The sequence below is a fragment of the Bubalus kerabau genome, chromosome 23 (assembly GCF_029407905.1).
Source record: "Bubalus kerabau isolate K-KA32 ecotype Philippines breed swamp buffalo chromosome 23, PCC_UOA_SB_1v2, whole genome shotgun sequence".
NCBI lineage: Eukaryota > Metazoa > Chordata > Mammalia > Artiodactyla > Bovidae > Bubalus > Bubalus kerabau.
The window spans coordinates 37612070-37736649 of NC_073646.1; the positions used below are offsets into that span (position 1 = coordinate 37612070).

The 124580-nt window shown below is 41.6% G+C and overlaps 2 protein-coding genes and 1 pseudogene across 2 annotated transcripts; all 3 read right to left on the reverse strand.

Annotated features, from left to right (window-relative positions):
- Positions 1-1131: 1131 nt before the first annotated feature.
- LOC129637735 (cytochrome P450 3A24-like) lies at positions 1132-51298 on the reverse strand. The gene is made up of 13 exons (XM_055561997.1): positions 51135-51298; positions 44947-45040; positions 42686-42738; positions 34973-35072; positions 31806-31919; positions 31470-31558; positions 28086-28234; positions 21444-21571; positions 20285-20351; positions 13569-13729; positions 8463-8689; positions 5789-5951; positions 1132-2069 (listed from the first exon to the last, which is right to left on the reverse strand). Exons 1-13 carry the CDS (start codon positions 51203-51205, stop codon positions 1974-1976), a joined length of 1512 nt encoding a protein of 503 aa, XP_055417972.1. The 5' UTR covers positions 51206-51298; the 3' UTR covers positions 1132-1973.
- A 14512-nt stretch (positions 51299-65810) lies between these two features.
- On the reverse strand, positions 65811-112955 carry LOC129637736 (cytochrome P450 3A24-like). The gene is made up of 13 exons (XM_055561998.1): positions 112885-112955; positions 108587-108680; positions 106665-106717; positions 102003-102102; positions 98318-98431; positions 97986-98074; positions 92499-92647; positions 79328-79455; positions 78220-78286; positions 74686-74846; positions 70896-71122; positions 68290-68452; positions 65811-66012 (listed from the first exon to the last, which is right to left on the reverse strand). The coding sequence occupies exons 1-13, from the start codon at positions 112953-112955 to the stop codon at positions 65917-65919; spliced, it is 1512 nt and encodes a 503-aa protein (XP_055417973.1). The 3' UTR covers positions 65811-65916.
- On the reverse strand, positions 94962-96815 carry LOC129637741 (rab proteins geranylgeranyltransferase component A 1-like; annotated as a pseudogene).
- Positions 112956-124580: the final 11625 nt, after the last annotated feature.

Sequence of the window (124580 nt, forward strand, 5' to 3'; positions counted from 1 at the left end):
AGCGGGTTCTCTTGGTAAAACTTTGTTAAACTTTGTCCTGCTTCATTTTGTACTCCAAGGCCAAACTTGCCTGTTACTCCAGATATCTCCTGACCTTCTAATTTTGCATTCCAGTCTGCTATGATGAAAAGGACTGGTGTTTTGGAGTTAGTTCTAGAAGGTCTTATAGGTCTTCATAGAAACATTCAACTTCAGATTCTTTGGCATTAGTGGTTGGGTCAGAGACTTGGATTACTGTGGTACTGAATGGTTTGCCTTGGAAATGAACTGAAATCATTCCACCATTTTTGAGATTTTACCAAAGTACTGCATTTTGGACTCTTCTGTTGACTATGATGGCTATTCCATTTCTTCTAAGGGATTCTTGCCCACAGTATTAGATACAATGATCATCTGAATTAAACTTGCCCATTCCTGTCCATTTTAGTTCACTGATTCCTAAAATGTCGACGTTCACTCTTGCCATCTCCTGTTTGACCACTTTCAATTTACCTTGATTCATGGATCTAACATTCCAGGTTCCTATGCAATATTGTTCTTTACAGCATCAGACTTTACTTCCATCACCAAACACATACACAACTGGGTGTTATTTCTGCTTTGGCTCAGCCTCTTCATTCCTTCTGGAGCTATTTCTCTGCTCTTCTACAGTAGCATTATCCATAATATATTTATTTACTTGATCAATCCTCCATTATGTAGCTGTTGCCACTCAAACCCCTGTTTACTCACGGTGCCCTCCTCATCCTCCTCGGATCTCCACACCCTAGTTAGGCTCTGGCTGCCCTGGCCAGGCCACTCTTCAGGGTGGACACTCCTTTCTCCTAGCCTATGTTCTCACACCCATGCCAGGCTGCTGTTTCTGTGGATACTTCCCCTCTCTACACAGTCTCCAACTCGGAGCCACTGAGCCCCCCTTCTCTGCCCACACCCTGAATGTAAGGCTGCCCATCTTCTGTGCTCTCCCAATGGCTTTAGGACTGGACTATCTAGGAAAACCCTAGCAAGGAAGGGGTTGTGGATGGGAGGGGCAGAAAAGGGAAAGGAAGGGCTGTGTGCAGCTTCTAATATCAACTGAAACTGACCAGTGACTGTAGCCTTTCTCCCCAATCAACTGACCAATCAATCATCTTTTATTCCACGTTTATTGTATTAAGACAGTTGGGGGTTGAGGGTGGAAAACAAAGACACTTCAAGAAAACCTGTTTCCTGCCTTCCAGAAATATCATGGGAGATGAGATGAAAATTTTTAATCAAAGCTAATAGTATACGTGTCTGTTGTTATATAAAATACGTGCTCAAAAAACAGATTTAAGCTATGAACATACTCTCTAAGAAATGAGCAAAATCACTGTGGATTAATTCTTACCTATGTAATATATCAAATAGCAGTTTTGAAAAGGCCCCACCCACCAGGGATTGTGATGGCCAAAAGTGTTTAGTCACTGGCTCTCCCTGATTCCGTTGTACACGTTCCCCCTAGAGTGCAGGATGTATTAAAAGTATCAAATAATACTTTTGTAAAGACTTGTTTATAGAGCTGCTCAATAGAATATTTGATTTAGAATATATAAAATAAAACCTGTGATATATAAACAAATGTCAGAACTTCAGTCACCACAATAATTCTTGTTTTCATTAATTTGCTGATAAAACTGTTGAGACATTTGCTTTCTTGATCAGTGCTCTGGAGTAGATGTTACTAATTGCAGGTGGGTGGAGATGGTCCTTTGAGAATCAGATAAGCTGAGTGTACGTATCTGGCCCTCATTAGTCACCTCTTCCAGGTTACACAATATATAAAAACACAGACACTGAGAAAGCTAAACAAATGTGCAGATACCCTAGTCATCCAGCAAGTGCAATAGACGAAGGCCGTCTTTATTTCTGAATTTTACCACAAAGTAAATCAAGCCCCCTGAAATTCTGGGATACAGCTCCTTGAAGAACAAAGCCCAGGTCTTTAGAGAAAGTCAGGCTCCACTTATGGTTCCATCTCTGAGCACAACCTTTAGGACAACAGGTTTTTCCGGTCTTAAAAGTCCTTTACTGCTTATTTTCAAGGGGATCTGCAACAGTTAAGAGAACCAATGAATGAAGCACCGCCAACAAGAGAAGCAAAGTAGACAAGATACATTTCAAACAATAATGCCTTACAACAATATACAAGCTATTTTAGCATCGTGTATTTTTTTTTAATTTTATTTTATTTTTAAACTTTACATAACTGTATTAGTTTTTTTTTTAAACTACCAATTCAATGTGTTCAACAGCTATAGGGAGGGGCAGGCTGCCAATATTTCCTTGATTCAATTTTAATAGATTATGACTTTCAGAAAATTGGTCTGTTTAATGTGTTATAAGATATATGGGCACAAAATCATTTCTAGTACTCCCTTATTATTCACTTAAATTTTTTAAAATTCCAATTTATTGAGATATAAATGATTTATGGTATAAATATTTAACTTATATATATCATGAAATTACAGCCACAATAAGTTTAGTTAACATCCATCAACTCATAGAGATAGAAAAATAAAAAATTCTGTTTTTCTCTCATGAGCACTTTTAGGATCTATTCTCTTCTACTACATAAAAATGTCTATAATTTTATGTTAAAATTTATGTCTAAAATTTTATACTTTTAATTATATTAAAAATGTCCACAAACTATAATCATCACGTTTTATGTGATATCCCTGTACTTATTTATCTATAACCAGAAGTTTGTATGTTTGATCACTTGCATCCAGTTTCCCTTCTTTATCTTTGATTCTCTGTACTTACTCTGTAAGTTATGTCAAGACTGGATAGTGAAAGCATTCATTCATCATTCATTGCACAAAAATATCTACTGAGCACTATGCCTATGAAGCATTATGCCTATTTTTTAAAAAACATGCCCTGGTTCCAAGTGCAGGGCAAATGGTGAACTTCTGAAGACCTACAGTGTTTTGTCTGAGATTTTTAGCTCCGTTCTCACCCAGTCACTCCTTCTGGGTTGGGGGAACCAACAGAGTGACCTAACCTCAGTTGACTGAAGGACAAGCAAGGAGCTGTGGAGGGAGAAGCCCCAGCTCATAGGGTACTGGGTGGAGCTTGCAGCGGCATCTGCCCTTCCCAGGAGTGCCCGAGGCCCCCTTTCTCTCAGGGTTGAGTCCCTGTGTGTGAACACTTACAGGACGCCCACACAGATGCCTGGAAGTACAATGAAAACATCTTTATCCTCCTCTTCCCTGAGAAAGCTACTCAAAGGGAGCAGCTGCTTATTAAATGTATGAGTCCTAGAAATATGCCTTATTTTAGGGCCATGCTTGAGATGAATCAATGCCAACTGTTCCATGTGTGCCTCAGAGAGTGATTCCAGGTCTTGCTATAACTGCAACAAATTGTTATTTTAAACTTTCACGGTAAGCATTTTCCCTGCAGATAGACACACAGACACACATAAAACAAGCAAGAACACAAATGACATTTGATAAATTTTAAAAATTCAAACTGTCCCATATTTGTGTTCAAGAGCTCTAATCAACTGCAAGTCACTCCTTAAACATTTGCCAGATGACGCCAAGGCACCACTGAGCATTTATGGAAGGAATAAAATAAGGGGACAGAGTTAATGACCTTCTTAGGTATAAAGGAAACAAAGGAACCAAACTAGCTGGTTCAGGGTCAAAGTATTGTCAGGTGGTAGGACCCACGACGCCAGCCTGTGGTACCTGTAAACACAGCAGAGGGGAGAGTGGGCTCTGGCCTGGATGGGGAGGCTGCATGGAGGGGCTCGGGACTGAACTGGAACTCGAAGGGGGAGAATGGACTGTAGACAGGAAGGACACACAGTCATTCTGAGAATGTAAAGGGAGCCCAGCTGGATGGCAGCAGGATCCCTGGCAGGTGAGGGGCTGTGGGAACCCTTACCATCCAGCAGAAATGCTTTCACTCAGGGATCACTGTGGCTGCACAGGAGGATCAGTCGGGGTGCTCTGTTGGGGGCCAGCGTGAGGCACTCCGCCCATGGCAAGGGTCATGAGGAAGGAGGCTCGACATACGCAAAGGCGGGATCGAGCCTCAGGAGTCACCCTGGAAATCCTCGAGCATCTACCCCCATAACCAGAGCCTGCCTACTTTACTACTTTGTGCTCTTACCTACACCTCTGACTTTATGGGGGGCTGTCCCCCACCACCTCTTTCGGAGAAGGAGTTAACTTTGAGCTCCAGTTAATAATAATTCCTGGGCGTGACAGGAGTGTTTCAACTTACAAACTCCTCTGAAGCTTCTCTAGCCTGCCTGACAGGCTTGCCCAGCCACATGTGATTGCTCATAGCCTCCCAACCGTGAGAGGCACGAGATGCTTTAAACCTTCTAAAAACAGGTTCTTTAGAGAAGTTAGAAAATTATTAGTATAAGTATAATGGGCTGATTAGAAATTGTATTGGTGAAGGGTTTTTCATTTGTTGAGCCAATGTTTACTGCTAAGTCTCCATATCCCCTGCCCTTATACACATTAATGAGTATATAGAAGAAATAAGTATTAACGTTTGATATAAATCATGTTAGACCTTAGGCTAAGTAAATTCTTTCCTTAACTAAAACCCACTACACCCTCACCCTATAGGAATGTAACTTTATTTGAGTGATGTCTGTTTTAAGAATAATCACTCCTGGAGAAATAAGTGTTGACTGACCGCTGTCACAAGGAGAGGGTCATAAATTGTCAGCAGGCCCCCCTGGCCAGAAGATGATGTAACACACCTAAGACCTCTGTATACATTTGTGTGAAGCACCTGACTTTAATAAAAGTCAGGACTGCTGTCCCCGCATGACTTTTGTATAACATCTCAGTGTATAAAAACAGACTCTGGAAAATAAAGAATTGGGATCAGTTCCTCGAAATACTGGTCTCCCCATGTCTTTCTCCCTCTCAAACTCTGGTTGAGTCTCCATCTGGAGCGTGGAACCCACCAAGCATACTAATTTTGCTTGGGCTTCTAAGATCCGGCCGGGGAGGCCTCAGTGTCTCCTCTCCTTCGGGAGAACGGAAGGACGCCTGCGGCCTACGTAAGTGGTGCAAGCTTCTTGTCTTGAAGTTTTATTGGTCTCCCGTGTAAACCAAGCTACTCAGCCTCTTTTCTCCACTGAATTTTCCTACTGAGCTATCCTCATTCTATTACTCTTTACATCTTTAATTAATATCTAATTGAAGCTATTGTATCCTGATCCTCGCCGACACCGTCCCCGCTTCAAACTCCCTGGATCAGCCGGGGCTGGACCCTGGCAGTGCTCTCAATGCCACACTCTGGGGAAATTATTTTGGAGAGTCTGAGATGACCTCAAAATCAGGATATTTCTCCCCAGTAATTTCTTTATATAAATAGTGGCTGAGAATCACTGTCAGAAGAGCTTCTGTAAGTTCCGGTGGAGAAGGGCATCACTGAAAAGTCATCACATGGTCATCACTGCTCTTACAACTTTGTCCGACGTTTTCCTTCCTTCTAGTGGATGTGACACCAAATTTTAAAAGTTGCTCAAATTCACTGGACTTTGTGTAGTCATGTCGTGCTAACTGCCTTGACTCTAGATGACTTTACAGTTGGGTCTTTATGAAGCCACAGACTTAGCCCTCCAGGGATGAAAAACAGTTAAAGGTCACAGATGGCTTCAAACAGATTCTCTGTCTAGTAAACTAAATTGTTATTTGAATAGATCACAGTCTTATAGACACAGAGAGATACATCTCACTTAAAAAAATTCTCAGTAAAACACTATGCGGAGTGAACTGCTGACCTGTGTTTCTTTACAAGGTTTGAAGGAGAAGTTCTGCAGGACTCTGACGATCGCAAGTTTCATGTTCATGATAGCAAACCTCATGCCAATGCAATTTCGGGGTCCAGTTCCAAAAGGCAGGTAGACATAAGGATTTATGCTGTCCTTGTTCTTCTTACTGAACCTGGATCCACAACCATAGAGGAAAAAGTGAATGAAACAGAAAAGTCACAGGAATTCCAGGTCTGAGGTTTTAACTTAAACCCTCAACCAGTAGCATAAGGGAGACTCCTGTGGGCGGGTGACTGAATCCTGCTGTGCTGATTTGCTGTGAGAAAGGTAAGCCCCAGGGCTTTCTCATTCCCCAGACCCCACAGGAGCTTTCAGTCCTGGTGAGCAGATGAGATGAAGGCTGTTTAAAGAAAATGCATCTTTAAATATGAAATTTACATTCAGGATGGTGAGATGCTCAGGCTCTGAAAGGCAGTTAGGAAATGAGACTGATTGCAGGAAGAGTGGGTTCCTGCCTCTGTAAACACTGACATTGGTCCTGTGCTCAGAGACGAAGGAAGCAGGAGAAACGTCTCTGAATATTTTAATTGTTAGTTTTCAGTTGTTTTCCCTTCCCCTCCTCTTGTGCATGTGTGTCTCTTCCTCTCACATACAGAGAATATTGAGGTCAGTAGATTTATGTGGGCATATGACTCAACTCTACTCTGGTTCAATCACTGATTTCTGTGTCTATCGTTTCCACAGATCTATAAAGTCCTTGATGGTTAGACCTCTGTTCAATTCAAATTTGACTCCTCAGTATTTGAATATATTAAGAAAATATGTGGATTTGGGGTAATAATGGCATTGTGGTTCTGTGCATTTTAAAGAGTCCCTATTTTGGAGACTATTCTGGAATATTTACAGACAATGTGATTTCAGATGCATGGAGAATTAGTTGAAGGGCAGCATGTGAGTGGTGCAGACCTGGTTGATGGCTGTTGAGCAGGGAATGGACACAAACAGATACATTAAACATGATTCATAGACATTTGCCTATAGAATATACAGTGTATATGTCCAAAACTCTTAATAATGGGCTTTAACGTTTGGATTTCTCACTCCCTGGCCCAGTCCCTGCCACCCACAGGTGAGCACTACCTCTCTGCTTGACGGCTGAGTGAATCAAAGGGAACTACAGTGAGTGGTCTCTGGTTTCAGGTTCCTGAGGTTGCAGGAGGGGGAGCTGCTGAACTTGAGAGAAACACTGAGGTTTCCTGGTCCAGGATGGAGGACTTGGTGGACTCTGACTCTTCTTTCAGCAATGTTACATGTACAAGTTATGCTAGCACTAGGGACACCAGGGTGAACCAGCACGGTCCCTGCCGTCAGGGAGCTTATAGTCAGGGGCTCATGGAGAAGAAATGGCAACCCACTCCAGTGCTCTTGCCTGGAGAATCCCAGGGACGGGGAAGCCTGGTGGGCTGCCGTCTGTGGGGTCGCACAGAGTTGGACACGACTGAAGCGACTTAGCAGCAGCAGCAGCATAAAGGGCTAAATCCCAGCTAGGGTGCTAAAATCTTCAATCCAAATTTTGCTCACCATAAAATAAATGGGAGAGCATCAGCTCTTTCCAGAGTCCAATCGGTGCCCAAACCAGACCCTGACTCTGAATTCCCAGAAGACAATATTAACCCCTCCAAGGAGAAAGTCTAGACGTCTAGAAACCAGAGGACTTCTCTCCGAAAGGTCACCAAACACTGAGGCAGAAGGGAGCTGCTCAGGTGTGCAGCCACAGACTGAACGAGGGCACCTGTGTCTCCATCCTCACTGAGGCTGCTGGAACCACCTGGGACGAGACTGCTAGCCTCAGCCTACAGTCCCAAAATAATAATGGAGGAAACAGTAGCCAGTGTTTAAAGCAATGGAAATATGGGAATGTTAGTGATGAATTCAAAGAACTAACGAGAACAGACAGACAGACTTTAAGGAATAAAAACCAATACACCTAAAATAATATAGCTGTTAAGTAAATTATAGCAGATGCAAGATATATAAATATATTTAAAAAACACAGAATGTTGTTTATAGTTTACTGTTAAATAAAGAAAGCAATTGAAAATCAGACTATATATAATGCCATTCCAAGTTTTAACAATGGGTATATGCATAGAAAAATGTCCACAGGGTTTACATTTCACTATTAATGAGACCTATCTTAAGTTATTGGGCTTCCATGGTGGCTCAGTGGTAAAAAATCCACTTGCTAATGCACAAGATATGGGTTCAATCCCTGGGTCAGGAATACCTCCTAGAGAAGAAAATGGCAACCCACTCCAGTATTCTTGCCTGGAAAATCCCACGGACAGAGGAGACTGGTGGGACACAGCCCATGAGGTTGCAAAGAGTCGGACACAACTTAGTGTCTAAACAACAGCAAAGCTTAAGGTATTGAGAATGTACAGAGATAAATTTTTTTCTCTAGTTCATGGTTGGTAAAATTTTAGATTTTAATTATTATTTATTTTAATTTTAATTGTTATTTAATCAAATAATATTCTTGGAATAAGAAAAGACATTTAACAATAAAAAGGTGTAAAATAAAGCAATTACGTAGTCACACATTTGTTATCCATAATGAGAGTCGTCAGAATATGCTCTGAGCAACTGGATCAGGAGGGTCCCCTTCCCTGGGCTCTTGTACCTTTCAGGACGGAACTCCTCAGGCTCTGGCCAGAGCTGTGGGTCTCTGTGAAGCACGGAGATTGGCACCGTCACTGTTATCCCTTTGGGAATGGACACCCCATGGATTTCCACATCCTTCTTACAGAACCTCTCAAGTCTAATAGCAATTGGAAACATTCTGAGAGTCTCATTCACCACCATGTCAAGATACTCCATCTGTGCCAGGACATCATAGGTCGGAGGTGCCTGGGAAGAAAGAAATAGATTTTAATAAATTAAGATATCAGATCAACCTTCAACTCCATCTATGTAGACCTATTGAAATGTTAGGAACTCCAGGGAGTAATTTAAACTGGTAAAGAACGTTAGCATTTATAGACATTTTACGTGTCATTTGACCTCTCAGTGCCCATTGAGATGGGCAGTAGTCATGACAATGGAAGAACACTGGAACAATTCTCTGAATAGTTTGTGAAACACCACAGGTTATCATGGAGTGTATCTTTTCTCTCATGAGAATGAATGTGACCAAGACTAGGACCCTTACTCTTAAGTGAAATAGGCCACAGTCAGTTTCTTTTTGAAAGTGAGACCACACATCTGTACCAAGGAAAGAACGTATAAAAGAGCAAATCCCCTATTCAACATGAAGGTTCTTAATTGAAGACTCTTGACTGCTTATTCTCTTCATTATACACATGCAGTCTGGAAACAATATATGAAAACTCTATAAATAATTGGGGAGAAATAAGTTCCTTTCTAAACCAAATCCGCAAATGAAGAGTATGAATGAGAACACAATTTCAGATGCAGGGAGGTTACAAGAGGATCAGAACCCCACCGTCTGCTGCTAGAAGGGTCTCTTATTATCCCTACAGGTGTGACCCTAAGGTCTGAAGGTCTAAACAAGCAACTCCAGCCCCACGGTCCAGCTATCCGCACGCCACAAAGAACTCCAGTTTTGGCTGAGATCTGAGCCCACTGTGGGTGATACATGGCTGTCACATGGGGTTATAGTTAAGGGTAAACATTGTAGAGGGTAAGAGTGCCTTGGGAGCCAATATCCTGGATCACAGCTTGACTAGATGACCACCACATACACGACTAGTGTCTGGAAGTATTTCATGTCCCGGTAGCTCAGGTATCTCATATGTTACATGGAGACAGATGGAGCTGACCCTCCACAGGGTAGTATGGCAGAGACACTCACTGCTCACCCAGCATCCATGTAGTCCCCATGTTTCCCAGCCCACTTGAAGTTATGGGAAACCAGCTTTGCCAACAGGCTGTGAACTGAGGTGATTATATCAGTTCAGAGACAAATCAGTTGAAAACCCAGTAAGCAACTCTCAAGTTCCTTATTCCACAGATGACAAGAAGGCCTCATGTTTCAGTTAAGGCAGTTATAAGATGGTGGAGGCTCTGAGTCGGTTTTCCTGAGTGACTCTGTGAAGCAGAGCTGCCCACTCCATCCTCCGCTAACAATCCACATTCAGCATGTACACATGGGTGATGGAAAACTTTGCTATGAAAGCCCCTGAGATTCCAGGCTCGTCTGTTACTGAGGCATAAGCTAGCCTCTCCTGACTCATAAAGAATTTCTTGAAAATTAAACACATTTTTAAATAGAAAGTATTCTCCCAAATCATCCCACCCTCTCCCTCTCCCCCAGAGGGATGGTACGTGGAGGGAGGTGGGAGGAGGGTTCAGGATGGGGAACACGTGTACACCTGTGGCGGATTCATGTTGATGTATGGCAAAACCAATACAATATTGTAAACTAATTAGCCTCCAATTAAAATAAATAAATTTAAATTAGAAAAAGAAAGTATTTAGAATAGACATATAAAGTAAGCACATATCAGCCAATAGTACTAGTATTTTTAGTATTTTTATAAAAAGGAGAGAATGCAATGTCTCAGCTAGCCTTGGTCTGTTAGCAGCCTTTCGATCTTCTTGTAATCAAAAGAATCCCAATATGGGGTTTACCAGAGAAGAAAATCATCTCTAATTTATGCAGGCCCTACAAAGTATCTGAAGGACCTAGGATTCTGAAAGGTCATAAGACTTGTCCAAAACCAGTCAGGTCTCACGCTTGTGTCCTCTGTTTCCTACCGTATATCCTTTCTTGTACAGCAGGCTTCACCTAGTCTAAAGCTTACACAGGGCAGTAGAATGAATTAATGGTCCCAATTCTCCACCATTATTTGTGTCCATTCCCTTCGCCATTAACTCTGCGATGCCCTCCCATTCTGACTCAGGTTGGTCAGGTGGCTCACTTTGAGCCAGTGGAATATTGGCTATGTGTGATGCTAGCAGAGTTTTGAAAGTCACCCATGGGATTAGGCCTCTTGCTCATGACATCTACTGCTGCCCTGAGAAGCAACATGTGGAGATTGAGACACGTGAGGAGCATGTGTGGAGCTGAGTCAGTCTAACTGTTAGGGAAAGCACATTGACTGAAACTGCCCAGCCTGGCCAGGTGCCATAGTAACCATTTGCATGAGTTGTTTTATGACAGAAGGTCCTGGTTAGGAACACAGAACTAATAAGCCACCACCAACCAGAAGAGTTCAGGAAAGGTCCAAAGGAGACACCACATGTCCAACCACCTCCCAGAATCCTTCTCTCTGGCATCCATCTTGGCTGAATAAGGCATGTACCACTGTTGGGGGCCGGCATGAGGCACTCCGCCCATGGCAAAGGTCATGAGGAAGGAGGCTCGACATACGCAAAGGCGGGATCGAGCCTCAGGAGTCCCCCTGGAAATCCTCGAGCATCTACCCCCATAACCAGAGCCTGCCTACTTTACTACTTTGTGCTCTCACCTACACCTCTGACTTTACGGGGGGCTGTCCCCCACCACCTCTTTCGGAGAAGGAGTTAACTTAAAGCTCCAGTTGATAAAAACCCCTGGGCGTGACAAGAGTGTTTTAACCTACAAACTCCTCTGAAGGTTCTCTAGCCTGCCTGACAGGCTTGTCCGGCCACATGTGATTGCTCACAGCCTCCCAACCGTGAGAGGCACAAGATGCTTTAAACCTTCTAAAAACAGGTTCCTTAGAAAAGTTAGAAAATTATTAGTATAAGTATAATGGGCTGATTAGAAATTGTATTGGTGAAGGGTTTTTCATTTGTTGAGCCAATGTTTACTGCTAAGTCTCCATATCCCCTGCCCTTATACACATTAATGAATATATAGAAGAAATAAGTATTAACCTTTGATATTAATCACGTTAGACCTTAGGCTAAGTAAATTCTTTCCTTAACTAAAACCCACTACACCCTCACCCTATAGGAATGTAACTTTATTTGGGTGGCGTCTGTTTTAAGAATAATCACCCCTGGAGAAATAAGTGTCCTGGTTGACTGACCGCTGTCACAAGGAGAGGGTCGTAAATTGTCAGCAGGCCCCCTGGCCAGAAGATGATGTAACACCCCTAAGACCTCTGTATACATTTGTATGAAGCACCTGACTTTGATAAAAGTCAGGACTGCTGACCCCGCGTGACTTTTGCATAACACCTCAGTGTATAAAAGTAGACCATGGAAAATAAAGAATTGGGATCAGTTCCTCGAAAGACTGGTCTCCCCATGTCTCTCTCTCTCTCACTCTGGTTGAGTCTCCATCTGGAGCGCGGAACCCACCATGCTTACTAATTATGCCTGGGCTTCTAAGATCCGACCGGGGAGGCCTCAGTGTCTCCTCTCCTTCGGGAGAACGGAAGGACGCCTGCGGCCTACGTAAGTGGTGCAAGCTTCTTGTCTTGAAGTTTTATTGGTCCCCCGCGTAAACCAAGCTACTCAGCCTCTTTTCTCCACTGAATTTTCCTACTGAGCTATCCTTATTCCATTACTCTTTATATCCTTAATTAACATTTAATTAAGCAGTTGTTCCCTGACCCTCGCCTAGCCGTCTCTCCTTCGAATACCCTGGATCAGCCGGGGCTGGTCCCCGGCATACCACCAGGAAGGACTCTGACTCAGAATGACTGGCTAAAGACAACCCGGGGAACTAATCCCATCACCATAAAACCCGAGACTGCAAGACTGGCAGAGCTGTTCTCCTGGTTTCCCTCACCCTACTGCTCTCCACCTGGGTGCCCTTTCCCAATAAAATCTCTTGCTTTGTTAGCACATGTGTCTCCTCGGACAATTCATTTCTGAGTGTTAGACAAGAGCCCAGTTTCGGGCCCTGGAAGGGGTCCCCCTTCCTGCAACACAACCACTTAGCCAAGGCCAGCCTAGATCCACCACAGACCACAGCCCAGACCACAGCAAGTCCAGCCAATATCAACAGATAACTATGCAGACCCCATGAACTTGGGCAAACTCTGGGAGATAGTGAGGGACAGGGAAGCCTGGCGTGCTGCAGTCCATGGGGTCACAGAGTCTGACACAATGTAGTGCCTGAACAACAAATGCAGACACCAGAGAAATAAATGGTGGCTCAGAGGTTGAAGCGTCTGCCTGGAAATCAGGAGACCTGGGTTCGATCCCTAGGTCGGGAAGATCCCCTGGAGAAGGAAATGGCACCCCACTCCAGTACTCTTGCCTGGAGAATCCCATGGAGGGAGGAGCCTGGTAGGCTACAGTCCATGGGGTCGCAAAGAGTCGGACATGACTGAGCGACTTCACCTTCACTTTCAGATACCACTGAAGTTCTGTGAATGTTACTTGGCATTATTCTGATAACTGATACCAGCACTTTTTTCAAAGTACTTATATTGCTGTGAGTAGCACGAAGTACTTATGTTTTCTCCCTTTGCTTTGTATCCTTTAGATCTTTCCTAAATGTGCAGTGCTCAATCACTTAGTCTTCTCTGACTCTTTGCAATCCCATGAACTGTAGCCCACCAGGCTCCTCTGTCCATGGGATTTCCAAGGCAAGAATACTGGAGTGGGTTGCCATTTCTGACTCCAGGGGATCTTCTCAACCCACGTATCAAACCCACACCTCCTGCATTGGAAGAAGGATTGGATTTTTTTTCCCACTGCACCACCTGGGAAAGGAGGTAAATGATTTGATGCTTATGCTTTGGGCAGAAATCTCCTAAGAAGTGGTGAGAAGACAATCATGCTAAGGCTTCACCTTCCCCCTCTATCTCTGGGTATCATCGCTCACCTTATTGGGGAAAGTTGCATCAATCTCCTCCTGCAGCTTCTGCTGGACATCAGGGTGAGTGGCCAAAATATGCAGAAGAAAGGAAAGAGTACTGCTAGTGGTCTCATAGCCAGCAAAAATAAAGATAATACTCTGCGCCATGAGTTCTTGGTCAGAGAGAGCTTAAAAAAAAAAAAAAAAGTAAAGACATTTTAGGTAAAGCATGGCATTATAAAACCCATAGCTTAAATGATGAGACATTCCAGTGAAACTCCCAAACCCCTAGGGGAAATCATGTAAAAGTAATTCAGAATCAAACTGAGAGTGATTTCCACCCTGTGTCTGCCTCACAGAGCCAAGAAAAAGCCAAGAACTGTCTTGATCCGGTTTTTCCCAAGTCTATACTATTCTTGGCTCTCTGTTCCTGGCAATGCCACCCCCTACCAACACAGCTGGGTAATTTCAAGAGACAGCACTTCTGTCTAACATCTACAGTGTTATCATTGTGTCCTTTAGAGAACTGTAAAAGAACTTTAGCTCCAAGTAAAATGGAGCAGCATTTCCTTCTAGAATATTTTAAATTATTTTATTTAAGGCACAGCTTGATTTTTTTTTTTGAAGGATACAATAATAAAGCTACATGGTCAGTTTAGTTCAATCACTCAATCATGTCCGACTCTTTGCAACTCCATGGACTGCAACACGCCAGGCCTCCCTGTCCATCACCAACTCCTGGAGCTTGCTCAAACTCATGCCAATTGAGTCGGTGATCCATCCAACCACTCATCCTCTGTTGTCCCCTTTTCCTGCCTTCAATCTTTCCCAGCATCAGGATCTTTTCTAAAGAGTCAGTTCTTTGCATCAGGTGGCCAATATATTGGAGCTTCAGCTTCAGCATCAGTCCTTCCAATGAATATTCAGGACTGATTTCCTTTAGGATGGACGGGTTTGATCTCACTGCAGTCCAAGGGACTGTCAAGAGTCTTCTCCAACACCACAGTTCAAAAGCATCAATTCTCTGGTGCTCAGCTTTCTTTACAGTCCAACTCTCACATCCATACATGACTACTGGAAAAACCATAGCATTGACTAGATGGACCTTTGTTGGCAAAGTAATGTCTCTGCTTTTGAATATGCTGTCTAGGTTGGTCATAGCTTTTCTTCCAAGGTGCAAGCGTCTTTTAATTTCATGGCTGCAGTCACCATCTGCAGTGATTCTGGAGCCAAAGAAAATAAAGTCTCTCACTGTTTCCATTGTTTCCCCATCTATTTGCCATGAAGTAATGGGACTGAATGTCGTGATCTTCATTTCTTGAATGTTGAGTTTTAAGCCAGCTTTTTCACTCCTCTTTTACTTTTTTCAAGAGGTTCTTTAGTTTCTCTTCACTTTCTGCCATAAGGGTGGTGTCATCTGCATATCTGAGGTTACTGAGATTCCTACCAGCAATCCTGATTTCAGCTTATGCTTTATCCAGCCCAGCATTTCACATGATGTACTCTGCATAAAAGTTAAATAAGCAGGGTGACAATATACAGCCATGACATATTCCTTTCCCAATTTGGAACCAGTCCATTGTTCCATGTCCAGTTCTAACTGTTGCTTCTTGACCTGCATACAGATTTCTCAGGAGACAGGTCAGGTGCTCTGGTATTCCCATCTTTTTAAGAATTTTCCACAGTTTGTTGTGATCCACACAGTCAAAGGCTTTGGTGCAGTCAATAAAGCAGATGTTTTTCTGGAACTCTCTAGCTTTTTCTATGATCCAACAGATGATGGCAATTTGATTTCTGGTTCCTCTGCCCTTTCTAAATCCAGCTTGAACATCTGGAAGTTCACAGTTCACATACTGTTGAAGCCTCACTTGGAGAATTTTGAGCATTACTTTACTAGTGTGTGAGATGAGTGCAATTGTGCAGTAGTTTGAGCATTCTTTGGCATTTCCTTTCTTCGGGATTGGAATGAAAACTGACCTTTTCCAGTCCTATGGCCACTGCTGAGTTTTCCAAATTTGCTGGCATATTGAGTGCAGCATTTTTATAGTGTAATCTTTGAGGATTTGAAATAGCTCAACTGGAATTCCATCACTTCCACTAGCTTTGTTCATAGTGATGCTTCCTAAGGCCCACTTGATATCACACTCCAGGATGTCTGGTTCCTGGTGAGTGATCTCACCATCATGGTTATCTGGGTCTAGAAAATCTTTTTTGTATAGTTCTTCAGTGTATTCTTGCCACCTCTTCTTAATATCTTTTTTTTTTCTGTTAGGTCCATGCCATTTCTGCCCTTTATTGTGCCCATCTTTGCATGAAATATTCCCTGGTATCCCTAATTTTCTTGAAGAGATCTCTAGCCTTTCCCATTCTATTGCTTTCCTCTATTTCAGTGTCATATCTTTTTGCTTTTTCATACTGTTAATGGAGTTCTTAAGGCAAGAATACTCAAGTGGTTTGCCATTCCCTTTTCCAGTCAGACTATATGGTCAGTTCAGTTCAGTTCAGTTGTTCAGCTGTGTCTGACTCTGCGATCCCATGAATTGCAGCACGCCAGGCCTCCTTGTCCATCACCAACTCTCGGAGTTCACTCAAACTCATGTCCATCGAGTCAGTGATGCCATCCAGCCATCTCATCCTCTGTCATCCCCTTTCCCTCCTGCCCCCAATCCCTCCCAGCATCAGAGTCTCTCCCAATGAGTCAACTCTTCGCATGAGGTGGCCAAAGTATTGGAGTTTCAGCTTCCGCATCAGTCCTTCCAAAGAACACCCAGGATCGATTTCCTTTAGAATGGACTGGTTGGATCTCCTTGCAGTCCAAGGGACTCTCAAGAGTCTTCTCCAACACCACAGTTCAAAAGCAGCAATTCTTCAGTGCTAAGCTTTCTTCACAGTCCAACTCTTACATCCATACATGACCACTGGAAAAACCATAGCCTTGACTAGATGGACCTTTGTTGGCAAAGTAATGTCTCTGCTTTTGAATATGCTATCTAGGTTGGTCATAACTTTCCTTCCAAGGAGCAAGTGTCTTTTAATTTCATGGCTGCAGTCACCATCTGCAGTGATTTTGGAGCCCCCCAAAATAAAGTCTGACACTGTTTCCATTGTTTCCCCATCTATTTCCCATGAAGTGATGGGACCAGATGCCATGATCTTTGTTTTCTGAATGTTGAGCTTTAAGCCAACTTTCTCACTCTCCTCTTTCACTTTCATCAAGAGGCTTTTTAGTTCCTCTTCACTTTCTGCCATAAAGGTGGTGTCATCTGCATATCTGAGGTTATTGATATTTCTCCCGGCAACCTTGATTCCAGCTTGTGCTTCTTCCAGCCCAGCGTTTCTCATGATGTACTCTGCATAGAAGTTAAACAAGCAGGGTGACAATATACAGCCTTGACGTACTCCTTTTCCTATTTGGAACCAGTCTGTTGTTCCATGTCCAATTCTAACTGTTGCTTCCTGACCTGCATATAGGTTTCTCAAGAGGCAGGTCAGGTGGTCTGGTATTCCCATCTCTTCCAGGATTTTCCACAGTTTATTGTGATCCACACAGTCAAAGGTTTTGGCATAGTCAATAAAGCAGAAAAGGATGTTTTTCTGGAACTCTCTTGCTTTTTCCATGATCCAGCGGATGTTGGCAATTTGATCTCTGGGTTCCTCTGCCTTTTCTGAAACCAGCTTGAATATCTGGAAGATCACGGTTCATGTATTGCTGAAGCCTGGCTTGGAGAATTTTGAGCATTACTTTACTAGCATGTGAGATGAGTACAATTGTGCAGTAGTTTGAACATTCTTTGGCATTGCCTTTCTTTGGGATACCATATGGTAGGGGAAATTAAATTCTATTTTATCAAAACTTGTTTACAGGAACACAAGAGTACAATATGGGCCACAGATAAACTCTTGCAACTCAAAGTGTGGTCCATGGACCAGCAGCATGAGCAGGATTTGGAAGCCTAATACAAATTCAGATTCTCAAATCCCATCCTAGAACTATGAATACATCTGAACTTTCATGAGATGTGGAGATGTATGTGCACAACGTAGCCTGAGAAGCATGGATTATGCCCTTGAGAGGCATCAGGTAATACAAGACCTGGGGCACAAGCCTTCAAGGGGAGGATCGAGATATGTATAGAAGCTACAGAAATCAACAAAAATCTTGAAGAGTTGTGATGATCATAGGCTAATCATTCGCATTAAAATAGCAAAAGAAAGAATGCATCCATGGAAGGATATAGCCCGATGTGAAAATTAGAAAAATAAGATCCAGAGAGTAGAGTTGGCAATGCTGATTCATCCTAGCCTGAAGGTCATCCTCTGAGTACACATCCCCTCTCTCTGCTCTTCTTTTCATGCTTATCAAACAGCCCTGTGATTATACACTAGTCTCCAATTTTACTTTCTCTGAAGAGACAAAGTATGCTCAGGCTCTCAGCTATTTGATGGGTGTAGTAGGACATTTGTTACTTAGAGCACTCAACTCTATGTGGTACGTGCTCCAACCAAGAAATCAATAATAAAAGTAATATAAAATGAGCGTAATAAAGCTCTACAAGATTGTAGGTGATGATATCCCCAAAGCTGATGTCTGTGATGCCATCAAATTCTTTCCCCAGTTAACATAAACTCCATAATACTCAGTCTAGAGCTGTGCTAATATGTGACTATTCAAATTTTAATTGATTAAAATTAAATACAATTTAGCATTCAGGTTCCAGGGGCACTGGCCACATGTCATGTCCTCAGGAGATACTTATGTCTAGTGATTACTATATTGAACTGAACAGATACAGATTATTTCCTTCATCACAGAAAGTTGTATTGAATCATGTACTTAAAGAAATGATAGATGATATTAGATAGATAGATAGAATGATAAAAGTAGGTGTCCACACAGTTATAGATATATTTAGAGTGTGCTGAACTGATGCTGGGAGGGATTGGGGGCAGGAGGAGAAGGGGACGACAGCGGATGAGATGGCTGGATGGCATCACTGACTCGATGGACGTGAGTCTGAGTGAACTCCGGGAATTGGTGATGGACAGGGAGGCCTGGTGTGCTGCGATTCATGGGGTTGCAGAGACTCGGACATGACTGAGTGACTGAACCGAACTGAACTGAACTGAAGTAGGTTTATACCTGCTTTCAAGAACCAATTTTATAAAATTCCAGACTTTTGTGAGATGGTTATCAATCCATTGGTGGCTTCAAATTAACTATTTAGGAGTATTCATGTAATGGAATTAAAACACACCAGGGTCTTTTTGTGTGTGAGAGAGAGCTGGTTTGCAGTGTTTTGGAGTAGATACAGACATCTTTTTTTTTTTTTTTTAATTTTTACATTCCTGTGTAAAAATAGTTGATGTTCTGAAAATTGTCCACTGAGAGGATCTGGAAGCAAAAAAAAAAAAAAAAAAAAAAAACCAAACCCTGGTAGCAATGAGCATTCCTAGAACCCAGATTTTGGATTCTAAACACCATTTCTCACTAAACGGAACCTGAATTTCTTAGAGAAATGGCTTATTCTAGGGGAAATAGAAGAGAAAGCTGGAATGCCGTGCATTAGGAAGTGAGGAAGTTCTTGGAAAATGATAAATGAAAAGGATACAGGATACTCTGTATATAACAGTGGTGGACACATATCATTATGCATTTATCAAAAGCCATTGAATGTACAATGCCAAGATTTGACCCAGGTGTGAACTATTGTCTTTGGGTGATAATAATGTATCAGTGTAGGTTCATTGATTATAACAAGTGTATCACTCCAGTATGGACTTCTGATTTGAGGAAGGCTATATGTAGGTGGGGGTGGGGGCAGAATGTATATTGGGAAACTCTTTATTCTTCACTCAGTTTTGCTTTTTAATTTCTGCTAAAAAATAGCCTATTGAAAAAATTTTTCAGGAGAAAAAAATAATATATATATAGGAGCCCACTTGAAAGGGCTCCAGTGGACAAACCTGAGAGAATTTGAAAATCAAAATGAAGAGTGATATGAGAGAGTAAGTTAGCTGTACATGAGATATACTGATATAAATAAATGAATGACTGGGGGAGAATGGAGAGCTCTCCCTGTGAAAGAACATCAGCTCATAAATACAGAAGAATGATGGGCTTAGAAAGACATCATGTTGTAATCATAATAATAACAATGGTTTCAGTCAAAAACCATCCATGAATGGTAAAACCAATGGGTGAAAATTTGAAGAGGAACAGAATGTTTACAGTCTCAAAGGCTTCTCCTTTAAGAAGGCTTCTCAGAAGTTATGTGTTAATAACAAAGGGGGGGAGGAATTACACTTTACGGTAGAATAAGCTGGTGAACACAAGTTTAAAAGTGTTCCAAGTTAAGGTCACCAACACTGGGGCAATGTGCCCCCTGATGAATGAAGGGATGAAGCCTTGATGCAAATATTCAGAGGTTCTGACTTGGTGGGTCTGGAGGAGCCTGAGAACTGATATCAGAACCAAGCTCCCCAAAGGTTCAGCTGTAGCGATCCATTTCATAACTGGCTTCTGGGCATGACTTCCTTGTTATACTTGCCCTTTGAGCTCTGAACAAAGTTGTGCCTGCAAACTTCCAGGAAGTACCACAGTCTACTCTTTCTTTCTGCACAAGTGTCTTTCTTTAACTTGGCCTAAATTCCCATCTGCCTGGAAAACTTCCTGCACATTTTCAGAACTGCCCTCTACCTCTGTGTCTCCCCACTGTGGCCCCTCTGAAGCTCTCCTTGGTTACCTTTATGATTGTCTGTTTCTTTGGAATTCTGGGAGTTAATCATCAGCTGAAGAAAGTCCACACGTGGCTGTAAGCAGAAAGAAATTTCTATGATAGAAAGTTACTTGTGAAGTCATAGAAAAATCAGGAGTGCGGTATTTAACCTCTTTCCTGAGAAAATGGCCCCTTAAAAATTAGAAGTCTGACTACTCTTGCCGGAGATAGTGAACTAACATTCACCTACAGACCTTGGAGAACATGATGTTTCCCAGAGAGAAACCCAGCCAGCAATCCAACTGCTTTATGGTCCTCACTTTCTCTGACCTTTGGTTTCTCTGTCTTTTGAAACAGCTTTATTTTGCCAAAGAGTTGCCTGTTGTCTCTCCTGTCACACTTGTTTGCTCAGGAAAAGTCCATGATTTTATTCCTTTTTCTCCTTCCAATTTTAAATCTTAATGAATGATCACACAAATTAATCCCCTCACATTTGCAAAGTTCATTGGTAGTGTTTTTGGAAGCATCTTCAATGCCTTGACCCTCTCAAAACCTTCTACAATCTTCAGTGACATTCTGGGTACAAAACCCTTGTCCCCCTGACCTGCAGACATGCTTGTGCTGGCCTCCAGGCCTGATGGAGGCAAACCTGGGTTAGTGAGCTTGCAGCCTCATGGCCCAGAAAAGACCCCTGGCCATGCCAGACTAGGAGAGGGCTCCAATTTAACACAGAATTCACTCCACCAGCTGCCTGATGGGGCTTTCCATTCATTGCACAATCTATAAAATAGGAGTCTTACAATCAAAGTGATTTTTTACCAGTATAACATATGGGGAAATTATGATATTGGTAAAATCATTCTCAAATAGTAATTGTTATCCTTTAACCGTTTATTGAATGGAAGTGGTAAAACTTTTATCTCAACAATATTTATGTTATGACATACTAATATGCATGCCTACTATTAAATTTAAACATCACTCTCTGGCTCATTTTCTTATTTCTTCCCCAACCTCCACCTTCCTCATCCCTCCAAAATGATATATTAATAACTTCCCAGTTCTAAAATCTATATTTCTCTACCTAATTTTTTAAAAAATGCAGAGAAGTACACAAATCATATGCGTACAGGTTAACAAATTTTCAAAACGTGAACAGCCTCATGTAACCACCACTAGATCTTACCTTTTGATTATCTTTGAGGCGACTTTCTTTTATCCTTTTTACAGATTTTGTCAAAAAATTCACAGCACTTTTTGGAAATACGGTGATATTTAATACATCAAGGATTGGGACAAGGAATGGAAAGAGTACTGTAGAGAGAAGATAAAAGAACAGCACAGTGAAAATTCAAAAACTACACAGCAAGTATAATTTGCTCTATCAATCAGGAAAGATACCAGGGTCAGATACCAGAATCACTCCCTCTATGACCTTTGCTCAGACTTCCTAGCCAATGACTGAGAAGGCCAAGTCCACTTACAAGGGTCCATCACTATGGTAGTGAGATCAGTGGTCCCTTCTGACTTTTGGAATGATCAAGGAAACAGAATTACATTCCTGAACTTCATTGTCTTTTATCATTGGATTAGAGTCTCTTTGGATAAACCACACTAAAGTCTGCTACTCTAATTAACCATTTTCTGCAAAAAAAACACATGTATACCTGTGGCGGATTCATTTTGATATTTGGCAAAACTAATACAATTATGTAAAGTTTAAAAATAAAATAAAATTTAAAAAAACAATTCAAGATATAAATAAAACAGTGTATGTCTTTCAACCACAATGGAATTATATTAAGAATCAATAACAAAAATTGGGAAACTCACAAATACACAGAAATTAAACAATACACTCCTAAATAACCAATGAATTGTATACTATATCAAAACTACAACCAGAAATTACTTTGAGATAAATAAAAATGAAGCCATTACTTACCAAAATGAATGGGATGTAGGAAAAACAGTGCTCATGGAAAAGTTTAAGGCTATAAATCTCTACTTTTAAAAAGAACAAAATCTCAAGTCATGAACCTAACTTTCCACCCTAACTCACTGAAAGAAGAGCAAACTAAACCTAAAGCTACAACAAAGAAGAAAATAATAAAGACAAGAGCAGAAACTAATGAAATAGGGAATCAAAACAACACAGAAATTAAATGAAACCAAAAGCTGATTCTTTGAAAAGAACTTTTAAGCTGGATTGACCAAAAAGAGAGGAATAAAGCTCAAATATCTAGCATCACAACAACAGAGGAGAGATTACTATTGACATTAAAATGAGAAAGAGCATAATGGAATACAAGGAACAATGTTCACCAATAAATTAGATAAGTTAGAAGAAGTACACAAATTTCTTAAAAGACATGAAGTACAGAAACTAACTCAAGAAGAAACAGACAATCTGCATTTCTCTGTTAAAAATGGTTGAACAGGAAGGTTGAGTCCTCTGATTCCATACTTCTTTCTCAACATTGCTTTGGCTATTCGGGGTCTTTTGTGTTTCCATACAAATTGTGAAATTATTTTTTCTAGTTCTGTGAAAAATACTGTTGGTACTTTGATAGGGATTGTGTTGAATCTACAGATTGCTTTGGGTAGTATACTCATTTTCATTATATTGATTCTTCCAATCCAAGAACGTGGTATGTTTCTCCCTCTATTTGTGTCATCTCTGATTTCTTTCATCAGTGTTTTATAGTTTACTGTATATCTCTTGTTTCTTTTGATAAATTTATTCCTAAGTATTTTATTATTTTCATTGCAATGGTGAATGGGATTGTTTCCTTAATTTATCTTTCTGATCTTTCATTGTTAGTGTATAGGAATGCAAGGGATTTTTTTTTTTCCCAACATGAACATATATGCATTTATTTGTTGATTATAAAAACGAAAACCTGGAATTAAAATCTACACTTACAAATGTTATAACAGAGAACAATTAGCTGTATACAGGAATATTATAAAGCATGACTAATAATATTACTTCAGTAATAATGGTGTGGTCTTCTTGTAGTTTATGGAATAATGGTAGAGCCTAAGGTCCAGTCCTTTTGAAGTTTATTTTTCTTTTTTCTATAATTGTGCTTCTATTTCTTAATCTACTACTGATCCTGAGAGCTTTACCTGACAGCCATTAAAAATTATATGATTTAGTCTTCCACATTACTCTGAAGCCTAAATTGGAAACAAATATTTCCTAAAAATCAATTACATATTTCAGTGCTTATTATACTCGCTCTACATATATTATAAAAGTTGAGTGCTTTATGTTAGAGAGATTAATCTGAAATCATTCTTAGTTAAATTCATCATTCTCTGTACTTGTTAGAACAAGTAAAATGAAATGGTAGGAACACTAAAGGTGGAGCATTGTTGTTATATGTTTGGCAAACTATGAAAATTAACATTTGAAAAGTACTTCACTGTGTTGAGTTTTATTATTGTTTAGCTATAATAAAGGTGGAAATGTGAAAATATTCCAGGTGGCTATATCTTTTTTTTTCTTTTCTAAAAAAAATATATTTATTTATTTTAATTAGAGGTTAATTACTGTACAATATTGTAGTGGTTTTTGCCATAGATTGACATGAATCAGCCATGGGTGTACATGTGTTCCCCATCCTGAACTCCCCTCCCACCTCCCTCTGCATCCCACCCCTCAGGGTCATCCCAGTGGACCAGCTCTGAGCACTGTCTCATGCGTTGAACCTGGACTGGCAATCTATTTCACATATGATAATATACATGTTTCAATGCTATTCTCTCAAATCATCCCACCCTCACCTTCTCCCACAAAGTCCAAAAGTCTGTTCTATACATCTGTGTCTCTTTTGCTGTCTCGCATATAGGGTCATCGTCACCATCTTTCTAAATTCCATATATATATGCATTAATATACTGTATTGGTGTTTTTCTTTCTGACTTACTTCACTCTGTATAATAGGCTCCAGTTTCATCTACCTCATTAGAACTGATTCAAATACATTCTTTTTAATAGCTGAGTAATAGGAATGCAATGTATTAATTTTATATCCTGCAACTTTACTATATTCACTGATTAGCCCTAGTACTTTTCTGATGGTATCTTTAGGGTTTTCTATGTAGAGGATCATGTCATCTGCCAACAGTGAGAGTTGTACTTTTTATTTTCCAGTCTGGATTCCTTTTATCTCTTTTTCTCTGATTGCTGTTGCTAGGACTTCCAAAACTATGTTGAATAGTAGTGGTAAGAGGGGGAACCCTTGTCTTGTTCCTGATTTTAGAGGAAATACTTTCAAAGCAATCTTGAGAAAGAAGAATGGAACTGGAGGAATCAACATTCCTGACTTCAGACTATACTACAAAGCTACAGTCATCAAGACAGTATGGTACTGGCACAAAGACAGAAATATAGATGAACTGAACAAAATAGAAAGTCCAGAGGCAAATCTATGCACCTATAAACATATTATTTTGACAAAGGAGACAAAGATATACAATGGAGAAAAGTCAGTCTCTTCAACAAGTGGTGCTGGGAAAACTGGTCAACTACATGTAAAAGAATGAAACTAGAACACTTTCTAACACCATACATAAAAATAAGATGGATTAAGCCTAGATCAGAAACTATAAAACTCTTAGAAGAAAACTCAGGCAGAACACACTGACATAAGTCACATCAAGATCCTCTATGATCCACCTCCCAGAGTAATGGAAATAAAAACTAAAATAAATGAATGAGATCTAATTAAACTTAAAAGCTTTTGCACAATGAAGGAAACTACAAGCAAGGTGAAAAGACAGCCCTCAGAATGGGAGAAAATAATAGCAAACAAAACAACTGACAAAGAATTAATTTCCAAAATATATAAGCAGCTCATGCAGTTCAATACCAGAAAGATAAACACCCAATCAAAAAGTGCACAATAGACCTGAACAGACTTTTATCCAAAGAAGATACACAGATGCTAATAAACACATGAAAAGATGTTCAATTTCACACATTATTAGAGAAATGCAAATCAAAACCACACTCACACTAGTGTATCATCTCATACTAGTCAGAATGGCCATCATCAAAATGTTTACAAACAATAAATGCTGGAGAGGGTGTGGAGAAAAGGGAAACCTCTTGCATGGTTGGTGAGAATGCAAACTGGTACAGCCACTATGGAGAAAAGTGTGGTGATTCCTTAAAAACCTGGGAATAAAAGCCAGAAAACCCACTGCTGGGCATACACTCCAAGGAATCCAGAATTGAAAGAGACACATGTACCCAATGTACCGCTGCACTATTTACAATAGCTAGGACATGGAAGCAACCTAGATGTCCATTGGCAGATGAACACATAAGCAAGTCACGGTACATATATACAATGGAATATTACTCAGTTATAAAAAAGAAATACATTTGAGTCAGTTCTAGTGAGATGGATGAACCTGGAGCCTATTATACAACATGAAATAAGTCAGAAAGAAAAGACAAATACTGTATATTAACGCATATATGTTGAATTTAGAAAGATGGTACCAATGATCCTACTGCAGCATAGCAAAGAGACACAGATCTAAAGTGAAGACTTTTGGACTCAGTGGGAAAAGGCGAGGGTGGGATGATTTGAGAGAATAGCATTGAAACATGTACATTACCATATGTAAAATAGATGACCAGTGCGAGTTCAACGCATGAAGCAGGGAACCCAAAGCCAGTACTCGGGGATAATCCAGAGGGACATAGCGGGAGGGAGGTGGGAGGGGGTTCAGGATGGAGGGGACACATGTATACCTGTGGCCGATTCGAGTTGATGTATGGCAAAAACCATCACAATATTGTAAAGGATTTATCTTCCAATTAAAATAAATAAATTAATTGGAAAAATTATTAAAAAGAAACTACTCAAAAAGAAAGAGACAATGTGAATAGACCTATAAGAAATACAAAGTTTGATTTGATAATCAAGAAACAACCCACAATCTGACAATGAAAAGCTTAGGTCCAGATGGCTTTAATGCTGAATATTACTCAAATAATTATAGAATTAATACCAAATTTTCACTAACTCATCCAGCAAATAGAAAATGATAGAACACTTTGAAAGTCATTCTGCAGGGCCAGTATTAACCCAGAGTGAGAAAAAGACTAAGATATAACAGGAATAGAAAACTATAGACCGATATATCCTATGACCATGGATACACAAATCCTCAACAAAATACTAGCACACTGAGTCTACTAATATATAAAAAGATGTATACATCATATATAAGTGCACTTTATTCCAGGAATGCAAGGTTGTATAATATGCCATTTCAATAGAATAATAAACAATGACTACACGATGATCTGATAGATGCATAAGAACCATGTGACAAAATCCAAAACCCACTTGTGATAAAAGTTCTCAGCAAACAGGAACAGAGGGACTTTCATCAACCTGATAAAAGGAACCTATGAAAAAAACATAGTTAACACTAATATTTAATAGTGAAAAACTGGATGCTTTTCTCTAAAATTAAGACAAGGAAGCTGTTTTCACCACTTCTATCCAAAACTGTACCTGACATTCTAACAAGAAGTAATTAGTCAAGAAAATTAAACAAAATATATCCATATAGGAAATGAAGACTAAAACTCATCAGATAACATGATCTTGTATACAGGGAATCCTAAGGAAGCCACTAAAAACCTATTAGAAAAAATAAAGAAGTTCAGCAGGGTTTCAACATACAAGATCAAAACACAAAATCAATTGTATTTCTATACATTGCAATAAATAAAATGAAAGTGACATTAAGAAAACAATTCCACTTAATGGTAACACCAAAAAGAATAGAATAAGTAGGAATAAAATAAAAGATATGCAAAATTTACTCTCTGAAAACCACAAAACCTTGTTGAACTAAATGAAAGAAGATGTAAATAAGTGAAAAACATGCCATGTTCATGAATCAGAACATTCACATTGTCAAGATGGCACATCAACAGATATAAGACATTCCCTATCAGAACCTTAGCTGGCCTCTTTGAAGAAACTATCTTAGATTAAATTCATGTGAAATTGCAAGGGGCTCACAGAAGATAAAATATTCCTGAAAAAGATAATAAAGTTATAAGACTCACCTTTCCTGATTTTAAGACTTACCATAAAGCTACATTAATCAAGGCGATGTGGCACTGGCCTAAGGATGAACATACAGATTCATGGAATAGAAATTTTGAGTCCAGAAATAAACCCACATGCCTATGGTCAACTGAACACTGAAAATGTTTCCAAGACCATTTAATGGAGACAAAATAGGCTTTTCAACAAGTGGTACTGAGACAATTGGATAGCTATAAGCATATTACACTAGGGGTATTTATTTAAGTAATAACTGAAATTTGTACCTTTTGACTACCATCATCCAATTCTCCTATCTCCCAAACCCTGTCTCTGGAAACCAAAAATCTGACATTGTTTTTCAATGAATTTGGATTCCTTTTTTGGATTCATCGTGTAAGTATTTGCCTTTCTCTGTCTGACGTATCTCACTGAGCATAATGCCCTCCACTGAGATCCAGCCACGTTGCTGCAAATGGCAGGATTTCCTTCCTTTTAATGGCTGAATAGTATTCTGGTGTGTGTGTGTGTACACCACATTTTCTGAATCCATTTATCCATCGATGACACTTAGTTGTAAAAACCACTGAACTGTACATTTTAAGTGGGTGAATTGATGGTATGTGAATTATATCTCAATAAACCTGTGAAAAAGAAGGAAGGAAGGGAGAAAGGAAGAATGAGAGGGAAGGAGGGATGGAGGGAGGAATACAGAAAAAGAAATGTAGTAGGACACTTACGTACTGAGAGAAGAAAGGGATCGAGGATACTAAATCTTAAGAGCTTCTTGACATTCTCCACAAAGGGATCTTGTGGGTTGCCGAGCGAATCAATATTCACTCCAAATGATGTGCTAGTAATCACATCCATGCTGTAGGCCCCAAAGACGCTGAGTAGAGAAAGACAGACACAGACAGTTAAAATCAGGACCAGCTGACTATCCATATCCAACACAGTCAACAAGAAAATCATATATAATCAGATGCCCAGGCAAGACAGGTCAAGAGCCACACTCTCTCAGAACCACCTGCTGGATCATGGAAGACTGTCTGCTACTATCACTCACTCCTGAGGTGTGTATGAGTGTGAATGATGCAACTGCCCCTGTGCTGGGGAGATGGGGACACTAAGGCATGTTAGACCCCCCCACCGCCAAACTCAAGGAGCTCAGTCATAGAAGGATAGAACCCATAATCTGACAAAGTACAGTAGTGTGCTTTGACTATGGGCAATAAAAGGTGTATATGGACTGTGTCTGAGCAGAGCAAAGGGAGTAAATTCACTCTTCCTGGGGAGTCAAGAAAGGGGACATTGATCTGGGTCTCAGAGAACCTGTGCTCAGAGCTGATTCCCCTTTAGCGCAAAAGCAGTTGATATACAATATCACATTAGTTTCAGGTGTAGAAGAGCTATTTTAAATACTTCATTTAAAGTTATTATTAAATATTGACTACATTCCTGTTATGTACAATCTATCCTTGTAGCACAATTATGTTATACATTGCAATTTGTACCTTTTAATCCTCTATCCTATCTTGCACGCCCCTTCCTACTCCCCACTGATGACTATCAGTTTGTTTTCTACATCTGTGAGTCTGTTTTGGTTTTATATATTGATACTTATTCATTTTATGTTTAGATTCCACATACACATGATAACATGCAATACTTTCATTCTCTGTCTAACTTATTTCACTTAGCATAATACCCTCTAGGTCCATGCATGTTATTGTAAACAGTAGAATTTCATTCTTTTTTATGACTCAGTAATATTTCTTGTGTGTGTGTGTGTGTGCGTGCACACATGTGTATGCATGCACACGTGCCACATCTTCTTCATCCATTCATCTGTCGGTAGATACTTAGGTTACTTCCATATCTTAGCTATTGTAAACAATGCTGATGTAAAACACGTACAATTTCAAATTAGTGTATTCATATTCATTGGCTATATACCCAGGGTGGAATTGCTGTATCATATGAAAGTTCTCGGGTTTCCCAGGTCTCTCAGTAGTAAGGAATCTGCCTGCAATGCAGGAGATTTGGGTTTGATTCCTGGATCAGGAAGATCCCCTGGAGAAGGAAATGGCTACCCACTCTAGTACTCTTGCCTGGGAAATCCCATGGACAGAGGAGCCTGGTGGGCTACAGTCCACGGGGTTGTGAAGAGTCGGACACGACCGAGCAACTGAGCACACACAAAACAGTTCTCTTTTTAGTTTTTGGAGAAACCTCCATATGGTTTCCCCTACATCAATTTACATGTCTACTGACCTTATACCAGAGTTCCCTTTTCTCCACATCCTCACCAACATTTGCTATTTGTAAACTTTCTGATGATAGTAATTCTTACAGGTGGTGGGTGATTTTGTGACTTTGATTTGCATTTCTTTGATAATATGCAATGTTGAGCATCTTTTCAACGTATATCTTCCATGGAAGAAATGTCTATTTTTTTCTTTTTTTTTTTTTTTGAACAACTGTTATATTTTTATTTATTTATTTATTTTTTACTTTACAATATTGTCAAAACTAATACAATTATGTAAAGTTTAAAAATAAAATAAAATTAAAAAATAATAATAATAAAAAAATTAAAATTAAATTAAATTAAAAAAATACAATATTGTCTATTAAGATTTTCTGCTCATTTTTCATTGGGTTGTTTGTTTTTCAGATTTTGAGTTGTATGAGACATTTATATATTTTTGATATTAACCTCTTATCCTATTATTTGCAAATATTTTCTCCCATCCATTCACCAGGTTGTCTTTTCATCTTATTAATAATTTACTTTGTTGTGCAAAAGATTTTTAAGTTTAACTGGGTACCATTTGTTTATTTTTGCTCTTGTTTTCTTTGCCTTAAGAGTCAAATCCAAAAATGTACAGTTATGATTTATGTCAAAGAGCATTCATTCTGCCTATTGTTTCTTCTATGTTTTTATGGTTTCCAGCCTTACAATCAGGTTTTTAATCCATTTTGAGTTTGTTTTTGTATAGGGTGTGAGAAAATGTTCTAATTTCATTCTTTTGCATGTAGCTGTCCAGTTTTCCCAACACACTTATTGAAAAGACTGTCTTTAATCCATTGTTTATTCTTACCTCCTTTATCATAGATTAATTGGTTCTAAGTGTACAGGTTTATTTTGGGGCTCTCAATTTTATTCAGTTGATCTATGTGTCTGTTTTTGTGCCCATACTCTTTAAAATCAGGAACAAGACCAGGATGCCCACTCTCACCCCTTCTATTCAATGTAGTATTGGAAGTCCTAGCCACATTAATCAGACAAGAAAAAGAAATAAAAGGCATCCAAATTGGAAGGGAACATGTAAAACTATCACTATTTGCAGATGAAATAATACTTTACATAGGTAACCCTAAAGTTCTACCAAAAAACTAGAATAAATGAATTCAGTAAAGTGGCAGGTACATGATTAATATGCAGAAATCTGTTGCTTTTCTATACAATAATAAAGAACTACCAGAAAGAGAAAATGATAAAACAATCCTGTTAAAATCACATCAAAAAGAATAAAATACCTAGGAATAAACTTAATCAGGGAGGTGAAAGGCCTATACTATGAAAATTATAAAACAATGAAGGAAATTGAAGATGACACAAAGAAATGGAAAGATATCACATGTACATGGGAAGAAATAATTACTGTTGCTAAAATGCCCATATTACCCAAAGCAATCTATAGATCTAGCATGATCCCTATCAAAATACCTGTGTTACTTTTCACAGAACTAGAACAAATAATCCTCAAATTTATATGGAACCATATAGGACCATAAATAGCCAAAGCAATCTTGAAAAAAACAATAGAGATGGAGGCATCATGTTCCCTGACTTAAGACCAAACTATGTATTTTTGTTTCCCAGAATATCCAAGGTGACAGTTAAGCAGATAATTTAACCCTGGCTCATGTACACAGAAGATACCTTCTGATACTTTCATGAGCCACCACTCATTCTCGGGTGGCCGGTCGGAGTTGTAAACCATATACTTACTTCTGTTTGGTCACTAGAGTAAGTCAGCAGTAGGAATTTGGCTCCAAGGCAGGAAACACAAGGGCCTCAGTGGAGCTCAGGTACAAACAACTTCACCCCTACTTACTCTTTTATGTCGACGGACGTGCCTTTCTCTGCTTCCTTCCTCAGGTTCCTCACCAACACATCTCCATACTGCCTAATGATAGGGAACATCTAGACACAAAACACAACAGCACTGGAAGTTAAATGTGGAGACTCAAGGTTTAGAAGAACCTGGTTTTCACGGGCATGGAGGCATAAGTGACATTTTATTATGAATCTGACGAGGTCTCTTTTAGGATATGAAGATAAAAACCATTTTAGGAAACTCAAATTTGGCACACCACTCCTTGGACAGGGACTATGGATTTATTTTCTACCTTATTCTTTAAGTTGCTCATGGAAAACCCTCTTCTTTTACCTCCTTGAGCTTCCCACTGGTGAAGGTTGGAGAGAGCAATGTCCGTATTCTCTTCCATTGTTCATCCTCAGCCACAGAAATAGCATTTTTCATAATTCCCAATGGACCAAAAACCTAGAGTTGAAAGCAAAACACATTTTACCCTACTTAAGTTTTGGAAGTCTCAACAGTTGTGGAAAATTTGTTAATAATTTGGGAACAATGTATTCAACAAATCTTTAGCGACTATCTATGTAGTACCAGGCCCTATGCTAGATGCACAAGCCAGCCAGATAGCCTTGGCAGACTGCATTTTGCCTCAGATTACTTCTGTATTTACATATATTTACAGGCTGACCAACTTGAAAAGGAATGTGCTGATATGGTGGGGATTTTTTAGTACCACCTACACAAAAGATTAGGAATCTACTTGCTATTCCGAAAAAATTACTCAGTGATATGGAAAATATTTCCCCCTACATTTTCCCCCAGGAATAGAAGGGTAAAGAAGATAACTATTTCTCATCTTGGGACAGGCTTATGAAGCCAACCTGTTTTAAAATTTCCTCAATCTTTCAAATTTATATTTTGTTTTAAAATGGATACCTCCAACACTCATTTTTGACAAAGCTCACAAACAAGAAAGACAAATTTCCTTAGCTTGATAAAGAGCATCTACAAAAAACCCTACAGCTAACATCACTTTAAATCATGAAATACTAAGGTGACATCACCAAGATGGCAGAGTAGGAGACTCCAGCCTTTGTTGTCTCACAATTGGACAGCTCACAGTAAATGAAAGTAGGTCTAAAAAGCGTCAGCAATGTAACAGACCACACTTGAAAATAACTCGCAGAGAGAGTAAGGAGAATAGTTAATTTTGTTTGCATCATCCCTTCCCCTAGGCCAGCACTGCTCAGCATCAACAGGAAATTCCCCAGCTTGAGACATTTTCCCTTGCTGGAAAAAAAAAAAAACTAAAAGAGACGACATGAAGAGTGACCAGTTTCTCCAGCCTTTCAGAACATTGCACAAATGACCTGCTTTGCTTTCACCCCACCCAGAGACGAGCAGAGCCAAGACAACCAGAGACAACTAGGAACAAAGAAGAAGGGCAGGGACTACCAGTGTCAACCACGCAGCAGGAATGACTACGGTTCTCTGTATCCTCCTCTGTAGAAAACCCCAGAAACTTTGCTATAATGAAACCAACTGCCAGCATAGTCATTGAACAACCTCTGAAAATTTTGGTGCTGATCACTCCCCAGGGTTCTACATTAGCAGACTCCAATTTCCTGAGTCCTGTCTTCCCCCTCAACTCCAACAGAGCTGCTCCAGCCAATGACGCCCTGAGACCCAGGACCCACACTGGTTGCCAGCCCCAATCTTTTGGGCTGGGCATGTGCAAAACCCCATCCCAGACCCCTGCAGCTGCTCAGGTGTCTATACTACATCAGTGGAAAGCAGTATATTATCTGCTTTTGTAGCTACACACACACACACACACACATACCTATCTGTCTATATCTGCATCTATCTGTCATCTGTCTATATCATCTGGCCTGCTATCATCTATCTACACAGAAAAGCATGGATTTACATGGATAGTTCAGTCAGTGACTTCACAGGGTTTAGTCTAGTTTCTCAGTCTCTGAACTATGACTTCTTCTCCAACAGTGAGAATGCTGGCTCCCATCATCCTTTCTGTATTACTTTATCAATCCTCCTTTATGGACCCAATCCATGATCCATCCCTTTCCACTCATGATGCCCCCTCACCCTACAGGCTACGCCCACAAGTGAGTATTTTGGGTTCCCTCACCCATGCCCAGCTGCCATCCCTGTGGACACCCTCCCCTCCCTACTCCGTCTCTGACTTGGAGCCACTGTCCTCCTTCTCTGGCCCCACCCTGACGTGTGAGGCTGCCCACCTTCTGTGGCCCACCTTCGGGTTTAGGACTGGATTGTCCAGGAAGAGATGGCAGGCAGGGGAAGGAAAGGGGAGGGAAGGGGCAGGAAAGGGAAGAGATGGCAGGCAGGGGGAGGAGAGGCGAGGGAAGGGACAGGAAAGACAAAGGAAAAGCCATGTGCAGCTTCTGACCCCACTGAAACTGACCAGTGCGTGTAGCCTTTCTCCCAATCAACTGATCAATCAGCCACCTTTAATTCAACATTCACGGTGTTAAGGCAGTTTCATGAGTCCTACCCTACTGCCTCCAACCCCACTAGAGCTGCCCAGTTAGTGCCACTGCTGATGCTATGTGGACCCAGGATCCACACCTGCAGCCAATCTTTTTCAATGCACATGTGCAAAACACGGTTGGAGGGCCCTGCAGATGCTCAGATGCCTAAAGCCAGTCCCTACTACTGTCACTCGACTGCACTGACACCTGCCCACAGCTAACCTCTGCAGCCACACGCCTGCCCACTGCCAGGCTCAAGCCCGAGCACAGCAGCGAAGACCCAGGGGAGCAAAAAATAAAATAAATACATTACTTTTAATGGATAGTCTTTCCATAAATGGTGCTGGAGCAAATCAGACATTTAGATGCAAAAGAAAAAAAAAAGACAACCTCATACATTACATAAAACCTAACATAAAATGGATCATAGACTTAAATGTAAAACATAAAGTGATTTAATGTTTAGGAAAAAATAGGAGACAATCTTCAGGGCCTAGGGCTAGGTCAAGATATTTTGGACTTGACAACAAAGGCAAAATCCATAAAAGAGAAAATTGATAAATCATTCATCAAAATTTAAAGAACAATGTTTGCCAAAGACCTTGATAAGAGGAAAAAGCAAGCTGTACAAGCCATGACTGTAAAAGAATAGTAAGAGGGAGTCTTGTAGGGATGAACAGTTCTATACATTGATTGTCATGGTAACTACACAAATCTACATCTAGGACACATTTTCATAGAGCAAAACACACACAAATGAGTGAACGTGAAACTGATGAAATCAGAATAAGCTCCATGAATACTATGAGTGTCAATTTTCTGCTTTGAAATTGTATTCTAATTAATTGATGTATTGCCATTGGAAAAACCAGGACAAAAGGTACATTACATGCAGTCTCTTTGTATTTTTCTCTTTTGACAACATCCTATGAATTTATAATATATTTCAAAATGCATATCTTAGAAACAAATACATTTTAAATTAAAAAAAAAATGGATGCCTACCCTCCGGTTTGTGAAGACAGAATAACATTCTTTCACTAACACTGTTTTGATCACGTCTGGATCTGTGATAACCAACAGAGGCTGTTTACCTTCAAAAACCCTGTGTGGGGAACAGAGCTGATTAGACTTACGGAGCCATTTTGCAGGTGAAACCACACCTGGAAGTCCAGATGTTCATCCTACCATTACATCATCTATCCTTCTAAGATCATAGTTAAAACTACCATGGAAACATCGTTAATTGTAGGTGGTAGGGACATGGGTATTTCCTATACCATTCTCCATAATATTTATAGGTTTAATATATTTCATTGTCAAAAAGGAAGTTATCTTAGTAAATAGTTGAAGTAAATTATTTGAAAATTAAAAAATAATTAAGGAGAGTCAATCTACTCAGTCATTTTTGAAGATATACCCAAAGTATGAACATGCGTATAATATTAGATAAAAACTGTTGACACATTGATTATGAATATGTAACAAAGTATCTGCAAATGGAGGGAGATTTGGAATGCTCTACCAGTGACAGTGGGATTATGAAAGTTTTTTTGCCCTATTGTCTAAAATTTGCTTACTAGTTTATAATTTTAAGGAAATATTTTAAATAGTGAGATATTCTTGGTAGCGTCAAGTTTAGGATAATTTGAACAAAAGGAAAAAGAGAAAAAAACTTTCAGAGGAGCCTATTTAATTCATTTTCTAAATATTTTCTTTCATTACATGGGTCCTGTGGGCCTCGGGCTCCATGTAGGTGACATCCATCACCAGCTTGGCAGGCCCACGTTTGACCCACCTATCACACAAAGCTGACTCCTCAGATGTGACACGTCACCATTTGACCTCATCTCCTGTCAGGATGCCCGTTCATGGGAATGGGCCACTGGCATGAGGTTTACTCTGAGTTATTTACACTGTCTTCTGACATTTTGGTTTCACGGTCAATCACTTGCAATGGCTAGAATGAATTGGAAGATTTTCTCCATGTTCCCTATTCCTCCTTTAACTCCACAGAAGAATTTCAAATGGTTTTGTGATTACATGTAAAGATTGCAGAGAAACACTGCATTTACTTCTGCCCATTTCCAAAATCTGTTCTAAAACTCAGAGGGTGCCATTCTCCCAAATCATCCCACCCATATGAAACGAATCCCCAGGCCAGGTATGATGCAGGATACAGGATGCTCGGGGCTGGTGCACTGGGATGACCCAGAGGGATGGTACCGGGAGGGAGGTGGGAGGGGGGTTCAGGATGGGGAACACGTGTACACCTATGGTGGATTCATGTTGATGTATGGCAAAACCAATACAATATTGTAAAGTAATTAACCTCCAATTAAAATAAATAAATTTATATAAAAAGAAACTCAGAGGGTGTAAGTGGGTGTCAAGAGCACTTAGTGCTGGAGCAATGATAGGAGGGATTGAGGAGGCACTTAATGTGCTCTTCCACCTGACTGACCATGTTACTTGGATGATTCCCTTCTTCCCATCACGGTTTTGCAACAATACTTGGGTGGAGAAGAGACAGTGGTTTGGGGTGACCCTTTATATCCGTGATGTCACTCCAGCCTTAATACTTTCTCTCACTACCAGTTCCAATTCAGATTTTTGAACCCACCTCAGTTCATACTGATTTGGTGTACTGATGAGTGGGGTCAAAGTCTGTATTTATAACAAGCTCTCCCAGGTGGTCCTCATTCACATCCAACATGAGAAGCATTTTCTAAAGAGAGAACTGGGACCTACCATGAAAAAGTGACTCCATCCAGAGCTCACAGGTACTAAGCGCTGGAGGGGCAGTTGGAGCTGGGCCAGTAGTGTCCCAGTGCTATGTATTCTTTCCACTCAACCAGGTTGAGTTTTGGGGCCATAACTACTTGGCAAGATCCCATGGTTTCTGAGGACTTGATAAGAGAAGATGAAGAGGTCTGGACAGGTAGAGCCTCTGCCACTTGCTGTTGGCAAAGAAGCACCACAAGACACCTCTCCCTCTGCTCTCACCAAACCTCCAACGGCTCCTAAAGCCCACCTGACACACTCGGGTTAGATATGTATACCCTACATCTCCTCAAAGTCAGAAAAACAGTAGATAAAACAATCATTGAACACAATTCTATCAGAAAACTTTACCTGAAAATTAAAAAAAAACAACAACAAAAACTCCGTACTTGTAGAGAAAGTAAAAAGCTGAGCAGAAACAATTTCCCATTATGTTTACCTATAACTCCCATCTCTTTTCCCAAAGGACATATTAAAGCCAAAATTTAAATAAAGGACTTTGGGTTTTAACTAAAAGAGAATCATGTGATCATATGGGGGAGGGATGTTTAGCCTTTATTTTACAAACCCATAGGAGTACTCATAGAGCTGCCTCATTCTTCTGGAGCAGGAATAAATGTCCTTATACAGATTTACTTATGCATGTGTGCAAGTATATCCCTGAAATAAATTCTCAGCAATGGAATAACTAGGTCAAAAGAGAAGTGCAGGCTTCCTCTTCAGCAGGATGGTGGAGTAGAAGGGCGTGTGCTCATCTCTTTCTGCAAGAGCACCAAATTTGCAATTAGCTGTTGGAAAACCATTGACAGGAGGATACTAGGACCCACCAAAAAAAGATACCCACATCCAAAGACAAAGAAGAAGCCACAGCGAGAAGGTAGGAGGGACACAATTACAATAAAATCAAATCCTATACCTGCCCGGTGGGCGGCCCACAGACAGGAGAACAATACCAAAGGAGCTCCCACACTGTTGCCAAGGTTCTGAACTCAACTTCAGGCTTCCCAGCCTGGGGATCTGACAAAGGGGCTGGGAATCCCCAGGGAATCTGGCCTTGAGTGCCAGTGAGATTTGATTATAGGACTTCCAGAGGACCAGGGGATACAGAGACTCCAGTTTTGGAGGGCACAAACAAAATTTTGTGCACACCAAGACCCAGAGAGAAGCAGTGGCCCCACAGGAGACTGAACCAAAACTATCTGCTAGTATTGGAGGACCTCCTGTGGAGAAGTGGGTTGGCAGGGGATCACCACAGGGGGGCACTGGAAGTTGCCCTTTGGCATAAACCCTCTTAGAGGTCACCATTAACCCTACCATAGAGCCTGTAGACCCAGGGCTGGGTCGCCTCAAGCCAAACAACCACCGGAGCAAGGCCTTGCCCACCAGAGAAAGATCCAGTTTTTCCCACTGCCAGTCCCTCCCATCCAGAAGCTTATACAAGCCTCTTGGCCTCAGCCATCAGAGGGAAGACAGAAGCAAGAAGAAGCACAGTCTTCCAACAGCTAAAACACAAACCATATTACAGAAAGTTAATCATGATGTGAAAAGATGCTCAATATCACTCATTATTAGAGAAACGCCAATCAAAACTACAATGAGATATCACCTCACACAGGTCAGAATGGCCCTCATCAAAAAGTCTTCAAACAACAAATGCTGAAGAGGGTGTGGAGAAAGGGGAACACTCTTGCACTGTTGGTCGGAATGTAAATTGATATAGCCACTATGAAAGATGGTATGGAGATTCCTTAAAAAACTAGGAATAAAACATGACCCAGCAATCCTACTCTTAGGCATATACCCTGAGGAAACCAAAATTGAAAAAGACACATGTATCCCATTGTTCATTGCAGCACTATTTACAATAGCTAGAGCATGGAAGCAACCTAGATGTCCATCGACAGATGACTGGATAAAGAAGTTGTGGTACATATACACAATGGAATATTACTCGGCCATAAAAAGGAATGCCTTTGAGTCAGTTCTAATGAGGTGGTTGAACTAGAATTTATCATACAGAGTGAAGTAAGTCAGAAAGGGAAAGATAAATATCGTACACTAATGCATATACACAGAATCTAGAAAAATGGTACTGAAGAATTTATTCACAGGGCAGCAATGGAGAAACAGACATAGAGAATAGACTTATGGACATGGGGAGAGTAGAGAGGGTAAGATGTATGGAAAGAGTAACATGGAAACTTACATACCATGTGTAAAATAGATGGCCAACGGGAGTTTTCTATATGGCTCAGGAAACTCAAATAGGGGCTCTGTATCAATCTAAAGGGGTGGGATGGGGAGGCAAATAGGAGGGGGTTCAGGAGGGAGGGGATATATATATGCTGCTGCTGCTGCTGCTGCCGCCGCTACTAAGTTGCTTCAGTTGTGTCCGACTCTGTGTGACCCCATAGACGGCAGCCCACCAGGCTCTGCCGTCTCTGGGATTCTCCAGGCAAGAACACTGGAGTGGGTTGCCATTTCCTTCTCCAATGCATGAACGTGAAAAGTAAAAGTGAAGTTGCTCAGTCGTGTCTGACTCTTTGCAACCCCATACTTATGGCTGATTCATGTTGAGGTTTGACAGAAAACAACAAAATTCTGTAAAGCAATTATCCTTCAATAGAAAAAAAAATTTTTTAAATTAATTTAACTGGGAGTCCAGGACAGCTATGCTACTGAACTTGCCTAAGGAACCACCACCAAGGATGCTACAAGGGAAGCCAAAATGCTAAATAACCTCTGGAACTGCAGAAGTCCGCCCATATTGCTACTCAGGACAGAGCCAGAGCCTCTGACATCTGCCATGGAGACTGAGAGCGTGCTCCCAGCTGCTGTGTGCGCAGTGGCTGTCTGCATCTGTGCTGAGCTGCTGGAAGCTGCTGGAGTGACTGACGCCATGATTCCTTGTACTAGTGTTGCCTCAACAGCCAGCCAGTTGTCTCTGCTTGTCTATCTCAATTATTGTTCCCTGAGACTCTACCAGGAACAAATAAAAAGTGATTCTCCCTTTCTTCAAAAAAAAAAAAAAAAAAAAAAAGAAAGAAAGAAAGAAAGATAATCATGATGAAAAAGCAGAAACTTAGGTCCCAGATGAAGGGACAAGATAAAACCCCAGAAAAACAACTAAATAGAGATAGGCAACCTTCCAGAAAAAGAATTCAGAACAGTGATAGTGAAAATGATCCAGGATCTTGGGAAAAGAATGGAGGCAAAGATTGAGAAGATGCAAGAAATACTTACTAAAGACCTGGAAGAATTGAAGAACAAACAAACAGAGGTGAATAACACACTGCTGCTGCTGCTGCGTCGCGTCAGTCGTGTCCGACTCTGTGCAACCCCATAGACGGAAGCCCACCAGGCTCCGCCGTCCCTGGGATTCTCCAGGTAAGAACACTGGAGTGGGTTGCCATTTCCTTCTCCAATGCATGGAAGTGAAAAGTGAAAGTGAAGTCACTCAGTCGTGTCCGACTCTTAGCGGCCCCATGGACTGTAGCCTAGCAGGCTCCTCCATCCATGGGATTTTCCAGGCAAGAGTACTGGAGTGGGGTGCCATCGCCTTCTCCGGAATAACACACTTCTGCTAAGTTGCTTCAGTCGTGTCCAACTCTGTGCAACCCCATAGATGGCAGCCCACCAGGCTCTCCTGTCCCTGGGATTCTCCAGGCAAGAACTCTGGAGTGGGTTGCCATTTCCTTTTCCAATGCATGAAAGTCAAAAGTGAAAGGGAAGTCGCTCAGTCGTGTGCGACTCTTAACGACCCCATGGACTGCAGCCTACCAGCCTCCTCCGTCCATGGGATTTTCCAGGCAAGAGCACTGGAGTGGGGTGCCATTGAAGGAATTAATAGCAGAATGACTGAGGCAGGAGAACGGATAAATGACCTGGAGGACACAATGGTGGAAATCTCTACTGCAGAACGGAACATAGAAAAAAGAATGGAAAGAAATGAAGACCGCCTAAGAGACCTCTGGGACAACATTAAACACATTGACATTCATATTATAGGGGTCCCAGAAAGAGAAGAGAGAAAGAAAGGGCCTGAGCAAATATATGAAGAGAAAACACCTGAAAACTTCCCTAATATGGGAAAGGAAATAGTCAACCAAGTCCAGGAAGCACAGAGAGTCCTGGTCGGGATAAACCCAAGGAGGAACACTCCAAGACACACAGTAATCAAACTGACAAAAATTAAAGACAGAGATAAAACATTAAAAGAACAAGGGGAAAATGACAACTAACACACAAGTGAACTCTCATCAGGCTATGAGTAGATCTCTCAACAGAAACTCTACAAGCCGAAGGGAATGGCATGATATATTTAAAGTGATGAAAGGGAAGAAATTACAACCAAGAATACTCTACCCAGAAAGACTCTCCTTCAGACTTTATGGAGAAATCAAAAGCTTTCCAGTCAAGCAAAAGTTAAGAGAATTCAGCACCACCAAACCAGCTTTACAACAAATGCTAAATGAAGTTCACTAGGCAGGAAACACAAGAGAAGAAAAGGACCTACAGAAAATAACCCCAAAACAATTTAAAAAATGGTAATAGAATCATTCATATCAATCATTATCTTAAATGTAATGAATTACCTTAAATGTAAATGGATTAAAGGGACCAACCAAAATACATAGACTGGCCGGGTGGATGAAAACATATGCCTGTATGCACTTCCACTTACCGCATCACTCTGCTTGACACTCCCCCCCCAAATTGTATGTAATTGTTTTATATTGTTTATTTAATCATGTTCCCATTATGGCTTGCAATTTTTGTCTGACTGATTGTGAAAACTGATAAACATCTTTTACTATTGTGATTATGATACTGTTACTCACTTAATAACACTATATCATGACTGGTCAACAGAAAAATAATAGAAGTCTATATCACTAAAACTAGGATCTAATAGAAAAACCTGTAATCACTTTTTAAAATCCAGATGCATATCAGAATTATCTTGAAACTTTTTGAAAAATACAAATGCTCAGGTATTGCTTTTTTTCCTCCAGAGCTCCACGTTTCTAATGAACAGTCATGTTTAAAAACAACTGGACTATATGATGATCTTTTACTTTTATCTAGTTTATTTCACTTTTTATATTTCATATTCAGTGCTCCCATTTCATTTAGTTTATGTTCTCCAGTTTCTCCATCTCCTTTTTTCTCTTTGATGTTCTTTCTTGAACCTTTATCAAGTGCAGTAGAAAAGCATTTGTATACTATATATAAATATGTATAATATATATATTTTAGAAAACATGAATTTTTGCCTAACTAAAAAAATTATGACATTTCAATTTTACTTATTTGACTTCGTATGAATAGAATGCTAGATTTCTAATTAAAAAATAGATATGCAACAAGTAACAAAGGTTTATGGTATAGAATAGGGAACTATAGTCAATATCTTATAATAACCTATGATGGGAAATAATTCTGAAAGTAATATATGTATATTTGTATAACCAAATCACCTGTGCGCACCTGAAACATTGTAAGTCAACTCTACTTCAATAAAATATATATATTTTAAAAAGAGAGAGAAACATGTGGGAAAGGGTCATAAAATGCATTTATAGGCCCATATTAGAATGTTCTGGAAAAATGCATTTATGCAATTAAAGGCAACCTAAGGAGAGAAAAAATGGAAAAGGGGAGAAAGAGTGAGACACTGACAGAACGTGATGCTAGGAGTCCCTGGGTGTCAAAGTCTGGAGAAAAATGATGACCTGTGACTCTCCAGGCCTGATTCAGACTGTGGACCTGCATACCTGGTGGCTTCTAGGATCTCTGGTCAAATAAGTCTCCAAAGCTTTACAACAAATGACTTCACTCCAAGAAGCTCTGGATACCCCCCTCATACCAAGAGGGGAGGGAGAGTGGCTAATTATAACAAGTGTATCCAACAAAAGTTTCCGGAATACTCACCCCCAAATTTTCCCATACTTTTTAAAACATTCTTCATCAAACTCACACATACCCTGCAAGGAAAAGCAAAATTATGTTATTAATATACTGTATTGAACCCTACCTCTAATTCACAAAGCTATCATTTTTCACTGGCAGTTGGAGGGAACTTCTTATTCACAAATGTCTTAAAGGAAAGGAGAGAAAATAGAGGAGATATGTGAAACTGACAATTTAAAATCACTCTTGAATTTTCTTTGAATATTGTAGATACTAAAACGCTTACCCCTGTCAATGAATACTTCTTACTCCTTGTCTTTCTGAAGGCTTTTCCTTGTGCATGTGTTGTCTAAAATCCTTTAATCTCTAATCCCCCATGGACATGTGAGAAAACTGAAGCTGAGAGAAGTAAGAGTTTCCTACACACCCTTTCATCTCCTAGTTAAGCAGCCTTTTCATTTATCTCATGCGAATTCTAACAGAATAAGGATGTTAAAGCACCAGTGATGTATTTTAATCTCACAGATTTAAATAAGTCTAAGGAGTGTGTGCTGAATGAGAAAGTGAGTGGTGATTGAATGAATGACAAAGTGGACTCGCCTTCTAGTTTTCCAGCTCAACACAGAAAAAACAGGAAGATGCCACAACTACACAAAGGACAATGCAGTTTACGTGCCTGGCCTGAGTTTTTACTTCTATAACTTAAAAAAAAAAAAAGCCTTTTGCTAAGTTTCTATTGTGATATTCAAACTGTGGTGTTGGAGAGGACTGTTGAGAGTCCCTGGGACTGCAAGGAGATCAAACCAGTCAATCCTAAAGGAAATCAACCATGAATATTCATTGGAAGGAACTGATGCTGAAGTTGAAGCTCCAATACTTTGGCCATCTGATGCAACAAGCTGACTCATTGGAAAAGAACCTGATACTGGAGAAGTGGGCGACAGAGGATGAGATGGTTGGATGGCATCACTGACTCAATACATCAGTTTGAGCAAACTCCAGGAGATGGTGAAGGACAGGGAACCCTGGTGTGCTGTAGTCCATGGGGACACAACTGAGCAACTGAACCACAAACAGCAAAGCAAATGAAGTTCCCAGAAATGTGGGTTTTTAGGTGCATCTACTAAGAAGTTCGTCTGGGAAAGGTTGATAGGCAATTACTGCTTTTTCAGATGGAAAAATTTTCAGAAAGTTATTAGGCAGTAATGAGATAATGACAATCTCAGTTGGGAGAATTGGGATCTAAGAAACAATCCTCATGTCTGCTGGAAAGGAAAGGAAATCTGAGTTAGAGAGCAGCTGGCACACAGGGCTCTGCCCATGGACATGGACATAGCTCACAACCTTCAGTTGAGGGACTGGGCCCTGGGGGAATCATCAGAGCATGATGAATATTAAGGTTCAGCCAGAATTCACAATCCATCTGCCATCTGGTACATTCCCTCCAGTTAAATTAAACATTAAATTAAATTTTTAATAATTTTGTCAAATCATATCCTTTCTAGTGTATTTGCATATGTGATTCTGTCTTATTTTTAAAAACTCCACAACTTGTTTGGTCATTAAATATCTGAAGCAAATAGACAACCACCAACGTGTCTCAGTTACACTCATTCCCTGCTCAAACTCACCCGTGAGGTGCCTGCCCTGAAGGCACAGAAGAAAAGCAGAAAGCTTTTGTTCCATCTCTCAAATCCCAAAAGATGTCATGTATAGCAAGAGGTAGAGCAGAAAATGGAAGAAACAACAACAACAACAACAACTGCAGGAATTAGCAGTTCTTGAGAGAATCCAAGTATGTGCAAATTACCTGATACATTAAAAACTAAAGTGTCCAAACAATTCAGGAGGAAAGGGACAAAAGGGTACCCAGAGCTTATGCTACCAACAGGACTCATCTAACTATACTGTACACTGCTTAATGAGCCATGACCAGGCATCCCTTCATGCTTTTCTCCTGACAATTAGTAGAGCTGTGCCTTGCTGGGTATCTGCACCTGGCAGAGAGAAGATCCTCTTCACAAAGCTTACAAGACGGAACTTCAAGTCCTGTGCTGACTCAGGCAAGAGAGCTCGACTGTCTGAGGAGGCAAACCTGAGGCTCCTGACAGCTGACAATAGAGGCCTCGGGTAAAGAGGGCATGTGTAGTGGGGTCTACAATGCCATTTCTGGGAAGTAAGAAAACTCTCAACTACCTCCTGAGGAGGAGAATTTTTACTATGGAACTCAGCTGGGATTTGCAACCATAAGAAACAAAAAAGGGACATCAAGCAACACGCACCTTTTGGTAGGACAGAATGCTTCCAAAATAAGGTAGAGGTCTTGGCCCAGGAACTCCCAACTTCTTAAAAAGCCCATAGGAATATGTTCCATATCTATGAATTGAGAGAGAAAATCCAGGTCACAGATTGTGGAATAAATGCTAGAGCTGGCCAGTCACTAACTCGAAACTGGAACCATAAGCCTAGAGAGATAATATGTAGGCGATAAATAATAACAGCAATTCCAAACGCAATAATTACTTTCACTCATCAACTCCTTTCCCTCCTCCATGGTGAGACCACAAATAGCAGCTTAAATTTTGATGTCCCAATCCTAGAGTGGATGCTTGATAAATATTTACAATTTGAGAGCTCCCGGGAGGTTTAGGCTATAATTCCTCCAAAAAATTCATTCATATGTATTTAGTAAGTTGACTCTTCCATGATTTAGAGATTCTCATTCTAAGAACACAGGGGAAATTTTTTTTTTCTGTCTCAAACATGAGATTTTGGATAGCTGCATCCACCCAATGACAGTTACTAGAGCATAACATGGCATTGTTCTTATACTTATCCTTTTCCTTCCCTTTATGTTGTTGTTGTTGTTTAGTCGCTCAGTCATGTCTGACTCTTTGTGATCCCATGGACTGAAGCACACCAGGCTTCCCTGTCCTTCACCATCTCCTGGAATTTGCTCAAATTCATGTCCATTGAGTCAGTGATGCCATTCAACCATCTCATTCGCTGTCACCCCCTTCTCCTCCTGCCCTCCATCTTTCCCAGCATCAGGGTCTTTTCCAAGGAGCCAGTTCTTTGCATTGGAGCTCCCACCATGATCTGACCTCATTTTAAGATCTGATTCTTCTTAACTCTGTCTTCACAAGCAGGCGTTAAAACAAGCACAGCTTTTTATTTTAATTAAAATAATATTAGTTTATTAAGCGTAATTTGCTTTATTATTTAATGGCAATTCAGTTCAGTTCAGCCACTTAGTCCTGTCCAACTCTTTGCAACCCCATGGACTGCAGCACACCTTCCTGTCCATCACCAACTCCCGGAGTTTACTCAAACTCATGTGCATTGAGTCGGTGATGCCATCCAACCATCTCATCCTCTGTTGTCCCCTTCTCTCGCCCTCAATCTTTCCCAGCATCAGGGTCTTTTCCAATGAGTCAGTTCTTTGCATCAGGTGGCCAAAGTATTGGAATTTCAGCTTCAGCATCAGTCCTTCCAATGAATATTCAGGACTGATTCCCTTTAGGATTGTCTGGTTGGATCTCCTTGCAGTCCCAGGGACTCTCAAGAGTCTTCTCCAACACCACAGTTCAAAAGCATCAATTCTTCGGTGCTCAGCTTTCTTTATAGTCCAACTCTCACATCCATACATGACCACAGGAAAAACCGTAGCTTTGACTAGATGCACCTTTGTTGGTAAAGTAATGTCTCTGCTTTATAATATGCTGTCTAGGTTGGTCATAGCTTTTCTTCCAAGGAGTAAGCCTCTTTTAATTTCATGTCTGCAGTCACCATCTGCAGGGATTTGGGAGGCCAAAGAGAGAAAGTTTCTCACTGTTTCCATTGTTTCCCCATCTATTTATCATGAAGTGATAGGACCAGATGTCATGATCTTAGTTTTCTGAATGTTGAGTTTTAAGCCAGTTTTTTCACTCTTCTCTTTCACTTTCATCAAGAGGCTCTTTCGTTCTTCTTTGCTTTCTGCCATAAAGGTGGTGTCATAAGGGTGGCAATATATCTTTACAAATTAATTATCTAAACAATTAAAATGAGCCAGTTAGCATAACTGCCCCAAACATGGCAAGTGCAAACTTAATGGTCACTGTAGCGGCACAATGACTTGAATTACATCAGTGGTTGTGCAAACGCTTACCACCTGGAGATAAAAATGGAGCTATATTTTGCCTACCTACCTGAGTCAGTTATATGATATCTATGAGTATATCTGGGCTTCCCAGGCAGCTAAGTCACAAATAATCTGCCTACCAATGCAGGAGACCTGGGAGATACTTGTTTGATCCCTGGGGTAGGAAGGTCCCTGGAGGAGAAAATGGCAACCCACTCCAGTACTCTTGCCTGGAGAATCCCATGAACAGAGAAGCCTGGTGGGCTACAGTCCATAGGGTTGCCAACAGTCAGACATGACTGAAGCAACTTAGCAAGGATGCACAAGCCAAGTGTGAACCAACTGAATTAAGAGTATTTTTTTTTTAATTTAAAACTTTTTCACCTGTTAACAAAATATATCCTTTATACTCATTTTTCACTCCATTCTTATCATCTTTCCTATCAGTAAGTGATCAGCTTAATATGCTCAGTGTCTATTTTCTATATGTGTTCTTAGAAAACATATAATCATGCTTCATGTGCAGATGGTTTTATTTACTCTACCATTTTTTTTTGACTGCACGGAACAGTATGCAGAACGTGCATTATCTTTGTTCCCAGACCAAGGGATCAAACTTGGGCTCTTGGCAGTGAGAGTAAGAAGTCCTAACCTTTGAACCACCAGGGAATTCTCTCTTTAATATTTTTTTATTTTGAGATAATAGTACATTCATAAGAATTTATAAGAAATAGTACTGAAAGATCTCAATTACTCTTAACCCAGTTCCACCCAATGGAGACATCTTTAAAAACTATACAGTAACCCAACACACACACACACACCCAGGTACAGTTTTGCAGTCTATGATTTGTTACCCATGGTCTATGTGGTTAACATATTGGTCTAAAAATATTAAGTGGAAGATTCCAGAAATAATTTATAAGTTTTAAATTGCGCATTGTTCTGAGCAGTATGATGAAATTTTGCTCCATCTGACAAAATGTGAACCATCCCTTTCTTCAGTTCATCCGGCCTGTTAGTCGTTTAGTAGCTGACTTAATCATCAGATCAACTGTCATGGTATCACAGTGCTTGTGTTCAACTCTTATGTTGTAATGGTTGAATTCTTGAAGCACAGTGTTCTTTATCTGTAGAATGAAAACTGTGCTCAAGTCTTCCATTGCCATCATAGAAATTGAGCACCTTTCAGCTACACCCATGTCTCTGTCGTCAGGCAATTTGGTTGATTTGGACTACAAAGAAGGATGACTGACCCTTATGTTCCCTGAAACTGTAGAAATGACCCAATGACTAAAGGATCCATTTCCAGACCATTTCCCCCCTCATGGCATCTGGTCCTCCAACCAGTGATACTCACCTGCTAAGCACAGTGCCCCAGGTGCACTCATTTTCCTGAAGATGCTCAATCACAAAGCAGCTAGATTACTGCCTCTGACTTCAACTATCTTAAAAACCAATGGAGGCTGGTGCTCCCTATAGCAGGCCTGCCTGTAGGTTATCCTTTGGGTGTTATGTGTGCAAGCCCACAACTCAGGGTTCTGGAGTCTGCTCACTCTAGTGTTACTGAGAGATGACAGAGTGTGGGGAAAGAGAGCCTGAGGGAAGAGGCTGCCATCAATGGTTTAAACATGAACTTGCTAGACCTCCAAGGCTAACTCCGCAGAGGCAAATTAGTAAGGTATGGCTGAAAAGCAGGCTGTGTATAAATGGTTCAAAATGCCCTACAGGCACTTTCACCAGTCTTCAGTAACCTTCCTGTGGAGGCAAAAGACACTTTGTATGACCAAAAATGAGTGGCCATAGAATGTTCCAGAATATTGGATTAAGCTCCTGTCTCTCCTTCTTTGGAAGCTAGCCTTTAAGGTAACACAGGTTCAAATTTCTGTATAAATCCAGCAATCTTACAATATGTGATAAGAGAAACCCAAAAAATTTCATGGAAGGACCTATGTTGGAAGTGCCCATGGACGTACCTTGGCCAAGCCATGTTGGCGATCTCTCTTTTTCCTCCAGAGCAAGTGGTGGAGGTGTGGGCACCAGCTGCCACAACCAAGGGGTGGCCTGTGCAATTCCCACCCCAGTTCCTTTCTCTGTCTTCACAACCAAGGCAAAACTGGTTTCTGCTTCTGAACTTTCAGTGTGCTACATGAACTCAAAAGTGATGCCAAGCCATTGAGTGAACATGTTGGCAACACTGGTCCCACAGAAAGATCTGGTGTAGTGTCTAAACTCACATGGTTCCACCAAGGCAGCAGGTGGACTGAGTGAATTATTTGGTTTCTTTCTAGCTCCCCACTTTTTGGTACATTGATGCTTCTTTGGGTAAAAAGGAAGAGGCTAAAGATAAAGCCAACATTTTTATAGTCTTTACATTGTGTCGGCATAATGGTAGCATTGCCTGCAGCGGCTGATTCCTGGCTGCACCAGCACCTTCTCAGGCTACAGGGATGTTTGCCTGGTGGGGACACTAGCTAGCACCAGCCCCACTGTCAGACGGACCAGATACAGTGTGACTGAATTGTGTCTTGTCCCTAGGCTTCCAGCACACGAGATGCCAACCTTACGGACCTTGTGTGCGATCAGGTCTGAGAAGTATCTCTGCGAGGTCTGCCCTGAAGAATGAGGAATATTCTCCCCTCCATCCCAATCTTTTTCTGGATGCCTCTCACATCATCACTGGCTCCCAGCCATGTATACTCATCTGCCCTGAAGACTAAATAGCTTGCTGGACATGTATATTTAATAAGATATATCACAGGAATATATTTATACACTAGATTCATATTCCAGGCATTATTCTGGAGCGTGAGTTTATTTACATACCTTTCTAGGTGCTGGACAACAGTCCTCTTTCATCCTTCAGGGAAAAAAACACATGCTGGAAATACTCATATCAATTTTTTAAGTGAAGTGAAAGTTGTTCAGTCGTGTCCAACTCTTTGGGATCCCCAGCTAGACAGTCCATGGAATTCTCCAGGCCAGAGTACTGGACTGTACAGCTCCCTTCTCCAGGGGATCTTCCCAACCCAGGGATTGAACCCTGGTTTCTCACACTGCAGGCAGCTTCTTTATCAACTGAGCTGTCAGGGAAGCCCCAATTTTGGCAGAGTTTAATTTCATTCTATTTAGTACTAGATTCAACTATATAGAATGAAATTAAACTCTACCAATTAACTTTATAATATCAGACAGAAAATATGTTGCTGCAGTACTTTGAATTCCTAATATTTCTTTCAAAGAATTAAAATGAGGTTAATATTATTCATGTGCATGTCATCATGATTTCCTATACTAAAGGAAAGTGAAATTGACATAGGGCTCATATGTGATTTGGAGGGGTATCTCTAAGCACTTGTTGAAAATAACTCCTCTCCCAACTTAATCCATGATACCAGGTAGCCCACCACTTAAAGGAATTCTTCTACTAGATGGTTTTGATTTATCCTCCTGTGTCATACTTAAAAAGGAAAAAGTGCTTAAAATCCAAATTGGACTCTGGGGCTTGTGACAACGTAGGCTTAGCAGATTTTTATCACAGGGAAAATAAATTTGTACACTGATGCTAACCCTTCCAGAGATTAAAAGAAAAGGTGAAAGAAATGAATATAACCTCAAGATTTCTGCCAAGTCTCCCTAGATCTTAAGATTTCTCATTTGGGGCTCCATAGTTCTGCAGAGTACAGGGTGCGGGAATTGAGTCTTAGGAAGGGATGCCCTGAGGAGGGGCGCAGAAAAGGAGGAGGGGCGCAGAAAAGGGGGAGGGATGGGCATGAAAAAAAGGGTGCTTGGTCTCAGGCCTCCAAACAAAGTCGGGGTGTAGCTGGTGCCTTGTGTAAATGACACCTGGAAAGAGGGTCCAGAGCAGGAACTCCTGAGTGACAAAGGGGCCAAACATTCCTCATGATTCTTGCAGCAGGTACAGAATCCAGAAGTCAGAGAGAATGAAACAAAAACCCAGGTTACTGCTTGCCTCCAGGATTCCCAGCCATGGGAATCAGTGAGGACTATGCTGTACACAGGCCAGTTGTTTTTAATTTGCCCTTGATGGACTCTGGTTGGCTACTCTAGGTCCATGCAAACTGGTAGTCAATCAGAGGGTCATTCTCAGGAGCAAAGAATGTCACAAACCCTCCTAACTATGCTAACAGCAACTCGGGAGTAAAGTTAACTCCTTCAACAGATGTGGGTAAGATTGATAATAACCCACTTGGTGCCCATACCACGTGATGCTTGAGCAACTTCCCCTCCATTTACTTTGAACTTTAAAAAACTAAGGGAACCCCCTTTCCTGCTTAGCACCCCAAGACCCAGGTTACAAAGGAGATGAGCCTGATGGTTACTCACAGATAGAGGAGCACCAGGCCGGTAGCCAGGAGGACCCAGGTTTCCACGGAAAAGCTTGGGATTAGCTCCATGGCCACTTTCCCTGGCGATTTCTTCCTCTGAGTTTCCTTTCAGCTGTGTGTGCTGCCCTCTGCCTGCCTCTCAGTGTGGAGCTTCTGTTCACATTAGGCGGAGATTCAGTGCGGTTGCGAGATTTATGTGGTGAGAAAGGAGGTGGGGCTGGAGCTGCAGCCAACAGAAGGGCCATCTGGGCTCCACCTACAGGAGCCCTCTCTGCCTTGGTAGTTGGCCGAGCATCACACGCACTTCAGTTTGACCTCCCTTGAGTTCATATTCTGTAGGAAATCAATAAACAATCAGTGTTATCAGTAAGCCCAAAGGTTACAGAAAATAAAATAAAGCCACTGGCTTTAATTCTCCTCTAAACCTCTCTGTCTCTAGGGCTGCCTGTAGTCCAATATATTTGAAACTCTTCAAACAAGATGGTGGTGGTTTAGTTGCTAAGTTGTGTCCAACTCTTTTAGGACCCCATGGACTGCAGCCCACCAGATTCCTCTGTCCATGGCAATTCCCAGGCAAGAATATTGGGGTTGGGTGCCATCTCCTCCTCCATGGGGTCAAACAAGATAGCTGTGCTGATTGTTACTCATATGACATTTTTTCTGCCTGGAAATGCCCCTGTGACCCTTTTAGGTTCTTAATTATCCTTCAAAATGAAGCTCAGACAGAACATCTGGGTTAAACTCTTCCCTTACCAACCTCCTTGAGCAGATATAACCATTTCCTCCTCTGGGGATTTCTGTCCCCTGAAAACAATTCTATCTCCTGCACCATTTTCGGTTTTCATACCTCGTCTCTTCAGTGGATGGAGACCTGGGCACATACTGGGTTCTAGCCAGGGTCATGTCCAGGTACCTAGCAGAGTGCTTTCTGCAGAGTGGGTATCCAGAAATGTAGATGGAATTCAGTTGGTAGAGGTAAGGGCACTGGGCACCTGTGTGCCCTCTCCCTGTGGCTCTTTGGTGACCACGCCATCTTCCTGAATTGTTAACACAACAAGAGGGCCTGGCTGGGTCTTGGTCACTGTCTCTGTACTTTCAGGAGGATCCATCAGGATCCTACTGACAAGAGGGCCCCAGAAGGAGAGGCAGGACATGGAGGAGAGGGTGATGGCTGCCCCAATGGTATCAATTCAGCTGATTCTGGACCCACCTCAAAGGCTCCTGCAAGTCAGATTCTAGATCAAAGAATGGTCACCTCTCTCTGGAAAGGCCACAATACAAGATCAAAGGGTGTAAAGAGAGTAAGAGGAAAAAGTGGTCCAATGGCCAAGAGGACCCCAACATCATTAGCCACCAGCGATGTGGCATGTATAGCAACAGGACTCCAAAAAGATCACATGAGGGCATGTTATCTCTGAGGAATGTGGGGTGTGGGTGGGTCAGAGCAGAGGGGTTCCCACTTGTGGACACATAGGGAATTTGGGGGCTTCCCAAGTGTTGCTAGTGGTAAAGAACCCACTTGCCAATATAGGAGACCTAAGAGACACAGATTTGATCCCTGAGATGGGAAGATCCCCTGGAGGAAGAAATGGCAACCAACTCCAGTATTCTTGCCTGGAGAATCCCATGGCAGAGGAGCCTGGAGGGCAACAGTCCATAGGGTCACAAGGAGTTGGACACTACTGAAGAAACTTAGCATGCAGAGCACAGGGAAATTTTATTGGGTAACAAGGAGCTGATACAGAGGAGGCCTAGAGTAGCAGTTGGTATCACCTGCTGGAGGCCTCCCCCTGCTGCACTTAAGTCGCTTTAATCATATCTGACTCTGTGAACCGTGGGCTGTAGCCCGCAGGGCTCCTCTGTCCGTGGGATTCTCCAGGCAAGGATACTGGAGTGGGTTGCCATGCCCTTCTCCAGGGGATCTTCCCAACCTAGGCATCAAACCAGCGTCTCTTATGTCTCCTGCATTGGCAAGCTAGTTCTTTACCACTAGGGCCACCTGGGAAGCCCAAGCAGCCACATAACCCTGCTGAATTCCTGATGGGAGCAGGATGAGGGCTGAGCATTGAGAAATTACAACGGCTCATTATCAGTACTCTGAACCAAGTCCTGCGTCTGCTTGGCCTAGATAACCATGGATTATGTGAAAAACAAAACCTCAAAGGTTCTTAAAACTTAATAGAAACACAAGGTATGTAAGCTGTGTTTCTGCACTTCCTTCTCCCTTTATCCTGTCTCACTTTCACTCCTTCTGCAGAAAGTGGTACTCATCTCTTGCTAACTTTTCCCCTCACTCTGGCCTAAGAGTCCCCAGGGCTCTCCTATACTGGCCCGAGTGGGTGGAAGTCTTATTAGTAAAGTGCTGCTGCTGCTGCTAAGTCGCTTCAGTTGTGGCCAACTCTGTGCAACCCCATCTAGTAAGTCCCCACTATGCCTCCTGCCCTATTTTACGTTCCTTGGAAGCTTGGCATGAGCATGAAATTTCTATCATCATAGTTTTTCATCCTTGGTTTCAGGCTTCCTCCAGGAGGCCCCTGTTAAAATCCACAGCTTCCACTGGGAATTATAAAGTTTGAACACATCTCTTTATCTGTCCATTGCTTCAATTCAAGTGGGTGACTGTTAGGTGCTGGTACTGTGCTGTGGGCTAGAAGCTATACAGTCCTGTCCCTTGGGGACGGCCTCTCAGTGGAGGAAGTGAGACACAGAACCAAGCTCAGTATGGGGCATACCTTTTGGAGTCTTTGGGGGGAAATGGAGCCCTAGAGAGAGGCAACAAAGGAGAGAAATGGATGGAAGCTTGAGTACCAACAAAGGACAGACCTGGGAAGCTGGGAGATGATCCCTAGGGAAAGTGAAGAGAAAGTGAAAGTCGCTCAGTCGTGTCTCTTTGCCACCCCATGGATTATACAAAGTCCATGAAATTCTCCAGGCCAGAATACTGGAGTGGGTAGCCTTTCCCTTCTCCAGGGGACCTTCCCAACCCAGGGATCGAACCCTGGTCTCCCACATTGCAGGTGAATTCTTTACCAGCTGAGCCAGAAGGGAAGCCCAAGAATACTGGAGTGGGTAGCCTATCCCTTCTCCAGGGGATCTTCCCGACCCAGGAATCAAACCAGGATCTGCCGCATTGCAGGCGGATTCTTTACCAACTGAGCTATCAAGGAAGCAAGTCAGATAGAAAGTCCGAGGGATTTTGATACATTTCTGCCCCCTTTTGGTGCCTTCTCTGGGTACCTTTGGGGTTTCCCTGGTGGCTCAACTGTAAACAATCTGCCAGCAATGCAGGAGATCCAGGTTTGATCCCTGGGTCAGGAAGATCCCCTAGAGAAGGGAATGGCTACCCACTCCAGTATTCCTGCCTGGAGAATCCCATGGACAGAGATTGAAGGACTCCTGTCCATGGTGTTGCAAAGAGTGGGACACAACTGAGCAACTAAGCACATACACACACCCCGGGTCCCTTTAAGGAGGGTTGTGCTACAATCCCCCGTGTACAGATATAGAAAGTGAGGCTCAGGGACTGCAAGTGGCTTCCCAACCGCTATTGATCAAAACATGTTATAAATAATATGAAGAAAGATGGCAAGTGTTCTGCTCTGAAATACCGATATTCAAAGTTTGCAGTTTCATGATGAGGGTCACTGTGAAATAGTGAGACTCAAGGCTGAAGCAGCAATTTGGTTAAAAGTTCGGCTCCTATCTCCATGTCTAACCCTGCCCAGGGGCTCCTTCCATGGGTCTCCAGAATCAAGGACTTCATCTCACCTCAGGAGAAACAAGGACAGATGTTTGTCATGACAGGTGCTTGTCACCTGTCTATACTCCCCACTAAGAGGAACACAAAATACATCCCCAGGAAGAGATTAGTGTTATCTGATAACTACTGACAACTTGATTCACTCAGCTAAACCCACAGCCTTTCTTATTCTTCTTGGAAACAAATTCCTTGTGGAAACTATATACTTTCACCTTCCTCCAAAATGCATATGCCAATATGATGGTTTTCTCATTAAGCCTTACACACCATCACCTTCCCAGTTCACCTCAGGGCCTGGTCCAGCTGGTTGGAATCTATCCCAGGGGCAATAGTCTAGTCAAGTCCTGAGAAAAATGTGTAGCCAGAACCACAACCTAGCAAAGGCAAATGGCCTGCTCGGCAAGCGGAAATAACAGAAGGCATGATCTTTGTGCCCTTCGTTCCACAACCAGACACACCTGACCTGAAAAGTCTCATGAAGACCGTGAAGGAAAACGTGTGTGCCTGAAGAGCACCCCACACCTCACGTCTCTCACCTGGTCATTTGTGTACTGACGGCCTGGCATGGTCAGAGCTCTATTCCAAGTGCTTCGTGTGCAGATGTGACTAAGATCCTGATATTACTCAGGTGGAAGATAGAGACAGACAGTTATAGTACTGCCAAGGTAAACTAATTATACGTGTTTTAGAAACAGTGTCCTCATCAACGATACGTGGCTTATCTTTTCAGACCTTAGCAATCAGTCAGAGATGGAAATCAAAGAACACTCATGGAATTGGGCATTAGGCTCAGATATCAGGAGAGGTGAGCAGGGTGTCAGGGACTCGGTGATGCAAGAGACCCCGTCAGTCTGATATTCCTCTCCTTTTAGAGGTGACTCCTGGGAAGCCTGTCCTGACTTCCACTGGCTGAGAGAATTGCTCAGGGTATGAGGAGGCCGTATTTCTCTGGATTGATGTGTGTGTTAGTTTCCAATTTCACAGATCACGGGTCTGTAACCAGAGCTCTGCCCCAACACAGGCAAGGTGAGGGCCCCTAGCAAGCCAGTAAGTAGGGGCTGGGATGAGGTAGTGGGATGTTCTTTCTGACCCACACACATCCCCTCATGAAGAAACACACACACACATGTGCCCTTAAGCAGAAGCACTTCCATGGACTTCACAGCAAAGAGAAGAGAAAGACCTCATCGTGGCTGCTCACTTTCTACTCCATTCCTGAATTTCTCTTTCTTGATAAATGAATCACTAACATCTCTATGACACTGTACACCTTAGAAAGTTCTTTCACATCTCTCAATTGATTACCTTGAAAACTATGTGAGATAAGCAGTGTTGGGGTTATTTGATTCCCACTTTACAGATGTAAAAACAGAAGCTCAGGGTGGGGAAGAATCTTGTCCAAATATTCAACAATAAATGTAGGGTGTGGAGCTAGATCTCATAATTCTAAATTGTGCCAGTGACATGCTTGCCTGGATTCCAAGAGGCCTCCTGAAATAACTTGGCAGATGGTGCCAACCTCTTATGGGATAAATATCTCCATCATGCTTCTACTGTTGTTATAAATGCTAGAGCTGTTTGTAGCCACAAAAGAGAGAGCAGATGACTAAATGTTATGTATTCATGAACTCATGGTGTCAGCAGATAAGGGATGTTGCAAATAGTCCTGACACGCCACAATCAGAATCATCTGGGTTTCCAAGAAAGCAGGAAATGAAAGATGAATGAGACCAAGCAGTGAAAGAGGAATCAGAGGAGGCGGGCAAGTTTCAGAAGACCACGAGGAAAAAAAAAAAAAAAAAAAAAGAAGACCACGAGGAAGGGAATTAATGACACAGGAGGTGTAAAATGAAAGAAAAGATCAGCATCACAGGTTAGCTGCAAAAGAGGAGCAAAGTGTTGGCTGTCTCTCCTAATCAGTACAGTAACCTTCTAAGGAGTTTTATCTGACCCTAGACTGGCCTCACCCAGGAACTTCCCTACTCTGCCACAAGACAGGGCCTGGTAAAACATGAGTCATGCATCATTCCTCTATTACTCAAATCTCTCCAACCACTTCCATCATCCACAGAATTAAACCCAAATGCCATGGGGCAGCTATTCAAGATGGTAACGACAACCCTGTATGCGAAACAGCAAAAGAGACACAGATGTATAGAACAGTCTTTTGGACTCTGTGGGATAGGGAGGGGGGCATGATGTGGGAGAATGGCATTAAAACATGTATATTATCATATAAGAAGTGAATCGTCAGTCCAGGTTCAATGCAGGATACAGGAAGCTTGGGGCTGGTGCACTGGGATGACTCAGAAGGATGGTATGGGGAGGGAGGTGGGAGGGGGGTTCAGGATGGGGAACACGTATACACCTGTGGCAGATGCATGTTGATGTATGGCAAAACCAATACAATATTGTAAAGTAAAAAAAATAAAATAAAATAATTAAAAAAAATTTTTTAAAAAGAAAAAAAAAAAAAGACCCATGTTGGATGTTTAGGTCACTTTCATATCTTGGTTATTGCACACAGTGCTGCAATGAGCAAAGGGCTTCAAAGTAGCCCTTTCTTGAGATAAATGGCCACAGGTAGAGCTGCTGGATTTTATGGTAGCTGTCTTTTGGCTTTTTGAGGAATCTCCATGTTGCCTTCTACTGTGGCTGCACCAAGTTACATTCCCAGCAACAGTGCGGGAAAGTTCCCCTTCCTCCACATCATGGCCCACATTTGTGTCTTATCTCCTTGACAGTCTGTCATTTGGACAGGTGTGAGGTGGTATCTCATTATGGGTTTGACTTGCATTTTCTGATGATGAGTGATGCTGAGCACATTTTCATGTGCCTGTTGCCATCTGTATGTCATCTTTAAAATGTCTATTCAGGTTTTCTGCCCACTTTTTAATCAAGCTGTTTGGTTTTTTAATATTGACCTGGGGTATTACACGAAGTGAAATAAGTCAGAAGGAAGAAAAAGAAACAAATACTTATATATGGAATCTAAAAAACAAAGTAGAATACAGAAAAAGACTGTATTACAAAAATACAAAAAATACAGAAAGAGACTCACAGATACAGAGAACAAACAGGTGGTTGCCACAGGGGAGGCGGGTTGAGGGACAACCAAAATGGGTGAAGGGAATTAAGAGGTACAAACTTCCACATAGAAAATACATAAGTCACTGGGATATAATGTTCACACAGGGAATATAGTCAATAATATTGTCACAAATTTATACGGTGACAGATGCTTGCTGGTCTTACTACGGTGATCAAATTGCAATGTATTAAAATATAGAATCATTATATTGCATGCCTGAAACTAATGTAACATTTTATGTTAATAAGAACTCAATTTCTTAAAATAATTTAAAAATAAATTAATAAACAAATGGTGAAAAAAGATCTGTGTGCATCTGGCCACTGCTGACTTCTTCAGGCTTGTCTCAGTTCACTTCCAGTGCAAACATGATGTTTTAAGAAAATGGTATGATGTGCTGTTCCCAAGCCCCCTAGACGACTGGTCTTCTTGTGTCTACACAACCATTCTTCCATCTGAAATGGGTCCAATCCATTTTCCATCGTGAATTCCTAGACTTCCTCTGGGAGTCAGCCAGGGCACCATCTTCCCCAGTGACCCTTGTCCTGAACATGTAGGTGGTGGGGAGGGTCCCACTTCTGCATGATCACAGTTCTCACAGTTATCACGTGGCAACATACTAACTCTCAGACCATGATATCCATTGTAATTCATGTGCAGGGGGAATGTTAAAAATTACACAAGCCTGGGTGCACCTGAATATCTGAAATTCATGGGATGGAGTCAAATACAAGAAAATTGCATCTATTACTTTAATTGTTGCTAAGAATTGTGAAAAATATTAGTTGAAATATTAAAAGCAATAGCCTAGATCCTAGGGAACATAATTGAGCAAAACCAGCCAAAGGCTAGAGAGCTAAACAGTCTCAAAATTCCTTTAAAAAGTAAGTGGAAGTCAAATCTTCTTGCAAGGAAACATCACATTCGGAGAGTTTTATGGTAATCTTCAAGAAACACATATGTCTTAGCCTGCTTTCCCGAGAAAGGAGAGCTTGAAATACAGGCTTTTGTGGTACTATCTTCTGGGGAATTTGATCCAGGGGAGAAAGAGTGAAGGAAAATAGGAATATAGCATGGAAGAAGCATCTATACCAGATTCATTACCAATCTGGCCAACATTTGGTATCAAAAGCAACCAACTCTTTGGTCAACTGACCATCTTCTGAGAGGCCATATGACCACTCAGAAGATGCAGCCCATCCAGGGGATTGAAGAGGGAAGAGGGTACTCACTGGTTTCCCTCTCCCTTTGGGAAAATGTTCCTCCCACAGAAAAGTAATTCTCTAAAACTTCTGTATTACAGAAGAATTGCTAGGTTGAGAAGCACAGTCAGGCTTCACTGCACAAATTCAGTTGGAATCCAGGCGGAGATGGTCCCTGTAGTGTGGCGGGACCAGAGACCGGGGCAGGTACACTAGTTCTCTGTGCTGTCCAGCAGATTATCCCCAAATACAACCCCTTGAAACAACAAGCATTGACTGTGTCACACTCCTTGGGCTGGGAGTCCAGGCGTGGCTTACCTGGGTATCTCTGGCTCAAGCTCTCTCCTGCTGTCAGGCTGGGCTGCCTCTCATCCAAAGTCTCACTGGGGAAGGACCCCCTTTCAGGTCCCCCAGGTGGTCTGGCAGGGTTCAGATCCTCACAAGCTCGAGGATTCAGTTCCTCACTGGCTGTGGCCCAGAAGCCCCTCAGATCTCTGCCCCCGGGGTCTCTCCACAGAGCAGGTCACAACATGGCAGTTGCTTCCCCCAGAGTGCGGGAGTGAGGGGGGCACCCCATTAATATTCTACTCATCAGAAGCAAGTCACCTACCCCAGCCTCACCAGTGACAGGGGGTTAACGGGGCGTAAGTGCCAGCAGGCAGAGCCATTGGTGGCCAACTGAGAGGATGCCATCGCAGAGGTGAAGCTAAGATTCTGAGTTGTCACATAAAATCAACCCAATCATGCCCAGCTCACTCCATGAGGACAGTATGAACTTGACCCAAATAGGACAAAAGTGAGACAAGAAAGAAAGACTCCATTTCACCCTCACTCACAGGCTTCAACACAAAATTTCTGAGCAAAATAAAGCCAGTCAAATCCAGCAACAATGATACACCATGACCAAGTTGGATCTTCAAGGGATGGGAATACCAGACCACATGACCTGCCTCCTGAGAAATTTGTGTGCAGGTCAAGAAGCAACAGTTAGAACCGGACATGGAACTACAGACTGGTTCCAGATCAGGGAAGGAGTACATCAAGGCTGTGTATTGTCATCCTGCTTATTTAACATATTGCAGAGTACATCATGCAAAATGCTGGGCTGGATGAAGCACAAACTGGCATCAAGATTGCCGCAGATGACACCACCCTTATGGCAGAAAGTGAAGAACTAAAGAGCCTCTTGATGAAAGTGAAAGAGGAGAGTGAAAAAGCTGGATTAAAACTCAACATTCAGAAAACCAAGATCATGGCACCCAGTCCCATCACTTCATGGCAAATAGATAGGGAAACAATGGAAACAGTGAGAGACTTTATTTTCTTTGGCTCCAAAATCACTGCAGATGGTGACTGCAGCCATGAAATTAAAAGACAGTTACTCCTTGGAAGAAAAGCTATGACCAACCTAGACAGCATATTAAAAATCAGAGACATTACTTTACCAAAAAAGGTCCATCTAGTCAAGGCTATGTTTTTTCCAGTAGTCATATATGGATGTGAGAGTTGGACTATAAAGAAAGCCGAGCGCCAAAGAATTGATACTTTTGAACTGTGGTGCTGGAGAAGACTCTTGAGAGTCCCTTGGATTGCAAGGAGATCCAACCATTCAATCCTAAAGGGAATCAGTCCTGAATATTCATTGGAAGGACTGATGCTGAAGCTGAAACTCCAATACTTTGACCACCTGATGTGAAGAACCAACTCATTGGAAAAAGAAAGACTCTGATGCTGGGAAAGATTGAAGGCTGGAGAAGAAGAGGACAACAGAGGACGAGATGGTTGGATGGCATCACTGACGCTATGGACATGAGTTTGAGTAGGCTCCAGGAGTTGGTGATGGACAGGGGAGCCTGGTGTGCTGCAGTCCATGGGGTTGCAAAGAGTTGGACATGCCTGAGCAACCGAACTGAGTTGGATTTTACCCTGAAACTCAGGGGTGACGAACAAAGAATAAGTATTAGTATTAGTTATCAGGTTAATTGATTAAAAGAGAAAGGTCTTATCATCCCAATAGCCTCAGAAAATGCATTTATTAATATTCAATATATCATTTATGATAGAAGACTGCACTGCTAATAGCAGGAATTTCCTTAATGTGATGAAAGTATCTACCAAACCACCTAACAAACATCATTCTTCATAGTATAAAAGCATGGTCTGCGTATGCCATTTTGCCACATGCACATACAGCCTTTTCAAAAACTGTAACCTCTTTAAGTACCTAAAATCCCATCAATTAATTTTATGCTGGAAACAAAAAGAATGTCATTACTTGTTTTTGTCAGAAACCCAGTTTGTAGATCCCAGGTGAACAATTCCAAAAAGTCACTGAATAAATGAAATATTTTTTTACCCTTTGAGAACTGACCAACATGGGTTCATTCAGTGGGTTCATTCAACTGAGATCAGCTGGGTTCAAAAGCTGAGTTCTTCACCTTTAGTTAGAACATAGGCTCTTATGATAATCAGATAGAAAAAATAAACCACCTCCCCAGAAAATAAACAAATACTCCTCATTAGTGCATGCAGTACCAAGAGTTTTCTAAGTAGACATGTCAGCACATGCCTGCCAAGCCCAGTGATGTTTTCCAGGGGCCCTGCCCAGCCAATTCCAGCCCACACCTTGAATTCAACACAAGATGCCGTATTCTGATTGGTCACACAGTTACGTCCATGGTCATATGCCCTGTGTATCAGCCTGAGCTATGCCTGGTACATGACACAACACGGGGACAAAGTGTGAACAAGACTGTCACAAAGGGCGCTCACCTAGGTGGGGTGCTCCACACACGCAGACACCTCCAGAGGCATCGGGAGGCGGGCAAAGGCAGAGTTAGGCGGATCCAGAGCCTCTGTAGGGCTGGGTGGGCTTCCCAGAGCAGGTGACACTGACGCAGTGCCACAGACGGAGCAGAATTTGCCTAAGGAGAGGGGAGAGGTCATGCAGGCCGTGAGAGTGGCCCATCTCATCGAAATCATCACTGCTGAGTGTGTTTGTTATTTCTTGGTTGCGTGCACAATGTCTAAATCAACCAATTTTTATTACTGCTAATAAGGAAGTGATGAGATCACAGGCCAAGTTAGAGATCTGTAATTCTAGGGCCAAGGTTCCACCCTGGACAGCTCAGTAGGGAGCTGAAGGCTGTGCGGGACATCTGGGATAAGCCACAGGGCTTTCTGGTATTACAGTGACCTGTCTTGAATTTGTTAGGGTACAGTCCTGAGATTAAACACGTTTACCAAGGTGACCCTGACTCAGCATAAATCAACCATTCGGTGCCATTTAGCACATTCACGGGGCCGTGCCACCACCTCCTCTGGTTCCAGCACACTCCCGTTCCACCAGAGTGCACTCCTGAGTCCATAAGCCGCTCCTCCCACTCTGTCCTCTCCCAGCCCCAGGCCACCACTCATGTACATTCTGTCTTCATGGATTTGCCTCTTCAAATGCTTCGTATGAATGGAATCATGTAATGCATGGTCTCTTGTCTCTGAATTCTTTCATTTATGCATTTTTAGAGTTAATCTCTCTTGCACCATGTATTAGGATTTCACATCTGTGATAACGGAAGAAGCAACTATTGTATGGATACATCACAATCAGTTTATCCATTCATCCACTGGTTTGCCTTGTGTCTACCCTTTAGCTATTGTGGAGAGTAGTGTTATGAACACGCAGGCATATGTCTTTGTTTGAGAAATTGTGTTCAGTTCTCTTAGGCATCTACGCTGGTGTGCAGTTGCTGGTAATTCTATGCTCAACAACCTGAGGAGCTGCCAAACTGTTCCACACAGTGGCTGCTTCGTTACATCCTCACCAGCCAGCAACAGCTGAGGTTTCCGCATTTCCTCTACATCCTTACCAACACTTTCATTTTCCCTTTTTACAAAATAACCATCCTGGTGGTTGTGATGTAGTAAAATTTCTGGGATTTTGACTTTGTGCTACCAGTGTTAGTTAATAATCTGTGAGAATTCAAGCAGAGGCAGAGAGGGCAAGCGAAGGGTGTTGTTGGGAACCTGGTCCACCAGGTCCCAGAGGCTTCTCTGGGCTCCTGGGACACCTATTCTCTCTACTGTGTACACAGCTGCCTAGAAGGCATCCATAGAATGTGACTGATGCGCGGGCCCTAGGTGGGTTATTTAAACCTGCTCAGCCTCAGTTGCCTGATCTTTAGAAACAGGTTAATAATTATGTCTTCCCCTTCCTATAGGAGCCCAGATCAGACCAGACCCTGATCAGTGACCTGAGGGGCTTGGGGCCTGAACCTGCGATCAGAGTCCTGGTGTCATTGGGGGAAGAGAACATGTGACCTTGCCCGTCACACTCCTGATCCTTAGCAAACCCTCTAGAAATGTTCACTCACAAGAGCTCATATGAGTCCAAGTAGTAGCCAAAAAGGGCAAGCATTATAGAGTAAGCACAAGTTACGAACTGCATTGTTTGTTAGCAAAAGGAGACATGAGTACAAGTTGTAGTTGAAAAATAAATAAAAGGTTGGGAGTTTGCTGACTCTGAATCTTTACCTTTTCCTTCTGCTGCTGCTGCTGCTGCTAAGTCGCTTCAGTTGTGTCCGACTCTGTGCGACCCCATGGACTGCAGCCTACCAGGCTCCTCCGTCCATGGGATTTTCCAGGCAAGAGTACTGGAGTGGGGTGCCATTGCCTTCTCTGACCTTTTCCTTCTAATTATGTTTAAATGCCCCCTTTTCCACCTGCTGTGTGAGGAGCCATTGAGTCATAAATGTTCAGGACATTATGTCCTGGATTCTAATTGGGGCTGGGGTGGGGGATCTGTCCGGCTGTACGAGCTCAGGGCCCTGAGCAGAACCTCCAACCCTACCTTCTCCACCCACCACACAGATGCATGTTACCTATCTATATCTGTCATCTATCTATCTATATCAGCTATCTATCTGTAGTGCATCATCCAACTAACTAGCTGTCATCTGTCTACAAAGAAAAGCAGGATGTTCACTGATACATGCAGTTCCAATCTCTGACTCTAACGGGTTTCTTCTGGTTTCCCCTTTCCTGGACCAGGGACTCCTTTCTCTAACAGGGAAAACGTGTCTTCCATTCTCCATAATATGTTGACTTGCTTAATCAATCTCCCTTTGTATAGCTACTGCCACTCAGCCTTTTTCTACCCCTGATACCCCCTCACCCTCTGTGGTTCTCCACACCCTATTTAGGCTCTGGATGCCCTGGCCAGGCCACCCTTCTGGGCAGACACTCTTTGCTCCTTGCCTGGACACCCACACCCAGGCTGGGCTGCTGTTCCTGTGGACACCGTCCCCCCTCAATCTCCAACTTGGAGCCACTGAGCCCCCCTTCTCTGCCCACACCCTGGAGGGTAAGGCTGTCCGCCTTCTGTGCACCCCCAATGGCTTTAGGACTGGACTATCCAGGAAAACCCTAGCCAGGAAGGGGTTGTGGATGGGAGGGGCAGAAAAGGGAAAGGAAGGGCTGTGTGCAGCTTCTGATATCAACTGAAACTGACCAGTGACTGTAGTCTTTCTCCCCAGTCAGCTCACCAATCAACCATCTTTTATTCCACATTCATTATGTTAAGACAGTTGGGAATTGAGGATAGAAAACAAAGACACTTCAAGAAAACCTGTTTCCTGCCTTTCAGAAATATCAGGGGAGATGAGATGAAAACTTGTCATCAAAACTAATAACATAATTTTATGTGCATTTGTTGTTATAAAAAATATGTGCTCAAAAAAAGTAGATTTAAACCATGAAAGATAGCTCAGTTAGTAAAGAATCCACCTGCAATGAAGGAGACCCTGGTTTAATAACTGGTTTGGGAAGATACTCTCGAGAAGAGCTAGGCTACCCATTGCAGTACTCTTGGGCTTCCCTTGTGGCTCAGCTGGTAAAGAATCTGCCTGCAACATGGGAGACCTGGGTTCGATCCCTGGGTTGGGAGGATCCCCTGGAAAAGGGAAAGGCTACCCACTCCAGTGTTCTGGCCTGGAGAATTCCATGAACTGTGTAGTCCATGGGGTCACAAAGAGTTGGACCTGACTGAGCAACTTTCGCTTTCATACTTTCTAAGAAATGGGCAAAACAGTGGAATAATTCTTACCTATGTAATATAACAAACAGCAGTTTTGAAAAAGGCCCCACCCACCAGGAATTGTGATGGCCGTGTTTAGTCACTGGCTCTCCCTGATTCAGTTGTACACATTCTCCCTAAAGTGTAGGATGGTATCCTAACACTTTTGTAAAGAGAGGTTTACAGAGTTCCTGAATAGAATATTAGATTTGAAATATATAAAATAAAACCTGTGATTTATTAAAACATGTCAGAACTTTAGTCACCACAATAATTCTTGTTTTCATTAATTCGCTGATAAAACTGTTGAGACACTTTCTTTCTTTCTTTCTTTTTTTTTTTTGAGACACTTTCTTTCTTGATCGTTGCTCTGAAGGAGTAGATGTTACTAACTGGGGGTGGGTGGAGATGGTCCTTTGGGAATCAGATAAGCTGAGTGTACGTATCTGGCCCTCATTAGTCACCTCTTTCATGTTACACAATATATAAAAACACAGACACTGAGAAAGTGAAACAAATGCACAGATATCCTAGTCATCCCAAGTGCAATAGATGAAGGCCGTCTTTATTTCTGAGTTTTATCACAAAGTAAATCAAGTCCCCTGAAACTGTGGGACACAGCTCCTTGAAGAACAAAGCCCAGATCCTTAGGGGAGGTCAAGCTCCACTTATGGTCTCATCTCTGAGCACAACCTTCAGAACAATGGGTTTTTCCGGTCTTAAAAGTCCTTGACTTTTTATTTTCAAGGGGATCTGCAACAGTTAAGAGAACCAATGAATGAAGCACCACCAACAATAGAAGCAAAATAGGCAAGATACATTACAGACAATAATGCTTTACAACAATATACAAGCTACTTTTAACATCGTGTATCTTTGTTTTTTTTTAAACTACCAATTCAATGTGTTTAAAAGCTATAGGGATGGACAAGGCTGTCAATGTTTCCTTGATTAAACTTGAACAGTTTATGACTTTCAGAAAATTGGTCTATTTAACTATTGTTATAAAATATATGGGCATAAAGTCATTTCTATTACTATTCGCTTTTAAAAGTTGTTTTAATTCCTCTTTTACTGAGATATAAATGATTAATGGTAAAAAAACATTTGACTTACATATATGTGAAATCACTACCACAATAAGTTTAGTTAACATCCACCACTCATAAGAGACAGAAAAGGAAAAAATACTGTTTTCCTCTTTTGAGCACTTTCAGGATCTACTCTCTTCTACTATATAAAAATGTCAACTATAAGCATCGAGTTTTACATGATATCCCTGTACTTATTTATCTATAATCAGAAGTTTGTACCTTTCGATCACTTGCATCCAGTTTCCCTTCTTTATCTTTGATTCTCTGTACTTATTCTGTAAGTTCTGTCAAGACTGGATAGTGAAAGCATTCACCCATCATTCTTGCACAAAATATTATTTGAGCACTATGCCTATGAAGCATTTTGCCTGTTTTTTTAAACATGCCCTGGTTCCAAGTGCAGGGCAAATGGTGAACTTCTGAAGACCTACAGTGTTTTGTCTGAGATTTTTAGCCCCATTCTCACCCAGTCACTCCTTCTGGGTTGGGGGAACCAACAGAGTGACCTTCTAACCTCAGTTGACTGAAGAACAAGCAAGGAGCTGTGGAGGGAGAAGCCCCAGACCATGGGGTACTAGGTGGGGCTTGTAGGGGCATCTGCCCTTCCCAGGGGTGCCTGAGGCCCCCTTTCTCTCAGGGCTGAGTCTGCTATGTGTGCACACTTACAGGACATCCACAAGTAAAATGGAAACATCTCTATCCTCTTCCCTGAGAAAACTACTCAAAGGGAGGAGCTGCTTATTAAATGTATGTCTCCTAGAAATAAGCCTTATTTTAGGGCCATGCTTCAGATGGATCAATGCCAACTGTTCTGTGTGCTCCTCAGACAGAGATTCCAGGTCTTTCTATAACTGCAACAAATTGTTTTTTTAAACTTTCAAGTGGTATGTATTTTCTCTGCAAGTAGACACACGTAAAACAAGCAAGAACACAAATGACATTTGATAAATTTTTAAAATTCAAACTGTTCCAAATTTGCGAGTCACTCCTTAAATATTTGCCCGATGACGTCAAGACACCACTGGGCGTTTAAGGAAGGAATAAATGAGGGGATAGAGTTAAAGACCTTTTAAGGTACAAGGAAACAAAGAAACCAAACTGGTTGGTTCAGTGACAAAGTATTGTCAGGTGGTAGGACCCATGAAGCCAGCCTGTGGTACCTGTAAACACAGCAGAGGGGAGAGTGGGCTCTGGCCTGGATGGGGAGGCTGCATGGAGGGGCTCGGGACTGAACTGGAACTCGAAGGGGGAGGATGGACTGTAGGGTAGACAGGAAGGACACACAGTCATTCTGAGAATGTAAAGGGAGCCCAGCTGGATGGCAGTAGGATCCCTGGCAGGTGAGGGGCTGTGGGAGCCCTTCCCATCTGGCAGAAATGCTTTCACTCAGGGATCACTGTGGCTGCACAGGAGGATCAGTGGGGGTGCTCTCGACACCATACTCTGGGGAAATTATTTTAGAGAGTCTGAGATGACCTCGGCATCGGGATATTGCTCCCCAGTAATTTCTTTATATAAATAGTGGCTGAGAATCACTGTCAGGAGAGCTTGTGTAAGTTCCGGTGGAGAAGGGCATCACTGAAAAGTCATGACATGGTCATCACTGCTCTCACGACTTTGTACAATATTTTCCTTCCTTCTAGTGGATGTGACACTAAATTTTAAAAGTTGCTCAAAATCACTGGACTTTGTGTAGTCATGTCGTGCTAACTGCCTTGACTCTAGATGACTTTACAGTTGGGTCTTTATGAAGCCACAGACTTAGCCCTCCAGGGATGAAAGACAGTTAAAGGTCACAGATGGATTCAGACAGATTCTCTTTCTAGTAAGCTAAATTATTATTTGAATAGATCACAACCTTATAAACACAGAGAGATAAACCTCAGTTTAAAAATTCCCAATAAAACATTATTTATGCAAATAATGAACTGCTAACCTGTGTTTCTTTACAAGGTTTGAAGGAGAAGTTCTGCAGGACTCTGACAATAGCAAGTTTCATGTTCATGATAGCAAACCTCATGCCAATGCAATTTCGGGGTCCAGTTCCAAAAGGCAGGTAGACGTAAGGATTTATGCTGTCCTTGTTCTTCTTACTGAACCTGAATCCACAACAGTAGATGAAACAAGTGAATGAAACAGAAAAGTCACAGGAATTCCAGGTGTGAGATTTTTTTTTTAATTTTATTTTATTTTTAAACTTTACATAACTGTATTAGTTTTGCCAAATATCAAAATGAATCCGCCACAGGTATACATGTGTTCCCCATCCCGAACCCCCCTCCCTCCCCATTCCATCCCTCTGGGTCGTCCCAGTGCACCAGCCCCAAGCATCCAGTATCGTGCATCGAACCTGGACTGGCAACTCGTTTCATACAAGATATTTTACATGTTTCAATGCCATTCTCCCAAATCTTCCCACCCTCTCCCTCTCTCACAGGTGTGAGATTTTAACTTAAACCCTCAACCAGTAGCATAAGGGAGACTCCTGTGGGAGTGTGACTGAATCCTGCTGTGGTGATTTTGCTGTGAGAAAGGTAAGCCCCAGGGCCTTCTCATTCCCCAGACCCCACAGGAGCTTTCAGTCCTGGTGAGTAGATGAGATGAAGGCTGTTTAAAGAAAATGTATCTTTAAATATGAAATTTACATTCAGGATGGTGAGATGCTCACACTCTGAAAGGCAGTTAGGAAATGAGACTGATTACAGGAAGAGTGGGTTCCTGCCTCCACGAACACTTACATTGGTCATGTGTTCAGAGACAAAGGAAGCAGGGAAAATGTCTCTGAATATTTCAGTTGTTAGTTTTCTATTGTTTTCCCTTTGCTTCCTCTTGTGTGGGTATGTCTCTCTCACACACAGAGGTTGCTGAGGTCAGTAGACTGATGAGGGCATGTGACTCTACTCTGGTTCAATCACGGATTTCCTTGTCTGTTCCACAAACCAATCAAGTCCTTGATGGCTAGACCTCTGCTTTATTCAAATTTGACTCCTCAAATTTGGATTTGGGGAAGTGATAATGACACTGTGGTTGTATATATTTTAAAGAGTCTCTATTATACAAAATATTCTGGAAGAATATTCTGGAAGAATACATTAAACATGATTCATAAAACTTGTGCCTATAAACTATACTGTGTATATGTCAAAACTCTTTATAATTGGCTTTAACATTTGGATTTCTCACTCCCTTGACCAGACCCTGACACACACAGGTGAGCACTAACTCTCTGCTTGACGGCTGAGTGAATCAAAGGGAAGTACAGTGAGTGGTCTCTGGTTTTAGGTTTCTGACGCTGCAGGAGGGGAAGTTGCTGAGCTTGAGGCAGACACAGAAGTTCCCCGGTCCAGAACAGAGGACTTGGTGGACTCTGACTCTTCCTTCAACAATGCTACAGATACAGGTTATGCTAGTACTAGGGACCAAAGGTGAATGAGACACAGTCCCTGCTGTCAGGGAGCTTATGGTCAGGAGCTCATAAAATGCTAGATCCCAGATCGTGCCCTAAAATGTTCAATCCAAATTTTGTTCACCATATAAGGAGAGCATCAATTATTTCCAGAATCCCATCTGTGCCCAAAGTAGAACCTGGCTCTGAATTCCCAGAAGACAATGCTTAACCTCTCCAACGGGGGTGTCTAGATGTCTAGAGAGCAGAGGACTTCTCTTTGGAAGGTCAAAAAACATGGAGGCAAAAGGGAGCTGGCCCAGGTCTACAGCCACAGACAGAACTAGGCCACCTATGTCTCCTCCATCCTCACTGAGGCTGCTGGAACCACCTGGGATGAGACTGCTAGATCCTCAGACTACAGTCCCAAAATAATAATGGAGGAAACAGCAGCCGATGTTTAAAGAAATGGAAATGTGGGGATGTTAGTGACGAATTCAAAGAGCTAAAGAGAACAGAAAGAAAGACTTAAAGGAAGTAAAAACCAATACACCTAAAATAATACAGCTGTTAAGTAAATTGTAGCAGGTGTAACGATCATATATGTATATTAAAAACACATAGTAAGCAACTGAAAAATAAAACTATATATAATGTCATTCTAAGTTTTAACAATCTGTATATGCATAGAAAAATGTCCACAGGACTTACATTGCACTATTAATGAGGCCTATCTTAAGCTATTGGACTTCCCTGATGGCTCAGTGGTAAAGTATCCACCTGCCAAAGCAGGAGACATGGGTTCGATCCCTGGGTTGGGAACATCCCCTGGAGAAGAAAATAGCAACCCACTCCAGTCTTCTTGCCTGGAAAATCCCACGGACAGAGGAGACTGGTGGGCTACAGTTCATGAGGTCACAAAGAGTCGGAAATGACTTAGTGACTAAACAACAAAAAAGCTTAAGGTTTTAGGAATGCACACAACTAAAATTTCCTGGTTTTTTGTTTTTTTTTTTTAGTTTATGGTTGGTAAAGTTTTTAATCAAATAATATCAAAAATGATTGTATAGTCACGTATTTGTCACCCATAATGAGAGTCGTCAGAATACGCTCTGAGCAACTGGATCAGGAGGGTCCCCTTCCCTGGGCTCTTGTACCTTTCAGGACGGAACTCCTCAGGCTCTGGCCAGAGCTGTGGGTCTCTGTGAAGCACGGAGATTGGCACCGTCACCGTTATCCCTTTGGGAATGGACACCCCGTGGATTTCCACATCCTGCTTACAGAACCTCTCAAGTCTAACAGCAATTGGAAACATTCTGAGAGTCTCATTCACCACCATGTCAAGATACTCCATCTGTGCCAGGACATCATAGGTCGGAGGCGCCTGGGAAGAAAGAAATAGATTTTAATAAATTAAGATATCAGATCAACCTTCAACTCCATCTATGTAGGCCTATTGAAACGTTAGGAGCTCCAGGGAATAATTTAAATTGGTAAAGGACCTTAGCATTTATATACATTACTATCATGTCCTTTGACCTCTCAATGCCCATTGAGATGAAACATCACAGGTTATCAAGGAGTGTATTTTCTCTCTCATGAAAACAAACATGACTGACAGACTAGGACCCTTACTCTTAAGTGAAAAAGTCCAAAGTCAGTGTTTCTTTTTCTTTTTATTTTTTTTACAACAGTCTCACAAGATTTTATTTTATTTTATTTTTTTAAAAGAATGGAATTTTATTTACAAAGAATCTGAAAACAAGGTTCAGTTCAGAGGGTCAGGAGACATGAGCTGGTCAGGAATTGCTTGACAGGGAACCATAGAACTTAGTTTTTTTATTCTTTTAATTGAAATACAGTTGCTGCAGTTCAGTTGCTCAGTTGTGTCTGACTCTTTGTGACCCCACAGACTGCAGCCTGCCAGGCTTCCCTGTTTATCACCAACTGAGGCCACACAACTGTACCAAGCAAGAGCGTGTAAAAGAGCAAATCCCCTATTCTTAGTTGAAGACTCCTGACTGCTCATTCTCTTCATCACACATATACAGTCTGGAAACAATATATGAAAATGCTATAAATAATTTTGGGAGAAACAAGTTCCTTTCTAAACCAAATCTGCAAATGAAGAGTAAGATTGGGAACACAATTTCAGATGCAGGGAGGTTACAAGAGGATCAGAACCCCACCGTCCACTGCTATAAGGGTCTCTTATTATCCCTGCAGGTGTGACCCTAAGGTCTGAAGGTCTAAACAAGCCATTGCAGCCCCAGGGTCCAGGTCTCCACACACCACAAAGAACTCCAGTTTGTGCTGAGATTTGAAACCACTGGGGGTGATACATGGCTGTCACATGGGGTTATATTTAAGGAGCAACATTATAGAGGGTAAGAGTGGCTCAGGAGCCAACACCCTGGATCACAGCTTGACTAGATCACCACCATGTACATGACTAGTGTCTGGAAGTATTTCATCTCCCTGTAGCTCAGGTTTCTCATATGTTACATGGAGACAGATGGAGCTGACCCTCCAGAGGGTTGTGTGGCAGAGACACTCACTGCTCACCCAGCATCCATGTAGTCCCCATGAATCCCATCCCACTTGAGGTTATGGCCAAATCATCCTTGCCCACAGGCTGTGAACTGAGGTGATTATATCAGTTCAGAGACAAATCAGTTGAAAACCCACTAAACAACTCTTGAGTTCCTTATTCCACAGAAGACAAGAAGGCCTCATGTTCCTGACAAGGCAATTACAACATGGTGGAGGCTCTGAGTCGGTTTTCCTGAGTGACTCTGTGAAGCAGAGCTGCCCACTCCATCCTCCACTAACAATCCATGTTCGACTTGCACACATGAGTGATGGAAAACTTTGCTATGAAAGCCCCTGAGATTCCAGGCTTGTCTGTTACTGAGGCATAAGCTAGTCTCTCCTGACTCATAAAGAATTTCTTGAGCATCTTTTCAACATCACTCATTATCAGAGAAATGCAAATCAAAACCACAATGAGGTACCATTTCACGCCAGTCAGAATGGCTGCTATCCAAAAGTCTACAAGCAATACATGCTGGAGAGGGTGTGGAGAAAAGGGAACCCTCTTACACTGTTGGTGGGAATGCAAACTAGTACAGCCACTATGGAGAACAGTGTGGAGATTCCTTTAAAAACTGGAAATAGAACTGCCTTATGACCCAGCAATCCCACTGCTGGGCATACACACTGAGGAAACCAGAATTGAAAGAGACACGTGTACTCCACTGTTCATCGCAACACTGTTTATAATAGCCAGGACATGGAAGCAACCTAGCTGTCCATCAGCAGATGAATGGATAAGAAAGCTGTGGTACATATACACAATGGAGTATTACTCAGCCATTAAAAAGAATACATTTGAATCAGTTCTAATGAGGTGGATGAAACTGGAGCCTATTATACAGAGTGAAGTAAGCCAGAAAGAGAAACACCAATACAGTATACTAACGCATACATATGGAATTTAGAAAGATGGTAACAATAACCCTGTATATGAGACAGCAAAAGAGACACAGATGTATAGAACAGTCTTTTGGACTCTGTGGAGAGGGAGAGGGTGGGATGATTTGGGAGAATGGCATTGAAACATGTATAATATCATATATGAAACGAGTCGCCAGTCCAGGTTCGATGCACGATACTGGATGGTTGGGGCTGGTGCACTGGGACGACCCAGAGGGATGGTAGAGGGAGGGAGGAGGGAGGAGGGTTCAGGATGGGGAACACATGTATACCTGTGGCGGATTCATGTTGATATATGGCAAAACCAATACAATATTGTAAAGTTAAAAAATTAAAAAAGAATTTCTTGAAAATTAAATGCATTTATAAATAGAAAGTATTTAGAACAGACATATAAAGTAAGAAGCACATATCAGCCAATAGTACTAGTATTATAAGTATTCTTTTTTTAAATTTTTTAATTTTAATTGGAGGCTAATTACTTTACAATATTGTGGTGGGTTTTGCCATACATTCACATGAATCAGCTGTGGGTATAAAGGCGAGAATGCAATGCCTTAGCTAGCCTCAGTCTGTTAGTGATCTTTCAATCTTCTTGTAATCAAAAGATTCCCAATATTGGGTTTACCAGAGAAGAAATATCATCTCTAATTTATGCAGGCCCTACAAAGTATATGAAGGACCTAGGATTTGAAAGGTCATAAGACTTGTCTGAAACCAATCAGGTCTCATACTCATGTCCTCTGTTTCCTACCGTATATCCTTTCTTGTACAGCAGGCTTCACCTAGTCTAAAGTTTACACAGGGCAGTAGAATGAATTAATGGTCCCAATTCTCCACCATTTCCTCTGTCCATTCCCTTTGCTGTTAACTCTGCGATGCCCTCCCATTCTAACTCAGGTTGGTCAGGTGGCTCACTTTGAACCTGTGGAATATTCACCAAATGTAATGCTAGCAGAGTTTTGAAAGTCACCCATGGGATTAGGCCTCTTGCTCATGACATCTACCACTGCCTTGAGAAGCAGACACGTGGAGATTGAGACATGTGAGGAGCATGTGTGGAGCTGAGTCAGTCCAAACGCTTATCTAAGGCCAGTCTAGATCAGCCAACACCCAGACCACAGCAAGTCCAGCCAACATCAATAGATAAATATGCAGACACCGTGAACTTGGGCAAACTCTAGGAGACAGTGAGGAACAGGGAGGCCTGGTGTGCTACAGTCCATGGAGTCGCAAAGAGTCCAAATGACTTAGCGACAGAACAACAACAAATGCAGACACCAGAGAAATAAGTGCTTACTGTTAGTTTGGATTCTTTTCCACTGCACCACCTGGGAATGGAGGTAAATGATTTGATGCTTATGCTTTGGGCAAAACCTCCTGAGAAGAGGAGAGAAGACAATCATGTGAAGGCTTCACCTTCCCCCTCTCTCTCCAGGTATCATCACTCACCTTATTGGGGAAAGTCGCATCAATCTCCTCCTGCAGCTTCTGCTGGACATCAGGGTGAGTGGCCAATTCATATATAATGAAGGAAAGAGAAGTGCTAGTGGTCTCATAGCCACCAAAAATAAAGATAACACTCTGGGCCATGAGTTCTTGGTCAGAGAGAGCTAAAAAGAAAGTCAAGACATTTTAGGTAAAGCGTGGCAATGTAAAAGTCACAGTCTAGATGATGTGACATTCCAGTGAAACTCCCAAACCCCTAGGGGAAATCAGGTAAAAGTGATTTAGAGTCAAACTGAGAGCGATTTCCACTCTGTGTCTGCCTCACAGAGCCAAGAAAAAGCCAAGAACTGTCTTAATTGAGTTTTTCCCAGGACTATACTATTCTTGGTCCTCTGTTCCTGGCAATTCCACGCCCCCACCAACACAGCTGTGTATTTCAAGAGATAGCACTTCTAACATTTATCAGCATGTTATCATGTGTCCTTTAGAGAGTGTCCTTTAGAGAGTTGTAAAAGAACTTTAGCTCCAAGTAAAATGGAGCAGCATTCCCTTCTAGAATATTTTAAATTATTCTAGTTAAGGTGCAGCTTGATTTAAGAGATTTATGATACTAAGGCTATATGATAGGGGAAATTGAATTATATTTTATCAAAACATTTCCAGGAACATGAGAGTACAGGACTGGGCTACAGTTAAACTCTTGCTACTCAAAGAGTGGTCCATGGACCAGCAGCATGAGCAGGATCCAGAAGCCTAATACAAATTCAAAACTATGGAAACAACATCGGAACTTTCATGAGATGTGGAGATGTATGTGCACAACGTAGCCTGAGAAGCATGGATTATGCCCTTGAGAGGCATCAGGTAATACAAGACCTGGGGCACAAGCCTTCAAGGGGAGGATCGAGATATGTATAGAAGCTACAGAAATCAACAAAAAGCTTAAAGAGTTGTGATGATCCTAGTCTAATCAGTGACATTAAAATAGCAGAAGAAAGAATGTGTGCATATAAGGACATAGGCCAGTGTGAAATATAGAAAAATTAGGTTCAGGGAGTAGAATTAGCAATGCTGATTCAACTCTGGCCTAAAGGTCATCCTCTCAGTATACACCCCCCCTTTCTGTTCTTCTTTATTCTTACCAAACAGCCCTGTGATTATACACTGGTCTCCATTTTTATTTTCTCCCAAGAGATCAAGCATGTTCAGGCTCTCAGCTATTTGATGGGACTGAAGTAGGATCTTTGTTACTTAGAGCACTCAACTCAACGTGGTACCTGCCCCAACCAACTGACTAACAATAAAAGCAATATAAAATGAGTGTAATAGAGATTTTAGACAGTTCTAGTTCTCCAATGATGTTATGTGTGATGTTATCGTGGATAAATTCAACCATCCAATTCATTCCCCAGTTAGCATAAACCACAAAATACTCAAAGTTTAGAGTTGTGCTGTCTAACATGTGAGTCTTCAAGTTTTACTTAATTAAAAGTAAATACAACTTATCGTTCAGGTTACAGTAGCAGTAGTCACATGTCGGGGCCTCCCTGGTGCTCAGATAGTAAAGCGACTGCCTACAATGCGGGAGACCCAGGTTCAGTCCCCGGGTTGGGAGGATCTCCTGGAGGAGGAAATGGCAACCCACTCCAGTATTCTTGCCTGGAAAATCCCATGGATGGAGGATCCTGGTAGGCTACAGTCCATGGGTCACAAAGAATCGGACACGATTGAGTGACTTCACATTCACTCACTCAGTCTCATGTCAAGTCCTCAACAGAAACTCATGGCTAGTGATTACTATATTGAACAGAGTAGATATAGAATATTTCCTTCATCACAGAACATTGTATTGAATAATGTACTTGGAAAAATGATAAATGATAATAATAGATAGATATAAGTAGTGTACACACAGGAATAGACATATTGAGAATGGGCTGGAATCAGTTTATCCCTGCTTTCAAGAACCAACTTTATAAAATTAATAATTGTGTGAGGTTATCACAAGTTATCACAAATTTTGTGAAGTTATCAACCCATTGGTAGCTTCAAATTAATCATATATGAGGATTCATGTCATGGAATTAAAACACACCAGGGTCTTATTGTTTGAGAGAGAGAGAGCATGTTTATATCAGTGATTTGAGGTAGATACAGAAATCTTTTTTATTTTTACACCTGGGTAAAAGTAGTTGATGTTCTGAAAGTTGTCCACCGATGATCTAGAAGCAAACAAACCCTAGTAGCAATGAGCATTTCGAGAGCCCAAATTTTGGGTTCTATATATCATTTCTCACTAAATGGAAGCAGAACTTCTTAGAGAAATGGCTGATTCCAGGGGAAATAGAAGAGAAAGCTGGGATGCCTTGCATTAGGAAGTGAGGAAGTTCTTGGAAAATGGTAAGTGAAAAGGATACAGGATACTCTGTACACCACAGTGGTGACACTCAATATACATTTATCAAAACCCATAGGATGCACAGTACCAAGGTGTGACCCAGGTGGGAACTATTGTCTTTGGGTGATTATAATGTATCAGTGGAGGTTCATTGAGTATAACAAGTGTATCACTCCAGTATGGACTGGAGATATTGAGGAAGGCTATATGTAGGTGGGGGCAGAATGCATATTGGGAAACTCTGTACTCTTCAATTAAGATTTTTTAATTTCTGCCCAAAAAATGGCCTATTGAAAACATTTTTTCAGGAGAAAAAAGTAATACTTACATAGGAGCCCACTTGAAAGGGCTCCAGTGGACAAACCTGAGAGAATTTGAGAATCAAAATGAAGAGTGACATGAGACAGTAAGTTAGCTATTCATGAGATATACTGATGTAAATAAATAAATGATTGGGGGAGAATGGAGAGCTCTCCTTATGAAAGAACATCAGCTCATAAATATAGAAGAATGATGGGCTTAGAAAGGCATGTTTTAATCATCATAGTAACAATGGTTTCGATCAAAAGCCATCCATGAATGGGTAACATCCATGAATGTCCAGTGCATGACAACTTAAAGAGGAATAGAATATTTACAGTCTCAAAGTCTTCTTCTGGAAATTACATGTTAATAACAAAGGGGGAAAAATTATACTTTACAGTAGAGTAAGCTGGTGAACACAAGTTTAAAAGTGTTCCAAGTTAAGGTCACCAACACTGGGGCAATGTGCCCCCTGATGAATGAAGGGATGAAGCCCTGATGCAAATATTCAGACAGAGGTTCTGACTTGGTGGGTCTGGAGGAGCCTGAGAACTGATATCAGAACCAAGCTCCCCAAAGGTTCAGTTGTAGCGATCCATTTCATAACTGACTTCTGGGCATGACTTCCTTGTTATACTTGCCCTTCGAGCTCTGAACAAAGTTGTGCCTGCAAACTTCTAGGAAGTACCACAGTCTACTCTTTCTTTCTGCACAAGTGTCTTTCTTTAACTTGGCCTAAATTCCCATCTGCCTGGAAAACTTCCTGCACATTTTCAGAACTGCCCCCTACCTTTGCATCTCCCCACTGTGGCCCCTCTGAAGCTCTCCTTGGTTACCTTTATGATTGTCTGTTTCTTTGGAATTCTGGGAGTTAATCATCAGCTGAAGAAAGTCCACACGCGGCTGTAAGCAGAAAGAATTTCTATGAAAGAAAGTTACTTGTGAAGTCATAGACAAATCAGGAGTGCGGTATTTAACCTCTTTCCTGAGAGTATGGCCCCTTATAGAGCAGAAGTCTGACTAGTATTGCCTGAGTCCTCAGTGAACTAACATTCACCTACAGACCTTGGAGAACATGATGTTTCCCAGAGAGAAACCTGCCATCAGGTCAGTGCTTTTTGGTCCTCACTCCTTCTGATCTTTTGTTTCTCTGGCTTTTGAAACAGCTTCCTTGCCAAAGAGTTGCCTGCTGTCTCTCCTGTCACACCTGTTTGTTCAGGAGAAAGTCCATAACTTGGATCCTTTTTTTCCTTCCAATTTTAATTCCTAATGAATTACCGCACAAATTAATCCCCTCACAGGTGCAAAGTACATTGGCAGCTGTTATAGAAGCATCTTCAAGGCCTTGACCCTTTTCAGTGACATCCTGGGTACAAAACCCTCTGCTCCCCTGACCTGCAGACAAGCTTGTGTCTCAGGCCTCATGGAGGCGAAGGTGGGTTGACCAGCTTGCAGCCTCATGGCCCAGAGAAGACCCCTGCCCATGCCAGACTAGGAGAGGGCTGCAATTTAACACAGAGGTCACTCCACCAACTGACTGATGGGGCTTTCCATTGCACAATCTATAAAATAGGAGTCTTGGAAACAAAGTGGATTCTTTACCAGTATAACATTGGGGAAATTATAATATCAGTAAAATCACTTTTAAACTAATTCTTATCCTTTAACAGTTTATTGAATTGAAGTGATAAAGCTTTTATCTCAATAATACTTATGCAATGACATACAAATATGCATTCCTACTATTAAATTTAAACTTCACTCTCTGGCTCATTTTCTTATTTCTTTCCCAACATCCACAATGATATATTAATAACTCCCCAGTTCTAAAATCTATACTTCTCTACCTATCTTTTTAAAACTGCAGAGAAGTACACAAATCATATGTGTGGAGGTAAATTTTCAAAAAGTGAACACCCTCATGTAACCACCACCAGATTTTACCTTTTGAGTATTTTTGAGGCGACTTTCTTTTATCTTTTTTACAGATGTTGCCAAAAAATTCACAGCACTTTTTGGAAACATGCTGATATTTAATACTTCAAAGATTGGGATAAGGAATGGAAAGAGTGCTGAAGAGAAAACATAAAAGAAAAGCACAGTAAAAAATCAAAATTTACACAGGAAGTATAATTACACAGGAAGTATAATTTGCTCTATCTATCAGAGAAAGATATCAGAATCACTCCCACTGTGACCTTTGCTCAGACTTCCAAGCCAGTGACTGAGCAAGGCCAAGTCCACATATGGGGCCTTCACTATAGTAGTGAAATCAGTAGTCCCTTCTGCCTTTTGGAATGATCAAGGAAACAGAATTATATTCCTTAACTTGGTAGTTTTTTATCTATTTGATTAGAGTCTCTTTGGATAAACCACAATAGTCTGCTACTCTAATTAACCACTTCTTTCAAACAACAATTCAAGATAGAAATAAAACAGTATGTGCCTTTCAACCATAATGGAATTAAATTAAAAATCAATAACAAAAATTGGGAAAATCACAAATAATGGAAATTAAACAATATGCTCCTAAATAACCAATGAACTGTATACTATATCAAAAATGAAACCAGGAATTATTTTGAAATAAAAATGAAACTATTACTTACCAAAATGAATGGAATATAGGAAAAACATTGCTCACGGAAAAGTTTAAGGCTATAAATGTCTACTTTTATAAAGAACAAAGATCTCAAGTCATGAACCTAATTTGCCACCCTAACTCACTGAAAAAAAGAAGAGCAAACTCAATCTAAATCTAGACGAAAGAAGAAAGTAATAAAGACAAGAAGATGAATGGATAAGAAAGCTGTGGTATATATACACAATGGAGTATTACTCAGTCATTAAAAAGAATACATTTGAATCAGTTCTAATGAGGTGGATGAAACTGGAGCCTATTATACAGCGTGAAGTAAGCCAGAAAGAAAAACACCAATACAATATACTAACGCATACATATGGAATTTAGAAAGATGGTAACGACAACTCTGTATGCGAGATAGCAAAAGAGACACAGATGTATAGAACAGTCTTTTGGACTCTGTGGAGAGGGAGAGGGTGGGGAGATTTGGGAGAATGGCATTGAAACATGTATAATATCATATAAGAAACAAATCGCCAGTCCAGGTTCGATGCAGGATAAACAAGGCTTGGCACTGGTGCACTGGGATGACCCAGAGGGATGGTATGGGGAGGGAGGTGGGGGGGGCTTCAGGATGGGGAACACGTGTACACCCGTGGCGGATGCATGTTGATGTATGGCAAAACCAATACAATATTGTAAAGTAAAAAAAAAAAAAAGACAAGAGCAGAAACTAATGAAATAGAGACAATAAGCAAATATGGAAAACTCAGCAGTGGCCACAGGACTGGAAAAGGTCAGTTTTCATTCCAATCCCAAAGAAAGGCAATGCCAAAGAATGTTCAAACTACCACACAATTGCACTCATCTCACACAATAGTAAAGTAATGCTCAAAATTCTCCAAGCCAGGCTTCAGCAATACGTGAACTGTGAACTTCCAGATGTTCAAGCTGGTTTTAGAAAAGGCAGAGGAACCAGAGATCAAATTGCCAACATCCGCTGGATCATGGAAAAAGCAAGGAGTTCCAGAAAAAAACATCTATTTCTGCTTTCTTGACTATGCCAAAGCCTTTGACTGTGTGGATCACAATAAACTGTGGAAAATTCTGAAAGAGATGGGAAAACCAGACCACCTGACCTGCCTCTTGAGAAACCTATATGCAGGTCAGGAAGCAACAGTTAGAACTGGACATGGAACAACAGACTGGTTCCAAATAGGAAAAGGAGTACATCAAGGCTGTATATTGTCACCCTGCTTATTTAACTTCTATGCAGAGTACATCATGAGAAACGCTGGGCTGGAAGAAACACAAGCTGGAATCAAGATTGCTGGGAGAAATATCAATAACCTCAGATATGCAGATGACACCACCCTTATGGCAGAAAGTGAAGAGGAACTAAAAAGCCTCTTGATGAAAGTGAAAGAGGAGAGTGAAAAAGTTGGCTTAAAGCTCAACATTCAGAAAACAAAGATCATGGCATCCGGTCCCATCACTTCATGGGAAATAGATGGGGAAACAGTGGAAACAGTGTAAGACTTTATTTTGGGGGCTCCAAAATCACTGCAGATGGTGATTGCAGCCATGAAATTAAAAGATGCTTACTGCTTGGAAGGAAGGTTATGACCAACCTAGACAGCATATTAAAAGCAGAGATATTACTTTGTCAACAAAGGTCCGTCTAGTCAAGACTATGGTTTTTCCAATGGTTATGGATGGATATGAGAGTTGGACCGTGAAGTAAGCTGAGCGCCGAAGATTGATGCTTTTGAACTGTGGTGTTGGAGAAGACTCTCGAGAGTCCCTTGGACTGCAAGGAGATCCAACCAGTGCATCCTAAAGGAGATCAGTCCTAGGTGTTCATTGGAAGGACTGATGCTAAAGCTGAAACTCCAATACTGTGGCCACCTCATGCGAAGAGTTGACTCATTGGAAAAGACCCTGATGCTTGGAGGGATTGTGGGCAGGAGGAGAAGGGGATGACAGAGGATGAGATGTCTGGATGGCATCACCGACTCAATGGACATGAGTTTGAGTGAACTCTAGGAGTTGGTGATGGACAGGGAGGCCTGGCGTGCTGCGATTCATGAGGTCGCAAAGAGTCAGACACGACTGAGGGACTGAACTGAAGAACAATAGAGAAATTCAATGAAACCATAAGCTGATTATTTGAAAAGAACTTTTAAGCTAGTGAAGTGAAAGTTGCTCAGTTCTGTCTGACTCTTTGCAACCCAATGGACTATACAGTTCATGGAATTCTCCAGGCCAGAATACTGGAATGGGTAGCCTTTCCCTTCTCCAAGGGATCTTCCCAACTTAGGTATCGATCCCAGGTCTCCTGCATTGCAGGCAGATTCTTTACCAGCTGAGCCACAGGGGAAGCCCAAGAATACTGGACTGGGTAGCCCAACCCATTCTCCAGCAGATCTTCCCGAACCAGGAATTGAACCAGGGTCTCCTGCATTGCAGGCTGATTCTATACCATCTGAGTGATCAGGGAAGCCCTTTTAAGCTAGATTGACAAAAAAAAATAAAATAAAATAAAAAGAGAGAGAGAGAGAGAAAACTTAAATATGTAGCAATACAATGAAAGAGGAGAGATTGCTGGTGACATTAAAAGTGAGAAGAATATAAAGGAATACTAGGAACAAGGTTCACCAATAAATTAGATAACTTAGAGGATGTGTACAAATTCCTTAAGAGACATGAAGTACAGAAACTAATTCAAAAAGAAAGAGACAATCTGAATTTTTCTATTAAAAATTAGTAAATAGGAAGGTTGATTCGGCCACATCCATTCTTCTTTCTTAAGATTGCTTTGGCTATTCAGGGTCTTTTGTGTTTCCATAAAAATTGTGAAATTATTTGTTTCAGTTCTGTGAAAAATATCATTGGTAGTTTGATAGGGATTGATTGAATCTATAGATTTCTTTGGGTTCAGTTCAGTTCAGTTCAGTTGCTCAGTCATGTCCAACTCTTTGTGACCCCATGAATTGCAGCATGCCAGGCCTCCCTGTCCATCACCAACTCCTGGAGTTCACTCAAACTCTTGTCCATCGAGTCGGTGATGCCATCCAGCCATCTCATCCTCTGTCATCCCCTTCTCCTCCTGCCCCCAATCCCTCCCAGCATCAGAGACTTTTCCAATGAGTCAACTCTTCGCATGAGGTGGCCACAGTATTGGAGTTTCAGCTTTAGCATTAGTCCTTCCAATGAACACCCAGGACTGATCTCCTTTAGAATGGATTGGTTGGATCTCCTTGCAGTCCAAGGGACTCTCAAGAGTCTTCTCCAACACCACAGTTCAAAAGCATCAATTCTTTGGAGCTCAGCTTTCTTCACAGTCCAACTCGCACATCCACGCATGACCACTGGAAAAACCAGAGCCTTGACTAGATGGACCTTTGCTGGCAAAGTAATGTCTCTGCTTTTCAATATGCTATCTAGGTTGGTTATAACTTTCCTTCCAAGCAGTAAGCATCTTTTATTATTTATTTATTATTATTTTTTTAGTAAGCGTCTTTTAATTTCATGGCTGCAATCACCATCTGCAGTGATTTTGGAGCCCCCAAAATAAAGTCTGACACTGTTTCCACTGTTTCCCCATCTATTTCCCATGAAGTGATGGGACCGGATGCCATCATCTTCGTTTTCTGAATGTTGAGCTTTAAGCCAACTTTTTCACTCTCCTCTTTCACTTTCATCAAGAGGCTTTTTAGTTCCTCTTCACTTTCTGCCATAAGGGTGGTGTCATCTGCATATCTGAGGTTATTGATATTTCTCCCAGCAATCTTGATTCCAGCTTGTGTTTCTTCCAGCCCAGCGTTTCTCATGATATACTCTGCATAGAAGTTAAATAAGCAGGGTGACAATATACAGCCTTGATGTACTCCTTTTCCTATTTGGAACCAGTCTGTTGTTCCATGTCCAATTCTAACTGTTGCTTCCTGACCTGCATATAGGTTTCTCAAGAGGCAGGTCAGGTGGTCTGGTTTTCCCATCTCTTTCAGAATTTTCCACAGTTTATTGTGATCCACACAGTCAAAGGCTTTGGCATAGTCAAGAAAGCAGAAATAGATGTTTTTCCTGGAACTCTCTTGCTTTTTCCATGATCCAGTGGATGTTGGCAATTTGATCTCTGGTTCCTCTGCCTTTTCTAAAACCAGCTTGAACATCTGGAAGTTCACAGTTCACGTATTGCTGAAGCCTGGCTTGGAGAATTTTGAGCATTACTTTACTAGCATGTGAGATGAGTGCAATTGTGCAGTAGTGTGAGCATTCTTTGGGTAGTATACTCATTTTTACTATACTGATTCTTGAAATCCAAGAACATGGTATATTTCTCCCTCTATTTGTGTCATCTTGGATTTCTTTCATCAGTGTTTTTTAAATTTTTTTTTACTTTAGCTGTCTCTGATTTTATTTTTTTAATATAAATTGATATATTTTAATTGGAGGCTAATTACTTTACAATATTGTATTGTTTTGCCATACATTGACATGAATCCACCACAGGTGTACGTGTGTTCCCATCCTGGACCCCCCTCCCACCTCCCTCCCCATCCCATCCCTCTGGGTCATCCCAGTGCACCAGCCCCGAGCATCCTGTATCATGCATCGAACCTGTGCTGGTGATTAGTTTCACATATAATAATATACATGTTTCCATGCCATTCTCCCAAATCATCCTACCCTCTCCCTCTCCACAGAGTCCAAAAGACTGTTCTATACATCTGTGTGTCTTTTGCTGTCTCATATACAGGGTTATTGTTACCATCTTTCTAAATTCCATATGTATGCGTTAGTATACTGTATTGGTGTTTTTCTTTCTGGCTTACTTCACTCTGTATAATAGGCTCCAGTTTCATCCACCTCATTAGAACTGATTCAAATGTATTCTTTTTAATGGCTGAGTAATACTCCATTGTGTATATGTACCACAGCTTTCTTATCCATTCATCTGCTGATGGACAGCTAGGTTGCTTCCATGTCCTGGCTATTATAAACAGTGCTGCGATGAACATTGGGGTACATGTGTCTCTTTCAATTCTGGTTTCCTCAGTGTGTATGCCCAGCAGTGGGATTGCTGGGTCATAAGGCAGTTCTATTTCCAGTTTTTAAAGGAATCTTCACACTGTTCTCCATAGTGGCTGTACTAGTTTGCATTCCCACCAACAGTGTAAGAGGGTTCCCTTTTCTCCACACCCTCTCCAGCATGTATTGCTTGTAGACTTTTGGATAGCAGCCATTCTGACTGGCGTGAGATGATACCTCATTGTGGTTTTGATTTCCATTTCTCTGATAATGAGTGATGTTGAGCATCTGTTCAACAGCATCAGTGTTTTATAGTTTTCTGTATACAGGACTTTTGTTTCTTTAGGTAAATTTATTCCTAACTATTTTATTCTTTTTTGTTGCAAGATGAATGGGATTGTTTCCTTAATTTCCCTTTCTGATTTTTCATTGTTAATATATAGGAATGCAAGGGATTTCTGTGAATTAATTTATATCATGGGACTTTACTATATTCATTTCTGGTGGCATCTTTAGGGTTTTGTATGTAGAGGATCATGTCATCTGCAAACAGTGTGAATTTTACTTCTTCTTTTCAAACCTGGATTCCTTTTATTTCTTTTTCTTCTCTGATTGCTATGGCTAGGACTTCCAAAACTATGTTGAACAGTAGTGGTGAAAATAGAGACCCTTCTCTTGTTCCTGATTTTAGAGGAAATGCTTTCAAAGGAATCTTGAGGAAGAAGAATGGAACTGGAGGAATCAACCTTCCTGATTTCAGACTATACTGAAAGAAGGTGAGAGTATTAGTTGCTCAGTCCCGTCCAACTTTTTGTGGCCCCATGGTGTATAGTTTTGCTACGCTTCTCTGTCCATGGGATTTTCCAGGCAAGAATACTGGAGTGGGTTGTCATTTCTTTCCCCAGGGGATCTTCCCAACCCAGGAACTGAACCCAGGTCTCCTGCATTGTATGCAGAGTCTTTCCTGTCTAAGCCACCAGAGAAGACTATACTACAAAGCTACAGTCATCAAGACAGCATGGTACTGGCACAAAGACAGAAATCAATGTAGATCAATGGAACAAATTAGAAAGTCCAGAGGAATATCCATGCACCTATGGACAACTTATCTTTGACAAAAGAGGCAAAAATATACCATGGAGAAAAGACAGTCTCTTCCACAATTGATGGTGGGAAAACTGGTTCACTATGTGTAAAAGAATGAAACTAGAGCACTTTCTAACACCATACACAAAGATAAACTCAAAATGTATGAAAGGCCTAAATATAAGACCAGAAACTATAAGTAGAGGAAACAAAGGCAGAACACTCTCTGACACAAATCACTCCAAGATCCTCTATGACTGGCCTCCAAGAGTAATGGAAATAAAAACAAAAATTAACAAATGGAACTCAGTTAAACTTAAAAACTTTTGCAAAATGAAGGAAGCTATAATGAAGGTGAAAAGACAGCCCTCAGAATGGGAGAATATAATAAAAACAAATGAAGCAACTGACAAATAATTAATCTCCAAAATATACAAGCAGCTCATGCAGCTCAGTATCAGAAAAGTGAAGAACCCAATCAAAAACTGGGCAAAAGACCTAAACAGACATTTCTCCAAAGAAGACATACAGATGGCTAATAAAACATTAAAGGATGTTGAACTTCACTCATTATTAGAGAACTGTAAATCAAAACCACAATGAGGTATCATCTCACACCAGTCAGAATATCCATTATCAAAAAGTCTACAAACAATAAAGCTGGAGAGGGTGTGCAGAAAAGGAAACTCTCATAAACTGTTGGTGGGAATACAAACTGGTCCAGCCACTATGGAGAACAGTGTGGAGATTCCTTTAAAAACTGAAAATAGAATTGTCATCAGTTCAGTTCAGTTCAGTCGCTCAGTCGTGTCTGACTCTTTGCAACCCCACGAATCGCAGCACGTCAGGCCTCCCTGTCCATCACCAACTCCCAGAGTTCACTTAGACTCATGTCCATCGAGTCAGTGATGCCATCCAGCCATCTCATCCTCTGTTGTCCCCTTCCCCTCCTGCCCCTAATCCCTCCCAGCATCAGAGTCTTTTCCAATGAGTCAACTCTTCATATGAGGTGGCCAAAGTATTGGAGTTTCAGCTTTAGCATCATTCCTTCCAAAGAAATCCCAGGGCTGATCTCCTTCAGAATGGACTGGTTGGATCTCCTTGCAGTCCAAGGGACTCTCAAGAGTCTTCTCCAGCACCACAGTTCAAAAGCATCAATTCTTCAGCGCTCAGCCTTCTTCACAGTCCAACTCTCACATCCATACATGACCACAGGAAAAACCATAGCCTTGACTAGACGAACCTCTGTTGGCAAAGTAATGTCTCTGCTTTTCAATATGCTATCCAGGTTGGTCATAACTTCATGGCTGCAGTCACCATCTGCAGTGATTTTGGAGCCCCCCAAAATAAAGTCTTACACTCTTTCCACTGTTTCCCCATCTATTTCCCATGAAGTGATGGGACCGGATGCCATGATCTTTGTTTTCTGAATGTTGAGCTTTAAGCCAACTTTTTCACTCTCCTCTTTCACTTTCATCAAGAGGCTTTTTAGTTCCTCTTCACTTTCTGCCATAAGGGTGGTGTCATCTGCATATCTGAGGTTATTGATATTTCTCCCAGCAATCTTGATTCCAGCTTGTGTTTCTTCCAGCCCAGCGTTTCTCATGATGTACTCTGCATAGAAGTTAAATAAGCAGGGTGACAATATACAGCCTTGATGTACTCCTTTTCCTATTTGGAACCAGTCTGTTGTTCCATGTCCAATTCTAACTGTTGCTTCCTGACCTGCATACAGATTTCTCAAGAGGCAGGTCAGGTGGTCTGCTTTTCCCATCTCTTTCAGAATTTTCCACAGTTTATTGTGATCCACACAGTCAAAGGCTTTGGCATAGTCAAGAAAGCAGAAATAGATGTTTTTTCTGGAACTCTCTTGCTTTTTCCATGATCCAGTGGATGTTGGCAATTTGATCTCTGGTTCCTCTGCCTTTTCTAAAACCAGCTTGAACATCTGGAAGTTCACAGTTCACGTATTGCTGAAGCCTGGCTTGGAGAATTTTGAGCATTACTTTACTAGCGTGTGAGATGAGAGCAATTGTGCGGTAGTTTGAGCATTCTTTGGCATTGCCTTTCTTTGGGATTGGAATGAAAACTGATCATTTCCAGTCCTGTGGCCACTGCTGATACCACCCAGCAATCCCACTGCTGGGCATACACCCCGAGGAAATCAAAATTGAAAGAGACACATGTACCCCAATGTTCATGGCAGCACTATTTACAATAGCTAGGACATGGAAGCAACCTAGATGTCCATTGGCAGAAGAATGGATAAGGAAATTATGGTACATATACACAATGGAATATTACTTACTATGAAAAGAAATGCATTTAAGTCAGTTAAAATGAGGTAGATGATCCTGAAACCTATTATACAAACTGAAATAAGTCGGAAGAAAAAGAAAAATACTGTATATTAATGCATATATATGGAATTTAGAAAGAAGGTATTGACAATTCTACCTGCAGGGCAGCAAAGGAGACAGATGTAAAGAAGAGACTTTTGGACCCAGTGGGAGAAGGCAAGGGTGGGATGATTTGAGAGAATAGCACTGAAACATGTGCATTATCATATGTAAAATAGATGACTAGTGCAAGTTCGATGCATGAATCAGGGCACCCAAAGCTGGTGCTCTGGTATAACCCAAAAAGATAGGGTGCGGAGAGGTGTAGGAGGAGGATTCAGTATGGGGTGGACACATGTATACCCGTGGCCAATTCATGTTGATGGATGACAAAAACCTCACAATACTGTAAAGTAATTATCTTCCAATTAAAATTAATTAATTAATTAGAAAAAATATTAAACAGAAACTACTCAAAAAGAAATAGACAATGTGAATAGGCCTATAAAAAATACAAAGTTTCATCTGATAATCAAGAAATTACCCACAATTTGACAATGAAAAGCTCAGGCGCAGATGGTTTCAATGCTGAATACTACTCAAATAATTAAAGAATTAATATCAATTTTTCACTAACTCATCCAACAAATAGAAGATGACAGAATACTTTGAAAGTCATTCTTCAGAATCAGTATTAACTTGGTGTGAGAAACAGAGTAAGACAGTAGAGGAAAAAAAAAACTACAGATCAATGTATCTTATGACCATGGATACACAAATCCTCAAGGAAATACTAGCAGACTGAACCTACTAATATATACAAAGATGTATACATCATATATAAGTACACTTTATACCAGGAATGCAAGGTTATATAATATGCCATTTCAACAGAGAAAAAAACAATGACCACACAATTATCTAATATGTGCATAAGAAGCATGTGACAAAAATCCAATACACACTTGTGATTTTAAAAACTCTCAGAAAACAGGAACAGAAGGGTCTTTCATCAACCTGATAAAAGGAATCTATGAAAAACCCATAGTTAACAACTTACGTAAACCCATGCTGCTGCTAAGTCACTTCAGTTGTGTCCAACTCTGTGCGACCCCATAGACGGCAGCCCACCAGGCTCCCCTGTCCCTGGGATTCTCAAGGCAAGAACACTAGAGTGGGTTGCCATTTCCTTCTCCAATGCATGAAAGTGAAAAGTGAAAGTGAAGTTGCTCAGTAGTGTCCTACTCTTAGCGACCCCATGGACTGCAGCCTACCAGGCTCCTCCATCCATGGGATTTTCCAGGTGAGAGTACTGGAGTGGGGTGCCATTGCCTTCTCCAACGTAAACCCATAGATAACACTAATACTTAGCAGTGAAAAACTGGATGATTTCTCTAACATTAAGAATAAGACAAGGAAGCCTTTTTCACCACTTCTACTCAAAACTATACCTGACATTCTAACCAAAAGAATTAATCAAGAAAATTAAAGAAAATATATCCATATAGGAAATGAAGACTAAAATTCTATCATCAGATAACATGATGTTGTACACAGTGAATCCTAAGGAAGTCACTAAAAATCTATTAGAACTAATAAACAAGTTCAGTCAGGTTTCAAGATACAAGATCAAAATACAAAATCAATTGTATTTCTATACATTGCAAAAAATAATCTGAAAGTCACATTGAAAAAACACTCAATTTATAATAACATCAAAAAGAATAGAATAAGTAGGAATTAAATAAAAGATGTAAAATTTACACTCTGAAGAGCACAAAACCTTGTTGAACTAAATTAAAGAAGATGTAAGTAAATGAAAAACATGCCATGATCGTGAATCAGAACATTTACATTGTCAAGATGGCAAATCAACTGATATATGGCATTTCCTTTCAGGACTCTAGCTGACCTCTTTGAAGAAATTGACTATCTCAGATTAAATTCATATGAAATTGCAAGGGGCTCAGAGAAGACAAAACATTCCTGAAAAAAATAATAAAGTTATAAAGACTCACATTTCCTGCTTTTAAGACTTACCATAAAGTGAAATTAACCAAGGCAAAGTGGTTCTGGCCTAAGGATGGATATACAGATTCATGGAACAGAGTTTTGAGTGCAGAAATATGCCCACATGCCTATGGTCAACTGAACACTGAAAATGTTTCCGAGACCACTCAATGGAGACAAAACAGTCTTTTCAATAAGTGGTGCTGAGACAACAGGATAGCTATAAGCAAATTACACCAGGAGTATTAATTTAAGTAATAACTGAAATTTGTACCTTTTGACCACCATCATCCAATTCTATCTCCCAAACCCTATCTTTGATAACCAAAAATCTGACATCATTTTTCTATGAGTTTGGATTTCTTCCTTTGATTCAACATGTAAGTGTTTGTCTTTCTCTGTCTGACTTATCTCACTAAGCATAATTGCCAGGAGCCAGCATGGGAGTCCCCACCCATAACAAGGTTATGTGGGAGAGTTCTGGAGGGCAAGGCGAGCCAGAACTCGAGGGGTGCCCCTCTGGGCCTGTCTGAGCGTCTACCCCAAAACCAGAGTCTGCCTGCTTTACTGCTTTGTGCTCTCACCTACACCTCTGACTTTACGGGGGGCTGTCCCCCACCACCATCTCTCTCTCTCTGAAAAAGTTAACTTACAACTCCAGTTAATAAAGTTCCTGGGTGTGACAGGAGTGTTTTAGTTCACAAACCCCTCAGATGGCTCTCTAACTTGCCTGACAGGTTTACCCAGACTCCTACAGCTATGCATATGATTGTTTACAGTCTCCCAGCCACGAGAGGCATGGGAAGCTTAAGATATTCAAATAGTATAGAGCGGAGAGCTAGAAATTGTCAGAATAGAACTAGTAGAAAATTTCATTGTTGAGCCAATGCTTGCTGCCAAGTTTCCACATCCCCTGTATTGTATCCTTGGAAGCGTATTAATTAATATAGTTGGTATGTAGAAAAAATAACTAGTGGCCTTGGTGTTAACAACTTTAAACCCTTAAGGTAATAAATTCTTTCCTTTGTTGTAAACCCATTGCACCTTTGCCCTATAGGAATGCAACTTTATCTAACACCTTTGGAGGATGGCGCCAAACTTTAAAATAATTACTCTTAGAGAAAATAAGTCTTATGGTTGACAAACCTTTGTCAGAGTCATAAAATGTTAACAGGCCTTCTGGCCAGAGGATGATGTAAATCACCTAAACCATTTGTATACGATAAATTTACAGAAAAGAAAGCCTGGTCTCAATAAGGATCAAAGACTGCTGATTTTGCATGATTTCACATCTCCTATTATCCTCTATGTGCAACTTAGGGTATAAAAGCCCCTGTTGAAAAGAAAGCTACAGGCCTTGCTCACTGAAGCTTGGTCTCCCCGTGTCATTCTTTCTTGTTTCCTTTTCCTCCTTTTCTCTTCTGTTCTTCCTTCATGCCAAAATAATTTGGAGCTCAGGGGTCCTCTGCGACCACTTATTTGCCTGGGCTTCTAAGACCCACTCGAGAAGGTGCCTAAGGTGGGGCACCTTCTGCTATTCGAGAGGGCTCCTGCGGCCTCCATGGTCAGAGCAAGTTTGGTGTCATGAACTTTATTGATTTCCCGTGTAAACCAGTTATTATTGAGCATCTAATAAATCTCTCAGCCTTTGGTATCCCTTAATCGCCAACGCCATCATCCTGAGGGAATCCCTGGATCCAACCGGGGCTGGACCCCAGCACATAATACCCTCCATTGAGCTCCAGACACATTGCTGCAAATGGCAGGATTTCCTTCCATTTCACGGCTGAATAGTATTCTGTTGTGTGTGTGTGTGGTGGTGGGGGGGTGGTATATACACCACATTTTCCCTCTACATTTATCCATCCATGGACACTTAGGTTGTAAAAACCATTGTATTGTATATTTTAAATCAGTGAATTGATGGTATTGAATTATATCTCAATAACCTTGTGAAAAAGAAGGAAGGAAGGGAGGGAAGGAGGAAGGGGGGAAGAAAGAACAAGAGGGAAGAAGGGGTGGAGGGAGAAATACAGAAAAAGAAATGTAGTAGGACACTTACCTACTGAAAGTAGAAATGGATCAAGGATATCAAATCTTAAGAGCTTCTTGGCATTCTCCACAAAGGGATCTTGCGGGTTGCCAAGGGAATCAATATTCACTCCAAATGATGTGCTAGTAATCACATCCATGCTGTAGGCCCCAAAGACCCTGAGTAGAGAAAGACAGACACAGACAATTACAATCGGGACCAGTTGACTATCCATATCCAACACAGTCAACAAGAAAATCATATAAAATCAGATGCCCAGGCAAGACAGGTCAAGAGCCACACTCTCTCAGAACCACCTGCTGGATCATGGAAGACTGTCTGCTACTATCATTCACTCCTAAGGTGTGTATGAGTGTGAATGATGCAACTGCCCCTGTGCTGGGGGGATGGGGACACTAAGGCAAGTTAGACCCCCCCACTGCCAAACTCAAGGAGCTCAGTCATTGAAGGATAGAACCCATAATCTGAAAAAGTACAGTAGTGAGCTTTGGCTATGGACAAGGTGTATAAGGACTGTGTCTGAGCAGAGCAAAGGGAGTAAATTCACTCTTCCTGGGGAGTCAAGAAAGGGGACATTGATCTGGGTCTCACCTCACCACAGAATTGTGCTCAGAGCTGATTCCCCTTTAGCGCAAAAGCAGAGTTGATATACAATATCACATTAGTTTCAGGTATAGAAGGACGATTTTAAATACTCCATTTAAAGTTATTATTAAATACTGAATACATTCCTTGTTATGTACAGTCTATCCCTGTAGCACAATTACGTTATACATTGCAATTTGTACCTTTTAATCGTCTGTCCTATCTTGCACTCCCCTTCCTACTTCCCACTGGTAACCACCACTTTGTTTTCTACACTGTGAGTCTGTTTCTGTTTTGTTATATTGATATTTATTCATTTTATTTTTAGATTCCACGTACAAATGATAATACGCAACATTTGTCATTCTCTAACTTATTTCACTAAGCATGATACCCTCTAGGTCCATACATGTTGTAAATGGCACAGTGTCATTCTTTTTTATGGTTCAGTAGTATTTCTTGTGGGGGTGCGTGTGTACACACATGTGCCACATCTTCTTTAAGCATTCATCTACTGACAGATACTTATGCTGCTTCCATATCTTGGGTTTGTAAATAAAGCTGATATAAACACTGGGGTGCATGTACCTTTTCAAATTAGTGTATTCATTTTCACTGGATGTATACTCAGGGTGGAATTGCTGGATCATATGACAGTTCTTAGCTTCCTGGGTGGCTCAGTGGTAAAGAAACTGCCTGCAAGGCAGGAGATTTGGGTTCGATCACTGGGTCAGGAAGATCCCCTGCAGAAGGGAATGGCTACCCAATCCAGTATTCTTGCCTAGGAAATCCCATGGACAGAGGAGTCTGGGGGCTACAGTCTGTGGGGTCACAGAGAGTGGGACATGATGGAACACAGACAATAGTTCTCTTTAAGCTTTTGGAGAAACCTCCATATGGTTTCCCACAGTGTCTGCATCAATTTACAGTCCACCAACCTTGTACCAGGGTTGCCTTTTCTCCACATCCTCACCCAAACTTACAGGTGTTGGCTGATTTTGTGATTTTGATATGCATTTCTCTGATGATTTGCAAAGTTCAACATCTTTTCAACTGTATATCTTCCCTTGAAAAAATGTCTATTAAGATCTTCTGCCCATTTTTCACTGGGTTGTTTGTTATTTAGATATTGAGTTGTATGAGACATTTACATATTTTGGATACTAATCTCTTATCATCACATCATTTGCAAATTATTTCTCCCATCCATTTATTAGGTTGTCTTTTCATCTTATCAATATTTTACTTCACCGTGTAAAAGACTTTTTAGTTCAATTAGATAAAAGTAAAAAATTAGGTCATTTGTTTACTTTTGCTCTTGTTTTCTTTGCCTTAAGAGTTAAATCCAAAAACATATTGTTATGATTTATGTCAAAGAGCATTCTGCCTATTATTTCTTCTATGTTTTTATGGTTTCCAGACTTACATTTAGATCTTTAATCTATTTTTTTTTTAATTCTGAAAAAATTTTTATTCCAGAAAAATCATTCTAAGGATAGCACTGCATATATCTTCAAAATAATTCTTATACAGTAGTCATGTGGAGAAACTGAGGTGCAGAAAGTAAACAATTTGCCTAATATCATCATATTAGGCAATTTGCAAATATCATCATCATATTTGCCTAATATCAGCATAGCTAGGATGAAATTAGGTCCATAGACAATCAGGTTAGTGCTCCAGGTACTCAACTAGAAAGAATTTCCAAATACCAAAGGAGCCTATTCAAATCTTTCCTTTCATTTCTCTAGTACTGAGCTTCGTAGAATGTTCAGGACTCAAATACAAATACTATTAACATTAAAAAAAAAAACAAAACAAAACACTAAGGGACTCGTGACTTGTTTGTAAAAGTGTCTACTTTAATATAGTATCTTCAATTCTCCTCAAGATAGAGAACAAAACAAACCTCTATTTCAAACATAGGCTCCTGCTTGGATTACAACACTTTAATTTTTTTCAACTATATCTGCATATACTTTCATCATTTGTGTCACGATGCTCACACCCATAAAGAAAATATAACTCAAATAATCAAAGGAAATTTGTGAGCCAATTCCAAATATGTGGCTTTCAAGCAAAGTGGCAGGCAAAACTGTCCTAATACCACAGAATTATTAATAATGCATAGGATCACTTTCATAAACATAGCTGTATTTTTGGGAATCAATCCACTTTATAATTTTTATCTGCTAATTCCACAGGTTTGGTATCTTAAAGCAGGCAAGTCAATGTGCTTTACAAAGTGTTTTGTGGTCTTAGAATGTCCTCTTTAAGGAAAATCCCCTTTTGGATATCTTTTACTGTTTTTATTGGTAATTCCGCATGTTAACTGGCTGCTGTTTTGTAACATTTTTCAAACAGTTCTTCCATCAAGAAGACTCGCAGGCTAGGAGGATTTTCCACAGTGTGGTATCCAGTTTGATGTATACTCATTATTTAGAGGGCTCCTCTGGGTTTCTCAGATTTGAGCTTTCTTTGGGAGTCTCTGAGCTGGCCTCTGGTAAGGCACTGGATTCTGAAGCCTCTGGTTGTAAGCCGTCTCCATCAAGGATAATGTCTTCAGGATTCGGTGGGGGAGGACAGAAGTCTTCGTTGGGGCAGATTTGTTGGAAAAGTGCTTCAGCCTGTTTGACTGCATTATCATTTCCTAAAGCACAGTCTGGGCCAGAGCAGACATAAACGTTTGATGGTAAATCATTATAAGAGTTCCTGTTGACATCTGAAGAATCTCTCATATTGAAGTAAAGACCCCATAGAAGTCTTGGCTTTTCAATTTCTTCATTTTCTATCTCTGTTTTGGTATATGGAGTAAACAATTTCTGCACAACTGGTTCTAAATCTTCTCTTGCTGTTTTAGAAGATGTACAAGTCAAATGAACCAAATATGAGCCTTTCATGCATGTCATTGTTGATGAACATAACTCAATGACTCGAACAGCAAAAGTTCCTGGTTCCTCTGCTGGCACTGTTAAAATGGAAATCTGTTGATCTGAATCTGTTTTGAGAACAGATCTATCTGTAATCAAGACTGCCCTGGAGATCTGCCTGTATTGCACATGTGAACATGTGTTCTTAGACAAATAACTGTCTTCCACAAGGAAATGCTTAGAGATTATTCTCTGACCATACTGATCTATGATTGCTTTACATTTTCCAGATTCTTTATCCACAACAAGGCACTGTACTGAATGGCGAAGACAATAGATTCCACCAAACACTGCACACATTCTACAGAAACACTGAGGGAGTTCTCCCTGACCATATAAAGGAAACAAAAATGGAGTGTTGCCATATCACCCAAGAGAGTGAAGAAAGTTCTTAGTAGCTTTGAGACCATCTATGGTACTGCTGCCTGTCTCTGATGTCATTGCCATTGACTGCAGAACAAAATATTGGAGGTTGGGGGTTAATTTTTGAGTTTTTAAATATTCAGAAAATGTAATTTCCTCATAGGCATGCATAACAAAACACTTCCACATGTTGAATGGTTTTGTCTGTCCTGCTAAGAGCAATAGCTTCTTCATTTTCATGGATCTTCTCTTGCCATGCTGGACATTCATTCACAATATCACTGTTTTCCTGGTGTTCCTTTAGCCAGGACAACAGACCTGAAAAGCTAAAACTGGCCCAGTTTCCTCCATAGTAGCTTCTTGAATCAACATGCAGAACCCTCTGGCCACTTCTTGAACATGCAGCTGCAATGATGGATTCAGGCAAACCTCAGCAATCGGCATCAACCATATCCTAGATCTTTAATCTATTTTGAGTTAGTTTTTCTATAGAGTATGAGAAAATGTTCTATTTTCATTCTTTTACATGTAGTTGTCCAGTTTTCCCAGTATACTTATTGAAGAGACTGTCTTTTCTCCATTGTATAGTCTTGCTTTCTTTATCATAGATTAATTGACTCTAAGTATATGAGTTTATTTTGGGCCTATCAATTTTATTCAATTGATATATGTCTCTTTTGTGCCAGTACTCTCTAAAATCAGGAACAAGACAAGGATGCCCACTCTTTCCCCTTCTATTCAATATGCTATGGGAAGTCCTAGCCACAGGAATCAGACAAGAAAAAGAAATAAAGGGCATCCTAATTGGAAGGGAACATGTAAAACTATTACTATTTGCAGATGAAACAATATTTTATATAGGCAACCCTGAAGTTCCACCAAAAATCTACAATAAATAAATTCAGTAAAGTGGCAGGTACATGATTAATTTGTAGAAATCTGGGTTCTTTTCTATACAGTAATAAAGAACAATCAGAAAGGGAAAATAATAAAACAATCCTGTTTAAAATCACATTAAAAAGAATAAGACACCGAGGAATAAACTTAACCAGGGAGGTGAAAGACCTATACTATGAAAACTATAAAACAATGAAGGAAACTGAAGGTGATACACAAAACGGAAAGATATTACATGTACATGGATAGGAACAATTAATATTGCCTAAATGTCCATATTACCCAAAGCAATCTATAGATCTAGCATGATCCCTATCAAAATACCTGTGTTACTTTACACAGAACTAGAACAAATTATCCTCAAGTTTATATGGAACCATACAGGACCATAAATAGCCAAAGCAATCTTGAGAAAACCAACAGAGATGGAGGCATCATGCTTCCTGACTCGAGACCAAACTGTGTATTTTTGTCTCCCAGAATACCCAAGGTGACACTTAAGCAGATAAGGTAACCCTGGCTCATGTACACAGAAGATACCTTCTGATATTTTGATGAGCCAACATTCATTCTTACGTGGCCGGCCAGTCGGAGTTGTAACACCATACACCTACTTCTGTCTGGTCACTAGAGTAACTCAACAGTAGGAATTTGGCTCCAAGGCACGAAACACAAGGGTCTCAGTGGAGCTCAGAGCACCAGCAGGTTCACCCCTACTTACTCTTTTATGTCGACGGACGTGCCTTTCTCTGCCTCCTTCCTCAGGTTCCTCACCAACACATCTCCATACTGCCTAATGATAGGGAACATCTAGACACAAAACACAACAGCACTGGAAGTTAAATGTGGAGACTCAAGGTTTAGAAGAACTTTTCAAGGGCATGGAGATTTAAGTGACATTTTATTATGAATCTGACGAGGTCTCTTCTAGGATGTGAAGATAAAAACCATTTTAGGAAACTCAAAATTTGGCACACCACTCCTTGTACAGGGATAAGAATTTATTTTCTACCTTATTCTTGAAGTTGCTCATGGAAAACCCTCTTCTTTTACCTCCTTGAGCTTCCCACTGGTGAAGGTTGGAGAGAGCAATGTCCGTATTCTCTTCCATTGTTCATCCTCAGCCACAGAAACAGCATTTTTCATAATTCCCATTGGACCAAAAACCTAGAGTTGAAAGCAAATTTAACCCTACCTAAGTTTTGGAAGTCTCAACAGTTGTGGAAAATTTGTTAATAATTTGGGAACAATGTATTCAACAAATCTTTAGTGACTATCTACATAGTACCAGGCCCTATGCTAGATGAACAATAAACATTTATCCTGAATATCTAGGTTCTGTGAATGTGGAAGAGACATTCAGCCACTTGATGTGGTTTCCAGCCTTCATATTCCAATCTCCTTTTAAACGCAAATGACCCATGTAGTACAGAAAGGGTTCATCCAGAGGGATAGAAGGAAATAAGATCTCGTTCATCTTCTTGGGCTATGCAGAGAAGAAAGGGATTGGTGACAGCCAGCCAGATAGCCTTGACAGGCTGCATTTTGCCTCAGATTACTTCTGTCTTTACATATACTTACAGCCTGATCAACTGGAAAAAGGAATGTGCTGAATTGGTGGGGCTTTTTAAGTAGTACTAATTACACAAAAGTTTATGAAACTACTTCAAATTCTGAAAATAATTGTGCAATGACATGGAAAACATTTTCCCCTACATTTTCCCCCAGGAATAGAAGGGGGAAGAAGACAACTCTATTTCTCAGCTTGGGACAGGCGTATGAAGCCAGCCTGTTTGAAAATCCCTTCAATCTTTCAAATTTATATTTCATTTTAAAATAGATTGCCCCAACACTCATTCATGATAAAACTCACAAAATAGGAAGACAAAAAATTTCCTCAACTTGATAGAGAGCATCTACAAAAAGACCTACAGCTAATATCACTTTATGATGAAATACCAAAGTGACATCTCCAAGACAGGAGACTCGTCACCAGAGTAGGAGACTCCAGATTTTGTTGTCTCACAATTAGACAGCTCACAGTAAATGAAAATAGGTTTAAAAAGGTCAGCAATGCAACAGAGCACACTTGAAAACAGCTCACAAAAAGAGTCAGGAGAAGAGTTACATATTGTTTGCATCATCCCTTCCCCTAGGCCAGCACCTCTCAGCAGCAAGAGGAAATCCCCCAGCTTGAGACATTTTCCCTTGCTGGAAAAAAGAAAAAAAATGACTAAAAGAGACAACAGGATCAGTGACCAGTTTCTCCAGCCTTTCAGAACATTGCACAAATGACCTGCTTTGCTCTCACCCTTCCCAGAGAAGAGCAGAGCCGAGACATCTAGAGACAACTAGGAACAAAGAAGAAGGGCAGGGACTACCGGTGTCAACCACGCAGCAGGAGTGACTATGGTTCTCTGTATCCTCCTCTGCAGAAAACCCCAGAAACTTTGCTATGATGAAACCAAGTGCCAGCATAGTCATTGAACAACCTCTGAAAATTTTGGTGCTGATCACTCCCCAGGGTCCTACATTAGCAGACTCCAATGTCCTAAGTCCTATCTTCCCCCTCAACCCCCAAAAGAGCTGCTCCAACCAGTGATGCCCTGAGACCCAGGATTCACACTGGCTGCCAGCCCCGATCTTTTTGGCTGGGCATGTGCAAAACCCCCTCCCAGACCCCTACAGCTGCTCTACACTACATCAGTGGAAAGCAGTAGGTATAATGTGCTTTTGTAGCTACACAAACATACACACACACCTATCTGTCTTTGTCTGTATTTATCTGTCATCTGCCTATATCATCTATCTACATACAAAAGTGTGGATTTACACTGATAATTTAGCTGGTGACTCCACAGGATTTAGTCTACTTTCTCAGTCTCTGAACCTGTGACTTCTTCTCCAACAGTGAGAATGCCGGCTTCCATCATCCTTTCTATATTATTACTTGATCAATCCTCCTTTATGGACCCAATCCACAATGCATCCCTTTCCACTCATGATGCCCTCTCACCCTACGAGTCACCACCACAAATGAATATTTTGGTTTCCCTTACCAGTGAAAGGGAAAGGGGCTTCCCTGATAGCTCAGTTGGTAAAGAATCTGCCTGCAATGCAGTAGACCTTGGTTCAATTTCTGGGTCAGGAAGATCCCCTGGAGAAGGGAAAGGCTACCCACTCCAGGATTCTTGAGCTTCTCTTGTGGCTCAGCTGGTAAAGAATCTGCCTGCAATGCAGGAGACCTGGGTTCAATCCATGGATTGGGAAGATCTCCTGGAGAAGGGAAAAGCTACCCAGTCCAGTACTCTGGCCTGAAGAATTCTATGGACTCTATAGTCCATGGGGTTTCAGAGAGTCAGACATGACTGAGCTACTTTCACTTTCACTTTACCAGTGCCCGGCTGCCATCCCTGTGGACACCCTCCCCTCCCTACTCCGTCTCTGACTTGGAGCCACTGTCCTCCTTCTCTGGCCCCACCCTGACGTGTGAGGCTGCCCACCTTCTGTGGCCCACCTTCGGGTTTAGGACTGGAATGTCCAGGAAGAGACAGCAGGCAGGGGAAGGAGAGGGGAAGGAAGGGGCAGGAAAGGGAAGAGATGGCAGGCAGGGGAAGGAGAGGCGAGGGAAGGGGCAGGAAAGGGAAAGGAAGAGCCATGTGCAGCTTCTGACCCCACTGAAACTGACCAGTGCGTGTAGCCTTTCTCCCAATCAACTGATCAATCAGCCACCTTTAATTCAACATTCATGGTGTTAAGGCAGTTGCATGAGTCCTACCCTACTGCCTCCAACCGCACTGGAGGTGCCCAGTTAGTGCCACCGCTGATGCTATAAGACCCAGGATCCACACCAGCAGCCAATCTTTTTCAATGCACATGTGCAAAACACCATCGGAGGGCCCTGCAGATGCTCAGATGCCTAAAGCCAGTCCTTACTACTGTCACTCAACTGCACTGACACCTGCCCACAGCTAACCTCTGCAGCCACATGCCTGCCCACTGCCAGGCTCAAGCCCGAGCACAGCAGTGAAGACCCAGGGGAGCAAAAAATAAAATAAATAAATTACTTTTAATAGATAGTCTTTCCATAAACAGTGCTGGAGCAAATCAGACATTTAGATGCAAAAAAAAGCAAACTTAACCTCACATGTTACACAGAAACACAAAATGGATTATAGACTTAAAGGTAAAACATAAAATGATTTAATGTTTAGGGACAAAATAGGAGAAAATCTGCAATGCCTAAGATATTTTGGACTTGACAACAAAGGCAAAGTCCATAAAGGGGAAAACTGATAAATCACTCATCAAAATTTAAAGAGCAGTATTTGCTATGCTAAAGATTCTCATAAGAGGAAAAAACAAGCTACTTGCCACAAATATAAAAAAATAGTAAGAAGGAGCCTTGTAGAGATGGAATAGTTCTGTACATTGATTGTCGTGGTAGCTACAAAATCTGCATCTAGGACTCATTTTCACAGAGCAAAACATACAAAATGAGTGAGCATGAAACTGAAGAAATCACAATATGCTCTGTGGATAGTATGAATGTCAGTTTTCTGCTTTGAAATTGTAGTCTAATTAATCAATGTATTGCCATTGGAGGAATCAGGACGAAATGTACATGACATCCAGTCTCTCTGTGTTTTTCTCTTTTAACAACATCCTGTGAATTTATAATATATTTCAAGCTGCATATCTAATAAACAAATTGCAAATTTAAAAAATGGATGCCTACCCTCCGGTTTGTGAAGACAGAATAACATTCTTTCACTAGCACTGTTTTGATCACGTCTGGATCTGTGATAACCAACAGAGGCTGTTTACCTTCAAAAATCCTGTGGGGGAAACAGAGCTGATTAGACTTACGGAGCCATTTTCTGCAGCTGCAGCCATACCTGGAAGTCCAGATGCTTCTCTTAACATTACATAATCCATCCTTCTAAGGTCATCATTAAAAATACCATGAAAACACTGCTAATTCTAGGTCATGGGTATATGGGTATTTCCTATATCATTTTCCATAATTTTTATAGGTTTAATGTATTTCATTGGAGAAGGCAATGGCACCCCACTCCAGTACTCTTTTTTTTTTTAATTTTAAAGATTAAGAATTTATTGTTAATTTTTATTTTTTTTAATTTAATTTTATTTTTAAACTTTACATAATTGTATTAGTTTTGCCAAATATCAAAATGAATCCACCACAGGTATACATGTATTCCCCATCCTGAACCCTCCTCCCTCCTCCCTCCCCATTCCATCCCTCTGGGTCGTCCCAGTGCACCAGCCCCAAGCATCCAGAATCGTGCATCGAACCTGGACTGGCAACTCGTTTCATACATGATATTTTACATGTTTCAATGCCATTCTCCCAAATCTCCCCACCCTCTCCCTCTCCCACAGAGTCCATAAGACTGTTCTATACATCAGTGTCTCTTTTGCTGTCTCGTACACAGGGTTATTGTTACCATCTTTCTAAATTCCATATATATGCGTTAGTAAACTGTATTGGTGTTTTTCTTTCTGGCTTACTTCACTCTGTATAATAGGCTCCAGTTTCATCCACCTCATTAGAACTGATTCAAATGTATTCTTTTTAATGGCTGAGTAATACTCCATTGTGTGTATGTATCACAGCTTTCTTATCCATTCATCTGCTGATGGACATCTAGGTTGCTTCCATGTCCTGCCTATTATAAACAGTGCTGCGATGAACATTGGGGTACATGTGTCTCTTTCCCTTCTGGTTTCCTCAGTGTGTATGCCCAGCAGTGGGATTGCTGGATCATAAGGCAGGTCTATTTCCAGTTTTTTAAGGAATCTCCACACTGTTCTCCATAGTGGCTGTACTAGTTTGCATTCCCACCAACAGTGTAAGAGGGTTCCCTTTTCTCCACACCCTCTCCAGCATTTATTACTTGTAGACTTTTGGATCGCAGCCATTCTGACTGGTGTGAAATGGTACCTCATAGTGGTTTTGATTTGCATTTCTCTGATAATGCCACTCCAGTACTCTTGCCTGGAAAATCCCATGGACGGAGGAGCCTGGTGGGTTGCAGTCCATGGGATCGCTAAGAGTCAGACATGACTGAGCGACTTCACTTTCACTTTTCACTTTCATGCATTGGAGAAGGAAATGGCAACCCACTCCAGTGTTCTTGCCTGGAGAATCCCAGGGACGGCGGAGCCTGATGGGCTGCCATCTATGGGGTCACACAGAGTCAGACATGACTGGAGTGACTTAGCAGCAGCGGCAATGTATTTCATTATCAAGAAAGAAGTTAGGTTAGTAAAAAAACTGAAGAAAGCAAATTATCTGAAAATTAAAAAATAATTAAGGGAAGACCATCTACTCAGTCATTTTTGGAGATATACCCAAAGCATGAAAATGCATATAATATTAGATGAAAACTGTAGACACATCTATCATAAATATGTAACAATATATCTGCAAATGGAAGAAGATTTGGAATGCTCCACAACTGACAGTGGGATTATGAAAGATTTTCTCTTTTGTCCTATTTTCTAAAATTTGCTTATTAGTTTATATTTTTTAAGGAAAAAATTTAAATAGTGAGATCTCCTTGGTAGCATCAAGTTCAGGATAATTTGAACAAAAGAAAAAAGAGAATGAAAAAAAATCAGAAAAGCATGTATAACTCATCTTTTAAATATTTTCTTTTCATTACATGGGTCCCATGGGCCTCAGGCTCCATGTAGGTGACATCCATCACCAGCTTGGCAGGCCCACGTTTGACCCACCTATCACACAAAGCTGACTCCTCAGATGTGACACGTCACTGTTTGACCTCATCTCCTGACTGTCAGGATGTCCCTTCATGGGAATGGGCCACTGGAATGACGTTTACTCTGAGTTATTTACTGTCTTCTGATATTTTGGTTTCATTATCAATCACTTGCAATGGCTAGAACTAATTGGAAGATTTTCTACATGTTCCCTTAATTAAATTAAAGAGATTTAGGATTAAAAATAAATGATGTTTGGTGCCATCCTAAAATGTTCTCTCTAAGAAAACAAAGGTTTTAGAAATTATGACTGGTATTTATGCTCACCAATCTATAAAATGCTAATATAAAAGTCAGTTTTTGGTTGCTTACGGGAAGTAGGAATTGTGTTTTCAGTAAAAAGGGTATGAGGAATGAAATTGCATTTTGTGAAGGGAAAAGGAAGTAAGCCTAACTTACAGGTGGCTTTTTAGATGGACGATGACAGTAATGGGTACAGAAAGGGATAAGGTTTGTGAAAAGTCAACCCTGAGGAAAAGTTTTGTATATGGTTATGCTAGGTAGTTAGAATAGGGAAAAAGAGCCCAAAATGGCGGTGGCTAAAAGACAAGGAAGGGAAAAGCCCGTGAAAATAGAACAAAGGAAGGTCCGAGGACCGGGGTAAAGCCCTGAAGTAGAACAAACAGTACTCCTGGCTAAGCCCAGTTTGCATAGGGCAGGCCCAGGGGGAGGAAGAAACATAAAAAGAGGAGCCAAAGCGCCCGCGCTCTCTCTCTCTCTATCTCTCGCTCGCTGGCGCGCTCCTCCACTCTCTTCTCTTTGCGTCTTTGGGTTGGCATGCCCTCACACTTCGAGGATGGATTCTCCTGCTATCTTCTAAATAAAATAGAGCCGTAACACTGATTTGTTTAAGAGCTATAACACAGTTTGTCCAAGACCCGAGAGCTGTGACGCGCCGAGGGCTTTAATGTCCGTCGCTCCAAATCTTTGTTGTGGACGAGACAGAACCGAGGAGCGTACACTCGCCTGACAGTTAGGACTAAGTTTGGGGCTTCCCTGGTGGCTCAGATGGTAAAGCGTCTGCCTGCAATACTGGAGACCCAGGTCCCTGGGTCAGGAAGATCCCCTGGAGAAGGAAATGGCAACCCACTCCTGTACTCTTGCCTGGAAAAGTCCATGGAGAGAGGAGCCTTGTAGGCCACAGTCTATGGGGTCACAAAGAGTCGGACACTACTGAGCGACTTCACTTCACTTCACTTCTACATGTTCCCTATTCCTCCTTTAATTCCACAGAAGAATTTCAAATCATCTTGTGATCACACATAAAAATTGCGGAGAAACACTGCACTTACTTCTGCCCATTTCCAAAGGCTGTTATAAAACTCAGAGGGTGTAAGTGGGTGTCAAGAGCATTTAGTGCTGAAGCAGTGACAGGAGGGATTGAGGAGGCACTTAATCTGCTCTTCCACCTGACTGACCATATTACTTGGACGATTCTCTTCTTCCCATCACGGTTTTGCAACAACACTTGGGTGGAGAAGAGATAGTGGTTTCAGGTGACCCTTTATATTCATGATGTCACTCCCGTCTTAATAATTTCTCTCACTTACAGTCACAATTCAGATATTTGAACTCACCTCAGATCATAGTGATTCTGTGTACTGATGAGTGGGGTCAAACTCTATATTTATAACAGGTTTTCCCAGGTGCTCCTCATACATCCAAGCATGAGAACCATTTTCTAAAAAGAGAACTGGGATCCACTATGAAAAAGGGACTCCAGCCAGAGCTCACAGGTACTAAACGTTGGAGGGGCAGTTGGAGCTGGGCCAGTAGTGTCCCAGTGCTATGTATTCTTTCCACTCAACCAGGTTGACATTGGGGCCATGGCAACTCACAGGTTCCCATGGTTTCTGAGGGCCTCATGAGAGAAGATGAAGAGGTCTGGATAGGTAGAGCCTCTGCCACTTGCTGTTGGCAAAGAAGCACCACAAGACACCTCTCCCTCTGCTCTCACAAAACCTCCAACAGCTCCTAAAGCCCACCTGACAGACTCTGGGTTAGATATATATACCCTACATCTCCTCAAAATCAGAGAAAAACAGTGGATAAAACAATCATTGAATATAATTCTATTGGAAAATCTTACCCGAAACAATTAAAAAACAAACAAACAAACTCCATCTATGCAGAGAAAATAAAAAGCTGAGCAGATATGATTTCCCATTATGTTAACCTATAACCCTCATCTATTTTTCCAAACTGCTAAGTCGCTTCAGTTGTGTCTGACTCTGTGCGACCCCATAGACGGCAGCCCACCAGGCTCCCTGGTCCCTGGGATTCTCCAGGCAAGAACACTGGAGTGGGTTGCCATTTCCTTCTCCAGTGCATGAAAGTGAAAAGTGAAAGTGAAGTCGCTCAGTTGTGTCCGACTCTTCGCAACCCCATAGACTGCAGCCTACCAGGCTCCTCCATCCATGGGGTTTTCCAGGCAAGAGTACTGGAGTGGGGTGCCATTGCCTTCTCGGAAGCTTTACAGCAAATGACTTCATTCCAAGAAGCTCTGGACTGACAGTGCCCTCCACACCACCAGGGGGAGGGCAGGATTATTATAACAAGTGTGTCCAATGGGAGTTTTCAGAATACTCACCCCCACATTTTCCCATACTTTTTAAAACATTCTTCATCAAACTCACAAACACCCTATAAGGAAAAACAATATTACATTATTAATATCCTGTATTGAACCCTATCTCTAATTCACAAAACTACTATTTTTCACTGGCAGTTGGAGGGAAGTTCTTATTCACAAATGTCTTAAGGGAAAGGAGAGAAAATAGAGGAGATATTTGTAACTGACAATTTAAAATCACTCTTGAATTTTCTTTGAATATTATAGACACTAAACACTTACCCCTGTCAGTGAATACTAATTACTCCTCGTCTTCAGAAGGCTTTTTGCTTGTGCATGTGTTGTCTAAAATCTCTTAATCTCTAATCCACCATGGACATGTGACAAAACTGGAAATGAGGGAAGTAAGGGTTTCCTACACACACTTTCATCTCCTAGTTTAACAGCCTTTTCATTTCTCTCATGAGCTCTTCCTAGAATTTCAGCAGAATAAGGAAGCTAAAGCACCAGTAATGTCTTCTAATCTCGCAGATTTAAAGACGTCTAAGGGGTATGTGTTCCATGAGAAAGTGAATGAGTGATTGAATGAATGACAAAGTGGACTCGCCTTCTAGTTTTCCAGCTCAACACAGAAAAGATGGGGTGATGCCACAAATATACAAAGAACAGTGCATTTTAAACACCTGGCCTGAGTTTTTACTTCGATAACTTAAGAAGTTTCTATCCCTAAGTTTCTATCATGATATTTAATGCTTTACCAAGTAAATGAAGGTCCCAGAAATGTGAGTTGGGGTGCATCTACTATGGAGTTCACCTGGGAAATGTGGAGAGGAAATTACTGCTTCTTCAGATGGAAAAATGTTCAGGAAACTCTGAGGCAGTAATGAGACAGTGAAGACCTCAGTTGGGAGAATCAGGATCTGAGAAACAAGCCTCATGTCTGCAGGACAGGAAATCTGAGCCAGAGAGCAGCCCCCACACAGGGCTCTGCCCCTGCACGTCAGAATGCAGCTCACGACCTTCAGTTCAGGGGCAGAGCCCTGGGGAGGCATCAGAGCTGAATGAATATCAGAATTCACAGTCCATCTGCCACCTGGTACATTCCTTTCAGTTAAATTAAACTTCTAATAATTTTGTCAAATCATATCCTTTCTAGTGATTTTTGTATATGTGATTCTGCCTTATTTTGTAAAAACTTCACAACTTATTTAGTGGTTAAATATCTGATAAATAGACAACCTTGCCTCAGTTACACTCATTCCCTGCTCAAACTCATCCATGAGTTGCCTGCTTTGAAGGCACAGAAAAAGCAGAAAGTTTTTGGTCCATTTTTTATATCCCCAAAGATGTCATGTGTAGCAAGAGGTAGAGCAGAAAATGGAAAAAAAAAAAAAAAAAAAAAAAAACCACAACGAAAAACCCCGCAGGCATTAGCAGTTCCTGAGAGAATCCAAGTATGTACAAATTACCTGATACATTAGAACTGAAGCATCCAAGCATTTCAGGAGAAAGGAGAAAAAAGGGTACCCAGAGCTTATGCTACCAACAGGACTTGTCTAACTTTACCGTACACTGCTTAATGAGCCACGACCAGGCATCCCTTCATGCTTTTCTCCTGACAATTAGTAGGACTGTGCCTTGCTGGGAATCTGCACCTGGCAGAGAGAAGATCCTCTTCACAAAGCTTACAAGACGGAACTTCAAGTCCTGTGCTGACTCAGCCAAGAGAGCTCGACTGTCTGAGGCGGCAAACCTGAGGCTCTTAACAGCTGACAATAGAGGCCTGGGGTATAGAAGGCATGTGTGGGTGGGGCCTATGATGCGATTTCTGGGAAATACCAAAACTGACAACTGCCTACTGAGGAGGAGAATTTTACTATGGAAGCCAGCTGGGATTTGCAACCATAGGAAGCAAAAAAGGGACATCAAGCAATATGCACCTTTAGGTAGGATAGAATGTTTCCAAAAAGAGGCAGAGGTCTTGGGCCAGGAACCCCCAGCTTCTTAAACAGTCCATGTGAATAAGTTCCATATCTATAAAGTGAAAGAGAAAATCCAGGTCAGGGATTGTGGAATAAGTGCTGGAGCTGGCTAGTCACTGATTCAGAACTGGAACCATCAGCCTATAGAAGCAACACGTAGGTGATAAATACCAGCAATTCCAAAAGCAGTAATTACTTTCATTGATCATGTTCTTTCCCTCCTCCACAGTGAGACCATAAATAGCACCTGAAATCTTGATGTCCCAATCCTAGAGTGGATGCTTGATAAATGTTTATAATTTCAGAGCTCCTGAGAGGTTTATGCTATAATTCCTCCAAAAAAAACCATTCATATGTATTTAGTAAGTGGATTCTTACTTAGTGGTTCCACTAAAGTGGTTTAGAGATTCTCATTCTAGATACAAAGGGGAAACTTTTCCTGTCTCAAACATGAGATTTTGGTTATCTGCGTCCACCCAATGACAGAGTTACTAGACTCTACCTTGGCCTTGTTCTTATCCTTTTCCTTTCCTCTGATGTTTTGTTGTTTAGTCACTCAGTCATTTCCGACTCATTGTGACCCTATGGACTGCAACATGCCAGGCTTCACTGTCCTTCAGTATCTCCTAGAGTTTGCTCAAACCCATGTTCATTGAGTCTGTGATTCTATCCAACCATCTCATCCTCTGTGCCAATCTTTTTGAGCGTCAGGTTCTTTTCCATTGAGTAAGTTCTTCTCATCAAGTGGCCAATGCATCAGAGCTCCCTCCATGATCTGACCTCATTTTAAGATCTGATTCTTCTTAATTCTGTCTTCAGGAGCAGGACTTAAAGCAAGCAGAGTGTTCTTATCTGTAGAATGAAAACTGATTCAAGGCTTCCATTGCCATCATAGAAATTGAGCACCTTTCAGCTACACCCATGGCTCTGTGTTCAGGCAATTTGATTGATTTGAACTACAAATAAGTTGTAGTGATTGACTCTTTTGTTCCCTGAAATAAATGTATAAATGTATAATGTATAATGTATAAATGAATCAATGACTAAAGGACCCATCTCCAGACCATTCCCAACCTCATGGCATCAGGTCCACCAACTACGTGCTAAGCCCAGTGCCTGATTTACATTCATTTTTCTAAAGATGCTCAATCACAAAGCCTCTGCACTTCAACTATCTTAAAAACCAATCAAGCTGGTGCTCCCTATGGCAGGCCTGCCTGCAGCGTATCCTTCATGTATCACGTGTGCAAGCCCACAACTCCAGGTTCTAGATCTTTGCAAGCCTGCTCATTCTGGTGTTGCTGAGAAACGACAGAGTGCAGGAAAAGCGAGGCTGAAGGAAGAGACCGCCATCAATGGTTTAAATGTGAACTTGCTAGTCCTCCAAGGCTAACTCTGTAGAGTTAAATTAGTAAGGTATGGTTGAGCATGCTGTGTGTAAATGGTTCATAATGCCCTACAGGCACTTTCAACAAAGAGATATCGGGGTTCCCAGTCTTCAGTTACCTTCCCATGTAGAGCAAAAGACACTTTGTGTGACAAAAAATGAGTGACCATAAAAAACTTCAGAATATTAAATTAAGATCTTGTCTCTCCTTTTTGGAAGGGAGCCTTTAAGGTAGCACAGGTTCAAATTTCTGTACAAATCCAACAATCTTACAATATGTGATAAGAGAAACCCAAAAAATTTCACAGACGGACCTATGCTGGACGCACACAGAGGTACCTTGGCCAAGCACAGCTGGCTATGTCTCTCTCTCCTCCAGAGCAAGTGGTGGAGGTGTGGGCACCAACTGCCACAAAAGGGGTGGCCTGGGCTATTCCCACCCCCGATGCTTCCCCTTTTGTTTGTCTTCCTTTCCTGTTTCTCTTCACAAACAGGGAAAGTCAATTTCTGCTTCTGAACCTTCAGTGTGCTACTCAAAAGTGATGCCAAGCAATGGAGTAACCATGTTGGCAACACAGGTCCCACAGAGAGCTCTGGTCTAGTGTCTAAACTCACATGGTTCCACCAAGGCAGCAGGTGGACTGAGTGAATTATTTGGCTTCTTTCTAGCTCTTCACTTTTTGGTTCGTGCAGTAATGCTATTTTGGGTAAAAAGGAAGGGGCTAAAGATAAAGCCAACATTTTTATAGTCTTTACATCCTGTCGGCCTAACAAGAGCATTGCCTGCAGCGGCTGATTCCTGGCTGCACCAGCACCTTCTCAGGCTACAGGGATGTTTGCCTGGTGGGACACTAGCTAGCACCAGCCCCACTGTCAGACGGGCCACACACAGTGTGACTGAGATCGTGTCTTGTCCCCAGGCTTCCAGCACACGAGATGCCAACCCTGTTGACCTCCTGTGGGACCAGGTCTGAGGAATAACTCTGGGGGATCTGCTCTGAGGAAAGAGGAATATTCTCTCCTCCATCCCAATCTCTTTCTGGATGCCTCTCATATCATCACTGGCTCCCAGACATGTATACTCATCTGCCCTGAAGATTAAAATAGCTTGCTGGACATGCATATTTAAAAAGATATATCACAGGAATATTTTACTACACTAGATTCATATTCCAGGCATTATTCTAGAGGGTGAATTTATTTACATACCTTTCTAGGTGCTGGACAGCAGTCCTCTTTTATCCTTCAGGGAAAAACCACATGCTGGAAAAACTCATATCAATTTTTTAAATCTAGTCCTAAATAGAATGAAATTAAACTGTACCACATAATTTTATAATATCAGACAGAAAATATGTTGCTGCAATACCTTAATTTCCTAATATTTCTTTCAAGTAATTAAAATGAGGTTAATATTACCCACATACATGTCATCATGATTTCCTACACTTAGTGAAAATGAAATTGACAGAACCCAAATGTGATTTGTAGGGGTATCTCTAATCACTCATTGGAAGTAACTCCTGTCCCAACCTAATGCATGATAACAGAATCTCAACACTGAAAGGAATTTTTATGCTAGATAGTTTTTTTTTAATTATTATTTTATTTTTTAACTTTAAAATATTGTATTGGTTTTGTCGTATATCAACATGAATCCACCACAGGTATACACGTGTTCCCCATCCTGAACCCTCCTCCCTCCTCCCTCCCCATACCATCCCTCTGGGTCGTCCCAGTGCACTAGCCCCAACCATCCAGTATCGTGCATCAAACCTGGACTGGAGACTCGTTTCATATTATACATGTTTCAATGCCATTCTCCCAAATCATCCCACCCTCTCCCTCTCCCACAGAGTCTAAAAGACTGTTCTATACATCAGTGTCTTTTTTGCTGTCTCGTATACAGGGTTATTGTTATCATCTTTCTAAATTCCATATATATGCGTTAGTATACTGTATTGGTGTTTTTCTTTCTGGCTTACTTCAACCTCCTGTGCCATACTTATTAGGGAAAAATCACTTAAAATCCAAACTGGACTCTGGGGCTTGTGCCTCCTGTAGATTTAGTAGATTTCAAATCACAGGGAAAATAAATTTGTACACTGATTCTAACTCATCCAGAGATTGAAAGAAAAGGTGAAAAAATGAATATAATTTTAAAGTTTCTACAAAGTCTCCTCAAATATTAAGATTTCTCATTTGGAACTAGATAATTTCTGCAGAGTACAGGGTGGGGGAATAGAGTCTTAGGAATGGATGCCCTGAGGAGGGGTGCAGAAAAGGGGGAGGGATGGGCATGAAAAAAAGGGTGCTTGGTCTCAGGCCTCCAAACAAACAGGGTGTAGCTGGTGCCTTGTGTAAATGACACCTGGAAAGAGGGTCCGGAGCAGGAACTCCTGAGTGACAAAGGGGCCAAACATTCCTCATGATTCTTGCAGCAGGTACAGAATCCAGAAGTCAAAGAGAATGAAGCAAAAACCCAGGTTACTGCTTGCCTCCAGGATTCCCAGCCATGGGAATCAGTGAGGACTATACTGTACACAGGCCAGTTGTTTTTAATTTGCCCTTGATGGACTCTGGTTGACTACTCTAGGTCCATGCAAACTGGTAGTCAATCAGAGAGTCATTCTCAGGAGCAAAGAATGTCACAAACCCTCCTAACTATGCTAACAGCAACTCAGGAGTGAAGTTAACTCCTTCAACAGATGTGGGTAAGATCGATAATAACCCATTTGGTGCCCATAGCACATGATGCTTGAGCAACTTCCCCTCCATTTACTTTGAACTTTAAAACACTAAGGGAACCCCCTTTTCTGCTTAGCACCCCAAGATCCAGGTTACAGAGATGAGCCTAACAGTTACTCACAGATAGAGGAGCACCAGGCTGATAGCCAGGAGAACCCAGGTTTCCACGGAAAAGCTTGGGATTAGCTCCATGGCCACTTTTCTTGGCGATTCCCTCCTCTGAGTTTCCTTTCAGCTGTGTGTGGTGTTCTCTGCCTGCCTCTCAGTGTGAAGCTTCTGTTCACTTCAGGTGGAGATTCAGTGTGGTTGGGAGATTTATGTGCTTAGAAAGGAGGTGGGGCTGGAGCTGCAGCCAACAGAAGGGCCACCTGGTCTCCATCTGCAGGAGCCCTCTCTGCCTTGGTAGTTGGCCGAGCATCACACACACTTCAGTTTGACCTCCCTTGACTTCATATTCTGTAGGAAATCAATAAACAACTCAATGTTATCAGTAAGCCCAAAGGTTGTAGAAACTCAAATAAAGCCACTGGCTTTAATTTTCTTCTAAACTGCCCCATGTCTGTTGTTGCCTGCAGTCCAAAATGCTTGAAATCCTTCAAACAAGATGGTGGTGGTGGTTTAGTTGCTAAGTCATGTCCCACTCTTTGTGACCCCATGGAAGCAGCCCAACACGCTCCTCTGTCCATGGGATTTCCAGGCAAGAATACTGGAGTCAGGTGCCATCTCCTCCTCCACAGGGTCAAACAAGATAGCTGTGCTGATGGTTACTCATTCAATTATTTTTTCTGCCTAGAAATGCTCCTGTGTCCCTTGTAGGCTCTTAATTACTCTTCCAAATAAAGCTCAGACAGAACATCTGTGTTAGAAATTTCCCAAACCAAGCTCCTCCAGCAGATATAACAATTTCCTCCTCTGGGGAACTGTCCCCTGCACACAATTCTACTATCTCCCACACCACAGTCAGTTTCCATACCTAGTCCCCTCAGTGGATCAAGAGCTTGGGCACATGCTGGATACTAGCCACAGTCATGTACCAGGTACTAGCAGACTGCTTTCTGCAGAGTGCGCATCCCAAAAGGTAGATGGACTGAATTGGTAGAGGTAAGACCACTGGGCACCTGTGTGCCCTCTCCCTGTGGCTCTTTGGTGACCATGCCATCTTCCTGAATTGTTGACACACCAGGAGGGCCTGGCTGGGCCTTGGTCACTGTCTCTGTATTTTCAGGAGGATCCACCAGGATCCTGTTGACAAGAGGGCCCCAGAAGGAGAGGCAGGACATGGAGGAGAGGGTGATGGCTGCCCCAATGGTATCAATTCAGGCTCATTCCTGTCCCACCCTCAGAGTATCCTGCAAGTCAGATTCTAGATCAAAGAATGGTCCCCTCTCTCTGGAAAGGCTGCAATCCAAGATCAAAGGGTGTAAAGAGAGAGAAAAAAGTAGCCTGATGGCCAAGAGGACCCCAACGTGCTTAGCCACCAGTGATGTGGCATGTACAGCAACAGGACTCCAAAAAGATCACATGAGGGGATGTTATCTCTAGGGTACATGGGGTGTTGATCAGTCAGAGCAGATGGGTTTCCACTTCTGGACACATAGAGAATTTGGGGGCTTCCCCAGTGGCACTAGTGATAAAAGAAAAAAAAAACCCCACTTGCCAATGTAGAATACCTAAGAGATACAGGTTCAATCCCTAGAATGGGGAGATCCCCTGCAGGTGGTAATGGCAACCAACTCCAGTATTCTTGCCTGGAGAAATCCATGCCAGAGGAACCTGGAGGGCTACAGTCCACAGCATCACAAAGAGCTGGACACTACTGAGGGAACTTAGCATGCACAGACAGGGAATTTTTATTGGGTAACAGGGAGCTGATACTGAGGAGGCCTAGAGTAGCAGTTGGTATCACCTGCTGGTAGGTCACCCCCCGTGCACTTGAATCACTTCAATCATATCTGCCTCTGTGACCCATGGGCTGTAGCCTTCCAGCTCCTCTGCCCATGGGATTCTCCAGGCAAAGATACTGGAGTGGGTTGCCATGCCCTCCCCCAGGGAATTTTCCCAATGCAGGGATCGAACCAGTGTCTCTTATGTCTCCTGCAATGACAGACAAGTTCTTAACTACTAGGGCCACCTGGGAAGCCCAGGCCTCCCTCTACCCTTGCTGAATTCCTGATGGGAGTAGGATGAGGGCTGAGCACCAGGAAATTACACTGGCTCATTATCAATCCTTTAAACCATGTCCTGTGTCTGCGAGACCTGAATAACCATGGATTACGTGAAAAACAAAGCCTCAAAGGTTCTTAAAACTTAATAGAAACACAAGACATGTGTTTGTGCACTTCCTTCTCCCTTTATCCTTTCTCACTTTCACTCCTTTGCAGAAAGTGCTACTCATCTCTTGCAATCTCTAGGGTGAGGTAGGGGGATGTTCTTTCTGAACACACATCTCACCGTGAAGAAACACACAGACATGGCCCTCACTGTGGCCTGAGAGTTCCCTGTCTGTCCCATACTGGCCAGAGTGGGTGGAAGTCTCATTAGTAAAATGCAGCAAGTCTGAACTATCTCTCCTGCAATCTTTTATTTCCTTGGGAGCTTCTCATGGAGCATGTAATTTCTACCATCAGAGTTTGTCATCTTAGGGTTCACTTCTTCCAGGAGGCCTCTGTTAAAATCCACATCCAATGAGAATTGTATTGTCTGAACACATTTATCTGTCCACTGCTTCAGTCCAAGTGAGTTAATTCAGGCACTGGTATTGTGCTGGACTGTGGGCTAGAAGCCATTCAGTCCCCTCCCTGGGGGGCAACCTCCAGTGGAGGGAGTGAGACACACAACCAAGCTCAGCATGGGGCATACCTCTGGAATCCTTGGGGACATGGAGCCTAGAGAGAGGCAGCAAAGGAGAGAAGTGGACAGAAGCTTGAGTACCAACAAAGCACAGACCTGGGAAGCTGGACGATGATCCCCAGGGAAAATCAGAAAGTCCAAGGAAGTTTGATACATTTCTGCCCCCTTTTGGTACCTTCCCTGGGTACCGTTGGGGCTTCCCTGGTGGCTCAACTGTAAACAATCTGCCTGCAATGCAGGAGACCCAGGCTCAATCCCTGGGTCAGGAAGGTCCCCTGGAGAAGGGAATGGCTACCCACTCCAGCATTCCTGCCTGGAGAATCCCATGGCCAGAGGAGCCTGATGGACTACTACCATGGTGTTGCAAAGAGTGGGACATGATTGAATGATTAAGCACACACACACATGGCATAGTTTTAAAGAGGGTCATGCTACAATCCTCCACTTACAGATACAGAAAGTGAGCCTTAGTGACTGCAAGTGGCTTCCCAACAGCTATTGATCAAAACATGTTATAAATAATATGAAGAAAGATGGCAAGTCTTCTGCTCTGAAATGCCGATATTCAACATTTGCCGGTTCATGATGAGAGTCACTGTGTGAAAGAGTGAGACCCAAGGCTGAAGCAGCACATTGGTCACAATTCTGGCTCTGTCTCCATGTCTACCCCTGCCCAGGGGCTCCCCCCTGGGTCTGCAGAACCCGGACTTCATGTCACCTCAGCAGGAACAAGGACAGGTGCTTGTCATGAGGACCCACCTGTCTCTATTCTCCACTGAGAGGAATACAAAATACATCCCCATGAAGAGATTACAGTGTCATCTGATAACTACTGACAACTTAATTTACTCAGCTAAACCCACAGCCTTTCTTATTCTTCTTGGAAACAAAATCCTTGTGAAAACTACATACTTTCACCTTCCTCCAAAACATGCCATTATGGTGGTTTTCTCACTAAGCCTTACACGCCATCACCTTCCCAATTCACCTCAGGGCCCGGTCCAGATAGCTGGAATCTGTCTAGTGTCAATAGTCTAGCCATGTCCTGGGAAAATTGTGTAGCCAGAGCCACATCCTGCTGCTGCTGCTGCTGCTAAGTCGCTTCAGTCATGTCCGACTCTGTGTGACCCCATAGACGGCAGCCCACCAGGCTCCCCCGTCCCTGGGATTCTCCAGGCAAGAACACTGGAGTGGGTTGCCATTTCCTTCTCCAGAGCCACATCCTAGCAAAGGCAAATGGCCTGCTCTGCAAGGAGAAATAACAAAAGGCATGATCTTTGTACCCTTCATTCCACAGCCAGACACACCTGACTTGAAAAATCTCACATACAAAGACCGTGAAGGAAGACGTGTGTGCCTGAAGAGCACCCCACACCTCACGTCTCTCACCTGGTCATTTGTGTATTGATGACCTCAGCATGGTCAAAGCTCTATTCCAAGTGCTTCATGTGCAGATGTGACTAAGATCCTGATATTACTCAGGTTGAAGATAGAGAGAAATAGTTATAGTACAGCCAAAGTAAACTAATTATACATGTTTTGAAAACACAGTGTTCTCATCAACGATACACGGCTTATCTTTTCAGACTGTAGCAATCAGTCAGAGATGGAAATCAAAGAACACTCATGGAATTGGGCATTAGGCTCAGATATCAGGGGAGGTGAGCAGGGTGTCAGGGACTCGGTGATGCAAGAGGCCCCGTCAGTCTGATATTTCTCTCCTTTTAGAGGTGACTCCTGTTCTAGGAAGCCTGTCCACTGGCTGAGAGAATTGCTTACAGTATGGGGAGGCCGTGTTGCTCTGGAATGATGTGTGTGTTAGATTCCAATTTCACAGATCACGGGTCTGTGACCAGAGCACTGCCCCAACACAGAGACAAGGTGAGGGCCCCTAGAAAGCCAGTCAGTAGGGGATGGGGTGAGGTACGGAGATGTTCTTTCTGACCCACACACATCCCACCATGAAGAAACACACACACACTTGTGCGCTTAAGCAGAAGCACTTTCCTGGACTTCACAGCAAATGGATGAGAAGGACCCCATGGCTGCTCACTTTCGACTCCATTCCTGAGTTTCTCTTTCTTGATAAATGAATCACTAACATCTCTACTGCACAGTACACCTTAGAAAGTTCTTTCAGGAAAAGAAAAGTGAAGTCACTCTGTTGTGTCCAAGTCTTTGAGACCCCATGGACTGTAGCCTGCCAGGCTCCTCCATCCATGGGATTTTCCAGGCAAGAATACTGGAGTGGGTGCCATGTCCTTCTCCAGGGGATCCTCCCAAACCAGGAATTAAACCCTGGTCTCCCGTACTGCAAGCAGACTCTTTATGGTCTGAGCCACCAGGGAGGCCAAGAAAATTCTTTCATGTCTCTCTGAACTGATTTCCCTAAAACTCTGAGATAAGCAGTGCTGGGGTTGTTTGATTCCCACTTTACAAATGTAAAAACAGAAGCTCAGGGTGGGGAAGAATCTTGCCCAAACATTAAACCAAGAATGCAGGGCATGGAGCTAGATTTCATAATTCTAAATTGTGCCAGAGACATGCTTGCCTGGATTCCAAGAGGCCTCCTGAAATAACCTGGTAGGTTGTGTCAACCTCTTATGGGATAAATATCTCCTTCCACACTATCCATCATGCTACTATTCTTGTAGTAAGTGCTAAAGCTGTTAGTGGCCACAAAGAATAGAGCACCAGACTAAATTTTATGTATTCATGAACTCATGGTGTCAGCAGATAAAGGATGCTGCAAATAGTCCTGACATGTCACAATCAGAATCATCTGGGTTTCCAAGAAAGCAGGAAATGAAAGATGAATGAAACCAAGCAGTGAAAGAGGAATCAGAGGAGGGGGACAAGTTTCAGAAGACCACAATGAAGGGAATTAATGACACAGGAGGTATAGAATTAGGGAATAGATGAGCATCACAGATTAGCTGCAAAAGAGGAGCAAAGTGTTGGCTGTCTCTCCTAAACAGTGCAGCAACCTGCTAAGGAGTTTTATCCAACCCTAGACTGGCCTCACCCAGGAAATTCCTTACTCTGCCACCAGACAGAGCCTGGTAAAACACGAGTCATGCATCATTCCTCTGTTGCTCAAATCTCTCCAACAACTTCCATCATCCACAGAATTAAACCCAAATGCCATGGGACAGCAATTCAAGACCCATGTTGGTCATGTAGGTTACTTTCATTTCTTGGTTATTATAAACAGCGCTGCATTGAGCATAGGGGCCTATATTCAAAGTAGCCCTTGCTTGAGATAAACGGCCAGAGGTAGAACTGCTGGATTTTATGGTAGCTCTCTTTCGGCTTTTTGAGGACTCTCCATGCTGTCTTCTGCTGTGGCTGCACCAAGTTACATTCCCAGCAATAGTGCAAGAAAGTTCGCCTTTCTCCACATCATCACCCACATTTGTTGCTTCTTGTCTCCTTGATAATTTGTCACTTGGATGGGTGTGAGGTTGTATCTCATTAAGGGTTTGACTTGCATTTCTTGATGATGAGTGACTCTGAACATATTTTCATGTGCCTGTTGCAATCTGTATGCCATCTTTAAATGTCTATTCAGGTTTTCTGCCCACTTTTTAATCAAGTGTTTGGTTTTTAAACATTGACCTGGGGCATTATGCTAAATAAAATAAGTCAAATTGAAAAAAAATTACTGTATAATTTCATTTATTTATTGTTTCAGAAGACCACAAGGAAGGGAATTAATTAACTAATTAAGTCGCTCAGTCATGTCCAATGCTTTGCAACCCCATGGACTGTGTCACGCCAGGCTCCCCTGTCCTTCACCATCTCCTGGAGCTTGTCAAACTCATATCCACTGAGTCAGTGATGCCATACAACCATCTCATCCTCTGTCATCCTCATCTCCTCCTGTCTACAGTCTTTCTCAGCATCAGGGTCTTATCTAATGAGTCGGCTCGTTGAATCAGGTGGACAAACTATTGGAGCTTCAGCTTCAGCATCAATCCTTCTAATGAATATTCACAAACCAAATATTTAAGGAGAATTAGAGGTACAAACTTCCAGATCGAAAATACGTAAGTCACTGGGATGTAATGTTCACACAGGGAATATAGACAGTAATGCAGTCACGAATGTACACGGTGACAGATACTTGCTGGTCACACTGAGGTGATAAAGTTGTGATGTATTACAATATGGAATCACTATGTTGTATACCTGAAACTAATATAACATATATGGAGGTTTGTACCTCTTAATTCCCTTCACCTATTTACTTTGTCCCTAAAACCAGTCAATAATAAAGGAAACCAACCCTCAATATTCATTGGAAGGACTGACACTGAGATTGAAGCCCCAATACTTTGGCCACCTGATAAGAAGAGTTGACTCATTAGAAAATACCCTAATGCTGGGAAAGATCGAAGGCAGTAGGAGAAGGGGGTGACAGAGGATGAGATGGTTCAATGGCATCAGCGACTAAACGGACATGAGTTTGAGCAAGCTCCGGGAGTTCATGATGAACAGGGAAGTCTGGCGTTTGGCAGTTCATGAGGTTGTAAAGAGTCAGATGTGACTGAGCGACTGAACAGAAGCAATGTTAATTAGAACTCAATTTCTTAAAATAATTTAAAAATAAATTAATAAATAAAAGGTGAAAAAAGACCCGTGTGCATCTGGCCACAGCTGACTTCTACAGTCTGTCTCAGTCCACGTCCAGTGCAAACATGATGTTTTAAGAAAACCCAAGCTCCTCAGATGACTGGGTTTTTTTGAGTCTGCACAACTGTTCTTCCATCTGGAATGGATCCAATCCATTTTCCATCTGGTTAATTCCTGGACTTCCTCTGGGAGTCAGCCAGGGTGCCACCTTCCCCACTGACCCTTGTCCTTAACACGTAGGTGGTGGGGAGGGTCCCACTTCTACATGATCCCAGTTCTCATGTAGAAATATAGTGACTATCAGACCATGACATTCATTATAATTCAAGTGCAGGGGAAATATTAAAAACTACATATGCCTGGGCTCACCTGAATACCTGAAATTGATAGGTTGAAGTAAAACTCAAGAAAAATCTTATCTATTAATTGAATTGTTGCTAAGAATTGTAAAAAAAATATTAGTTGAAACATTAAAAGCAATAGGCTGGCTCCTAGGGAAACATAATTGACCAACACCAGCCAAACAGAAATATAAAGTTAAATAGTCCCAAAACGCCTTTAAAAATAAGTGGAAGTTACCTTCCCACAAAGAAAAATCACATCCAGATAGTTTTACAGTAACCTTCAAGGAACACATATATCTTAGCCTGCTTTCTCAAGAAAGGAGAGCCTGAAATGCAGGCTTCCATGCTACTATCTTCTGGGGAATTTGATCCAGGGGAGGAAGAATGAAGGAAAATAGGAACAAAGCAATGAAGGAGAATCAATACCAGATTCGTTAACCAACCTGGTCAACACTTTGTGTCAAAAGCAACCAGCTCTTTGATCAACTGACCATTTTCTGAGAGGCCATACAACCACTCAGAAGACGCAGCCCATCCAAGGGAAGGAAGGGGGAAGAGGGTATCCACTGGTTTCCCTCTCCCTTTGGGAAAATGTTCCTCCCACAGAAAAGTAATTCTCTAAAACTTGTGTATTACAGATGAATTGCTAGTTTGAGAGGCACAGTCAGGCTTCACTGCACAAATTCAGTTGGAATCCAGGCGAAGATGGTCCCTGTAGTGTGGCGGGACCAGAGACCGGGGCAGGTACACTAGTTCTCTGTGCTGTCCAGCAGATTATCCCCAAATACAACCCCTTGAAACAACAAGCATTGACTGTGTCACACTCCTTGGGCTGGGAGTCCAGGCGTGGCTTACCTGGGTATCTCTGGCTCAAGCTCTCTCCTGCTGTCAGGCTGGGCTGCCTCTCATCCAAAGTCTCACTGGGGAAGGACCCCCTTTCAGGTCCCCCAGGTGGTCTGGCAGGGTTCAGATCCTCACAAGCTTGAGGATTCAGTTCCTCACTGGCTGTGGCCCAGAAGCCCCTCAGATCTCTGCCCCCGGGGTCTCTCCACAGAGCAGCTCACAACATGGCAGTCGCTTCCCCCAGAGTGCGGGAGTGAGGGGGGCACCCATTAATATTCTACTCATCAGAAGCAAGTCACCTACCCCAGCCTCACCAGTGGCAGGGGGTTAACGGGGCGTAAGTGCCAGCAGGCAGAGCCATTGGTGGCCAACTGAGAGGATGCCATTGCAGAGGTGAAGCTAAGATTCTGAGTTGTCACATAAAATCAACCCAATCATGCCCAGCTCACTCCATGAGGACAGTATGAACTTGACCCAAATAGGACAAAAGTGAGACAAGAAAGAAAGACTCCATTTCAGTCTCACTTATGAGACAGTCTCATTCACTCACCTGAGCAAAATAAAGCCAGTCAAATCCAGCAACAATGATACACCATAACCAAGTTGGCTTTTACCCTGGAACTCAAGGGTGGTTAACAGAGAATTAATATAAATATTAGTTATCAGGTTAATTAATTAAAAGAAAAAAGTATTATCATCCCAATAGCTTCAGAAAATGCATTTGTTAATATTCAATATATCATTTATGATAGAAGAATGCAAACTACTAATAGCAAGGAATTTCCTTAATGTGATAAAAGTATCTACCAAAATCATCTAACAAAACATCATTCATAGTATAAAAGCATTGTCTGCTTATGCTATTTTATCACATGCACGTACAGCCTTTTCAAAAGTTGAAACACTCTTTAAGTATGTAAACTCCCATCAATTAATTTTATGCTGGAAACAAAAAGAATGTCATTACTTGTTTTTGTCAGAAACCCAGCTTGTGGATCCCAGGTGAAGAATTGAAAACATCACTGAATAAATTAAATATCTTTGACCATTTGAGGCTGTTTGAACTGACAAACATGGGTTCATTCAGTGGGTTCATTCAACTGAGATCAACTAGGTTCAAATGCTGAGTTCTTCACCTTTAGTTACAACATCAGCTCCTGTGATAATCAGATGGAAAAAATAAACCAAATGCCCAGAAAATAAACAAATCCTCATTACTGATGCACTTCCAAGAGACTTCTAAGTAGACATGTCACCATGTGCCTGCCAAGTCAAGTGACTTTTTCCAGGGGCCTGGCCCAGCCAATTCAAGCCCTGGACTCCAACACAAGATATCCTATTCTGATTGGGCACACAGTTATCTGCATGGTCATATGCCCTGTGGGTCAGTCTGAACTGGTCTTTGCTGTGTCCGGAGCTATAATGCACCATGGGGACAAAGTGTGAACTTTTAAAGATCTAAAAGTAAGACTAGAAACTATAAAACTCCTAGAGGAAAACATAGGCAAAACACTCTCTGACATAAATCACAGCAGGATCCTCTATGACCCACCTCCCAGAGTAATGGTAATGAAAGGAAAAATAAACAAATGCGACGTACTTAAACTTAAAAGCTTTTGGACAGTAAAGGAAGCTGTAAGCAAGGTGAAAGATAGCCTTCAGAATGGGAGGAAATAATAGCAAATGAAGCAACTGACAAAGAATTAATCTCAAAAATATACAAGCAGCTCCTGCAGCTCAATTCCAGAAAAATAAATGATCCAATCAAAAAATGGGTCAAAGACCTAAACAGACATTTCTCCAAAGAAGACATACAGATGGCTAACAAACACATGAAAAGATACTCAACATCACTCATTATCAGAGAAATGCAAATCAAAACCACAATGAGGTACCAATTCATGCTAGTCAGAGTGTCTGCTATCACAAAGCCTACAAACAGTAAGTGCTGGAGAGGATGCAAAGAAAAGGGAACCCTCTTACACTGTTGGTGGGAATGCAAACTAGTACAGCCACTATGGAGAACAGTGTGGAGATTCCTTTAAAAACTGGAATAGAACTGCCATATGACCCAGCAATCCCACTGCTGGGCATAGACACCAAGGGAACCAGAATTGAAAGAGACACGTGTATCCCAATGTTCATCGCAGCACTGTTTACAATAGCCAGGACATGGAAACAACCTAGATGCCCATCAGCAGACGAATGGATAAGAAAGCTGTGGTACATACACAGAATGGAATATTACTCAGCTATTAAAAAGAATGTATTTGAATCAGTTCTAATGAGGTGGATGAAACTGGAGCCTATTATACAGAGTGAAGTAAGTCAGAAAGAAAAACACCAATACAGTATATTAACACATATATATGGAATTTAGAAAGATGGTAATGATGACCCTATATGCAAGATAGCAAAAGAGTGACAGATGTAAAAAACAGACTGTTGGACTCTGGGAGAAGGCAGGGTGGGATGATTTGAGACAATAGCATTGAAACATGTATATTATCATATGTGAAATAGAACACCAGTCCAGGTTCAATGCATGAGGCAGGGTGCTCAGGGCTGGTGCACTGGGATGACCCTGAGGGATGGGATGGGGAGGCAGGTGGGAGGGGGGTTCGGGATGGGGAACACATGTACACCCATGGCTGATTTATGTCAATGTATGGCAAAAACCACTACAATATTGTAAAGTAATTAGTCTCCAATTAAAATAAATAAATTAAAAAATAATAATTATGTCTTTCCCTTCCTATAGGAGCCTGGGTCAGACCAGACCCTGATCCATGACCTGAGGCTCTTGGGGCCTGAACCTGCTATCAGAGTCCTGGTGTCACTTGGGGAAGAGAACATGTGACCTTGCCCATCACACACCTGACCCTCAGCAAACTCTCTAGAAATGTTCACTCACATGAGCTCATATGAGTTCAAGTAGTCACCAAAAAAGGCAAGCATAATAGAAAAACCATAAGTTATGGACTGTGTTGTTTGTTACCAAGAGGAGGCATGAGTTCAAGTTGTCGTTGAAAAATAAATAAAAGGCTGGGAGTTGGCTAACTCTGAATCTTTACCTTTTTCCTTCTAATTATGTTTAAATGTCTCCTTTTCCACTTATTATGTGAGGAGCCACTGAGTTTAAATG

Bases quoted from the DNA above. Each gene is read 5' to 3' on its own strand.
- LOC129637735 (XM_055561997.1), bottom strand. From the start codon at position 51,205: ATGGAGCTAATCCCAAGCTTTTCCGTGGAAACCTGGGTCCTCCTGGCT. The intron at 42,739-44,946 runs GTGCGTGTTGCT...TTTTCCTTGCAG, and splicing joins GCATTCTGTCCTACCAAAAG to GGTATGTGTGAGTTTGATGA. The intron at 8,690-13,568 runs GTGAGCGATGAT...CTTTCTTCCCAG, and splicing joins ATGCAACTTTCCCCAATAAG to GCACCTCCGACCTATGATGT.
- LOC129637736 (XM_055561998.1), bottom strand. From the start codon at position 112,955: ATGGAGCTAATCCCAAGCTTTTCCGTGGAAACCTGGGTTCTCCTGGCT. The intron at 102,103-106,664 runs GTGAGTATTCTG...TTTCCCCCACAG, and splicing joins AAGTATGGGAAAATGTGGGG to GATTTTTGAAGGTAAACAGC. The intron at 92,648-97,985 runs GTAAGTAGGGGT...TTCTCTACTCAG, and splicing joins ACGTCCGTCGACATAAAAGA to GGTCTTTGGGGCCTACAGCA.